The 144179-nt window shown below is 36.9% G+C and overlaps 1 protein-coding gene across 1 annotated transcript; it reads left to right on the forward strand.

The window, feature by feature from the left end:
• Nucleotides 1–32980: 32980 nt before the first annotated feature.
• On the forward strand, nt 32981–76035 carry ANKRD50 (ankyrin repeat domain containing 50). Its single transcript, XM_082838052.1, has 5 exons — nt 32981–33067; nt 34653–35537; nt 61884–62113; nt 68008–71555; nt 73077–76035. Exons 2-4 carry the CDS (start codon nt 35026–35028, stop codon nt 71550–71552), a joined length of 4287 nt encoding a protein of 1428 aa, XP_082694178.1. The 5' UTR covers nt 32981–33067; nt 34653–35025; the 3' UTR covers nt 71553–71555; nt 73077–76035.
• Nucleotides 76036–144179: the final 68144 nt, after the last annotated feature.

Consider the following 144179-nt stretch of genomic DNA (forward strand, 5'->3'; position numbering starts at 1 on the left):
ACACACGCATATACAAGGTAACTACATGAGGTGATGGATATGTTCATTAATCTGATTGTGGTAATCTTTTCACAATGTATACGTATATCAAGTCATCACATTGTATACTTTAACTATATATGGTGTTATTTGCCAATTATACCTCAATAAACCTGGGGAAAATGTAAAAGAATAGAGTGATAGTAACTGCAAAAAAAAGTATTATGATATAGGCACAAAAAATTCTTATAGAAATACGGGAGGGAATAGAGAGGATCATAAAGAATGTGATTATCTTGTCTACAACTTAAGTATTTGAGAGCTCATTGTAGAAAGAACAGAGTGAAGACGGAGGGTATTTTAAATTAAAAAACAGCTTGAACAAGAGAAATGAGTTAATAAGGATGTCCAGGAAACAGTAGACTATAGCCAAATTTAGAAGGGCCATTAATAGCATGTTATATGGATTAGTTTTTATTTTATAAACTAGGGTTGGTAAACTTTGGCAATGGACCAAATCTGCCCTGCCTCCCGCTTTTGTAAGGTCCTACTGGAAAACAGCTATGCTCATTGGTTTAAGTATTGTCCGTGACAGCTTTCAAACTATGTGAGCAGAGTGAATACTTGCAACAGAGATCAGATTGGCTACAAAACCTAAAATATTAGCTATCTCGGGACTTCCCTGGTGGCACAGTGGTTAAGAATCTGCCTGCCAATGCAGGGACACAGGTTCGAGCCGTTGTCCGGGAAGATCCCACATGCCACGGAACAACTAAGCCCGTGTGCCACAACTACTGAGCCCACGTGCCACAACTACTGAAGCCCGCGCTCCTAGAGCCTGTGCTCCACAACAAGAGAAGCCACCGCAATGAGCAGCCCACACACCGCAACGAAGAGTAGCCCCTGCTCACCTCAACTAGAGAAAGCCCGCGCGCAGCAACGAGAACCCAACACAGCCAAAAATAAATAAATAAATTAATTAATTTTTAAAAAATTAGCTATCTGGCTCTTCACAGAGTTTACTGACCTTTGTTATAGACGATGGTGTCAAAATGAAAAATTTTGAAGAGTCATAAGATAAAGTGTTTAATGAGTTTTTTTACTTATAATTGCTTTTTAGAAAGAGAATTCTTATAAATAGAAAAACATGTAGAGGTTTTATGTACTACTTTATTTAAAAACTATACAAAATAAATATTAATGTATAAATCTGTTACTTTTTCTACTACATTGCAAGTGCCTCAATAAATATGTATGTTATCTAGGTGGAGGTGGTAGCAACATATCCATTTGTAATATATATAGAGATTATTTTACTTTAGCAAAAATTAATTCACTGAAGACATGAAAAATATAAATCATTTTAGTGGAAAATGAACTGGGGAGATGACTGGGTAGAATATCTAGAAAATAAGGATTAGTCTTGTAAAAGGGCAGCTTCCAGTGGAGTCCAGAAAGAAGCCAACAGTTTGGGAGACAGGCAGAGGAATAAACTGAGAAAGAATTTGCCGATGAAAATTGGAGAAGAGTCTTGAGAAAGAGGTAGGATGTTGAAAAAAACCACCCACATCACATTTTTTTCTAGAGTCTGCTCTGGATTTATTGGATACTTTGATGCTTGAAAGAACTGCATGTAATAGCTGCAAAGTGCTAAAATTAATTAAAATTTCAAGGGCTGATGGCTGTTTTTACTTACAACAGGGATTGCTCTAGTAAGCTCTATTGTCATGAGGAGAAGGAAGCTGATGAATCTTAAGAAATCTTTGGCAGGAAACTTGAAAAGCATATTAGCACAGCTCAACAAACCATGATCACAAACAGCTTCCTCAGAAACATCATCACGAATACTGAGATGAATAAGATCTTGATTTCTTAAAAAGATTTTTATACTTCAATCATACTTTATTCTGCTAATAATAAAAGCATATTGATAAAAATAATAAATGAATATGAGCAAGAAAGAATCCCAGCCTCCAAAAAAACCACTGTTAACATTTTGGAGTATTTCATTTCAAACATTTTTCTATTCATTTTTTGTTTACAGAAATGAAATCATATCATACAATCAATTTTGTATCACTTTCTCCATGTAAGATTTTGCAAAATAAACAGTCTCCAGGTTTTTATTTCAGACTCTTTAATAACATTTGTTAACACAATATTTTATCATCTCAATGTGCTATCACCTAACTGTTCCCCTATTCTGGACATTTAGTTGGCTTCTAATTTTTTGCAATTATAAATTATACAACTTGATGATGAACATCTTTATGCCTGAATCTTTAATGACATTTAGAATTACTTCCTTAAGATAGATTTCTGGAAGTAAGATTATGAGATCAAAGGCTATGAATATTTTGAAGCATTGTGATCCTTCATGCCTTTAATTGTAGTGGTGATTACATGGATATATACATTTGTCAATGTGGTACCATTAATATTTGTGCACTTTACGCAAATTAGACTTCATTCAAGTTGACTTTTTTAAATAAAAAGTATAATTACCAACTCAAGAAAAAAAATGTAATAGCTTCTGTGAGAGGTAGTTTCTCTTTGAATGAATGGTATAAAATAGACAGAAAATTCAAAACTATAGGAACTGGTGAAAAAGCAGGACATTTTCGCCTGGTACCAAGCATGTTTTCAATGCTATAGCTCTCCTCATAGAAATAGGCAATATTACTCAAAAATAAATAATGACTGAGCCTTACAAGGGAACTGTGCAAGTGAGGATCCCTGAAGCTGAAGATTCATCAGGTTCATGTTAAATCCACCTGGTATTTACATTTCTTGTGACTTGAAATTAAAATTTCATAAAGTTATATCCTGTGAAATCTCATTTAATAGAATCTACCAAGTTCAGGTTTTATTTAAAATTTGTCTGAGGCCCCATTTGTTGTACAATGAGAATGATTTCAAATAATGATTTTAAGTTTAATTTTATTTGCAAACAAAAATGGAGTTAAAGGAAGGAAGAAAGGAAAAATTCACTCAATCACATTGGCAATGCTGTAGCCTAAGAGTTAAAACGAGAAATCAGTGGAAACTGGTTTGTGATTTTGTTTTTCCCTTTTCCAAACACATTGCATCATTCATTTAACTCCATTACTAATCCTATTTGAAGTTTTTTCTTGATGTGCTGGACAAAGGACTTTGGATTTCTCTTTTCTAATCTAGAGAATGAAAGGTCTTATCAGTGACATAATTGAAATATTTTCAATGAAGGTCTCAATACAGTAAGATAAACATAAGCACATTTTACACAACAGGATCATCCCTATATTAAGACACTTCTCTGGTGACATGGAAATTGCATGCAGTGAAGTGGGAGCTAGAGAAAAATAAGAGAACACGAACCCCTGTTTTAGACTCTCTGGCTCTTTCTCCACTAGGTGTTAAAGTCAGCTAAAAAAAAGAGAGTAAAAAAGGGAGTAAAAAGAGGTCTCAGTGGCATGCCTTTTATAAGCAAGTAAAATAAGCTGTTGGAAACGAGGAACTGAGTGTTGTTAAGTTTAAGATTGTAAAGCAATTATACGCCAATAAAGATGTTAAAAAATGCTAAACTATATTCTGTATACAATTTGCAACAAAGGATCATTGATTGTGCATCTGCATTTAGAGCAGTTACTACTAAACTTTAAAAATGTAGTAAGCTAATCGTCTTCTTGGCAAAGTAGATGGTGATCCACCTACCTCACAGTATTTTCCAATTATCTTCCCGCTTCCCCTTAACAACCCAGATGACTGGAAGGTTCTCGTATTGAATTGCCAACATTGATGTATTTGCACAGAGGTTGGCACACAACCACAAAATAAATGTTTTTTTCATTTTTACCCTTTTGCTTCCAAAAACACCACTATACAAGTGGACACATTTTACTGAGATAAAGAGAGATACAGTATGGTAACCCTGGAGATATTGTATGGCTCTTAATTTTTAGCATGTTGACAACAACATATTTAGCAGTTTAAATGCTATTCTTACTGTTGACATCCAGACCTTAAAGTTATTAATTATTAAGCAAATAATTTACAACCCTAGTTGAAAAGTACATCTGGCTTAGAATAGAAAGATAAGATTGTAGACATCAGAGCACCCTAGGAAGTTGCTTGGGCCAACAGGAAGGAGAGTCATGAAGACCAAATGGAACCATGTCATGCCTTTATCTCTGAGTGTCTGTGCTAAGTGTTTATCAATGACATCACTTTAAACGTGTTTTTGAATTTTAGCAATGTTTATAGTGTGTTGGCAGTATTATACTTGTCTTGTTCTTTAGGAAGCAAAAGAATGCTTATTGACTACATAGAAAAGAGAGTTTAAAGGCAAGAATTAAAAAAATATTAAATCTGTATTTTCCTGTTAAGAAAACAGAAGTCAGAAACCTTCCAGAGGAGTCAAGAAAAGGTAACAAGGATTTAACCACAATGTCTTTAAAACATGGTTGTAACTGAAAGCAAACTGGACCTTGCATAAAGGCTTTATCCAGAGCCTTTCCTGCAAACACCCGCTTTCATTATTTTATTTTCTAATCCACTGATTTAATTAAATGCATCTGACAAGCTAAAGAGAACTTTAAAATTGTAAATACAGATAATGTTGAAAACCTCAGTTGCTCATCAAGCATATTTTACCATTTTCTCCACAGATGGGGCTTATGAAAAATACTATATCTGGGTGATTCATCTTCTAACGTCTTATTGAGAAATTATCTTTTATTCTTTTTACACAATATAAACACATATTTCTTAAGAAAATATGCAGCAGTAGGTTCTCATTAGTTATCTAATTTATACATAGTATCAATAGTGTATATGTATAGCTGATTCACTTTGCTGTACAGTAGAAACTAACACAACATCATAAAGCAACTATAGTCCAATAAAAATTAATTTAAAAAAAAGAAAATATGTAACAGTATATTCTTTTGGCAGGCATTCTGCTACCCTGTGCAAAACTGTCACAACAAAGCTTAGCATCATATGAAACAGTTCACTGGAACAGTTCTTCCAAGATGCCCTTGTGATCTTCAGTCCATTAGGATGACTAGATTTTAATTATTCCTAAGCCAACATAATTCACTGACCCCGGCATTTTTTATTAGCTAAATGGGATTTTTTGAAAAGATTGATAGTCTGTTAAAAAATTTTTTTACTCAAAGCAATTAACATAGCGATGTGTCCAAGAGGTCCCTTCCTGAACAGGCCAGTCCTTACCCGGTGTGCCATCATCTCCTGCAGGGTACAGTGCAGCAGGATGCAAAACTTATGCAGTGGAAATTACAAACTAGTCATCAGAGATTCCATTTTTTTTTTTTTTTTTTTTTTTTTTGCGATACGCGCGCCTCTCACTGTTGTGGCCTCTCCCGTTGCGGAGCACAGGCTCCAGACGCGCGGGCTCAGCGGCCATGGCTCACGGGCCCAGCCGCTCCGCAGCATGTGGGATCTTCCCGGACCGGGGCACAAACCCGCGTCCCCTGCATCGGCAGGCGGACTCTCAACCACTGCGCCACCAGGGAAGCCCCAGAGATCCAATTTTAAGTATCACCAAAGAAAACCAAAAAGATTGCCTCATTGTTCATGCCAAAACTATGATTCCCCAGATAATATTAATTATGAACAATGAAGGACCAAATTCTATAAGCCATGTCCTTGTGAAATAAATGAATTCATTTCTCTTTACAATAAATAAGAACACTGACAGATTCTTTAAAGTAGGTACTTTAAAATGATTTGTTTCAAAACTAGTTTATTGGCACATGTTTTTAAAAGCAATGTAAAGAACCTCATCAGTCAAACTCAACCTGTGAAATTATAAGTGGTTTTTGTTGCAGGCATTTTTTTCCTTCAGTGATGATTTTTAAGTACTTTGGATTATTACTTAAGACCTCTTCCTCCTTAGGTGGATCACAAACAAGTAAAATAACAATTAACAGGCTTTGACATAGGAAAGGATTGTTGCTACAGCTCTACCTTATAAATTTAGAAAACTCCATTAAAATATTTCTCCAGAAGAACTTGACCATCATACCTTTTCTAGGTTATTGAATCCCAAATTTCATTTGGTTTCTGCAGTTTATCTCAAGTAAAACCCAAGAACAGTGCCTTCTGCATAGAGGATACTCAACTTATATGTGTTCAGGATATGGGTAAACCAAAGGTTTCCCCACCTTATGCCTTCCTCATGCCTCCTATCTGGGAGCATTTGTAAGAAAGCTTGGGTGGGTCTTAGACACCTCTTGCTTTGATATAATTGAGTAATTTTAAATGCACAAGGCACAGGTGAGAGAAATGTTGAAGTTCAATGAGTAAAAGTTGGGAGATGATGTAGTGAAATTCCTGAAAATATGGTGTAAGAACTGGTTTTAGACAGAAGGAGGAACATGTATTTCCACTGGGTAGTGGGATGGAGGTAAACCTTGACCCACAGTCAGGTGAGGTTGTTGGGGCGAGTGGTGGTGTAGGAAAGGAAGAGAGTTGAGGTGGCATCCGTCTGATAAATTTTATTTTATCTGTGAAGTATAAAGCTAGCTTATTCTTTAAAAATTTTTTTCAGCTCTATTGATGTATAATTGACAAATTAAAAAATTAAACTGTATATATTTAAAGTGTATAATGTGACTTTTTAATATACATATACATTGTAAAATGATTACCACAATCAAGCTAACATATTTATCATCTCATACAGTCACCGCTGTGTGTGTGTGTGTGTGTGTGTGTGTGTGTGCGTGTGTGTGGTGAGAATACTTAAGGTCTACTCTCTTACCAGATTTTGAGTACACAACACACTATTATTACCTATAGTCATCATGCTGTGCATTAGGTCTCCAGAACCTTATTCATTTTAAAACTGAAAGTTTGTACCCTTTGACTAATATCTCTCTCCATTACCCCCAACCTTCCTATCCCCCAGTAACCACCCTTCTATTCTCTGTTACTGTGAGTTTAATTTTTTTAGATTCCTCATATAAATGAGATCATTCAGTATCTGTCTTTCTTCATTTAGCTTATTGAACTTAACATAATGTTCTCCAAGTTCATCTATGTTGTTATTGTCACAAATGGCAGGATTTCCTTCTTTTTTTAAGGTTGAATAATATTACACTGTGTGTGTGTGTGTATGTGTGTGTGTGATATGTATATATATCACATTTTCTTTACCCATTCATCTATGAATGACCACTTAAAATGTTTCCATATTTTGACTATTTGAATAACGCTGCAGTAGTGAACATGGGAGTGCATATATCTTTTTGGTATAGTGACTTCATTTCCTTTGGATATATACCCAGAAGTGGGATTGTTAGATCATATCGCAGTTCTATTTTTAATTTTTTGAGGAACCTCCATACTATTTTCCATAATGGCTATACCAATTTACATTGCCACCAATAGTGTAATAGGGTTCCTTTTTCTTCCCATTCTTAATAACTGATAATGAAGATAAATGAAGTAATAAAAGGACTTAAGAATAGTGGAAAAGATTTTAAACAGACTAAAAATAGGTTGGGACATGATTTTCAAGTGTTATGAGTAACAGTATAAAGACTTTGAATTTCTATAACTGAAAATGAGTCATTTCCTTTGGGGTCTGAATATTAACTGTGGGATTTGCAATTAATAAATCACTGATGATCTTGACAATGATTTCAGTTTGGATAAAAGTCAAATTGTAATAGATTGAGGAAGAAATGAGGTGAATTCAGGAAGTGAGCCTAAAACTATGCAAACTGCTTGATTCAGAATTTCTACTCCTGGGATGTATCCTGAAGTCTTTGAGAATTTGGTGTGCCTCTCATTCAATCTCCCCTTCAAGTCCGGAGTGTACTCACAAAGATCATTAGCCAAATGGAAGAAGAAAACTAATTTTATGATTATCCGTGCAAGCACAATATGATGGACAGCGTGGAGCTGTCTGGTAAAGGCTCAGCAGGAGAACGTGACTTGACCTCAGGCCAAAAGTGAGGCCTCCTATCCTTACACGGAATGTGTGTTTTAGGACCTGCGTGCTTAGCAGTGCATTGGGGGTTGGGGGAAGGGATGGGGGGAGGGTTAATAAGAGTAAGTGAGCATATGATGAAGTGAGAACCAGCCAGACACCTGAAGACCGAGAGACAGCACCTGGATCTCCAAAACAGCCTCTTACCAGATAGGCTGACAGAAAGACTTAAGAAACGGTCAGGCTGGTTCCTAGAAGGCAGGGAGTCATGGTAGTTGTGCTAGAGGACTATAAGCTCCAGGGAGACAAGAATTACACATGGTTTTGTTTACCATTGTAACCCTAGCACAATATCTGACACAATGAATATTCATGGAATGAATGAATTAAAAATACAATAACGTAGAAATATTTCAAGATGCCCTACTTTGAGGAGATAGGAAATAATCAGGGCTGGTAATCAACAAAGATGTATGGGTAAAGTTGAAGCAATTATTTTCAGTTGCCTTTCATTATGGGTATGACAACATCTGTTCTGATTGGCCAGTGCCTATAGTCTGGAGGTTAGTAAATATTTAAAATTTTTCCCCTGGCTAAGGGTTTAAGTGGGAAGTTAAACTTAGAGAGGAAAAAATGTCACATTTTCATCATCAATACCTCAATTTTTTTATTAATATGAATTGTCAAGTTTGCTATACATTGATTTCTATGGTGATGTTTAATGTTTTTGAACACTATTGTAACTTGCTCATTCCCAGTCTTCTGAAAACATTACTTTTTTATAATTTTGAATTATAAAATTTAAATAAAACATCATATATACATAAATCTGAGAGGCATTTTTACAAAACCATTTACATTTGGAAATATTCAAGATACACGTTATTCAAGATGTATATTATCATAGACAATTCATCCCTTTTACTACATTTTCAGTTAAATTCTTCAAAGAATGCCTTGATATAGTCTCCAAAAATCCTAGAGGAGGAGACCTAAATTCATATAATACTGTCATTTATTCAACATATTTACTGAGCACTTACTCTGTCCTACATTGCTAGGTATTGAGGAGACAAGGGTGGCAAATGCCAACATGTTCTTATGAGTCCAATATGAAAGAATGATGTTAAAGATGATTACATTACCAGTTCCATAATTTTGTACTGGAGGAGAGGAACCTGTCCTAAACTTGTGCCTTAAGGAAGGTTGACATCAGAAAATGACAAGTGAACTGGGATCTTTGGGGTGAGCAGGAGTAGAGGGGACAACAATATATGCAAAGGAAACAATCTTTGCAAAGGTTTTTTGATAGAAGGAATCATGGTGCTTACCTTGACTGATGCTCCCCACTCCTTTAGACTGTATGAATGGTGCCCCTGGAGTTCCTCACTGGCTGCCTTTCATGGCTGAAAGCAATGGTCCTGCAAGTATGACCGAAAAGAACGACAGTAGTGCAAGGGAGGGGTGGAATGTTAGACAAAAGTTAAACTATATTGGGTTTAAAAATCATTTTAAGTATTACTGTCCATTTCAGAACTTTAACTTGTAAAATCACACAGATTTAGAAAGACGGTTCTAACTGCAGTGGGGGAGAATAGAGTGGAGGTAGAGCAGAGTGAAACCAGAGACAGCACGGAAGCAGTGAAAGCAGTTGTCCGGTTGAAAGAATACGGTGAAATGAAGGTAGAGACAGACTCATGGAATTACAAGGAGAGAATCACCCTTACACTTTGTTAAATCCCACTTCCAATCTAATGTTTAATCTCTTTTATGCAATCACTACCCGGTTGCTATGGACTTCTCCTCTTGAACACCTTCCAATGTTGATCTAAAATAAAATTATCTGTAGGCTAGTATAACTGAGCAATAAAGTACACAGACTGGATTCAGACTATTTGGTTTCAAATCCACGATTACTTTGCTTGACCATGGGAAAGTTTTCATCATCGGTCTCAGTTTCCTTGTTGGTAACATAGTGATGATGGTACCTACTTCAGAGAATTGTGAGGATTAAGTAAAATAATGTACTTTAGGACCCAGCACAGTTCTTTGTAGTAAAAGCTCAAGAATTAGATTCTTATATCAATAGATGATGAAGTTTGATTTATAAAGCTATAGAACAAACATCTGAATCATCTTAGTATCATTGTCTTTCATGATCATTTCAAGATAAAATGAATATTTTACAGTGTACTATATTGGAACATTTCTTCTCAGACATTAAAACCAAGGTACTTTCTTTCATTAAAAAATCCTATTGTTCATGTTTTTATTCTAGTGTCCTTGGCATAAACCGTTGATACTGGAACATATATATATATATATATATATATATTTTTTTTTTTTTTTTTTTTTTTTTTGCGGTACACGGGCCTCTCACTGTTGTGGCCTCTCCCGTTGCAGGCTCCGGACGCACAGGCCCAGCGGCCATGGCTCACGGGCCCAACCGCTCCGCGGCATGTGGGATCTTCCCTGACCGGGGCACGAACCCATGTCCCCTGCATTGGCAGGTGGACTCTCAACCACTGTGCCACCAGGGAAGGCCTGGAATATATATTTGAATGCCAAAGAACCTGTCTTAACTCTGGATAATTCAAACATTGACATATCCTTAAAAGTTAATTGTATTAATTATATTTAAAATTCTGACTTACATCTCTAAAGTAGAATGTAAAATGAATATAAATTTAGCTACAATAGAGAAATAAAAGTTATATTAACTTGATGATAGATTCATGGAGCTTATTAATTCTCTAAAATACTTGAGTGTTTCTGATCTATAATGTGGGAGCCCTGGATAGATGTTGCCCAATTCAACTGTTGTGGTATAAAATATGTTCACTTTTTAATGAAGTATAATACTTATTATTATGTTATAGTTTTTGCTAAGGGCCTAAAAACTTGTGTATCATCCTAGGAACAGACATTCCTTCATCCTTTCTCTTTAACTTATATAGATTTTAAGGGCATTGGCATGAAAAAAATGGTGATAATCATTATTGACAAAGCGAACTCAATTATCCTCATCATTGAAAATGGACGAATAGGTGTTTCAGGGTGTCACATTTAGAAAGTACAGAATGTAGTATCAATATATGTGTGTTTTTTAATTTTATGAAACTATAAATTTAAGCATAATCTAGTATACTATGTGTAGTGTTGGTTACTCATTTTACTTTCTATTACTAAAGGAAATAAAAATTCTGGTTATATTATTGTTGATTCATGTTATAATTTTTATTCATGGCTAGCCCTTTGCAATGAACACAGATTATGCCTAATGCTCCTTTTACATCCAAAAAAAGATGATTTGACAATTACTGACAATGGAATATATAAACTAAAATTTAAGAAATATGGAGGTTCCCTTTTCCATAATTTATGTTTATTTACCAATTTTTTTCACAAGAATTTATCATGTGTGAAATGACTGTGTGAATGACTGTGTGAAATATATTCCACTAGATTCTTAAGGTACACGTTTAAAAAAATAAATCTGTGTCCCCAAGGAGTCTAATGGCAAAGTAGACAAACACGACATGACTGCTTTAATGGAATAGGCACAACACATATAATGTAAACACAGAGGAAGGAATAGCTAAGATTGCTGAAGGAATCCAGGAAAGGTTTCACAAAGAAGCTTAAAGCTGCAGGTTACATAGGCGTTTTTCTGGTGAACTGAAGATGTGAGAAAGAAGTGTTCTACATGGAATGTTTCCAAAGGTCTGGAACTGTAAAGAGCACAAGTAATTTAGAATGTACAAAGTGCGTATGGGGACAAAAGCTAAGAAGTAATTAGGAATACTAGTGAGGTGTCATATCATGAAGAGTTGTACAAAGGAGCTCAGCTCTTACATAATTTAAAGGCAACCAATGGGGAAGAAAAACATTTCAACAAAGGCACATGATGATCAGATTTTTTGTATTCAAGAGATTACTTTTTCAATAGTTTTAGAAGATGGATTGATGAAGTTTGAGACTAGAAGCAGGAAGACAGAAGAGAGAGAAAAAATCTGAACGAATGAGTAATAACAAAGAGAAATAAGGACAGATATAAAAGATAAGTAGGAGAAAAAATGGAATTTAATGTGAAGAGTAAAAAAAATGAAGATGGGTAGGGTGATTCCTGTTTCTGACTTGGGCAACGAAGTGGATTATGTAGCCAAACAGTAAGAGGAAATCCAGGAGGAGGAACAGATTTGTGTGGGATGGGAAGATATGTTCATTTGAATTAAGATGAAAATATCATGTTGTGGGTATATAAATGAGGTTGTTTTTTGTAAAAGTAGCTCCATGGCTCTCTGTATTAGTCATACATTTATTTATTCAACATCCTTGCAGAGGAATAACAATGCCAAGACAGGGTGATGGGTAGGGCTGGACAGTGCAATAATAAATATGCATGGTCCCCGCCCTACAGAAGCTTGCACTTGAGCTGGAGAGTGGCAATAAATTACACAAATGATCAGTTTGTATCTTCAGAGATATTCAAAAGGATTACTATGAGAATTCAGGTAAGAAAGAGATAATGTTTAGTGGCAAGTTCCAGTAAATATCCTTGAAAAAATGGGATTTAAATTATATCTAAAAAAAGAAAAGGATTTTGATAGAAAATTTGGGGAGGGCATTCCAAGTAAAGAAAAGAGAATGGGCAGGGAAGGCAAGCCATGTAGAAACATCTCGTGGTTACCCAGTTTGATTGATGTGGGAATTATATTTAAAGAAGTCATGAGCAGTAGTTTTGGAAAACTACAATTTGCCCTTGAAAGAGGCCGGGGAATCAGGACTTAACTTAGTAACAGTGGGAATCCACTGAGCGTTTCTGAGAAAGGGAATGAATGACCCACCAGAGCTGCTCTTACTGAGATTAATTTTGAAGCTGGTTTAGCAGGGAGGCTTTTAAATGGTTATCAGGGCTTAACTAAAAAATGATTAGCTATTACAAACAAAAGAAGACAAAGGGTCTGATTTGTTGGAGTTGGCAGAACTGAAATAAATGATGACACTAAGGTATCAACATTACTGGATGTATCATAGTGACATTAACTAACATTGAGAAAGACTTTTGTTTTAGGAGAAAACAGTGAAAGGCCAAGGATGAATGCCCTGAAGCATTCAAATGATGTTGTCTAGCAGCCTTTTGCAAACAAAAAACAAAAAGTCAAGAAAGAGTTTAAGCCTGGATTTACAGACTTGCAGGGTGATAAAAATCAGTAATATATGATCTCCATTGTAAAAATAATGATTCTGTCTTTCCGAAATATTTTGAATCAACTATTTACGTTCGTCCTACTTCAGGTGACTGAATCCTGTATGTGCAGAGGTATCTTTACATCTCAAGAACCTAGAACACAGTAGGTGTCATTGCTGAATGTTCGGTCAGACTCTTTCGGTTGCAATGAACAAAGTCATTTAAACATGCTCCAGGAATAGAGGTCTAATATAAGGCTCAGTAAGAGAGATGAGGCTTATACTGAAATATATGAGAAGGACCCAGAATAGAATTAGGACATGTGGGGATCGGAACTAGATTCAAGGTAGCAATAGGGACCTCAGAAGCAAGAACTTATGGCTCTTCCCTTTAGAGATAGGAGATGAATATGAGACCCCTACCTTCCTTCCCATTCCTCCTTTTTGAGTCGGTTTTGTTTCTACTACAAACTAATGTTATAGTTCTCTTTACTTTATGCTTACTGATAACTTCTGCATTCTTATACATCTGCGTTAACATCATGCCTTACAGTCCTTATTTGAATTCCCAGGCTCCCTGCATTCTTTCATTTCTAGTTCCTGTTGTTACCTGCCTGATGTTCTCTGTAGATCTTACTATCTGATCTAGAATATACAGTGTTATTGGCCCACATCATCCCAGTTTTTGCAGAGCTTTTCAGGCTTATTTGCCTTTTAGGCTTCCTGGCTAATCTCTAAATTTCCTGACTTGGGTTAGCTGCTCATTCTTGGCCCCATCAAGTAAGATCATGTGGGAGATGGGTGTCTCATGATGGAAAATGTGGCCACCTCGTGCTTTCTGCTCATTACAAGTTCTGAGTGTCATTGAGGTGTCTAGTACAAACACAGTTTTTTCCCATTAGACGTCAATTGTTAGCAGTGCATATATTTAATTCAAAATGCCTTGACTTATGTAAATATTATGTCTGTAAAAGCAATATAGAAACATCAAACCATAATTATATTAAATACTATGGAAGATAAATGAATTTATTTAAGTAAAAACATTCCTCATTGTATACATTGAAACTTTTAGGAAATTAACATAATCAACTGTTTATTGTTAATAAACTGCTATGATCATATTGAACTTATAAAGTTAAATTGTATGCAACTGGTGGTAAAGCATTTTGTTTGATTTCAACTTGTAAATCATAGAATAGAGTCGTGGAGGTGACTTTATTTCATGTTATATTTTAGAGATTTTCTTTTGTTATTTTATTAGTATGTTTTCTTTTTCCATTTACCAGATAAACTACTTCAAGTCAAGCAGTGTTTTCAATTAATATTGTATTCTCGCATAAATCTTAACAGAATTGTGAGTAGACAGTTAAAGTTGTCGGATGGCTGATTGATTTCAGGTTTTATGAATTCACAGTTTTAAATTTAAAGTTTAAGAGGTTTGATATTTATGTGCATATATATATGGGCATGTATGTGCACGCACACACACACGTTATTAAATGCCTGTACATTATAACTAATTAATGTCTCTTACCCCCAATCCCACATAAATGATAAAGGAATTGCTGTAGGGAAATTTCATAAGCAAGTGCATGTATGTGATCACTCTTCCCTGTCTTGTACTATTTGGCATTTGACTTTTTTTATACTTATTAAAAATGTGAAGCTATATAAATAATACAAGTGAGAGCAAGCTCCTTTAGGCTTTTCTGCTCACTCACTCTTATAGCATGAAGGGATCTAACTATATTTATCATTATCTTTTTTCCTTTTTCATTATGTGGAATTAATTTATGTACCTATTAATTAACTCTCAAAGGCTAGTAGCACCCTCAAAAAAGGAGCCAGAGAGTCACTCTCTACTTTTAATATGTATATATGAATACTGAAGACTAGAATCAAATTTTTTTATCGTTAAAACACAACTGTGGGAATTCCCTGGCGGTCCAGTGGTTAGGACTCTGCACTTTCACTGTCTTAGGGACCAGGTTCGATCCCTGGTAGGGAAACTAAGATCCTACATGCTGCACAGTGCAGTCAAAAAAACCCAAAAAGCAAAACATAACTGCTTCTTCTTGTCCTTTCACTTTCCTTTTCTTCATGTTAGCAGTACAGTCAAAAAGGGAGAGCAATGAATGAATAAAGGAGATAAACATTATATTTTTAAAACATTACAGTGACCACTCCGAAATAGCTCCTTTTATTCATGAAAGAATCAAAGATTAAAGATCTTGAATTAAGTCCACACACATTTAAGAACCATTGTGGGCAAGTATGTGCAGGTACTGGTAATAAATAAATAAAACTGATTTCCTGCCTTTCAAATGTTTATATTATAGGTGGGGAAGACAGACTTGCAAACAAATAAATGAAATAAAGTGTTATAAAACCTATATTAGAAGTTCAGCATGGAAAAAAATCTTACTCTTCAAATTCAAGGTGCATGAAATGTGATTTTGTTTTTTTCTGGAATTCAACCTATTTCTATTTTGACTCCCATTCTGCTGGATAACAGAAGTTTAATCTCAGAATCTCAGTGAATTTAAGATAGCCTCAGAAAACCTTTTGAGTTCCCTCAATCATTTCAGAATTTTCTTGGTCAATTCAGAGTCCACCCTCCCACTAATCCTTAGAATTATATCTATGTTCTAAGGGATTTCTCAGGGCCCAGACACAGTGCAGGAATAGAAAAGGGACACTCCGATGAATAGTTGTAATCCTCTATTCATACTTGTCTCTGCTAACATGTTCATATTCTCATTGGCTGCCTAGTTATCAGTCCATGCACATTTCTGCTTCTTCTTCTTTAATCTTACTTAAACCCTAATCCAGAAGAACAGATCTCTTAGGTATTTATGAGCCCTTACGAAGCATATAACAAACAACTGGTTTTTCCTTACACCACCCTGGGTACAAGCAAACTCTGGAGTCTGTCTCAGGCATTTCTGTTCTCACCCCTCAGAACTCCATGCTGGCAGCCAAGCACATGTTCTCTCTGCTCTCATACTCCATCTTCCCCAAGCCCTCTAGTCTTTCCATTGTATTTTCATATGAAATGAGGCCAGAAAGATAGGGCTCAGGGTCCACTCTCAGGATACACCCAGCAACTCATTCTTCCCACCTCCATTCTGACTCTCCCATTTCTCCCCAGCTCATGGAATATTTCTTTCCTCTAGAATGGGAAAATTTTGCTTTTAGATGATCATACAGTTTTCAAAGTCTATGATTTATCAGCATAAAATTTATGATCTGCATCTTTCAAGGGTTAGTTTTGGAAGCTCAGATACCTAAGGTATTATATACATCAAAAGCTTTTGCTTCAGAAATGAAAACAACTTTTTTTCTCATTTTTGGTGGAATCATTCCTCCTTTGAGGCAATGGACACTCACTGTCTACTTTGAATGGAAAATAGGCTATATGGATAAAAGAAATTACTAGAACAAAAGACACATCCGTTGATAATCTGTCTGGACTCCACCCTTGCCCTCTGGTTTCATACTGAGTTAGGCAAGTAGGAGGGAGGGAAAGGAGATGGGAGAAGGGAGGAATGGGAGGTCAGGATATTCTTCCAGCTCTTTTCCTCCGGGTTCACCATAGGCTGGCTCTGCCCTCTAACTAAAAGCTAGCTTGAGGCATCCATCTTCCTACGCTGCTCCCTCCAAGTTCCAGTAACTACTCTCTCTACCTGTCCCTTCCGGCCCAGGGAGATGACACTTTCTGCCATTGTTAACCTAAGGGAATTGCACTGTCCTTTCTTTGTTTCCATAAATCTTGCCTACACATTTCTGGTTAGCCTCTTTATTATGATCTTTAGATCACCCAGTTTGATATGTCATCCTTTTTCCTGCCAGGACCTTAATCGATCAATGGTACCACGAAATAAGACAGCGATTATGGGCAGAGGAGCCAGTTTAGAGAAAAATATAATGAATACAATCTCTATACCTATCTTCTAGTATCATCTAATCTCTGAGGACACAAGAGTGGTATAGTTCAGCCATTCTCAAATATGGCCTTTGGACTGCTAAGAGTCCCTAAGACCCTTGCAGGGGATTGTCTTGGTCAAAATTACTTTCATAGAAATACTAAGAATCTCTTGACTTTTTCACTTTGTTGACATTTGCACTGGCAGGTCCAAAAGTAATGGTGAGTAAACTCCTGGCACCTTAACGTGATTCAAAGGCAATGGCACCAAACGGTTCTAGTAATCATTGCATTTTCACGGCCACAACCCATAGTTTAAAAAAGAGAAGAAAAGAAAAGAAAAAACAGCCAGTTTCACCTAAGAATATTTGTGATTGAGCAGTAAAAAATATTATTTTCATTAAATCTCATGGGTGAGTACACATTCTACCGCATACCACATTATGATGGTTAACTCAATGAAAAACACTTGTGTGTGGTAAGAGTTGCAAGTTGAACTGGCCACTCTTTTTCATGGAATACCATTTTTAATTGAAAGAACAACTGACAGACAAACTAGGGTGATTTAGATTTGGATATCTGGCCGATATTTTTTCAAAAATGAATGAAGTGAGCCTGTTGCTTTAAGGAAACTAGGTGACCGTATTTATTGCCAAGGACAAAATTTAAGCTTTCAAACCAAAATTAGAATTTTGGACTACTAGTTTCCACCTCTGTGAACTTGACCAACTTTTCTGATGTGACTTGTGGTGACATTAACAAATGTGGGTTTTTTGATGTTGTATAATGAAACGTGTTTGCATAACTGAGTTAATATTTTCAAAATGATCAATGCATGATGTTATAATATCACGTATGGATAAAAGATCAATTCAAAGTTCAAGATAGACCAATTGCTATAGACTGAATGTTTGTGTCCCCAAAATTGACATGTTGAAACCTAATCCCCAGTGTGACATTAGCAGAAGTTGAAGGTTTGAATGGGAATATGTAAAGAGAGAAGAGAACAATGAATAGAACCCTGGGGAATGTCCCTGTTTAAAGGAAACACAAATGAAATATACAAGCAAAAGAGGACTGGAAGAGACGGCCAAAGGTTTATGAGAAAAAACAACAGAGCCTTAACTTAGAAATAAGGGAATGTTCAGCTGTGTTGTCCTGACACAGTAGGATTGATTAAATAAAGAGTGGGGAGCAGCTCAGTAGAAGGTCATTAATGACATAGCCAGAAACAGTTTGGGCAGGGTTGTGAAAGTCAAAGCTAGATGACTAGAAGTTTCAGAGAAAATGGAAGGCTAGAAACTGGAAACATTGAATCTGTCCTAACATTTCCAGAAGTTTGAAATTAAGGACACAAGTCAAACATTCCACCTAGTTGTGCTTACAAGTGGGTATTGTTGCTGTTGTTTAGTTTTGGTTTTGCTACTGGAAAAAAAACTGATAAGCTATGCACAGGAAGCTACACAGTCTGTATCAGTCTGCTAGGGCTACTGTAACGGACTACCACAGAATAGGGCTTAAACAACATTAATATATTTGCTCACCGTTGTGGAGGCTGGAAGTCCAAGATCAAGGTGCTGGCAGGCGGGGTTGGTTCCTGGTGACATCTCCCTCCTTGCCTCGCTGACAGATGGCTGCCTTCTTGCTGTGTTCTCACATGGCCTTTCTTCTGTTCTTAGACATCCCTGGTGTCTCCTCCTCTTATAAGGACACTAGTCTTACCAGATTAAGGCTTCACCCGTATGACCTCATTTAACCTTAATTACCTCCTTAAAGGCCCTATTTTCAAATAAAACCACATTGGGGATGAAAACTCCAGCATATGAATTTGGGGAGGGGAGGAGACACAGTTAGTCTATAAAAAGCACAGAGAAGGGCACCTAATATTAAGTGAAGTGTCAGAGATTTAGTGATCTGATATCCAAAGGCTGAAAAGTGCAGATGAAAAAAAGATGATATTGTAGGTTAGGGCAGAGTAAAAAGGTCAGGAGGCATGAGAGCAAACGGCCTGTCGAGGGAATTTCAGGTAGTGTATATTCAGTACATAACAGGTGAGACAGAGAATACCAGTGGGGTCATCATGAAAGAGATCTTTAAAAAATGTGGAAACGACTTTTATATCAAAAAAGGCTACAGTGGCAGTGTTACAGAAATAATAATTAGTAATAATACATTGCTTTGCCTTTATTTAGTAATAATTTTTTCTAAGGCTTTTACTATGAAAAAAGAATCCTACGATGAAAAATGAATCCGATAACTCATTTGATTTGCCCAAGATTGGAAGTAGAAACCTGCTCTCTGGGTTTCTAGTTTACTCTTCTGATAGGCCTCGCTCTCTCAGAGAATCCAACAATTGTATCTGAGTGGCCAATAAAAGAGACTACAACTTAACTCTGCCACTTTATTTCATCAATTCTCTTCAAATTACATTCAGTAAAGTAAAGAAGGTGTGTCTGTTGGAAAGGACACACAAAATCAAAGGGCGGTTCCTGCAGAGATATTGGCTTGTGCTCCGGACTTCAACTGAGGGGGCAGATTTTACATGTATCCTTGAGGTATTGAGAGCTTCTGATTGTCTACAATTAAAATGGGCTCATACACTCAAATAACAGGACAAAATTTGCAATCATGAAGAGGCAGGCACAGAGATTCAAAGCACAAGGAGGACTTGATGAAGCAAGAGCGGGTCATATACAAAGGAATGTGGGTGGTCTTTGGGAGATAAGACAGGGCCCCAGCTGACAGCTAGCAAGGAAATGAGGGCCTGCAAGGAACTGAAGTCAGCCCACCATCTGAAGGAGCTTGAAAGTAGCTTCTTCCTCAGAGCTCTACATGAGCAAGCCTGGCTGACGCCTTGATTTTGTCTTTGTGAGACTCTAAAAAGGAAGACCAGAATAGCCATACCAAACTTCTGACCTAGAGAACTGGGAGACAATAGATTTGAGGTTTTTAGCTTACTACATTAGAGGTAATTTGTTACATGGCTATAGAAAACGAATACAGTTATAAACATTCTGCCCCCCAATTAGGGAAAACGGAATCAGTCTTGCTTGGAAGTCTTGCTTGGAAGGCTCCATTAGGTTTCAAGGCCCGGGAATATCCTCGGTGGCTTTCCTCCCTGCCTTCTGAGATCTTAGCTGTGAGTCATCCTTCCTTTATCATGAAAGATAGATGCTATTTGCAGCTGAGTAGTAACCCTGCTTCCTGCCAGGAGAATTTGGGGATGCTGAGAGTCTCCTTTTATTTCATGCTCTTTCTGTCCCTTACAGTCTCAGTTGGCAGCACCCCTGCTGATAAAATATTCCCAAGTACCTTGTGGCTTTATGTGGCTTTCCACATAAAGGCTCATCCACAGATTTTTCTCCTGAGATAATTCTTTTCTATGTTTGGCTTCAGCTGAGTTTGCTGAAGCACACTGCCAGTAAAGCTTCTTAGAGGTCTTCTGGCTTGATTGAGATCTATGAAGCACACCTTTAACCTCGGGTGACTGAACACCCTGAACTTTTGATCTTTTCAGGGTTGCAGCAAAAGGTTGTATAGCCACACCTACAGTTTTTACTCTGTACACACTTTCAGGAGTAACCTCTTAATTTTAGCATCTTTTGCTATCTCTATAGGCTTAGAATGTCCTAAATCAGCATGTCCTGGTTCCTTTTTGCTTAACCATCTCAATTCAATATCCAAGTTTATTATTTACGAGTTCTGCTTTCTATATAACTGCAGGAAACAATTTTCCTAAACTCCCCACTACTATATAACAAGGATCTCTTTTCCTCCAGTTTCCAGTAACGCGTTCCTCATTCTCTGCTGAGCGCTCACCAGCAGCGTTTTTAGTGTCCATATTTCTAGGAACAGTCTTTTCAAGCAGTCTAGGCTTTTTCTATCATGCCCCTCGCAATTCTAACAGCCTCAGTTCACTGCCTGCTTTCAAAATCCCTTCCACACTTTTGGGCATTTGTTATGGTGGCACCCTTGGTACCAAAATCTGTATTAGTTTTCTATTGCTCCAAAATAAATGATCACAAACTTAGGAGCTTAAAACAGCATACACTTATTACCTCACAATTTCTGTACATGAGAAGTCCAGGCAGGCTCAAGTTGGTTCCAGGAATTCAAGGCTAAACTCAAGATGTCGAGTGGCTGTGTTTTCAGCTGGAATTCAAAGTTCTCCTCCAGCCTCCTTGTTATTGGCAGAATGCAGTTCCTTGCACTTATAGGACTAAGATCCCCATTTCTTTGTTGGCAGTTGGCCAGGAGCCACTCTCAGCTTCTTGCAGCCACTCTCTAAATCCTTGAACATGGCCCTGTCCATCTCCAAAGGCAACAATGGTGTATTAAACCCTTTTCTACTTCAATCTTTTTGTATCAAAAAAAAAAAAGGTTCTACCTTAAAATAATCACCTATGGTTGGGTTTAGTTCTACTGTGAGGCTTCAACTGTGATGTTTCATTTTTATTTAGTGTATAATTTGTGGACTTTAGTTCTAATGTAACCTCCCCACGTGAACTTGTCAATAATCATTTCTGCCTTGGCCTGAGCACATACCTTGATTAAAATATGTTCTTCTCTCCAACCTCTTACTCTTGTTATCAAATAACCAGCACCTTGTTCCTCTTGAATTTCAGGAACTGTGTGAGAATTTCCTTTATGTAACCTGTGTACCTATCTGAAAGTCTTGCTTTTATCTTATCAATTACAGATTATAGACTGAATGCCAGGTACTTACTTACGTAACATTTCTAAATTATTCTGGAAGCAAATAATGAATGTATACAAACAAATACAAGTAAAAAATAAAATATTCTTTATTCACTTTAATTGGAAGTTAGCCAAATTAAACTACCATGTATTATAATACTTGTTAACATTACAAAGGTTATGTTAAATAAGAAATATTTCTCAATATCTTGAGAAGATATTGCTGATGTCAGTTATTTAGTGTGAAGTTATTTTTGAAAAATGTTCACGTTGATGTATCTTTTAACACACACCAGTTAATTTTTTAATAATTAACTAAAACTAAGCAAAGACTGATACTGAGCAAAAATTCTACTTCACTTTCCTGTTTGAGGGAACTTCAACCACCAATGACTAAAGAAGATAAAATTAAGTTGCTTTTAACATTTTTAGAGTAAAATAATTTAGAGATAGAATGACAAATTGATTAAAATAAGAACATCTCTATAGAACTAGAAAAGAGCATATTGTCTTTTGTTATGTATTAATTTATATAAGTGACATTCCATTCGAAGTCAAACAAATTATCAGTCTCTGTTCAACTATGATATTCACGTTTTCTGTGCCTTAACTCCCCAAAGTCCTACTGAGTAAAAACATAATTTTTTATAAATACAAACCCTAACACTGAGAAAAATGTCAGTGCAGATGGACATACTTTAAAAAATTGTTTTGACTGTATTCCTGTTTATTCCTGTTAGGTGGCACACTGAATTTAGGGGAAGCTGTTTAAATCAGAATTTCTTAGTTTCTTAATCTGGAGTCCTAGGACATAGAAGGGTATCATTCCTTTAAAATTAACACAGACTTTGTGTATGTGTACATTTTTTTTCTTCTGGTGGAGAGTTTATGTCATTTGTCAAATTCTTAAAGATTTCTATTTGTCATACTTAAAGAAACAGGACCATCCCATCAACAGGTAGAGTCTTTCCCCCCTCTTGAATCAGTCCTTGTGAATTTCTTTGACCTAGAAAATTTGGCACAAGGGATGCTGGGTGAGTTCCAGAGCAAGGCCTCAGAGGCTTTCCAGATTCTGCCTTAGCTCTCACTGTACTCCAAGGCCACCTTGCTATGAAGAAGCCTGGCGAGAAAGCCACCTCATTCTCTGCAGCCAAAGAATGATGACCGAAACATGGGAGTGAAATCAGCTGAATGCACCTAAATGAGGGAGCCCAGGGGACACCAGCAGAGGACCCACTCAGCTGATCCAGAGAATTGTGAGAAATAATAAATTAGTGTGGTTTTAAGCCACTTTTTAGGTTAGGGTATGTGATGTAGCAACAGATAACTGTTAGGTCAAAATCTAACACTCCACAAAAAACTGGTTTAGAGACAAAAAGCGAGTTCACCTTGAAATACTTTTCCCTTTACTACAGAGCCTTTTGGACAAATGTGTTAAAAAAGGAGACTATTTATCAACATTTGATGATATCTCTCTTCTGCTCTCGAAGTCAAAAGGACTTAACATTGAGTTTCAGAAAAATGTATTATTTTACAATATTTTGTAATAAAAATATATTTAATGGGAAATGGAAACCACCCTACTGCCCATATTGGAAACAAATAATGGAGTAGATTATGGTCAGAAATCACTCGTTCTCAGCAATGGCCCTCTTTTTTCCTTCTTTCCTTCCTTCCTTCCTTCCTTTGCAAAATATATATAGATATATTTTAAAAATAAATTTTATTAAGTAAAAATTATATATAGATTTTGTTTCCTTTGAAGAAGTCAAAGCTTCCAGGATTATTTTATCAACGCAAGAGTTCACAGGCCTAAATTCATATTCAGCGTCTCAGGGTTAGGTAGCCACTTTTGCAGGTAATATTTGCTCTGCCCCATTAGTCCCTGATTTCTCTTTTTTCTTGATTTTTCCTCCTTGGCACAGAGAAGTAAGAAATTCTGTGGGGGTAAAATTGATCTATGCCAATGTAGGAAATAGAGCCCAAATCTAGGAAATCTTGTTCTCTAGATTGAGAAGCAAAAGGGTTACCTGCCTCAGCAGACTGCAAACCAGGATACACGTATTACATTGACGGGCAATTGCTTTCTTTAAGGGGCCTAGTAAGCTTACCTTGTTATTTTTCTTCAGCCCAGACTCTTACAACACTGTCAGTGGAATTTCTTGACCTTCTTTATGCAAACATATAGAATCTCCAATTTGAACTTTTAAAAGCTCTCTTAGGGGAGAATTCTCCCTCTGAGAAATTGATCACTTTACATTCACTGTGTCTTGACTCAAAAATAATTATATATTTAGATCATTTATTCTATATCTTCTTTGACCTGTTTATTCCCTGTCTGAATGAGTGCATAGAATATGAATTTAAATGTGGTCTAACTTAAATAGAAGGTGATCTCAATTCACTTGTCACTGACGGTTTACGGATAAATGGTGCTGCTCTTCAATCCATGATTTATTCAGTTGTCACGTGACATTAAAATGCTTAGCTTTCCTCACGCATTTTCATTAAAATAAAATTTAAAAAAATCTTTCAGTTATCAACTCACCACCTGTTTTTATATTAGATTTTCATTGTTAATGTCTTTATTGATTTATTATCAGTGTAACAGAAATATCATAATTTTAAGACAAATTCAAGTAAAATTTCCTCCCTAAGGTTCAGAATGTTAAAATAAATAAAATAGAACTACTTGGTGAATATTAAGTTGAAGGGAAATAATCTGATGCCAATAAAATGAAAGAAATTATTGACTTTCTCATGTCAATTTTTTTCCTAGGATTTAAAAAGAATCTTGATATTTTATTATAAACTTCTAGTCTTCTATCATTTTTCTTAATAGGTGATGTCCTTCCTAGCTTTATTGAACTTCTTCCCCAGTATGCACTGCACAATGGGCCATTTCAATAATGACATGCATGTACCAAAATAATGCATTTCCTTAGCCTTCTGCTATTTTTCTTTGACAGTCCCCAGCCCTGGTTTGCCCCTCCTTGTCTGCTTTCTTCATTCTTGCTCCAAGGATGCTGAGCAGTCCTAGAGAAAGTCACAAAGCTATTCAGATATTGCTAAGTGTCTTCACAATGAACTGTCTCTACTTCTTACAATAGAACCCTGATTTTTTTTCAGGGCAGCAATGTGTCTAGCTAATACAATCTATTTCCCAGCCTACTTTCTGTAGTTCTGGTAAATTAGATGTGTGCTGAGAATTACTGGGAAAGTTTTACTTTCCTGATAAAGGTGCCACCCATTTCTTATTCCCTAATTCTTCCCTCTTCTTCTTCCTGGCCCCAATGGATATGAGAAGCTGGAGGTAGAATGTCATCTCGAGACTATGTAGGGTCACCAACTGTCCTGGTTTACCAGGGACTAAGGAGGTTTCTCAGTGTGTTACTTTCAGTTTTAAAACTAGGACAGGTTGGTCATCCTACCATGAGCTGACAATGAAGCGAAAGATACTTAGGATGGCAGAGAGAAAGATGAAGGGGGCTTCCCGAGTTCTGTTGAGCTACTATATAAGCCATGCCATCAGGCTTTTTATTACACAAGAGAAACAAGCCCTTATGTATTAAGCCATTGGGTGTGGGTTCTGTCACTCTTGCTCAGACACAATCTCTAACCGCACTCACTACCTTGATACAATCTGGTCCGTTTGAAGTGGATCATAGTCCACTTGAATGGTGTAACCTGCAGTTGTGCAGTGAACAGCCTATGCAGCTGTATCTGGTGACCCTTACCCAAACTACACTTCCCTAAAGCCATGAACCTCCTAATGTTTCAACCATGATTTGACCTTACAGACAATCCTCTTTTTCAGATACACTCCTTCTCAAAATATCTCCAAACCATTTCCCTTTCTTTCTTCCATGTGAACTCTTAGAAAAAAGGATTACTTCTCCTTCTCAAAGTGTACCTCTCCCAGGATAAAGTTGGTCATTTCTCTTCCCACCTCCTCTGGGCTCTCAGTTCACCTGATTTGATTGAAAAATATTCAGTTTTATTATCCTTTTTTGATTATAACAACCAATTTGTTGAGATTCTCACATAAAGGTATGATCCTTGGGTAAACCAGTTTGTCCCCATGTTAGATATTCTAGTATTAAAAGTAAAATTTTGATTTTTAATGAGTTTGTTCACCCAAAATTTAGATCTATCTTTTATCTGCATAAGTTTCTTAATTATGTGTTCTTAGCAAAATATAGAATCCCCTAAGAAAAAAGAAACAGAAATGAAACAAAACCTTTTTATTACTTAAGGCTAATGCTAAACCAAAATGTTTTATTCTTTTTAAATTTTGAAGTAGTCAATCTCTAGGCATTCAGAAATTAAATCAACATTATTGAGATTATGTGCTTCTGATTTAGATTACCCCCGACACACCATCCCAGTTATATATAAAACTATGTTGGCAAATCGAGAGGGCAGCTTCTGATCCTCATTCATTTTAAGGCACTTTGCTAGAACCAGATGTTTTTTGTTTGAAAATATCATATGGCTGTCTGACAGGCTAGAATCAGAGATGTTCTTGTTGAGTAAAGGTTTCTAATATAAGAAATATGCAGTGGGGAGAAAAGAAACTTGGAAATAAATATAAATTCTCATTCAGTCTATAAAATTTTAAAAAGTTCACTTCTGTCTCATTTCTCTAGTTCTCAAATGGATAGAAAACTAGGATGGTATAAATAATGTTTCAGTTCTTCAGAACTACTTCAATTGCCCAAAAGACTAGATGAAGAGAGAGACAGAGAAATAACGTAATAATTGCAGAACACTAGGATATTTCTTATTTCCATCAGGTAGTGTTTTGTTTTAGTTATTTATTACTATATAACAAATGACTCCACAACTTAGAGGCTTAAAATAGCAATCATTTTGATATCTCTTATGGTTCTGTGGTTCGACTGGGCTCAGCTGGACAATGCTGCCAGTGGGCTCACCTGGGGTTCTTCGTGAGGTTGCATTTAATGGTAGCTGGGGCTGGAGTCATCAGGAGGCCCAACTAAGACGCTGGGCTGGCTGGACCTCTCCACATCTCCATCTGACCTCAAGTCCTCTCCATGTGGCCTTCTTGTGTGGTCTCTCCACATGGTCTCTTCAGCAGGGTAGCCAGACTTCTTCAATAGTGATTCCCAAAGTTGAGCATTCCAAGACGGGACACAGAAGCTGCCCGTCCTCTTCAGATCTAGGTCTGGAGTGAATATAACATCACTTCTGCCACATTCCATTGGTTAATGCAAGTCACAGGTCAGACCAGGTACAGTGGTGAGACAACTGCTTAAGCGTGTAAATTTCATCAGGTATGGTTCCTTGGGGGTGTCTCTGTCCTACCTACTCTGGACTGGTAGCATTAACAGTTGGAAGAAAGGCAGAAAAACATTGCTTCCTTTTTCAGGAGCATGGGGATCTATACATGTGCCTTTCGGAAAATAATTTGGGATGGTATTTTCAGTATGGTTCTAGAATAGCGATCATCTCTGATAGGGTGCTTGCTGTGTTTCATGGTTAAAAGACTTGGCAGATGGTGGACCTCAAACAATTCAGTTCCAGACTTGGGATTTTAGTCACATTTCTCAGTCAGAAGAATTTTTAAAAACAGAGAGGGCTTACTCAAAATTAAATGAACGTGTAAGGGATGAGCTAAAGGAATGATCACATTTTAGGGTAACTGAAGAGTGCTAGTAAGAAATATAGTCACCCAGATAAAACTGACTATTAAGGAAATTATCAATTACCTTTCGGAGGTCATTTGACATCTAGCCTAATAAAACAAACGAGCTTTCTGAGAAGTTAACTGCCCTGCCATGGGCCTCTTGGCGCTGCACTGCTATATTGTACAACTGTCTCTGCCTGCACCATCACCATTAATATAAACGAGTTCCCTGGTAACGTGTGTGGGATAGGAAGCGTGGGATTCCCAGGAGCCTCTGTGACCTTAGAAAAATGCCTTCCAGGATGAGTTACTCCCACAGACACTTCGTTCAGCTTATTTTTATGCTTTCTAGTATATAATACTTATCTTCCAAATTAATACAAACCTATCTCTCAGAGGTTGCTAATACCAAGGCATGTTGGCCTAGTGAGTAACAGACCTGGAAAAAGACAAAGTAAGGAATGCTTCTACAAGAGCAGAGGACAATAATATCTCTCATTTATCTGGGAACCTATCAAGTTAATAACTATGTACAGCAAATCGAGATTAATTATATTAATATTGCACTGTAATTTGGTCAAAGAATGCATAGTGGACATAATAAAGTTATGCAAGTCTACTTTGATCAATGACATTTAGCATTAGTTTCAAGTTACTATAATTATATCTAATTATTGCTATTTTTACATATAACCACGTGACATAGGAGTCAGGAAGGTAATATTGCTAAATCAGTTTCGATTGTCCTCATATGTTTAAAATGAGGTTCAGCGACTACTTCATGAATGACTTTTATTAGGATGAAAGATTTGATAAAAGGATGATGGCGACTCTGTGGTTGGGTATGGGCTTATAGAAGAAAAAGTAGGAAAATGCAATTATAAGAATCCATTGGAGGGACACATTTTAGAGGATCCTAATTTGCTTCTTTAAATTCCTTGTTGTATTTGAGAGGTGGACCAGAAGATGAATTCCGGATTCATTCTGTCATGTGTACCGTAGGTGTAATTTTGGAGTCTATGGAGAGTTTTTGTTCTAAAAGATTGTAGATAAGGTGGGGAGCCTTGTAAGCAGCTACTCAGTAACCACAGCTAGTGTGTCTGAATTCCCCTTGGCTGGTAATTCTGCAAAATAGATCTTATTTTGGAGTTTGTTTAATTCTTTGAAAGAAAGGCCTATACCTTACACATTTTGTAAGTAAAAAACTCTTTTTAGGCTTGTCTTCAAGAACAGGAACAAATACAGCTGGCAACAGTAATTTTAACATGTAAGGCTTAAATAAGCATTCTTTTAAAAAGGGTATTTAAGAGGGCAGCCACAGCTGGATGTTCCTATCATTATGCTTACTTTGTCAATCAAAGGCTTTCTATAGTCTAGGACCACATCAAGTCCAATTAACATAACTAACATAACTTGTGCATGTTTGTGTAAACCAAGCACTGTTACTATTAGTAGTATTAAAATAATCTGGAATAGGTTTAGTAGACCTTCCTTCATATTTATTTCCAGCTTCTACCATGGTCGTGTTTCATAGTGTGTGAGACACATTAGCAATGAACAGAGTTCTTTAAATTTGCAGGGAAATCTGAAAGACTGCCAGCAATAACTCTTTTCCGGACTCTTTCCAGATGCAAAGTAACTAACCCCTTCCTCTCAAGGATAGTGTGCTGGATACTAGCTGAAAAAACAAAATTCAGCTCGATATGAGAGGCTAGGTATAGCCAACTCCTGGTCTTGGTAGTAGTCAGTGAAACTTTCAAGCTTGCTGATCCTACCAGGTCCTTGGTGTGCTAGTCAGGTGTGACCTGGCCTGCTGCTGCTGCCTTTGACACGCATGAACTCACCAGGCTGCCACTTCTCAGAATCAGTGGCAAACGCGGAAAGTTAAAGGTAAGGTATATCTGAAATACATGAAACAGAGGCTGAGTCACCCTGTAATAGAGCATATATCAAGTAGGCTGAATGATTTTACAATGAACAGCGTTCTTTAAATTTGTGACATAATCTGAAAGACTGCCAGTGATAACTACTTAAAGAATTACTTTGTCACAAACTACTATGTAAAAAGTAGATAAGTAACAAGGATATACTGTACAGCACAGGGAAATATAGCCATTGTTCTGTAATAACTTTAAATGAAGTATAAGCTATAAAAATATTGAATGTTGTACACTTAAACTAATATAATATTGTAAATCAACTCTACTTCAATTAAAAGAGATGAATTACTCTGTAAATAAACCTGAGTGACCTACACTAGTTAAACTAGAGGACTAAAATGAGTCCTCTAAATTTTCACAGCATTTCATTGAGAATCACTGAAACTCCAAAATCAAAGTGTTCGTCTTCTGCAGATTTTTAAAGTATCGAAATTACTGAAAACAAAGGCTTCAAAGAGAAGATACTGAAATTTATCTCTACCAATCAAAGAAGGAATTAAATGTATTACTTGATGAGAGTACAAATATTATAAAAGACCCCGTTTTCAAATTTATAATTGGGCTTTGGATTATCTCAACTTGTGGGGAGAATCTTGATGGAGCTGCTGTTTTTAATTGGATAAAATGATATTTTGTATCCAAATGGGTTAAAAATCAGAAGACATATAATTTTGCAGTATCTAAATTTAATTGAAACCATCAACATAAACATAAAGAAAATTTATATGAGGCGCTTTGTTTTGTAAAAATTTTTGTTGAAAGATGTTACTCTGTTTTAAAAAACACACACCTCAAAAAAGATTTGAGCTGAAAAAATTGTACATTTGAGCTGAAAAACAGAAATTAGAATGTATTTTATAAGAATATATTTTCTTTATCAGAGTTTGCTTTGAACTTACTACGTACCTCAGTACTTACAGGAAAATTTTTCAATTAGAATTATTATGGTCCACCGAGAAGCATTAGTTGAAGGCGTCAATAATTTCAAATTTACGCAACTGTGAAGAAGATTTCAGGCAATTTTATGAACAAATTAAAAATACGGAAAATCATATTTAAGAAAATGCATTCTTTAGAAAAATACCAGTACTTGATGGTGGAGAAAATATGCTAAGAAATTGAGTAAAGTATGTGAAAATGCACTGAGAGGAAATACGTAAATACTCTGCCTATGTCATTTTTAGCATTCAGGTAATTGGTAAAAAGATGTTTTGTAAAATTTGGTATGTAAATATATATTTATGTTTTAATATATATTTTATTGTTATTTTTTGAAAAATAATGTTTAAATAGAATATCTCTGTCAAATACAATAGAACCAAGTTTTCAGTCAATAAGTATATCTAAGAATTATACAATTTTAATTGTTTTTATTGTCTCCTTTTTGTTCTCAAAAATGCCCTGGTTTGGTCAATAAATAGGCCCACTAAGCCAGACTTTTTTTTTTTAAAAAAAAACAGTGGAGATTTCAGACTTTTGGTGAGAGAGACAGTAATTTGGCCGAGAGGAGTTGGAAAGAGCTTACAAAATATCATTGCTTCATATCAAAAACTGGTGAGATAAATGGATATTCTGAAAAGAAAGAATGGCTATAGCAGTCCCAAGTTTCTTTTGCCTCTGTGTCCATCCATCTTTATAACCTAGCACTATGCCCAGCATAACACCATACCTGTAGTAAGTCTCTAAGTAAGTGAGTGTGACAAAAAGGAACAGACATGCTTTACATGCAAGGAAACTTGCTACATACCTACAGGGGTGTGAAGGGCACAGTCCCTGCTTTTCAGAAGTTCTTCTATTAGGGAAAGCAAAAAGCCATAAAAATGAAACGTGAAATAAACTTTAAAGTAAAAAAAATTCTAAATGGGTCTGAAGATTAATTACAGCTTAGTTATTGCTGAAGTTATTTAGAACAGCTTTCCATGATGGTTAGTTACCTTAAAAAAATAGGCTCACTAAATCAAAAGTTTCTGTAACTTCTCTCCCTATTGGGCAGAAATTATTTTAATTATTGTATTAGCAAATAGTTTAATGGAAATGATTAAATGATGTACATATCTCTTATTTAAAATTTTCTCTAAGCATATAATTTTACAACCATGAAACTGAAGGAGTCAACTTTTCCAATGACAATAATGTATGGCAAACAAGTTAAGTGGTAATTAAAACTGCTTAAGCAAACTAATATCAAAATTGTATCTTTTTAAAAATCAATTTTCATCACTCTAATTCTTGAGGATTTATACTCTTCTGCCTTTTTTGCTTGTGTTTTGGAAAAGAACCTCAGAATTTGCAACAAATGTGTTAAAGTTAAAGATTAAGATCAACAAACCTCAAATGCCATGGATAGCCAGGGAATAAACAGAATGGAAGAGTAAGCACAAGCACAATCCATTTTTCTAGTTAAGAGTGAGAACTAAACTTTGGAATTCCTGAAAACAGATGGGAGACTGGCTCAACATTTAAGAAATAAGCACATTTAAATTAATGGAGAATGGGAGGAAAGCTCATGGTTTTAGCATAAATAATAACATAATAAAGATACATTTCCTACTCCATCAGTTGACAGTACTTTCCCAGCAGAAATTTGGAATCTAATCCAGGTCCACGTGAATGCAAACAACTGGCTTGTCTAGTTCAAAAGTAACTGCCCTGTGCTCAGGTCCTCTAGGGCAGTTCATGTTATTCTGCATTCTGACCTCGACCATGGTCTTTTTCTCATATAGTGGCCTCTGTGGGTAATCAATCGGTCCAGAAGGGCAGGGGCCTGAGACCCAATCGTGATTGCTTTCAACCTCCATCTGGCCATGTCCTTCACATGAGGCAGGTGGGAACATCGCCCCACACCCCTACGATTTTTAGTTTTACAACCTTCTACCCGGTCTTTACTTGCTTCTCTTAGCCCCAGACTGAGAAAGTTAAAGCATCACCGGAATTTAATAGACTGAAAGGGGACCCGGATGACAGGAATACAACGGGCCTGTAGTGGCCTTTGGGGACAAGAGGGTTAAGGGAGTGGCAAGGGGCAACTCTCCCAGCTCAACTGCCCCTCCTAGCATCGGACACGGCCCCCAAAGCCAGCGGAGTCCCTCAGCCTGGAAGACAAAGGAAGGCTCAGGGCCGACTGGTGAAGGGGGGGGCAGCGACTCGCGTGAGCTCGGGGACGCGAGAACGCAGCCCCCGCCCCCTTCTCCGCCCCGTCCCCGAGAAAGGCGGAGCCCCGAGGCCGCCCCCAGAAAGGTCTCCCCGCGGCGCAGGCAGCGGGTCCCAGGCGGCTGCACACGCCCAGGCACGGTTGGCGACTGGACGGCGCGGTGGGGGAGGAGCGAGGCAAGGGGGCGGAGCCGGCGGCCGAAGAAAGGCCTGGCGGCCGGGAGGGGCGGGGCTTGTGCCGAAGGGGCGGGGCTGCTGGGCGGGGCGGAGCCGGCCGGTCCGGGGCTGCCTGAGACAGTCACTGCCCTGACGACGACGACGGCGGCGGCGGCGGCGGCGGCGGCGGTTGGCCATTGGGGGCTGGGAGGAGCACAGCCAAGGCTGCTGGGGCAGCTGGAACTGGCAGTTGCCGGGGGCCAAGAGGAGGATCTGGAACCCGGAGCGTGCTCCGGGCCGGGTGGAGGAAGCGGCTGCAGTTGGAGTCTGGGGAGCGCTGGCGGCGGCGGCGGCTTCTCAGCGAAGCAAGTGTCTGAAGCTGAGAGTCCTCGGCGGCGGCGGCGGCGGCGGCGGCGGTGGCGGCGGCCGGGACCGAGGTAACCGAGGGGCGGCGGCGGCGGCGGTGGAAGCGAGGCCCCACGCTCAGGTCGGATTCTTGGGGGCATGTGCCTGGGGATATGACCTGACCCACCCACCCACCCAGCCACCCTGTCCAGCCTCCGGCCCCAGACCCGACTTCTCCCGTCGTTCCGCCGCGGGCCGGGCGGGGGCGGGAGCGGCGCCCGGGGTAGGGGCGCGGAGCTGGACGCCGACCGGAGGCGACCCCTCCTTAAGGATTGGCAAGGACGTCGGGCACCCCCTCCCCCTTCAAAAGACACACCCCGATCTCGGGGCGGGGCGGGGTGTCGAGGCGTTCCCAGCCTTCTGGAAGGAAGACCTCGGTGTGGAGGCTGCACCTCCGTCCGTGGCCTCTCCAAGGTGGCCCCCCTGTGGCTCCTTGGGGCTGTTGAAACCAAAGGTGGTTCCCGTCGCTGGGAATCCCGGAGTTCCTTTTGTCTATCAGCTGAAACTAGAGGCCGGAACTGTAGGCGAACACCCACCAGTCCTGAAGCCCTCTGCTCCTTATCCCTTTCCTGCCTGGAGTGCATGCAGCCTTTTCTCCGGCCACAGTAGTAGATTTCATTCCTAACCCCCCTCCGAAACGTTCCCCCATTCGGCTCAGAGGAAGGAAGGATTCCCATAGTACGTGTGTTTGGATTTATCTTTCATGTAAGCTCACCCGCCTTTTTTTCTTTCCAATCCATTCCCATCTAGCCACAACCCTGATAATCATCCCCTAGGTTTTTTGCAAACTATCAACAAAGAAGTGTGGCTAGTCGCGTAAACAGAGTCCTTGACTGGCTGGGCTGTGCAAGTTAATGGAGCTTCCTGAACTGGCGCTGTTCTACCAAGCTGGTTGGAAAGACCTTTTTGGCTAGAGTTAAGGATGTTACTGCATGTGCCTAAAGTCTTTTTTTTTTCCTTCTCCTTTCTACAGTGAGGTTTTAAAAATCCAGGGTAACTTGATTAAAGTGTAGCTGTTTGGGAAGCCTAACTATAGAGGCAGAAAAATACAGAAAGGAAAGTGTAGTTATGATTTGGGGGTAGTTGTCCAACTTTTTGAAACTGCCAAAGATGAAGTGAATGGATTTTTGAGATTACTGTAACTGGTAAATTGTATTCTTTGATAAGTAAGCATTTAGCATGTGATATTTCGCACTGAGATATTTTTGTTTTATTTTAGTTACTGGTGGGAATTATTGATTACCTGGACATCTTAAACCGAGAAGCCTGTGAACAGGTTCATTAAGAATCTATCTTGAAAAATGCATTTTATGAATGCTTTGAATTAAGGAGGTGTTAACAGTGGTTTGCCATTTTTGCCACATAAGAGACAGTAATCTGAAACAGTTCCCTCCCTGGCAGTTGCCCATATACTTAAAGCTGGCAGGGTCTAGTACTTTGAGTGACTATACTTCAACAAGGAGTAGAGCACTAACAATCTACTGTATAAATGTAATCTCTTTGGTAGCATTTACTATAATGGACACCTTTTCTGCATCTAATTTTCAGATACAGACTTAACGCTTGCGATCTGGAAAAGCATTTTGTACAAATTGAAAGATTGGGCTTTCTCTTCAGTTTTCCAGATGTATTGTCTCATCTGCATACTTGAAACATCCACAATCACATAAACTCCAGATGTAACCATGGAGTTTTGCGACCCATCAAGATATAGGAAAAGTGTTGGCCAAGGTTCGGAACCAGGCAGTTTTCCATCAGTTCAACAATTCATATAAACTAATATATTCTCTGCTGATGATCAGGAATAAAGAGCCAGATAAAGTCATGCACATTCTGTTGGCAGATGGACTATGTGGCTGTTGAATTTTACTGTAACTGGTTACTCTTGTCATTCAAAGTCAACTTAATATGCAAGTTACGTCCTAATGGATGTAAAGACCTGTGTTGATGTACCCAGATTCTAGCAAATGTTGACGCTAAGAAACCTATTATGACTAATCCTTGGGAAGAGAAAGTCTGCAAAATGGCTCAAACGAGTTTACTGCAGGGGAAGCAGTTTTACTGTAGGGAGTGGGTTTTCCACAAGCTTCAGCATTGCCTCCAGGAGAAAACTAACTGCTGCAACAGTGCTGTCAACACACCACCCCTTGTAGTGAATTCTGGGAATAATGCTAGTGTTGTCTCTGGAAAAGGAGCTGCCTGGGGTGTGTTATTGGTAGGAGGGCCTGGCAGTGGCAAGACAGCCTTATGCACTGAGCTCTTGTGGCCAAGTTCACCTACAAGCTTGCAGAGAGGTTTACATCGCCAGGCTTTGGCCTTTCATTTCTGCAAAGCCCAGGACTCTGATACTTTGTGTGTTGGAGGGTTTATTAGAGGTCTGGTCGCCCAGATCTGCCGCAGTGGACTTCTCCAAGGATATGAGGACAAGCTAAGGGATCCAGCAGTTCAAAGCCTCCTACAGCCCGGGGAATGTGAGAGAAACCCAGCTGAAGCATTTAAAAGGTAACAATAAGTATGTCATGGTGTTCTGGTTTCTGTGCAAAAATTAAAGTTTTTTTTAGTTTTTTTGTGTTTGTTTCTTAACTTTGCCAGTGCTTTTACTACCGCTGTATATTTGGGGATAATCTGTGGTTATGAATACACCTGTTTACTTTGTTGAAGGAAATAAAATTTAAGCTTTGTATTGTAAGGTTATGGATTAAAAGTATATCTTTTACTTGTTTAATAACAGAATGTGAAGCACTGAAGAAACTTAATTTGAGAGGTGTGGTATTCTTGCAGACTTTTTAATGTGTAAGTGCTGTCCAGTAAAACTCAGGGCAAATCTGTTATCTTTTGCTGTGAGCCATCAAAATCAGCGTTAGAACTGTTATATCATTCTTAAATTAATGAGGAAATAGGTTAGGCAATACCTGTATCACAAGTATGAGATGCCAGGTTTGATGGACAGTGTTCAATATGGAATCACTGTGTATGGAATCAATAATGCAGTCTTTAATATTAAACTTAACTTTTAAGAGACTTAAGTCTCTGTACATAAACAGCTCTTTTCCTCTTGACTTACTGCTTTTTCTGGAGATACTATCACTAGTTGAAGAGCTGAGTTTTCATTTCTTATAAGTAATTTCATAAACTGCATTTATTGACACCTTAGAAAATGTTTCAAAGAGCTTATAGTCTAAGTTGAATTTAGTCTAACTAAATTATGTAATTATGCAATTTGTCTTATTGGAATTAGCTATGTAAATTTCTAATACCTTTAAATATTTAAAATCAAGTCTGATAACTATATTTTTGATATATACTGATTCTAAGCAAATCTTTCTCTATAGTATCAGATTTTCTTGAAAAAGATCCTTCTACTCAGATGGATTTTCTGTAATTTTTTTTCCTGTGTGAATTTTAGTTACTCATTGAAGGGGAATAACAAGCAAATAGAGCTGTGTGTAAATTGATTTTTATTAATTTTGATTTTCTGATTGACAGAAGGAGCTAATCACTTTGTATTCCCAGTCTGTACTTGGTTAGGGAAAACCTAGTCTTTCCACTTGGACCATTTTGGTGCTCTTACTAATCTTCCACTGGATCTTTCAAAAACTTGGGTCACTTTCTTTTTCATTAAAGTAATGAATCATTAAATAAATTAGGTAACTTTGATATTGGAGAAGCTGTTCTGATAATTCACAGAGCTACATTTCCTTCAAGACTGCGAAGCAGTAAGATAACCATAGTCGAATGCAGACATGAGATCATAATTAAAAGTTAAAAAGAAATATTTCTACATAGTCTATGGCATTAGATGATCTAGGCCTCTGCTTTTGGACAAATAGTTAAGATTTCATTATGGGTTTTATTAGTGACTGATTGACTTGTTAGATAAGTCCTTTAGAGAGTTTTGATAGGAATGTATTTTTGATAGGAATTTTATTTAGGCAGGGTTAGATGTAATTCAACAAGTAGACAATGGAGCAAAAGGTAATTATTTTCAAAGAGTTGCAATATTTTGAGGGAGACAGAGCTGGAGGTAATTATAACATGATGGGAGATGAAATATAAACAAAGAAAAGTATTTTTTTTTTCATTTTTGACAGAAACAACCTCCCAAACCAGTTTGTGTATTGTTACTTTCTTAACATCTAACACTTGATAATATTGATGGCTTCATATATTCATGTGTGAAACAATTTAGTAGAAATAGAAAATTGATAAAGGTAAATCTTAGTTCTTCACAGGTCCACAAAGTTGGGGAAATTTCAGAGTGATTCAGTAATTAATGCTTTTTATCTGCTTTTCTTCAGTTTTACTTCCTAATTTTTTATCCCTATTTTTTTTCCCCTTAATGATACTAGATACAGTATGTAGTGCGGCAAGCTAACTTCTTACATGAAGTCACGTAGCTAAGTGGTAACTTGTTAATTACCAGTTTTTTGAAATCACATTTTCTTCACGATAATTAAAGACTGAAAGGAACTTTATGTTAATCTTAAACTTCATGTTAAATATTGCTACTTCTTTTTCTTCTGACATGGTAGAGTATAGTGTGTTGATTCTGAGATTTAGTTGTCAAATTTCTTCTGACATCCATTCATTCTTACAGCAAATGTTTATTGAGAGCCTTTTGTGTTATGTGGAATTCAGATGTGGATAAATCAGTGAACCGAACAGACAAAATACCCTGTCTTCATGGAGCTTTAAGTTCTTACGCTAATATTTATCTTATTTCTATAAAAAGAAATAATATTGATACTTCGGGTATCAATATATAGATACTTGCTGTAGATGCAGCATGTGAACATTTTAACACAAATGGAATTAGATCATCTGTTGAAGAGAATGATGAATGAAGACACATTAATTTCTTATTTTTGTTCTTTTCCAGTTTTCTTTGCTGGTTAAAGTGAAAAGCTATTGTTACTACATTTAGAATATATATATTTTATCTGTTTCTGTTGGTGGAACTAAGTTGATGACAATTACATTTTTACTTGTTTTGAGAACCAAATGCTGATTTCTTTCATTCTGCCTCCCACTTCAGGCTTTTATTGCAAAACTTTGCCTTTTGTGTTGAATTGTCTTTTCTAGAGTTAATGTCAGAGGTAGAGTTTCCTAGTAGTCCTCTAACTGTAAAACAAATTCCAGTTCTTTTTGACAGAAGAATCAAGGCACCTAAGTTATGGAATGAGGGAGGGGCTAGTGGTTTTAGATCGTGTGATTTGTTTAGAAGCACAACTGAAGATGGTTATTTTTTCAACCAGAAACTTCTTTCTGAACTTTACTATCATGGTCCTTGAACCCCCAAGGGTCTTTTTTGGAGAGTTAGACGGATGTGGAATGGAAGTACAAAGCTTTGTTCCTAGTGGATATCATTCTCTTTTATTTCTGGTTCACCATCTGCAAGGCCAGGTGTGAGTCAATTCTGTGTGTGATGTCAATTTTTCCGAGTCGAGTAAAAAGATTTTGTTCTGTGTAATGTTGATAGGAATTAATTAAACATCTTCAGTGGTACCACAAATTAAGTGTAAATGGAATAAAATCATGATGAAGAATTAAGGATGAATGACTCTAAACTTTGAGAGTTTAGTAGAAAAGTCATCTGAGAAGTGGTGAAAGACAACAATGGCTTGTTAGAAAAGGATTGGGAGTTGGAAGACTGGACTGTGACCTTTGTTTTTATGTTGAATAAGAATCCTTGGGCTTCCCTGGTGGCGCAGTGGTTGAGAGTCCGCCTGCTGATGCAGGGGACGCCGGTTCGTTCCCCGGTCGGTCCGGGAAGATCCCACATGCCGCAGAGCGGCTGGGCGCGTGAGCCATGGCCGCTGAGCCTGCGCGTCCGGAGCCTGTGCTCCGCAACGGGAGAGGCCACAACAGTGAGAGGCCCGCGTACCAAAAAAAAAGAATCCTTGAATGGTGAAATTTTCTTTCTAATCTTTTTATCTCCCTCTTGAACATTTTATAGTTCTTCACTGGTATCTCTTTAGATTTTTAACTTCTTTTGTAATTATTTATGCATACATGTTCTGTAATCTCCTCTATTAGGCATATGTTTCTTCGTGACATTATTCATGACTGATTAATATTTTATGCTTACCATAGCGCTTTGAACAGCACTTTGCATATCGTAAGTGCTAAATGATTATCATTTGAATGAGTGAATAATACTACTTACCTATCTAGAATGTGCTTGAACCTGATTGAAGGACAGCTGAAGTGCTTGCATAAGAAAGGAAATTGAAATGTTATATCATTTAGGTCAGTTTTAAATGCAGACCAGACTGGTACAGTGATTATTAATTTATTAACCTGCTGTCTGCTCTTTAGCATGTATGAATGTGGATTGGTCCAGATAGTTTTACGTGGCCAGATGTCTGTCTTCTGTCTTAACTGTAGTATTAAGAGTATACTCCAAGTATTTTTGGCAAACTCAACAAAGGGGCAAAGAACAGAATGGGACTGGAACGTGTGCTTCCTTCTTACCCTCAGTTGTGGGGTATTTTCAAGGCAAAATATTTCCTTTCCATTATCTGTCTTGAATATCTAAGACTATTTAAGATAACCATCATTATCTATTCTTAAACATTGTCGGATTAAAAGGTCCTGTAAAGGTGTCTTTACAGTTCACATTTTGAATAAAATAAATGAAAATATAATTTTCATAATCAAAATTCTACATTTCTTTTAGTGTAATAGTGTCAGTTTCCACTGAGTTGTCTGTTGCTTCCAGCTCTTATGTTATTTTGACTTTGATATGGACTTCCATGCATTCAAACCCTTGCACTTTCCCTTCCTAAAATCTTTTCCTTTTACCCTAGCCTTTCTCCCTCTTTTATTCTTCATGTCTAAGCGCTGCTTCCTTTGGTTCCTGGTACCTTTATCATTTGCTGAACTAGTCCTCAACATTTAATCAATTCTGTAGTGGCATAACATATTGCTCCGTATTTATACTGTTTAACATCAGCCACGTTCTTAATTCTGCTTGGCCATTTTTTTATTTACTTCTTGATAACTCAGACTTTATTTTGGATCAGAAAGAGTAAAGTAGTGCCCTATAGGTTGAATATATTTTTTATCCACTTCAGGAAATTTCACACACCTATCCAGATTTGGGGGTTTTCTTGAAAAAAAATTGGAAATTTTGATGGTATTAGCTTTTCATTTTTTTTTGAAGCAATAATCTGGTGGCACTGTGTCAGCTGCTGTCTTTATGTGGGGCCTACACATTCTAATTTGATTCCGTCTCCTCCACTCTCTATTATTCTATCCCAAGACTACTTCGTTTGTTTATATATGCCAGCCTGGCTCCTGTGGGCATTTGCAAACGTGAACATGTTTTCTATTTCTCTGAGTAGAGAAACACTATAATTTTTATCTCCCCCCAAATTTGCTATTATATTATCTTGAATTTGTACATGCAAGTACTACTACTTCTTCCCTATCACCTCATTTTATCTTAGCGTACTAAAATCTGACTTCTACGTCTACATGTTCACAGAAAGATGTTTAAGCATAATAGCTTCTGAATCCACTACTCAGTCGATCTTTAGCCTTAGATGATATATGTTAGGACTTTCTTCATTATTTGTGCTTTCTTACATTCAGAATCTCCTGTCTGAGTGTATTCTTTGGCGGCCCTTCCTCTAGGTTCTCTCTGGCCGTTTGTCCAACAAAGCTTCCTTAGATCTTCTCTCTTTGTATATACGCTCCTTCAGTAATTTTATTTACTTACATGGCTACCAATGCTCATGTCTAATGTGATAGCAATCAGATCTACATCAACAGCCTTTGTCTTCATTCTGATCAACATATATCTTTTCACTGGAGTGTCTGTCACCTTCCTCTGTTCAGTCCAGCGTCTCTTTTAGCATTTCTCTTCGTTGACTCATTCATTCATTTCTTTTTTTTTATATATAAATTTATTTATTATTTTATTTATTTATTTTCGGCTACTTTGGTTCCTTGTTGCTGTGAGCGGCTTTCTCTAGTTGCAGTGAGCGGGGGCTACTCTTCGTTGCAGTGCGTGGGCTTCTCGTTGCTGTGGCTTCTCTTATTACGGAGCACGGGCTCTAGGCATGTGGGCTTCAGGAGTTGTGGCACGCGGGCTCAGTAGTTGTGCCTCGCAGGCTCTAGAGCACAGGCTCAGTAGTTGTAGCACACGGGCTTAGTTGCCCCGCGGCATGTGGGATCTTCCTGGACCAGGGCTCGAACCCGTGTCCCCTGCATTGGCAGGCAGATTCTTAACCACTGCACCACCAGGGAAGCCGCATTCATTTCTTAAACAAATAATCAGCACCTGCTATGTGCCAGATGTGTGCTAATGTCCAGATAACAGGACTAAAGTGGTGAGCCAAACAGGACACTGAGCTCAGTGGGGGGAAATACATTGAACAAATAATCACAAAAATAAATGTAAAAATGGAGCTTTAGTAAGTGCTAAGAAGGAGGGACACAGGCTGATAAGGAAGCATGTAATATGAGGCTTGATCGTTGTCTTGGGTTCTGGGAAAACTGACTCTCTTATCTACGTTGTTCCATAATTACTCTTATTTCCTAGACCCTTTCTACTTAAAAGTATGATCTTAAGATCAACAATAGTGGCACCACCTGGGAGGTTATTATAAATGCAGAATCTTGAATCCACTGAACTGAATCTGCCTTTTAACAAGATTCCTAAGTGAATTCTGTGCACATTGAAATTTGAGAAGCACTGCCCAGCCTAGATTCTAGAGTTTTCTTTGATTATTTTCTATTATATTTCTCTATTCTACGGTATTTAATCTTTTTCTTGGAATGGTTCTTGAATTCTTTTCCCCTAATCTAGAATTTTTGTTCATCACGTCCTGGGTGCTTTACTTAACCTTAGCCTCTCTATATGTAATTCATTTTGGTAACAGTTGGCCAATTAACTGTAGTAAAACAGTGCTTTCTTTAGGTCATTCCTCTGAGCCTGTGATAACCTCTACAACAAATTTAAATTTCTCTGCTTGGCTTTAAAAGCGCTTCATAATTTGGTTCTCTTCCATCTAAAGTATGTATCATGTTTCCAAACTTCACCAGAACACATTAAGCTCATTTATTCTCTCAAGAAATATTTTTAAGCATATGAGACAATGTTAAAGTCGACAAGAGATATGGATAAGAATAGTCTTATTTTTCTTAGTGTTTAGTAAGAACTTGATATACATAGTAAGGATATGGACCTTTTGTTTGTTATATATTTTAAAGATTTTTTTTTAGGTTGTTTTTTAGCCCTTAACTTTGTTTTTAGCAACTTTGCTTTTAGCAGTTTTGCTTTTTAGGAAATATCTATAAAGTATAATGGCTTCTATACAATGAAATGGTTTGATTTTATAAAGTAAATACTTATTTTTCTCCCCTTAAAAATAATCTTTGAAGTGTATTCTGATTGGTTGCCTGTCTTTACTGTCTAGTTGTTCTAGTGATGTCTTTGACCATACTATACAATTGTTTTAAATTTCAAACCAGGGCTTCCCTGGTGGCGCAGTGGTTGAGAGTCCGCCTGCCGATGCAGGGGAACCGGGTTCGTGCCCCGGTCTGGGAGGATCCCACATTGCCGCGGAGCGACTGGGCCCGTAAGCCATGGCTGCTGAGCCTGCGCATCTGGAGCCTGTGCTCTGCAACGGGAGCGGCCACGACAGTGAGAGGCCCGCATACCGAAAAAAAATAAATAAAAATAAAATAAATTTCAAACCAGTTTCTTTCTTTCATGTCATCTTAATCTCAGAAATATGCCTAATGTCATTTTTTTTCTATAACACATGTAGTGTAGCTAAATATAGTCTTTGGTAATAAAGTAGAATTTGAAAATGTTCATGTAATTACTTAATAAAAATAGGTACTAATTAAGAGAACTAATTATATCTTACTTGTGGTTATCCTGAGCAATGATTTGGAACATTCCAAAAACTGGTGACCTTTTACAGTTGTGACTCATGATTTGAATATATAGACACTGGTGTGGATTGAATTATCTGCTTTTGTTCTTCTTCTCTCCATGTATCCTTGGTCTTTGCCATGTGACATTGCAGTCCTTCTGCATTTTGATTTCGGCTCAGCCATGTGACTTGCTTTGGCCAGTGGGATGTTAGTAGACGTGACCCAAACAGAGGCTTAACATGTGCGTGAGTGATTGGGCTTGTCCTTTTTGTGTCTCATTACCTTCAGAAGAACATGTTCTGGCGAGCTTGTTGGTCCAAAGAAGATGAGGGAGATGTGGAGTAAACCAGACCCAAGTGGAAGCTTGACTCCACGCCTGGAGTACAACGAACTCATAGACACAGAAGTATAAATGATTGTTATTTCAAGCCACTGCGTTTTGGGGTGGTTGTGGTACATCACTGTTGTGGAAATAGCTAACAATACAAAAATTAAGGAAATAACATTTCAAATAGGAAATCGTTAATTTTCATCAAAAATCTAGGAGTCCTCATTGATTCTTCAATTTCACTCACCCCCTACACTCAATCCGTCAGGTACTTTTGTTCTGTTTCCAAGATAAAACAAATACCTCAACTTTTCTTCATCTCCATTGCTGTCACTCCCATTATCCCTTTCAGTGGTGTCCTAACTGGTCTTCTTCTTGCTATTGTTGTCCCTCTTATCTTCACAAAGCAGTTAAGGATAATCAGATCTTGTTAACTCTCTGCTTAAAACCTGCAGTTAGCTTCTCACTACCTTCAGAATAAAATCTAAGCTTTACATGGTCTAGCCCTTACCTAGCCTTTGACTTCAGCCTGTACTGTTTTCAGCCTTGTTCATTGGTTCTTCATCCACATTGTTCTTATTATTGTTCTGAAATAGGTCACCTTCTGGCCAGCAGATTTTTGTATGGCTACTTGCTCTGGTATCACTTAGTGCACCAGCTTTAATGTTACCTCCTCTGAGGTCTTCCCTTCTCCACTGACTCTTTACAAGTCTCCCCACCCGGTCATTTTCTTAAATCACAACATCCCACTTTGTTTTCTTTATTTCTTAATTTTCAGTGTCTATCATGATTGGAAATTATTTTATGCATTTGTTCACTTTGACTTTCTGTCTACCTTCTGGAATGAGCAGAGTACTTGTCTGTCTTGTGTCTTTAATATCTCCAGGGCTTAGAATATAGCAGAGACTCAGTATTTCCTGAATTAATGAGTAACTGTATTTTACTTTAAAACGTTATAATTTTGTCACATTGATAATTTGTATTGCTCAACCATATTCAGCTTTGAAATATTCTATTTTCCTGTGGAATAATACTATACATATAGATTATATAGTTATAGATGAAAAGTATCTAAAACCAGTATTTTTGATGATTTCATTAGTGTCAACAATTCATATTGAAATTAATTTTTATCAATGGAAAATCTTTTTAATAGCATCAGATTTATGTTATGTGACGTGAGTCATATGAGGTCATAAATCCATAGTTTCATCTGTAGAATTCTTATCATTCTTTCAGCCATTGTCATTTAAATTTCATATTCACTTAGAAAGGAGAAAAAAACTTTTGTAGCTTAAATCTCAGCTAATATGTTTGTTAAATTGCTACTTTAGGGAGAGAAGCAACTTGCAAACAGAGACCTTCACAGGAATTTAAAGGGAAAAAATAATGGTACTAAAGGGGAAGAAATTGTAGAAAATAAATTTACAGAGGAAATGATAGATTGCTCCTACCGCCAAAGGTTCAGTTATACAGGAAAGTTAATAAAATTGAAAAACAAAGATGCATGTACTTCCTCATTTTGCCATATTTGCTCTAAATCTGGGTTTCCTGTTTCTGTTTTAAAGAAAAAATAATCCACATTTGAAGCCACCCAGGTATCCCGTTAAGTCTGATCTACTCATACCCCGTAGGTGACCCCTCCTGTGAGTTTACTTTTTATGCCTATGTAGTTTGACCAGTTTATATACATAGGGAGATATATATGTATATACACATACTTGTTACATGCTCTAGTTCTGTACATTTTTGATTCCACATCAGCAATTCTCAAACTTTTTTATTCTAGGTCCCCTTTATACTCTTGAAGATTATTGCACACACCAAAGAATTTGTTTATGTGGGTTGTATTTATAAATATTTGCTTATTTAAAATTTAAACTGATATTTAAATATGTATTAATATATTTAATAATAAATCTTTATCTATTAACATAAATAACATTTTAATGAAAGAATATACTGTCCAAGACCAAAAAAAATAAAAACCACTTAAAGAGTGGCGTTGTTTTACATTGTTTTGCAAATCTTTTTAATATTAGGCTTAATAAAAGACAGCTGGATTATCGTGGTTCTGTTTCTGCATGCAGTCTCTAGAAAACTCCACTTTATCCTTGAGAGAGAACAAGAGTGAAAAAGGCAAATGACATCTTAGTTTTATTATGACACTGAATAGGGGACTCCAAGGGATCCCCAGACTACAATGTGGAAACCATTGTTCTGTATAAATAGTACTGTGTTGCTGGCACTATTCTGCAACATTTTCTGTGTAACACTTTTTTTTTATGTTTAGCCAAGTTTTTATATGTGGATCTACATGATTCACTTTACCATATGGTATATAATGTCATCCTTTATACTATAATTCATTTGTTGTCACGTTGATACTCATTTAAGATGTATTCAACTTTTTCAACTTTACAAAACAGTTATGAACATTCTTGGGTATTCTGATGTGCATATACTAGGAATAAAATAGCGAAGGGTGATTCGAGGTTGAATACTTAGAAGTGAAATTTTGGATCATAAGGTGTGTATATCCATCTTCAACTCTGAGGAGATAGTACCAACTACCCTTTAAAATTACATCAGTGTATCCTCTTGTAGTACTGTGTAATTTGAGTTTCCATTACTCTACTAGGTCACCAATACTTGCCATAATGTCAGAGTTCTTTATGATCTGGAAAGTGAATGTGAAATGGTACCTTATTTCCTTGATCCTGTGGCTCGTCATTTTGCTTGTGAAATTTTTGTTTTGAAATGTACAAAAAAGAATAGAGTCAAATATATCAGTCTTTTCTTTTTTAAAATTGTTTTAGTTCTCGTAACTTTAATAATTTTATTTATTCATTTATAAATTTATTTATTTTATTTATTTTGGCTGCGTTGGGTCTTCATTGCTGCCTGCGGGCTTTCTCTAGTTGCAGCGAGAGAGGGCTACTCTTCGTTGTGGTGCATGGGCTTCTCATTGTGGTGGCTTCTCTTGTTGCAGAGCACGGGCTCTAGGCGCGCTGGCTTCAGTAGTTGTGGCACGTGGCTCAGTAGTTGTGGCCCGTGGGCTCTAGAGCGCAGGCTCAGTAGTTGTGGCGCACGGGCTTGGTTGTTCCATGGCGTGTGGGATCTTCCTGGACCAGGGATTGAACCCTTGTCCCCTGCATTGGCAGGTGGATTCTTAACCACTTCGCCACCAGGGAAGTCCCTCAATCTTTTCTTTTTATGATTTCCTTTACACTTTGGCCTTTTTGGGTCTTAATATTTAAAAACTTGTTTTCTACTTGATTATTCTAGCAGCATTTGTTGAATGGCTCATCTTTCACTATTGATTTGTAATACCACTGCGGTGAGACACACACACACACACACACGCATGTATTTCCGAGTTCTCTATTTTACTTTGGTTTATTCGTTCATTCATTGATTTATCATATATGTATTAGATACCAGGAATGCGCCAGATGCCATTCTTAATACTGAGATGTATTAGTAAAAAACAAGTGGCAAATGTCCTCTGTGTTTATGGAGCTTAAATTTTGAGGGTTGGGGTGGGTGGTTAGTAGAAAAATGAAAAGTTAAGAAGATAGTATATAATACGTAGCATATCACTACGCAATAAGTGCTACGTGGAAAATCAAAGCAGAGTTAGGATGGTAGGAGTGGTGCGCTGAGTAGGTTGGGGGAGGAGTGTTGCTATTTATGTAGGGGAGGTTAGGGCATCCTGAAGGAGGTATCCAGACTGAGGATATATCAAGTGCAAAGTCTTGAGGTGGGAGTTGGCTTAATATTATCCAAGAGAAACAAGGGGGAGCCTGTGTGGCTGGAACAGAGTGAGCAAGTAGTTGAGTATATGAGACAAGTCGAGATGTAGTTAGGAGCCACATAATGTATGGACTTGGAGGCCATTGTAAGGACATTCATTTTTCCTTTGAGGAGATTGGAAGCCATTAAGTCTTTTAAACAGAGTAGTGAATGAAACATCATATGACATGATTTTAAAGGATCACGCTAGCTACTGTGTTGAGAACTGGGGTGGTAAATGTGGAAGCAAGGAAACCAGTAAGTGGCCAGTGCAGCAGTCAAGGTGAGAGACAGTGTACTTGGACTAAGGTGAAGTAGAGGTGGTGAGAAGTGTTGTATTCTGATTATTTTTAAGATTGACCTGATAGCACACTGGAAGGTGGAATATGAGAAAAACAGAGGAGTAAAGGATGGTTCTAAGATACTTGGCTTGAGAAATTGTAAGGATGGAGTTGTCTTTTACTGAAAAGAAGAAGACTGACAGGAGCAAGGTGGAGTTTGAGGTCAGAAGTTTCGTTCTGCATATGTTCAGCATTAGACGTCTGAAGTTAGGTAAGCAGTTAGATTTACGAGGCTAGATTCAAAAGAGAGGTGCTGTCTCTTTGGTTTCAATGGAATATAGATGGTATTTAAGAGCATTAGGTAGCTTATGTAAGGAATGAATGTAAATAGAGAAGAGAGAAGATCCAAGATCTGAACCTTAGTGTACTTCCAACTTCAAAGGTTGAGAATATATGAAGAAAAAGTAGCTAGTATGAAAGGAGCAGAAAGCCAGGTGACAAAGTGAAGACAGTGTCATTAGAAGGAGGAAGTGATAAGCTAAGTCAGGTATTTGCTGAGTTGAGGATTGATTTTAGTAACATGGAGGTCTTGGGGTATAGGTGGAGTGGAAAATAAACCTTGATTATAATAAGATCATGAATAAGTGAGAGGAGTAAATAGGCAGTAAATATCGGCAGAATTTTTGAGGCATTTTGCTGTAAGGAAGGGGAGCAGCAAAGTTGAATAATAGCTGGAGAAGGATATGTGTTTGAGGGTGATAAAGAAGAGATGAGATTGATGATTCGAGAAAGAAAGGGCAAAGTGCTGGAAATAAATCATTGAGAAGGTAAGATAAGGAAGGATCTGTTATTAGAGTGGGTGGGATAGGAGCACAGCTGGTTCATCCATAGTTAGAGGAGGGAAGGCAGTGTATGTAGATACAAGTGCAGGTGGGTTGGGAGAGTAGATGTTCCAGTGAGTTTAGAAGTTCTCTTCTAATTATATATGCCTAGAAGGGGGTGTGTGTGTGTGTGTGTGCATGCACACATTTTTATATTAAATGTTACTTATACGTATTTAAATAATTTTTTATTATCTAGGAAACCAGGTCAATAGTTGCAAGTGAATGTGGGGAGTAAGGAAATCATGGAGGTTTGAGAAGAACGAAGTGTAAAATATCATCTAGGCAAGTGGGGCATGGATGGTTTAGTGTTTCTCCAAGTGTGGTGTAGGCCCCTGCAAGGTCAAAGTTATTTTTAAAACAATACTAACACATAACACAGTATTTGTTTTTTCACTCTTGTTCTCCTTTGAGGGTATAGTGGAGGCCACATGAGAGACTGAGTGCACGAATACTCTGGCTGAGATTTTGATGAGGGTTGCATTGAATCTTTAGGTGAATTTGTGGGAATTGACCTGTTTGCAGTGTTGAATCTCCTAACCCATGAATGTATCTCCTAATTCAGTGTTGAATCTCTTAGTCCATGAATATCATGCTAACAATAGTATCTAGATTATTTAAGTCTGTATTTATTGTCTCTTTTTCCTCTAAATTACCAATCACGTATTTCTGCCCTTTTTCTGTCTGATAATTTTTGATTGTATGTCAGACAGTGTGTTAAATGACTAGAGCTCCAGATAATATCTTTCATCAGAGAAGGTTTTCGTTTTTCTCATTTGGGCAGAGAGAGTGAGGGGCTGATATAATCAGGGATGGAGGTGGGCTGGGGCTCCTTTGTCGTCTTAGTAAGACTGCTAGTTTATTCCTATTATTTTGGTGTGGACCTTCTAAGCTTTTGATTGAGAGTTCCAAAAGGACTTGATAATTCAGTTCTTCCCCAAGAAATATTTATTTAGTCCTTTGACTTCCTGCCGCTTATACCTTCAAATTCTAACAAGTGTCTTGAAGGGGATGGGTTTTGTGTTTAAAGCAAGTACCCTCCCATTAGCAGAATTTTGTCTCCAACATACAGACTATGGGAGATTTCATGCTGGCTTTTAGACACACTCATCCTAGTTCCCTAGCTTTTTAAATACAACCCAGAATTTAGCATATGTACCTTGGAGAAAATCAGGGACACCTCAGATTTGCACTTTCTCTGAAAGAGACATGGCTGACCTCTGAAAGTTGTGCTGATTTTATTCCTCTGGTAGAGTCCCTCAGGGTGGCCCAAGCCTGATTCTCCGTCCATACTTAAAATCACTGTATGCCTCAAATCAGCAAATGACCCCTGGGGAGAAAGCAGCAGGCGGTTTGGTTTTTTGTTTCTGTTTTGCTCATTTTGGATCAACTCCCATCCTCTGGAGTTCTAATTCATTTTGTTCTCTTGCTTCAACAGCTTTCTCCTATCTTTAAAAACGTAAATTTTGTAACGGATAACATTTTTTTTCTAGCTATTGCAGCGGGAGTTTTGGGCTGCTGCCACCTACTGCATTTTATCTGGCAGTGGAAGTCCCTATGAGGAAGATTTCTCTGGTTCTCTCCTGTTTTATTTGATTTGTGGCTTTGCTTGTTAAATAATTCCTTTTTTAAAAATTGGATTTCATTCCCTCTTTTATTTACCTGAATATCACAACTACATTTTCTTTACGTTCTTTGGCAGTTTTGTAAGTTACTTTCATTTGGACATGAACACGTATTCCGATTGTTGAGTTTGCTGCTTTCTCTCTGAGCACTATAGATTTTGTAATTTTTTTTTTCACTCTCCTGTTTGGTTCGCGAACACTTCTACCTCTGCTCTCCTTGCTCTGATTGCTGATTGCCTCCACCACTCCCCACCCTCAGTGCAGTCTAGGATGAGGGCCAATAATTGAGATACAAAGCTCACACTCCAAGCCGATACAAGTGATCTTGTAGATTTAGTCACTGACCCATGATCATTTTTGGTTCAGTTCCTGTCTCCAAGGAGGCTGATTTTTTGCCCTCCCTGCTGCTTCTTAAAAGCCATAGCCCTAGGCAGTAGTCTGTGCTTTTTGTTTCCTTCTTTCATTAGTAATAAGGAAAGCCCCTGTTCCAGCCCCTAGTTTCATACAGTGAGTCTGAGTCCTGTTAGTAGAGGCAGGACTACTACCTCGCCCCTTTTACTTCCACCATCTAACCCCCAGGCTGCCATTGCAGACAAGTTTGACAAGCTGAAGTTTTCGGTACACTCACAGCATTATGCTTCTTTTCTGTTTCTGATACTTTGAAATGTTTATTTTATTTTTGACTCTGGTTATGTTTTTCTTATTTCATTTTGTTTTTATATTCCATCATTCCCTGCTATATTTTAGCAAAGGGGAAACAGTGCATAAAAGCATGAAGTTACAACAATATCTTGGTCAAAGTTTTGAGGGAAATTTTACCCTACATTTTGGCCAAGCTCCTTACCTGATTTTAATTATCAATTGTACTTATTAGATTTTTTTTATTGAGTATATAAATTTGATCCCTAACTGGTTTGAGGTATCTTATACCCTGTTCCACATTTTCACATGCTTTAATTTACTGGAGGGTAATTTCATTCCTAAGGAAAGAAAATAGGGAAACAACCTAAGTGTCCACTGACTTAGATAAATTGATAAAGAAATTCTGATATGCATATATACACATAATTCAGCCATAGTAAAAGAAGGAAATTCTGCCATTTCTGGCAGCATGGATGGATCTTGAGGGCATTATGCTGAGGGAAATAAGTCAGACATAGAGACAAATGCTGTATGATTTCACTTGTGTTTGGAATCTAAAAAACCCAACTCATTGAAATGGAGATCAGCTTTGCAGTTCCCAGAGGCAGGGGTTAGGAGGTGGAGGCATTAGGTGAAGGTGGTCAAAAGGTCCAAACTTCCATTTATAAGAGGTGTAATGTACAGCATGGCAACTATAGTTAGCGGTACTGTATTGTATATTTGAAAGGTGCTAGGAGACTAGATCTTAAAAGTTGGAAAAAAAAATTATTAACTGTGAGATGATGGATATTAACTAAGCTTATTTTGGTGACATTTTACAATATGTACATATATGTGTTGTATACCTTAAACTTATACAATGTAATATGTCAATATATATCTTAACGAAATGGGAGAAAAAGAGAAAAGTAAAACCTGTGTTTGTTTTCCTAAGACAAGATATATTAAGTAAGAATTATTAGTGATTTAGTTTTTCTACTTCTCGTCTTTTTAAAAAACATTTATTTTAAAGCATAGCCTTTCGAAAGAATTTAATCATTTTATTAATAAAATGATGGGCCAGTATGTCAGCATTGTACTTCCAGATGGTTTTGGAAAGTGCTAGGTATTTAGGATTACCCTTCTAGGTAAACTTCAAATGTATAATATTTTGATGCTAAATTTCACCAGATAGTAGTGAGATTTTAGACGGCAGAATTCAAAGTGGGTAATCTGGTAATATTATGTATAATTTTTTTTTTGGTTGAAAAAACTTTCCTTTCTCAATTGAATTCCCTTTGCAACTTTGTGAAAAATCACTTCCTGTATTTATACTGGTCTGTTTCTAGACTTTGATGTGTCTGTCTTTTGCAAATACCATACTATTTTTTTAAATTTACAGACTTTATTTTTTTAGGTTCACTGCTTTTAAGGGGAACGTGTAGAGAGTTTCCATTTATTCCCATCCCTGCACACACACAGACTCCTCCACTATCGACATCCTGCATCACAGTGGTGCATTTGTTATAAATGATGAACCTGCATTGACATATCATTAATACCCAAAGTCCATAGTTGACATTAGCGTTCTCTCTTGGTGTTGTACATCCTATGGGTTTTAAGAAATATATAATAAATGTATCCACCATTATTGTATCATACACAGTAGTTTTACTGCCCTAAAAATCCTCTATGCTCTGCCTATTCATCACTCCCTCCTCGTAGCAACCACTGATCTTGTCACCATTTCCATAGTTTTGCCTTAAGAATGTTTGACAGTCAGAATCATACAGTATGTAGCCTTTTCATATTGGCTTTTTTCACTGGGTAATATACATTTGATTCCTCCATGTCTTTTCATGGCCTGATAGCTCATATCTTTTTAGTGCTGAATGATTTTCCATTGTCTGGATGTACCATAGTTTATTAACATTCACCTACTGAAGGACATCTTGGTTGCTTCCGAAGTTTGGCAGTTATGAATAAAGCTGTTATATACACCATGTGTGCAGATGTTTGCATGGACATACTTTTTCAGTTCATTTAGGTAAATACCAGGGACACAATTGCTGTTTTGTATGGGAAGAGTATGTTTAGTTTTCTATGAAACTGCCAAACTGTCTTCCAAACTTGCTGTGTACCATTTTGCATTCCCACCAGCAACGAATGAGAGTTCCTGTTGCTCCACATCCTTGCCAGTATTTGGTGTTGTCAGCGCTTGGATTTTGGCCATTCTAACTTATATGTCGCAGCTTGTCTTAATTTGCAATTCCCTAATGACATATGATGTTGAACTTCTTTTCATACGCTTACCTGCTATCTGTAGCTTCTTTGGTGAGGTGTCTGTTCAGGTCTTTTGCCTATTTTTTATTCAGTTTGTTTTCCAGTGTCCAGGTGCATCTGCCCCAGGTAAGTAAGTGCTTGCGTTCTATGTCTGCCTGCAGATGTCTGTGTCACCTTAGATTTTGGGCTAGTTGGTTGCCCTGTGACCTAAGCACTCTCGTAGGTTCATGAAAAGTCTTGAACTTGCAGTTTGCCTGGCTTATTTTGTTGTAAGACTGGGAGGGAGGCTCTTAACTAGTTCTCTGCTCCTGAGGGAGTGAGCCAGAGAATGAGATGAAACTCAATGTTCAACAGTGAAAACCTTAAGAAACTATTGTACGTATAGTATCTGTCTAATAGTATACTCCTTACAATACTTGTAGGAGCTTTTAAAAGTTAATTAGCCTCTTGAGAAAGAGGCAGTAAGTAAATTCACTGTATTAAAAAAAAATGGATTTCATTTCATAATTGCCCTAATGGTCTTTTAGCTGCCTTTCTGCCTGAAAATCAGAAGGCCAGCTACAGAAGCATGATGCTGCCAGCGCTTATTTTCAACATAGAATTGAAAATGGGGGGAGAGCTAGCTCAAGGACTTTAAATTAAATTCATAAAAGTATTAATGTAATATACATTGCCTGAATTTTAATAATGCACCTAAGAAATGTAAGACATTTAATAACATATCTACACAGGTAAAATCCTGTGGCACACTGCTGGTTTTAAAGATGGTGGTTATCTTTGTATGAATGTGATAATCTAATACTATCACATTATCTCATTTTGAAGATAATATATACATATATATTCACAAACAGAGGAAAATCTGTTTTAGACTTCTAAAGCACTCTTGCTTTGTGTGTGTATACTTTGATGGGATTGTCATTTATAAAATGATAAAATGTAATCTGGTAGAGATGTGCATCTGTGTGTCACTTGGTGGTGTAGGTATCCCCATATGGTGCTTTTGATGGAATAAATAAAAGGAAACTGAATATGGGAATTCTGAGTCTAGAAAATTTTTTTTTTTTTTTTTTTAGAAAATTTTTTATCTAGTGTTTCAGAGTAGCAGTTTTCCTATTAATTACCATTCATTCATGAAGCAGATTTTACTGAGTGTTTGTGATATGCAAATAATGGTTTTGAGTGCTGGGAATCTAGCAGTGCACAGGACGGGCGCCATCCCGGGGGAGGCAGCACGGAAGTGGAGGAGCTTCACCCCAGCCTTACAGTGAAAGCGGTACACGAGATAACGCAATAAATTACTTTGAGGATGGGATCAACACTACAAAGAAAACAGGATGAGTTGTTAGAGGAACAGTAATACACGATGAAGGCCATTTAAGACACGGTGACCAAGGAAAACCTCTTCAGGGATAAACTTTGTGTTGAAATCTGAAGGAAGAGAAGTTCGGCCTCGGGGAGCTTTCTAGGCAGAGGGAGTACCAAGTACATAGGCCCTGACTGGAGGAAAGCTTGCTGTTAGGACTGAAAGGGGGACAGTGGCTGGAATAAAAGGGAGAACTCAGGAATTAGTCCTAGGATTTTGACTTAAGAAACTAGGGGGGTGATGGGATACCACTAACTGACATGGGGAAAATGGGTGGGGAGGAACTTATTTGGGGGGTAAATTGAGAGAATGCTTCTTTAAACATGTTAAATTTGAGACGCCCGTAGGACATCCACATGGAGATGGTAGCAGACAGTTTTGAGTTTAGAGGTGATGTCAAGACTAGAAAAAATTACTCAACATTTTTAAAGCCATAGTTTGTCTTCTGGTTTTGACATGACTGACTAAGGCCTGGGAAATAGTCTAATAGCAAGAAAGTGAAACTATGAGAGACCTGTAAACCCCAGCCTCAAGATAAATGTGGAAGTTAATACCAAACTGAGATGCAGACAAAACTGACACAACATTTACTCTTTGAAATAAATGTATACCCTGAACATCATCAAGAGCATAAAGACCCTCATTTGGAACCACAGAGACAGGTTATAGACTTATGCTAGAAGTTTCCCTGGACCCAGTTAAGCAGAATGGAAGAACAAAGAGTGCTGGGAAGAATGAGTCTCACAGATGAGCTCTGTGCAGGAGTCAGACATCTGGGGGTAATGGCGAGGGGGCTGTGGTGAGAAAGGCCTTGTGTACATCCCCACAGCTTTTCAGCTTAATTGGTTGGGGAGAAGTAGAAGCGCAAAGAAGTTGTTCATGCCCATAACTCTGAGTCATAAGGAGATTCTTAGAAGCCTGTACACTGGACACACTAACCTGCAATTGCTGATCCAGAAAGAAGTTATCTTACTGAAGAGCTGTCACAAGATATGTAAAAATATACCTCAAAACCAGTAGGGAGAAGGGGTCTAAAAAACAGCACCAGACTAGGACTTCCAAAACTATGTTGAATAAGAGTGGCGAGGGTGGACATCCTTGTCTTGTTTCTGATCTTAGAGGAAATGCTTTTAGTTTTTCACCATTGAGGACGATGTTGGCTGTGGGTTTGTCGTATATGGCCTTTATTTTGTTGAGATAGTTCCCTCTATTGCCCATTTTCTGGAGAGTTTTTATCATAAATGGGTGTTGAATTGTGTCAAAAGTTTTTCTGCATCTATTGAGATGATCATATGGTTTTTATTGTTCAGTTTGTTAATATGGTGTATCACATTGATTGATTTGCATATATTGAAGAATCCTTGCATCCCTGGGATAAACCCCACTTTATCATGGTGTATGATCCTTTTAATGTGCTGTTGGCTTCTGTTTGCTAATGTTTTGTTCAGGATTTTTGCATTTATGTTCATCAGTGATATTGGTCTATAATTTTCTTTTTTTGTGATATCTTTTTCTGGTTTTGGTAATGGATAAAGAAGGCACATATATACAATGGAATGTTACTCAGCCATAAAAAGAAATGAAATTGAGTTATTTGTAATGAGGTAGATGGACCTAGAGTCTGTCATACAGAGTGAAGTAAGTCAGAAAGAGAAAAGCAAATACCATATGCTAACACATATATATGGAATTAAAAAAAAACATGGTACTGATGAACCTAGTTGCAGGGCAGAAATAAAGAGGTAGACATAGAGAATGGACTTGAGGATGTGGGGTGGGAGGGCGAAGCTGGGGTGAAGTGAGAATAGCATCAACATATATACACTACAGAATGTAAAATAGTTGGCTAGTGGAAATTGGCTCGGTGCTTTGCGATGACCTAGAGGGGTGGGATAGGGAGGATGGGAGGGAGGGGATATGGCGACATGTGTATGCACATGGATGATTTGCTTTGCTGTGCAACAGAAACTAACACAGTATTGTGAAGCAACTATACTCTAATAAAGATCTAGTAAAAAAAAATCTTATATTTTTAACAGTGTATTTTAAGTGAATAACAACTTAAGTTTGAAGGCATAATAAAGCTCAACATTTTACTCTTCCTCCAAAAAAAACACCAGCACCAGAAATGCTCACCAGAAAAATATTGCCATGGAACAAAAAGAAAACCATAGCCAAACATATTGTCTTAAATGAAAACATAATTAATGAGCAATTGTCTGACTTCAACAGTTGCATGAAGCAGAGATATAAGTGCTTGGAAAAGAGATGGTGAGACAACAGAATGAGATGAAACTTAGCCAAAATATATATGGGGATTTACTCTGTCTGTGAAAAGAGAGATATTTCAAATCAAGTCAATAAGAGAAAGATAATTTAGTAAATAGTTTGGGGATAACTGTGGAACCATGTGGGGAAAAAAATTGGAAACCTAGTTCACATCTTATGTCAAAACTAATGTGATTAAAAAATAAAATTTTCAAAGCTTTTGAAGAAAACATGAGGAAGTGTTTTTTTTAACCTTTAGAGTAGGGAAGTCCCCTCAGAAATGAAACATATAAAACTCAGAATTCATAAAAGAAAAAAGACTGATGTGTTAACATATAAAACTCAGAATTCATAAAAGAAAAAAGACTGATATATAAAGGTAAAAAAACAGAGAAGTTGTACATTAAAAAAAAAAACCCTTTAAAAGTCAAAAGAAAAGTAACAAATGATGGAAAATATTAGCAACAAAATCATTTTCTTAATACTCTCCAAAAAAGAGAAACATTAATCTTTTGGAAAATGGATAAAGGATATGAAGACACAGTTTAAAGAAAAAGAAATAAAACTCCTAGACATTTGTAAATAAGATTGACCTCATGATAAGGAAATGTCAACTAAAAGCATAATGATGCCATTTTCTGCATATCTGTGGAAAATAATGTTAATTGCTATAATGGAGGGGCTAGGGAAACAGGCACTCTTACGCAACTGTTGGGAGGGTATGTTTATATAATTTCTAGAGGGTATTTTGACAATATCTGTGAAGATATACACAGATATGCCCCTTAACCTAGCAACTCTAATCCTAGTAATATGTCCTACAGATATACTTGTATATTTTAAAATGGTATGTATAAGAATATAGTAAATTTAAACTGAATCATATGAATAATCACATTAAATGTAAATGGTAAATACACTAGTATAAATGGCAGTTTGTCTGATTTAGATAAAAATGTAAGATCTAATTATATGTTACCTAAGACAAATATACATAAAGAGACATATAGCTTAATTAAAAAAAAAATGAAAAAATATATACCTGACTGTTTTAGTTTACTGCCCTTGGGTTCCTTTGTTTTTGAGGCAGAGATAGCAGTATGCTGATTTTTTTTTTTGAATTTTATTATATTTATTTTTTTATACAGCAGGTTCTTATTAGTTATCCATTTTATACATATTAGTGTATATATGTCAATCCCAATTGCCCAATTCATCACACCACCACCCCCACTCCTTACCACTTTCCCCCCTTGGTATCTATACGTTTGTTCTCTGCATCTGTGTCTCTATTTCTGCCCTGCAAACCGGTTCATCTGTACCATTTTTCTAGGTTCCACGTATATGCGTTAATATACAATATTTGTTTTTCTCTTGCTGACTTACTTCACTCTGTATGACAGTCTCTGGATCCATCCACGTCTCTGCAAATGACCCAATTTCATTCCTTTTTATGGCTGAGTAATATTCCATTGTATATATGTACCACATCTTCTTTATCCATTCATCTGTCGATGGGCATTTAGGTTGCTTCCCTGTCCTGGCTATTGTAAATAGTGCTGCAATGAACATTGGGGTGCATGTGTCTCTTTGAATTATGGTTTTCTCTGGGTATATGCCCAGTAGTGGGATTGCTGGATCATATGGTAATTCTATTTTTAGTTTTTTAAGGAACCTCCATACTGTTCTCCACAGTGGCTGTATCAATTTACATTCCCACCAACAGTGCAAGAGGGTTCCCTTTTCTCCATACCTTCTCTAAGCAGTATCCTGATTTTTAACTGTACAGGGGCTCGGTGCCCCTAACCCCCAGGTTGCTCAAGGGTCAGTTGTATATAGAACAATTGAACAACACTATCACCACTTGATCTAATGGATATTTATAGAATAGTCCATCCAACAATAGCACACACAGTCTTTTCAAATGCTTACACGTTTACTAAGTTAGACATTCTGGACCATAGGACAATGCTTAATAAATTTAAAGGTGTGCAAGTTATACAAAGTATGTTTTCTGATCACAATTGAATTTAAATAATGGTAACACAGGAACATAAAATACCTGGGAGGTCCCCAAATATTTAAAAACGATACCACTCACTTCTCAGTAACCTGTTTCAAAGAAGAAATCAAAGGGAAATTATTTTGAATTGGATGATAGTGAAAATACTTGAGGGAAATTCATGACATTAAAGGATTATATTAGAAGTATGAAACAATGATTTCAGTTTGTATTATAAAGAACTAGGAAAAGAAGAACACATAACCTGGAGTAAGCAAAAGATGGGGAATAATCATCAAATCCTATCAATTTCACCCACCAAATTTCCCTCAGATCTGTCTACTTCATTCTGACCTTGCTGCTTACTACCTTATTTATAACATTGGTTTTAGATAGACAGTAGACCGTCATGGGTAAGAGTGTAGACTAGGGGGTGACTGACCATCCTGGTTTGCCCAGGAGTGGGGCGTGGGGGGCATGGACAGGGAGGAGGAATGGCTGGTTCTCAGTACTTAGAACTGGTAAAGTCCTAGGCAAACCAGGCTGAATGGTCTACCCTTGTGTAGGTTCTAGAGCCAGACCCTGAACTTCAGTCCCTTCCTTGAGCTTTGGATAAGTGACTTCTCCTTGTGTGCCTTGTTTTCCTCATCTGGAAATGGGTATTACAGTAGTACCCATCTTAAAGACTTAATGTGAGAATCAAGTGAGTTGATGCAGATGTGAAGTACTTAAATGCAATAAAGCACTGAATTAAAGTTAGCAGTTATGGCCTTGGTAACAGTAGTTCAGGATGGAGATTGTTTTTTCTTTTTTTTCCCTTAAATTCTGAGCAGTGGCCTCCTATCGCACTCTTTCCTTCTAGACTTACTCTGTTTCAGGCTTTCCTTCAACTGTAGCCAGTTATCGTTCTAAACACAGATATAAACATATCAGTTCTGTGCTTAAAGTACTTCACTGGCTCCTTAGTACCCTTAGGTCAGAGTTCACATTTCAGAATACTTTGTAAGTCCCAGCATTTACTCTTTCAGTAATTTTCTTCAGTATGTTGTTCACTGGTCCTTCTCTTCCCCCAGCCTGTGCGTGTCCTACTGCCTTAACTAGATTTTTTTATTCCTGTGTCTGTTGCCTTACTCTCGAACTTTCTCCTGACTAAGCTCCTCTCCTAACTTTGCTGACCTCTCCCCTTACCCTATCCTGATCAAAAACAGGTTAGGTGGGGGCTCCCCCCTGGTGGCGCAGTGGTTAAGAATCCGCCTGCCAATGTAGGGGACACGGGTTCGAGCCCTGGTCTGGGAAGATCCCACATGCTGTGGAGTAACTAAGCCCGTGCACCACAACTACTGAGCCTGTGCTCTAGAGCCCATGAGCCACAACCACTGAGCCCACATGCCACAACTACTGAAGCCTGCACGCCTAGAGTACGTGCTCCACAAGAGAAGCCACTGCAATGAGAAGCCCGTGCACCGCAACGAAGAGTAGCCCCCGCTTGCCGCAACTAGAGAAAACCCGCGCAGCAATGAAGACCCAACACAGCCAAAAATAAATAAATTAATAAAATTAATAAAATTTTTTTTAAAAAGTAGTTAAGGTTATGGTCTCTCTCAAGTGGCACTGATTATAGGATATTACTATAGTATATTATGATAGTATATTTTATATGTACTATATATAGAAATATATATATACTGTATATGTATATATGTACTGTATACATAGGTAAATATATAACACTGGTTTTACGTCAGCCTTCTTTGTTCTCATAGTAGAGGAACTATATACATAAGGTACAATAAAGGACATTTTCCTAAATTTATAACATTCCTTCTGCCAGGATGGCCCTGCCTTCCCTTTATTGTAAAATTTATTGCAAATTTATTACTATTCCTGGAGAATTTTAATTGATCCTTCAAAACTTAGTTCATTGTGAGCACCTAATATTTGAATGTTTCTCTGACATTTTCTTCCTTTCTTATCTACTTCCCTTGAGTTGATCATTTCTTGTCCACTGTGTTAGTAATTTTACTGCTTTTTTTGGTAGCACTGAGCAGCCTACATTGAAGTTATTTGTTTTCCAGTATAGGCTACAACAGTGTGAAGTCTTTACTTAGGATCTCCTATGGGTACAGCACTGCTAGGTTCTGGGGTTATACTCATGAGCGAGACTGACATAGTCCCCATTCTTTTGATGCTTAACCTCTAAAGAGAGAAATAAGAATTAATGACATTGAGTAAGTTTAACATTACAAACTTGATAATGCTGTGAAAGAGAAATACTTGATGTTGTGAAAGCATATTATAGGGTCTTGGTTTTGAGAAAGTGACTCTCAAGCTTACCATTGAAGACCAAGGAGGAGTTAATTACATGAAGAGAGAAGGGAAGCACAGACCAGGCAGAGGAGACTGCAAACCAAAAGGCCCTTGTGTAATTGTATCTAGTAAAAGTCATGGAAAAAGCTAGTATGACTGGAGGAACATTGTGAAAAGTTTGATCTGCTGCAGTAGGAGCTCTGGAGGGAGTGGCTGGAGGCATGTAGATTAGTGTGGTTCCTGGGTGAACGCGATGACGGCAGTTTGGAGTAGGGTGATGATACAGACCAGGGTGGGTTTGAAGACTTTTATAAAGAAGCATTGACAGGACTTAGTGATACATTGGATCTTGGTTGCTATCAGGATTGAAAGATTAAGAAGAGAGTTGTAGAAAGGATTATCTGTACGTTTCTGGTGTTCATAATTAGATGGATTCTGTCCTCTTCACCGTTGTATCTTTCAGTACCTCATTCAGCATATGGAATGCTCATGTAAATATTTGTTGAAAATGAATGAGTATTGTTTCAGTTATGAAAAAGTTGTATTCAACTTCAGTATAAATTATCTGAGTAGGAAATGTGTTGGGATTAAACCTAATAATTTATCCTTTACATTGAAATTTGAACATACATCAAATGGAATCTAGACTGTAGTTTATCTTTGAAAAGTCTTTTAAAATAAAACTTGTGTATGACAAACTAGATGAAGTGCAGTCATTTTGTGAGAGACATGATGATAATGATAAAATCTTCTAAATTCTAGAGAACTCTTGATATCTTTTCTATTACTGAAGTGATCCCCAGTTTCTTTTTCCTTTCCAATACATTTTAGCTTTGTGATAAACAATTCAAGCTTTTATTATTGATAAAAATTTCAGGAAAGGAATAGTGAAATCTTGTTTCAGGTTCCTACTGCCCTTCTTAAGAATGCTGAATCAATAATACACACACACACACACACACACACACACACACACACACACTTTATTGTGGAAAATGTTGTTGTTATTGGAAATGTGAACTATTTAGGACCAGTATTCTCATTAAAGTAAGGAATTGAAACTTGTACAATAGTTTTATTCTAAAACATTAATTTTTTTCTTAAAACAATATTTATAACCTGTAATTCTAGTGTTTGGATAATAAACCTTAATATCATAGCCAGTAACATTCAAAATGCTCATATGGATGTGTTTCACAGGTGTGTCCTGCTCCCTCTCTTGGGAATGAAGCCTCCCCAGCAAAGCCTCTATCTGCTTGTGGATTCAGTGGATGAAGGGTGTAATGTTACGGAAGGTGAACAGACGTCTACCAGCTTATCTGGGACTGTGGCAGAGCTTTTAGCTGGTCACCACGAGTTCTTTCCACCATGGCTATTACTTCTCTGTTCTGCCCGAAAACAGAGCAAAGCTGTTACTAAAATGTTTACCGGTAAGCATAATTCCTGCCATCTTCAAATGTTTTTCACTGATGAACTAAATAATGCATGTGTTTCTTTCTTAGAGTACGCAGTTGAAAATCTGGTCATTGCTTCTGCTATTCTGTCAGCTGTTCTATCAGCTGTTTTCAACTGTACTTTTTAAAAGTTGTATTAAAAACAAGCCATAGAATATTTTAAGATCATTTAATAGTACCTTTTTTTTTTAAGATTCTTTATCTAACATCTTTAGTAAAGGTTACGAGTATTTCATGCCATATTAGCTGCTTTATATCTGTAGGGCTGCAATTTTTATGCTGATATGTCCTGATCAGCTTATGATATTTCTTCTAACTAGACTGAGAGTAGTGAATATGTGTATTTAAAAATCAGTGGCAGTTTCTCTAAGACGTTTTTCCTGGTTTAAGAGGAGAGACAGAGTCAACAGCCATTCAGGATACCTCTTGAAGTAGATCCTATTTTTAACCCTTTTCTGATGTGTGAGAAAACAATCTATACAATGTATAGAACTACCTGATCAGGTTTTTTTCTTCCTTTACTTTTCTTCTTTACTACCACAATAAAGTTGTGGTTTCTCCTATTAGATTATGTAAAGCCCTTTTTTTCTTTGTGCTATGGGAAGTAAAAGGAGCGTAAAACAAGGACCACTCACAGGATTTATAGTGTAATTGGAAGGATAATTCAGTTATTGGTTAATTAGCCATATCACTTGTAAATAGTTCTAGACATTTTACAGAATGGTGAAACCCTACTAATTTGTTAAAATGGTTTCCTTTAACCAGATTTATTCCCTCTTTTAGATTCCCTTGCTACTAATAACAGCACTTTTGATTTGATTTCCCTTATACTATTCTGTTCTGTTGTTATTGAAAATCTAGTTGATAAAAGTTGGGGGATTAACAGGATAACAGCTAATACTTAATGTAGCTCTTAGTATGTCAGGTCCAGATAAAGTTAAATCCCCTTTTGGTCTATGGCCTCCCATTTCTTTCCCTTCCTCATTTGAGATGACCAGTATTATTAGTTTATTTTCTGTCCTTTCAACTCATATTTGTATTCTGTATATTTTTATAGTTCACATAAATGAAACACTGCATACACCATCCTAGCTATTCCCATTTACTGGCTATGTGACCTTATGCAGCTTACCAACATGACCTGTGCCTCAGTGCCCTTATCTATAAAATGAGGATTACACATTCCTATTACTTTCCCCACAGAGTTTTTGTGAGTCTAAATGACAAATTACATGTGAAGCACTTAGAACAATGCCTAGTACATAATAAGTGCTTCATAAGTGTATTGCTGCTGTTATTATTATTATCACTATATCCTTTTGTTTGATAGCATTGTTTTTGAGCCCTATTCCTATTACTACTTATAAACCCAGTTCATTGGTTTTAACTGCTGTATATTATTCCTTCCCATGAATAAATCTCCAATTTTTCCATTATCCTATTCATGGACATTTAATTATTTCAGTTTTTCATTATTACAAAAAATGCTTCATGAACGTACTCGAACACGTCTTGTGCACGTGTGCTAAAGGTTTACATTACAAACCCAGACAGAATTACTAGAGAATAGAGTGTGTACGTTTTGAGCTTTAGTTAATTTTGCCAAATTGCTATCTGGTGTGCTTGAAATAATTTATGCTTCTGCCGGCAACACATGAGATTTCCCCTTTCTCTATATTTTCGTCAGTTCATGTTTGTTATTTTCAGATCTGCATTTTCTGCCTTAGGGGCTTGCGCTTGACGTTCCCTCTGAGGAGAATGACCTTCTCCTGAACTTCTTACTATCTTAACATTTCGATCTCTTCTCAAATACCAGTCTCCTGCAGGCTTCTCCATATTCTTCTATCCGATTTCTATTTTTGCCACCTCAACTACTTAGGCACACATTTTTCTTCCTATGTCTTATTACTGTTTAAAATTGTTTACATTTTACATTTGTTTTCTTACTTGGGTGTCTCCTCCACTAAGATACAGCCTCCATAAGAACAGGAAATTTGCTTGTCTTGTCCACCACTGTATCTCCTCAACATCTAGATCAGAGCTTCGAACAAAGCAAAGAAATGAATTTGTGTTTCTTTGAACTAGGTCTTGGTGGAGAAAGCAGTGAACCAAGAAGGACTAAGGAGGAACTGAATATGGTCTTGTTCTCTTACCATACTCCTTCTTATTAAAAATGCTGAGCTGTAATAAGCATCAGATCACATCTCTGTTGATGATAGGTTTGGAATTTGGTAGTAAACGTTGAAGAATATTGCTAAAGTTATGAATACATATTTTCAAGTTGCTTTCCAGAAAGATATATGTCATATATTTCTACCTGAGAGTGTTGGTTTCTCGGAACTTCCACCAGTATTGAATTATATATTTTCATATTTGCAGATTTAGTGTGTGAAAAATAGTATCTCATTTTTATTTATACTTCTTATTTACTATTGAATTCTTCCCCCTTATGCTTAATTTATCAATTTGTCTCTTTTTTTTCCTTTGAATTAGTACTTTCTCACCTTTACCTAGGTTTCCTCCAGGAAGTTAGTGATATTCTTATTGATTATTAAGAGGGCTTTTATTTCATATTTTTTTATTCTTTGCAGCTATTTTCTTCAGCTTTTTAAAACTGTAGTAATTCTTTTGAAGTCCCTTATATTCACTCTAATGTATTGTCCTTTACTATTGTATATTCTTATTTTTACATTTAGTGATTTTTATCCTTATAGTATATATTCTACCGAATGGTGTGAAATAAGACTCTTATCTGGATACTTTATCAAATCACAGATCTTCTCAGCACTGTTTATTAACTCCCTGTACCACTAGTTGTCAGTGCTTCTTTTATCTTAAGTGTAGGCATGTGTGTGTGTGTGTTATTGTGTGTGTGTGTGTTATTGATGTATTTCTAAACCATCTGTCTGCTCTTCTAAACTGTCTGTTGGCGTTTTTATGCAACTGTCACATTGGTTTACTATTTTAAATTTTCTTGTACGGTTACTTCCCAGTCGTCCTTGCCATCAATATTATCCTAAAATATGTGTTTTTACTTTTATTCCACTAGATTGACTTGAACAGCTTTTTAAAAATTATAACTACTAATGATGTAAACAAAATTATTACATTTGGTTAAAATTTAGGAAAAGTTTGACATTTAAAATATGCTTTCCTTCTGTCCATGAACATAGCATTTTTTTCACTTATTAAAAAATTTTTTCAGCATTCCTTATGTCCTACATGTTTCTGCTTTCTACTGTTGTTTTAATGAAATATATGGATTTTGAATTGAGATGTATGCATTCCAAATTAGAATTGTCAGGTGCAACTTATCTCACAGGCTTGACATAAGAAGTGTTATGTATGATAAGTACTGGAAGTGCTGCTTTAAAAATAATTGACTGTCAATAAATGTTGATCTCTTATATTTCTTTCAGAACCAAACCAAGAACCAAACCTGTTACAGTGGAGGGTTAGCCTAGATTCTGTCTTAGTTACCTCAAGTTTCAATCATGGTACCTTAGTTATGTAGGTTTAAATTACAGATATTTATTCATAATAGGCCATATGATCTTTCATGTCAATCATTATCTACAAGATCACTTCGGAAACTTTAAAACACTGTACAGTGTAAGGTGGTAGTTATTATTTTTAAAAATCCTTTTTATTAGCAACATGCCAGGTGTTTTCCAGCTTAAATTGTTTTAAATGAATTTATAAAGTCAAAAGCAAATGAACACACAAAAAAGGTTTGGAGGCAAGTTATCTCATATCACTGATAAATGTAGAATGTTATACACTTCTAGGCATGTTTTAAATTCTTCAGATCAGGAGTGTCTTTTCGTAATTAAAATTTATCATTTGAAATTAATTCTGTTGAGACTAATCAATCAATCAATTGAATGTATGTAAATATATATAATTACAGATTCCATTTTATATAGATTTAGAGGTATGCAAATTTGTTATTTCTTCATGTGTCATTCCTGGTAGGTTGTGTTTTTCAATAAATTTGTCCATTTCATCTAAGTAATTCAAGATTAGTGTCACAAAACTGAATTTTTCAACTTCCTCTCCAAACCTGTTATTTGTCCTTTAGCGGTCTCTTTTTCCATGCTTTTGGCCACACCACAAAAGAATCTCAGCTTTGACTCCTGTTCTCTTTCCTTCTCCACACTTACTAAGCTCTACGCCATCTAGCTCTTATTAGTAATTTCCAGATCCAACTTTTATTTTTATCTGTTGCTGCTACTGCTTTGGTTGTTGAGGTTTTCAGTGATTCTTTTTTGTTTTTTGAATTTTATTTTATTATTATGTTTTTATACAGCAGGTTCTTATTAGTTATCTGTTTTATACATATTAGTGTATATATGTCAGTCCCAATCTCCCAATTCATCCCACCACCACCACCCCTTTTTTTAAAATTAATTATTTATTTATTTTTTGTCTGCATTGGGTCTGCGTTGCTGCGTGTGGGCTTTCTCTAGTTGTGGTGAGCGGGGGCTACTCTTTGTTGCAGTGCGTGGGCTTCTCATTGCGGTGGCTTCTCTTGTTGTGGAGCATGGGCTCTAGGTGCGTGGGCTTCAGTAGTTGTGGCACATGGGCTCTAGAGCACAGGCTCAGTGGTTGTGGCGCACGGGCTTAGTTGCTCCACGACACGTGAGATCTTCCCGGACCAGGGCTCTAACCCGTGTCCCCTGCATCGGCAGGCAGATTCTTAGCCACTGCGCCACCATTGAAGTCCTAGTGATTCTTATGTAGACTTTATCACAGCCTCTATAAGAGGCTTTGCCTCTAGAGTTGACTCCACCTGTTCATCTTTAGTGATGTTAGAATAGTCTTTCAGAATGCGGGTCTGCCTTGGTCCTCACTGACTTCTCACCACAAAGTGAGAGTCTCATTTCCTCACATAGTACCTGGCATATAGTAGGGGATATATACATTTGTTTTATTCAATTGAGTAAGAGTATTTTACTCAGTATTAATTGACCATCACTAATCTTTGCTGAATTTCTAGATTTATTCCTCTTAAGAGAGTTCATTCACTTAGCAGTTTTTTTCTTTTGGAAGATGAATTACACAGTTGTCTAATATAATATATATCCATGTCTATAAAACAGGATATCATCTTGCTTCGGAAAATGATATGGTTTCCTTTAAAGAACTTAAAGTGAGTTTTGAATAGCTGTAACTAGTATGGTTTTAGGTTGGTTTGAATTTTATTAAGTTGCTTTATTTTCACAGTGCTGAAATTTTGTTAGCATAATTTGACCAAGTTGCATCTTCAGATTCAAGCTGTTTATTGACAATCTAAGATTTAATTATTTTAACTTGTTAACATGTAAAATAATGTCATTTAAAGGCAGTGACAGGTGATATTCTGACTGTACGCAAATATTCAATTCCATAATTAAGACTAGTGTACCTTCAGTTATGTGGATAGAAATATGTAGATTTTGCACATGGAAAAGATCAGCTTATAAAAACAAACAAACCTTATTTATGTCTCCTGCAACTTTTTTTCCTAATCATTTGGGGGATCAGAAAATCTTCCCGATGTGCTTGGCTATGTATGTAAGATGTCTAATGCTCTTAGTGTCTCTTATCATGGAAGTTGAGAGGAGCCCTGAGCCACTAAACGAATAAGAAATAGCTCCATTGTGGATATAGGAAAATGAAGTCGTTTATCTGACATCAGTGTGTTTCTCCAGAAGGAAAAGAAAACTGACTCATATACTTCTAGGTGTCTATTGACTGGTTTATTAGTATTAATTGACTTATTCTTGATTTATTTGCTTCTCAGTTTGTCACATGTTGAAGACATTCTCTTTGACTATATGGAAACTTTGATAATCATTTTCAATTGACATCTACTTTTTTGTCCTTAGGTTTTCGAAAAATAAGTTTAGATGACCTTCGGAAGGCATATATCGTTAAGGATGTTCAGCAGTACATTCTTCATCGCTTAGATCAAGAAGAAGCTTTGCGACAACACCTCACAAAAGAAACTGCAGAGATGTTAAATCAACTGCACATTAAGAGCAGCGGATGCTTTCTTTATCTAGAACGAGTTCTCGATGGAGTTGTAGAAAATTTTATTATGTTAAGAGAGATCCGTGACATCCCAGGAACTCTAAATGGTCTGTATCTCTGGCTGTGTCAGAGACTTTTTGTAAGAAAACAGTTTGCAAAGGTTCAGCCTATTTTGAACGTGATTCTTGCAGCCTGCCGACCTCTGACCATAACGGAATTATATCACGCAGTGTGGACCAAAAGTATGTCATTAAGCTTGGAAGACTTTCAGCGCAAGTTAGATGTCCTCTCCAAACTTCTTGTTGATGGACTAGGAGATACTAAAATACTGTTTCACTATAGTTTTGCGGAGTGGCTCCTGGATGTGAAACACTGCACCCAGAAGTATTTATGTAATGCAGCAGAAGGACACCGAATGTTGGCTATGAGTTATACCTGTCAAGCCAAGAATTTAACACCATTGGAAGCACAAGAATTTGCATTGCACTTAATTAATTCAAACTTGCAGTTGGAGACAGCTGAGTTAGCTCTGTGGATGATATGGAACGGTACACCTGTCAGAGACTCCCTGTCCACACTAATACCCAAGGAGCAAGAAGTGCTACAGCTGCTGGTGAAAGCTGGTGCTCACGTCAACAGTGAAGATGATCGCACATCATGCATAGTCCGACAAGCCTTGGAAAGAGAGGATTCCATCCGGACATTACTAGATAATGGAGCATCAGTAAATCAGTGTGATTCAAATGGGAGGACATTACTGGCTAATGCTGCTTACAGTGGCAACCTTGATGTAGTGAATTTACTCGTCTCTAGGGGAGCAGATTTAGAGATAGAAGATGCTCATGGGCACACACCACTTACCCTAGCTGCTAGACAAGGACATACCAAGGTGGTTAATTGTTTGATTGGTTGTGGAGCAAATATTAATCATACTGATCAGGATGGCTGGACAGCATTAAGATCCGCTGCTTGGGGTGGTCATACTGAGGTCGTTTCTGCACTACTGTATGCTGGCGTCAAAGTGGATTGTGCAGATGCTGATAGCCGAACAGCTTTGAGAGCAGCAGCCTGGGGAGGACATGAGGATATTGTACTTAACTTGCTACAACACGGTGCTGAAGTCAACAAAGCTGATAATGAAGGTCGAACTGCTTTGATAGCAGCAGCCTACATGGGACATAGAGAGATTGTGGAACACCTACTGGACCACGGAGCAGAAGTGAATCACGAGGACGTCGATGGCAGGACTGCACTCTCTGTGGCTGCACTTTGTGTTCCTGCGAGTAAAGGACATGCGTCGGTTGTTAGCCTTTTAATCGATCGAGGTGCTGAAGTGGATCATTGTGATAAAGATGGCATGACTCCACTGCTGGTGGCTGCCTACGAAGGACACGTCGATGTGGTTGACTTGCTTCTAGAGGGGGGAGCAGATGTCGACCACACTGATAACAATGGTCGTACACCCTTGTTAGCAGCAGCTTCTATGGGTCATGCTTCGGTTGTAAACACACTTCTGTTTTGGGGTGCAGCTGTGGACAGCATTGACAGTGAAGGGAGGACAGTCCTCAGCATAGCTTCAGCCCAAGGAAATGTTGAAGTTGTACGTACTCTACTGGATAGGGGGTTAGATGAAAATCACAGGGATGATGCGGGATGGACACCTTTGCACATGGCAGCTTTTGAAGGTCACAGATTAATATGTGAAGCACTTATTGAACAAGGTGCTAGAACAAATGAAATAGATAATGATGGGCGGATACCTTTCATATTAGCCTCGCAAGAGGGTCATTATGATTGTGTTCAAGTACTATTGGAAAACAAATCCAACATTGATCACAGAGGTTATGATGGAAGAAATGCACTGCGGGTTGCTGCATTAGAAGGACACAGGGACATTGTTGAATTACTTTTTAGCCACGGAGCTGATGTGAACTACAAAGATGCTGATGGTAGGCCTACTCTTTATATTTTGGCCTTAGAAAACCAGCTTACAATGGCTGAATATTTTTTAGAAAATGGTGCAAATGTAGAAGCAAGTGATGCTGAAGGAAGGACAGCACTTCATGTTTCCTGCTGGCAAGGCCATTTGGAAATGGTGCAGGTTCTGATCACCTACCATGCTGACGTCAACGCTGCAGACAATGAAAAGCGCTCCGCTCTGCAGTCTGCAGCCTGGCAGGGCCATGTGAAAGTGGTGCAGCTTCTGATCGAGCATGGCGCCATGGTGGACCATACCTGTAATCAAGGTGCAACTGCGCTCTGCATTGCGGCCCAGGAAGGGCACATTGATGTTGTGCAGGTTTTATTAGAGCACGGTGCTGATCCAAACCATGCTGATCAATTTGGACGCACTGCTATGCGTGTTGCAGCCAAAAATGGACATTCTCAGATAATTAAATTATTAGAAAAATATGGTGCATCCAGTTTGAATGGCTGTTCTCCATCCCCTGTCCACACGATGGAGCAAAAGCCTCTACAGTCAGTGTCTTCAAAAATGCAGTCATTAACAATTAAATCAAATAGCTCTGGCAGTACTGGTGGAGGGGACGTGCAGCCTTCGCTGCGCGGGTTACCGAATGGGCCAGCTCACGCATTCAGTTCTCCTTCAGAATCTCCGGACTCGACAGTTGATCGGCAGAAGTCGTCATTGTCAAATAATTCCCTGAAAAGCTCAAAAAATTCATCTTTGAGAACTACTTCATCTACAGCAACGGCTCAAACAGTGCCAATTGACAGCTTTCACAGCTTGTCATTTACAGAACAAATTCAGCAGCATTCGTTGCCGCGCAGTAGAAGTCGACAGTCAATTGTTTCCCCGTCTTCCACAACACAGTCCTTGGGACAGAGCCATCACTCACCGAGCAGTGAGTTTGAGTGGAGTCAAGTAAAGCCCAGTTTGAAGTCAACTAAAACAAATAAAGGGGGGAAATCAGAAAATGCCAACAAATCTGGGTCAGCTGGGAAAAAAGCTAAACAAAATAATTCTTCACAGCCAAAGGTTCTAGAATATGAAATGACTCAGTTTGATAAAAGAGGACCTACAGCCAAATCTGGGACTAGTGCACCATCTAAACAGATGCCAGCAGAATCGCAGTGCAAAATTATACCTTCAGCTCAGCAAGAAATCAGTCGATCGCAACAGCAGTTTCTTATTCACCAACAAAGTGGGGAACAGAAGAAGAGAAACGGAATAATGACAAATCCAAATTATCATCTTCAGAGCAACCAGGTTTTTCTTGGTAGGGTTTCAGTCCCACGAACAGTACAGGATAGAGGGCATCAGGAAGTGCTGGAAGGATATCCTTCCTCGGAGACGGAATTAAGCCTTAAACAAGCCCTGAAGCTTCAGATTGAGGGTTCTGACCCAAGCTTCAACTATAAAAAGGAAACACCATTATAAAAGGTAACATTTCACCAACATAAAGAATAAATGTCCAAAGTGTAGTTCCCTCTACTTAGAATACTCTTCCCTAATCCACACGGCCACCTCATCACTCTTCCTGTCGTCTTCTCAGCAAGACCCTCCCTCATCACTCTTTGGAATTTGAATTCTCCCACCTCCAGCGCTCCCTTTCCCCCTTTCCTGCTTTACATTAGCCACCGTACTTACTATTTAACATGCTTTATATATTTTATTTATTATGTTTATTATTTGTCTCCTCTCTACTGAAATGTAAGCTTTGTGAGAGTAGGGATTTTTATCTCTTTGGTTCACCACTGTATTCCAGGTACTTGGAATACTGCTTGGACCTATAGTAGTTTCTCAGTAGAAATGTGTTGAGTAAGTGAATGAATGAGTGGGTGAATGAATATGCTAGTTATGGATCTCAGATTAAGAATTCCTTCCTATACAGTCATTTCCCCTCTTAAAAGTTCTCTGATGGTAACAGAGGCAGGGGCTATTTCAGTAATATTCCCTTTTGGGTTTGAGTAAGGTAGTGTATATAGTGCTTAGTAGGTAGTTAGTGAAGGTTAATTTCCTTCCTTTTTCCACCCTGGAAGAAATAAAAGATTTAATCATGAAAGGTAATTTTTATTATGACAGATCCCTTAAGAATCTTCCAAGTAAAATTTACACATATCAAGAATAGGTGTGGAAAGATGATAAATGGATGTATTGGCAAGAGGGTATTTAGGACCCAGTATATTTAGACGTTAGAATTAAATGTTTAAACCTCAAAGTTATATTTATTAAATAAAAACATTCTTTTTCTCCTTTTCACTACAGTGGATGCTACAGTAATTACATAGGGGAAGTTAATGGGAAAACAGATGCATAATTTTATATTATGGATACTTTTTCTGAAGTACATTTCTCATATTCAGGATAAATTCAGATCTCACTAGGAATTTTTGCTAACTTATACTACAATTATATTTATCCCACTTTGCTTAATCATTTTTCATCCTCTAACAAAATTGTACTCTTTTCTTTAACAAACTTGAAATCTTTCTTTTGCTTTTTTGTCTTTGGAGATAAATTTTTAGGGATGTTTTAGGTAAAACATTATTATAAATACATTTCCTATACCTTCTAATAATAAACATCCTTCACTGTGAATATACAGACAACTAGTCAAATCTCATTCAACAGTAATTTGTCTAAAAGTAGTGGATACATTCTCCAATGTGATTTATTTTAAAAATATTTACTTCTGATGGTACAGCCCTCCAACTCATTCTATCTTTTGTAAAGGTTAAGTATAGATATATATTATACAGTAAAACATATGAATTAAGGTAAACACTTTGTGGAATCTTTAAAAGTGATTTGTACGTTAAATAATGAATCTCTAAAAGGTCTACTTTTGTGCGTTACATAGTAAATATATGTATATATTCTTTTGTAGGGTTTTAAAACTAGATGTAGTTAGATAATAAGTATAATATAGAAATTAATTTTTTTTTTTAACTTTTGCATTAGTTTCCTATTCTGTGAAACAGAGGACATTGTGATTGGAGTGATTCTTCAGCTACTGGATGAAAACATAAAATGCCTGTTGATTTGCTGAAAAAAAAAAAATGAAGAATGTGATATCTGCAGTACAGTTACCTTAAATACTGTAATGTGCCTAAATAGTAAGGCTGCCTTCTCAGTGTAACCCTCTGTACTTAAAAAATTTCATTTTGTGTGCTTTGTATTAACTACCCAAGAGTAAGCACTTTTTTTTTTTTAAATGCAGATACATACTGCGGTTCCTTGATAAAAGCTGAAAAAGATCTTGAGTAAAGTATTTTAAGTTAAGATTTGATAAATGTGCATGTGCCATGATCAAATATATATGAAAAGGCAGTGTTCTTTGTATTTATTTTTTTCTTTCTGTGGCAAACAAAACTTAAGCATACTGTTTCAGTTGTATTTGCCTTGTTGTAGTGTATGGCTTGTTTCCTGTATCCTTAAAAATGTCACTCAATAAAATAAATCATACAACTATTTTATGTTCACTGCACCTTCAGCACTGGTTAAAAATGTGTTTCTATTTAATGCCACATCGAGGTGAAAAAAGTTTCATGAAAGATTTTTAAAATGTCTAGTATTTTAGGGATCTGCTCTAAGTAGTTTATATTTGGATTTCCCAGTAGAATCCTCCTAATCTTCGGCTAAAGGTGTCAAAAAAAAAAAGAAAAAAGCAAAAGAAAAGAAAAAAGAAAGAAAAGAAAACTCACACACACACAGACTATAGGCAGAATAAAGTTCTGCTTCATTCACTAGGATGCAGCTTCACCTTCCACTCACTTGTCATTCCACCTCCAAGAAGACAGATGATCATTCCTGAGGCATGAAAATTCTCAGGGACAGAGCCAGGCCTCAGTGGCATGTGTGTAGAGGGAGATGCACCTGTCTATCTGAGGGTAGATTTTTGATCCCTGAACAATTCATTGACTACCCTTTCTCTCTTCCATCCAGTTAAATAAAATATCTACCACTGTAAATTGTGATGGTAGCTTCTCTCTCAGTTGTTTCTATTTTGTAAATCACTGCATGACCAAAATAGCCCCCACTCAAAATCAATTGGGTCAATTTTAGTGATTCGTTGGATGAATATTCTTGATGAATATAATACGTGTTTTCCTTCGCTGATGACACCACTAACCTATCGGCCATAGCACAGGTGTATTTTTTTTTTTTTACTGCTATTTGATAAATGGTAGTGATGGATTTGCACTTTTCTGTCCACATACTCTTGCCTGTTTTTCTCTTTGGACAATCGCTTCCAGAATGATGGATGCCAGGGTTAAGGGTGAAGTCTGTAACCCAGGAAAACAAAGTTGACCGCTCAGATGAGCATGTGACCCAGAGCTTTAGCCTCCTGGGTGGACTCTAAACCAGTTGAGCTAGCTTAGCGGGTTGTGTGCATGTCTGGAAAGATTAAAATTTATTGTTTAGAAACCAAGGTTGTAGGTTTGATCTTTGAAAAAGCCCTGGGATCTTACAAAAAAACAACCCCAGAAATTCTGTTCTTTCTATGTGCATAGGGAGGAATAAGGGAAGAGAATTTGGAGATTCAGCACAAAACCATTGCTACTACTGGAAAAAATCTTTAGAAAATGTCTTAGTAACTGAGGTCAGTAATGTCATCTTCATATATGAAGAACATATACATGATATATTGTTCACAGAAATAGAAATGTATAATTGGTTGTGATAAATGTTTCACTTGATCTTCCTATAAGGCTTTTATTTTTGCTTCTGTTTTTTAAAGTCAGCAAAACTTATGTGTTTATGTCATCAGTAAGTCATAATCAAGAATAGGAGATAAGTTGATAAGTTCAATTAATATTAAGGTGACATGGCAATATTGATAACTCGAATGTGAATGTTTCAAGTATTGAATTTTTGTCCCTATGGGACATTTATTAAATACGCTTAATAGGACTCTTGCAAAGTAGCCTTAAAAGTGTTAATGATTCTGTTAATAAATATGAACACATCCTATTATTATAACCAACTTTACTCATATCTCAAATACAGTACATTTATGTAATTTTAGAAGATGAAGCTCCAATTTCTTATTAGGTGTATTTTTCTTTAGAAAGAGAACCCTGAAAGCTGCCAGTTTTTCTAGTAAACCTTGAATTATTGGAATTATATTTATTTAATTTTATTGTTTTTACAAAAATGCACCTTGTGGCCAAAGGGCAAAGTTATGACTCATTACATAAGGGATTTATGTTTTCTGAAGAGCTAAATGTTTTCATATCCATACTATATACACTTGAAACAGTGGTAGGAAGAGAACCTGTTGGAAAAATATGATTTTCAAAAGTAAATATTCCTCTGGATGTTTTTATATTAATTAAGCTTTGGAATAGAACAGCAATGGCTTTCAGTTAGAATATGGATGAAAAGGGGGCTGAAGATGCCCTGCTTTGCTTATTTGTTTCTGTGGGGATTTATTTAATACCATGACCGACAATAGCTTCTGCTTCACTAAGAGCGTAAAAATAGTCCCACAAATATAAAACTCCTAAAGAGCTATTTTTTAAATAAAAATGTTTAAATTTTGTAAATCACTTGATGCCACAACACAACCATAATGCCATGTGCTTATAACAGTTTTATACCATTCCTTGTGTGCTTCCCTAACAGTCATGAGTTGATAATAAAGGAAGTGATAAAAAATACAGCAATGAAAAATAAAATCTCCATGTTTGTAGGAAAGGTTTTGGAAGGAAAATTGACCAGAACTCAGTATGTCCTGCAAAGTACAGCCAGTTATATCATGTCCTTCGCCCTCATCCCCATGCCTACTGGGATCCTCACCAATAATAGTTCACTGATTAAAAAAACAGGAGTAAGTACTTTTTCCAATGTTGTTTGCCTATGCAAATGTTTGTTTTACTTTAATGTCCTCCACTTACACTTCTCAGCAAATATAGTTTCAGACAAATGCTTTTTCTTTTTTCATTTTTCCCTTGGTTTGGGGTATGTAAATAGCCTAAAATGTACATTGAATTTCACATTGTAAAAGTTTTATTTTATTCCTTGTATTATATTAAGCAAAAATCCCTATGTATATGAAAGTGCATAATAAATATATTTGCTTTACAGAGGATATCTTGTTTTAATTTTATCCTTGAACCAACAGAACATCCATGTGATTGGAGTGATTCTTACGTGCTTGCAGTAAAAACAACTGCTAGTTGTTTTAAGTTAACTTCTTTTAAGTACATACTGAGCAAATGAATTCTGGAAACATTTCATAAAGAAATGAGATATAAAACCTTTCAAAGGAACGTAGAAAAACAAAAAGATCTAGCCTTAGTATCTTCCTAAAATTTCTATAAGGACTTAATATTCTCCTCCCACCCCCAAAAACATACTGTATCTCACCATGTCAGGTTTCCTGCCTCTGAAATTGCAGTAATCCAATAAATTGTGTGCATGTGTGTGTGCTCCTTGATCCTCAGGGTATCATGGGCATCTTAAATTTGATATTTTGGGGTTTTATTGCAAACAATGGTCATTTTCTAAATAATTTTCTATGTATTCTTCACTCAGTAAACTTATGTCACTTCTTCGAGAACTTCTGCTTCTTCTACCAGAACACAGTGTTGTGTGTGTGTGTCTGTACTCCAGAGGTTTCTAAAAGGGCCAACAAGGCATGTTCTGTTAGGTAATTTTACAATAATTACAGGGTTCTATAGTCATTACCTCACATTCTTTATAAAATTGTTGGAATAATAAAAGTCTTACTCTAAAAATTTTTAATAATTTTTTTTTAAACACAATGGGTGATGTACATAGAGGAATTTTAAAACAGACTGGTTGACTAAATAAACTTACATGGAATTTTCTAGCTGGTGGTCCAAGGAATTACACTGGGAACTTGGCAATGACTAATGTTTTCACTCCTTTGCTCTAACAGTTGGAGGGAATCCAACTAATAGTAGTGAGATACATATCAAAGGGATAGATTCCCGAATTTCTGGGAAAATTTTATTCATCATGCAAATATATGCACTAATCTCATCTTTAAGATAGGGTCTCTGCTTGCTTGTTTTGCTAATATAGTAAAATCAGAATTATCCAATATTAAAATGGAGTCATTTGAAATTTACGGCATATTTAGATTTCTACTTTTAAATACACACTGTCATTACCACACTGGCAAAATTTAGCTACATTCTAATGACCATATTCTTAGAAGAATATATTTTTAATGTTTAGAAAAAGCCCCTGTGTACATCTAGCTTTCTACTTATTCTTGTTCTAAATTGATACAAAGGTATGTCCCAAAAGAACTGATGCTGCAATTTTAATGAGTGTCTGTTACTCCTATTTTGTTTGTAAACTTAGGTTGAAATATACACAGCAAGAAACACAAATCCTAAGTTCCTGTCCTATACATTTTTATAAAGTGAACAGACCTGTTTAACCATCGCCCTGATCAAGAAGTAGGCCGTAATCATACTCTCAGAAACCTCCCTTGCCACTTCCTAGACGTTACCCCCAACAAAGAAAACCACTATTCTGCCTTTCTTCACAATAGATTACTATTGACTATTTATTTAAGCTTCATAGAAATGGAATCAAACAATATGTCCTTTTTGTGCTATTTTCTTTCCCTTAATGTTATGTTCCTAAAATTTATCCACACTGTGTAACAGTGGTGTACCTCTTTTCGTTGCTATAGTAGTGTTTGTCTTTTAAAACTGTTGTATAATACTGCATTGTGTGAATTTACCATACTTTCAAAAATCCATTTTACTACTAATGGGTATTTGGATTGTTTTGGTTTGGGGCTCTTGGAAATTCTGCAGGCAGTTACATTTTTGTGTATACTTTTGGTGTCCATGTGTATACATTTCTTTTTCATGATGAGTGAAATTACTGCATCTTATGGTATGTGTATGATTAGCTTTAATAATGTCAAACAATTTTCCCAAGTGATTGTATCAATTTCTACACACATCAGCCATATACAATAGTCTCTTATTGCTCTACATCCTTGTCAATACTTGGTATTGTTTAATTTTCTTCTTTTCTCTTTTTTTTTGTCATCCTGTTTGTTTGTATTCTAGTATTGCATTTGAGGTTTGAATTTGCATTTCCCAGATGACTAAAGAAATTAGACATTTTACATATGATTTTTGTCTATTCGTATATGCTGACTTGTGAAGAAATTTGCCCTTTTTCCCCCTTGGGTTTCTTGGTTCTTAGAAATTCTTTTATGTTTTGGATATAAATCCTTGTTATAATATATACAATGCAGATATCTTCTCTGATTCTGTGCTTTGTCCTTTCACTCTCATAATGGCATGTTTTAATAGAGGTTCTTATTTAGTATTTTTTAGAAGTTAATGCTTTTTTGTGTCCTATTGTATAAATATTTGCCTGGCCCAAGGTCATGATGATAGCCTCCTATGTTTTCTTCTAATAGGTTTTTGTTTTACCTTGATGAATTATCAAATTAATCCAGCATTATCTATTTCTCATTGTATTTTAGTATCATTTTGTCATAAATCACGTATTGTTATATGGTTAGATCTTTTTTGTCCATCCTTGAGCCAATATCAGACACATTTAATTACTGTGGCTTTAGAAGTTTTAATATCTAGTAGTGTGAATCCTCCCACTCTTTTCTTCAAGATTGCCATGGCTCTTCTTAGCATTGTTTTGCGTTTCTATAGAACTTTTAAAATCAGCTTCTCAGTTGTCATTTCAAAAAGAAACTTGCCAAGACATTTCGACTGAGATTGCATTGAATCTGCAGATCAATTTGGAGCTGGGTGAATTGACCTGTTTATACATTTAGTCTTCCAATCAATGAACTTGTGTATCTTTCATTATTTTCAGTAATGTCTCTTAGTTTTCTGTGTAGAGGTATGTGCATCTATTAGATGTATTCCTAGATAATTTGTTGCTCATTGATGCTGTTGTAAATGGTATTTTTATTTCATTTTCTATTTGTTATATATAGAAGTCATTTCAGTATATTGATCATGTATTCATAAGTCTTGCTGAATTTTTTAATGTGAGGTATAACTTACATACAATAAAATTCATCCTTTTTAAGGATAGTTTGATGAGTTTTGACAAATGTATACAATATCAACACCACCACAATTGAGATATAGAATATTTCCATCACTTCATAAAGTTCCTTTGTCCCTTTGGAAATCAATTCTCTCTTCTCACCCCCAGCCTCTGGCAACCACTGGTCTGATTTCTTAATAGTTTTGCCTTTTTAGAAATACCTTATTTGCATTTAGATATTTGTGTCAACATATGATTTCATTTGTCTTGGGTAAATATTTAAGAGTGGGATTGCTGAGTTGCAAGGTACGTATGCCTTCACATTTATAAGAAATTAATGAAACCCTTTACACGGTGGCTCTACCATTTTGCATTCTCGCCCACAGTGGATGAGATTTCCAGTGTCTCCACATTTTCACTCACACTTGGAATTGTCAGTCTTTTTAATTGAAATTGTCATTGAGATGACTGTAGCCTCACATGCGGTTGTAAGAAATAATAGATACCCTATGTACCCTTTCTCTAATTTCCTCACATGGTAGCATCTGGGGAAACTACAGAACAATATCACAGGCAAGATATTATCATTGATAAGATCCACCAATCTTATTCCAATTTCCGTTTTACACGTTCTCGTGTGTGCACGCACGCACGCGCACGTGCACACATTTAGTTCCGTTGAGTTTTATCATTTGTGTATGTTCCTATATCCAACACAACAGTCAAAATACAAAACAGTTCCGTGCCTACAAGGATCCCTTGTGTTGCTTTCATAACTACACTCACCTGCTTCCTGTCCAGCCCCTCCATTCTTAATTCCTGGCAACCACCAATCCAGTCTCCATTTTCATAATTTTATTATTTCGAAATTGTTAAATAAATAGAATCATAGCGTATGTAATGTTTTTGGCTTGGCTTTTCTCACTCAGCAGAGTTCCCTTGAGGTTTATCTAAGTTGCGTGTGTCAGTAGTTGTTTTTCTTTTTACTGCTGAATATTTCATGGTGTGTACATGCCACAGTTTAGTTGACGATTCACCCATTGATGGGCATGTGGACTGTTTCCGGTTTTGAGCTGTTATGAATAAAGCTGCTATCAATATCTGTGTATAGATTTTTTTTGTGAATATAAGGTTTCATTTCTCTAGAATAAATGCCCAGACTTCAATTGCTGAGTCACATGGTAATTGCATGTTTAATTTTTTAAGAAACAGCCACACTTTTCCAGAGTAACTATATCATTTTACATTTTCATCAGCAATGTGCGAGTGCTCCAATTTCCTCACATCCTTGCCAGAATTTGTTGTCACTGTTTTTTATTTCAGCCATTCCGATAAATATATAGTAGTAGCTCATGTTTCAATTTGAATTTCTCTAATGACTAATGATGTGGAACATCTCTTCATGTGTCTATTTGCCATCTATATATTCTGTTCAGTGAAATGTTTGTGTTGTTTGCCTATTTTCCAATTGGATTTTTTGGGGTTTTTTAATGTAGAGTTTTTAGAGGTTTTTATTTGTTCTAGATACTAATCCTTTGTCAGATACATGGTTTGCAATATTTTCTCACAGTCAGTAGCTTGTCTTCATTTTTTTCATATACTCTTTTACAGAGCAAAAGTTTTAAATTTTGGTGCACTCCAATTTATCAATTTTTTTCATTATGGACTGTGCTTTTTCTGTCAAATCTAAGAACTCTTTTCTTAGCCCTAGACCCTGAAGACTTTTGTCCTTTTTTTCTAAATGTTTTACAGTTTTTACATTTTACATTTAGGTTTAGGTTGAGTTCATTTTTCTTTGGCTATGAAAGTCCAATTACTTTCAGCAACTTTTGTTGAAAAGTTTATTCTTCCTTCACTGATTTGCTTTGGCACCTTTGTCAAAAATCAGTTCAGCATCTTTGTGTGGGTCTATTTCTGGGTTCTGTATTCTGTTCTTTTGATTGAATTGTGTCAATTTGATTGAATTCAATTTGATTGATTGTGTGTCTCTTACTCTGCCAATACTGCTCTATCTTGATTGCAGTAGATATACAGTAAGCCTTAATATAAAGTATCATGATTCCTCCCATATTACTTTTTTTCAGATTTTCTAGGGCCTGTGCCTCTCTGTGGAAATTTTAGCTAGTTTAGAGCTAAATAAATGTATTTATATCTTTGATTTCTTTCATCAGCTTTTGTAATTTTTCATTTACAGATCCTGTAAATGTTTTGTTAAGTATATATCTAAGAAATTCATGTTCTTTGAAGCAATTATAGATTGAGCTTTTAATTTCAGTTTACACATGTTCTTTGTTAGTGTACTAATTTTTATGGGTAATCTTGCAGAATTCACTCATTTTTATTTAAGTGAATTTAGCAAGGTCAGTACACAAACACAAAAATATTATTTATACTAGCAACAAACTGGAAAAAGAAAATTTAAAAATACTATTTACAAAAGCATCAGAAAAAAATTGAAATACTTAGGGATAAATTTAACAAAATATGTGCAACAAATATACACTGAAAACTACAAAACATTGCTGAGAGAAATAGAGTGATATATTGTCTTCATGAATCAGAGAACTCAATATTCATAAGAAGTGCATTCTCCCCAAATTATCTATAGATTCAATCAAGGTTCCAGCAGGGTATTTGTGTGGATATTAACAAAATGATTTGAAAATTTACATGGAAATGCAAAGGACTTAGGGTAGTCAAAATATCGTTGAAAAAGAAAAAAATTGGATTTACTGTAAAAGTAATCAAGATAGTATGGTATTGGCATAATGATAGAGATAGATCAATGGAACAGAAATGAGTTCATGAACAGATCTACACATATTTGTTCCACTGACTTTCAACAAAATGCCAAAGTAATTCAATAGTGAAAGGATAGTATTTTCATCAAATGAATATTTGTGTCTAAAATAAAGAACTTGTACTACACAATAATAAGAAAACCTAATTTCATCCTAGTTGAAAAAATGGGCAAAATATTCAAAAATACTACATTAAAGAAGATATAAAGATGGCAAATAAACATGTGAAAAGAGGCTCAACATTAATTTGCAGGAGAAACCAATTTAAAATCACAATGAGATTTAACTATATATCCACAAGAATGGCTAAAATTTTTTAAAGGCTGACAAAGAACTTTCTATTCCAATAAGGTGGAACATAGTCATACCCATGTTTTACATATTCCTTATGGCTGCTCTCACACTATGAAAATATAGTTAAATAGTTGCAACAGAAATTGTATGTATGACCCATTAAGCCAAAATTACTCACTATCTTTCCATTTACAGAAAAAAAAAATTTGCATTATTTATTTGAGATCTTCTTTCAAATATAATAATTTAATGCTACAAAATTTCCTCTAAGCACTGCTTTAACCACATTCTACAAATGGCATATTGTTTTTCTTTTGTATCCAGTCAAAAGTATCTTCTGATTACCCTGTGATTTCTCTTTTTGACCCAAGTGTATTTAGATATGTATTGTTTGCTTTCTAAATATTTGGGTATACTTTCAGATTTTTCTGGAAAGATACATTTTGATTACTCATTCTTGGCTATTCCATTGGCATTAGAGAACATACTTTTTATGACTTCAATCTTTTTACATTTGTTGAGGTTGTTCCATGGTCCAGAATACACCTATCTTAGTAATGTTTCATGTATGTACAGTTGAAAAAAACACTTATACTGTTGTTGGATGAAATGTTATATATATATCAATTATGTCAAGTTGCTTAAGTATTGTTCAGCTCTTACGTTTTCTTGTTTACTTGTTCTACTGAATGAACAAGGAGTATTAAAATCTTTAATTATAATTGCAGATTTGTCTTTCTCCTTTCAGATCTTTCAGATTTTGTATATGAATTTAAAACCATTGTGCCCTCTTGATGAATTGACCCCTTTATCCTTATTCAATGTACCCCTTTATCCTTGGCAAAATTCCTTATTCTGAAGTCTCTTTTGTCTGATATTAATGCAGCCATTACAACTTTCTTCAAAGTCTTTTTTCCTGGTATATTCTTCCATCCTTTTACTTTCTGCTTTTTTATTATTGGAGTATAATTGCTTTACGATGTTGTGTTAGTTTCTGCTGTACAATGAAGTGAATCAGCTATATGTGTACATATATCCCCTCCCTCTTGGATCTCCCCCACCATCCCACCCATCTAGGTCATCACAGAGCACCAAACTGAGCTCCCTGTGCTATACAGCAGGTTCCCACTAGCTATCTATTTTACACATGGTAGTGTATATATGTCAATCCTAATCTCCTTTACTTTTAACCTATTTATTTATTTATATTTGAAGTGGGTTTCTTATACATGGTATGTAGCTGGTCCTTGCTTCTTTTTATCCAATTAACAATCTGTCTTCTGATTGGAATATTTGATCATTTACATTTAATATAGCCAATATAACTGAGTTTGTCTACTGTCTTGCTACTTGTTTTATGTTTGTCTCCTTTGTTCTTTGTTCCTTTATTCTCTGTTTTCCTGTTTTATTTTGGAGTATCATTTTATGGTTCCATGTTATTCCAACTATTAGCTATTATTTATAGCTCTTAATTTTGTTTTTTAATAATTGCTCTAGGGTCTACTGTATACATCATTAACTTATCACTGTGTTCCTTCAGATAAGATTACACTTTACATATAGTTTAACAACCTTATAATAATATGTTTCCATTTTCTCTTTACCACACTTTGTGTTATCGTTATCATATATTTTATATCTACACATGACTTAAACCCCACAATGTATTCTTACTATTTTTGCTCTAGACATTCAGCTATTTTTAAAGATTAAAAGAAACCCAAAACTTTATATTTACCCATTTTTTACCATTTCTAGCACTCTTCATTTCTTTATTTTTTTCACATCTTTATTGGAGTATAAATGCTTTACAATGTTGTGTTAGTTTCTGCTGTGCAACAAAGTGAATCAGCTATACATATACATGTATCCCCATATCCCCCCCTCCCCTGACCTCCCTCTCACACTCTCTATCCCATCTCTCTAGGTGGTCACAAAGCATTGAGTTGATCTCCTTGTGCTATGCAGCTGCTTCCCACTAGCCATCCATTTTACATTTGGTAGTGTATATATGTCAATGCTACTCTCTCACTTCATCCCAGCTTCCCCTTCCCCCACATGCCCTCAAGTCTGTTCTCTATGTCTGCGTCTTTATTCCTGCCCTGCTACTAGGTTCATCAGTACCGCTTTTTAAAATTCCATATATATGCGTTAATATATGGTATTTGTTTTTCTCTTTCTGACTTACTTCACTCTGTATGACAGACTCTAGGTCCATCCACCTCACTACAAATAACTCAATTTCGATTCTTTTTATGGCTGAGTAATATTCCATTGTATATATGTGTCGCATCTCCTTTATCCATTCATCTGTTGATGGACATTTAGGTTGCTTCCATGTGCTGGTTATTATAAATAGTGCTGCAATGAACACTTGATAAATGCGTCATTATGGCAAATGGAATATTGTATGTTTTCTCAGTGTATTAGGCTAAAATTCTTAATAAATAATTCTCTAATAACCTGCTTGCTTCAACCTATTTAAAATTTCCTAAAGATTCCATTCAGTCATCTGATTATCTTTACTCAACACTCTGAACCTAATTTTAACCTCTATGAAAATACTCATATTTAAATCTGCTATTTAATAATGTACTGTGTTAAAACAATAACATAATTTGGGGGAGGAAATTTTAAAGAGTGTTTGTGGACTTATTCAAAATCCCATTAGTGATAATAGTGTTAGATATGTATCTAACATTAACAGATTCTTAGGTTTTGACTATTATCACCACTCTGAATCTCGAACTATTTCTTTTTAAATGTAAAGATCAGCCATGGCCAGACATTATAAGAATTATCACATGGAAATGGCACAGCAAGAAATTCCTTATAATAAGGTGGACCGCTGAATGTGGATGTGGCTTTCTCCAAGGCCAATATTGTGAAAGGTGAGTGTGTGGCTCTGAGCAGCACTGAGAGTGCAAACACACTACTCGCTGAAATCACATCAGTCATGCTTTTGCAGGAGGGAAGGGAGATGCTGGGAGTCATGTCTGTTCACATATTTGATTTGAGTACTTCCAGAACTGCTTATTTACTGATTTGGTAATAAATCTAAGCAGAAACAATGGTAAACAGATGACTCATCATTCTTGTCAGTCTTTTAACCACACCTAGCCTTTGTGATCTAGCCTAGTTCAATAGTTTAGGAATTGGAGCATAGTGGGTATTTGCGCATTACTTTGAACATTTTCTCTTAAGAATTTGAGGATGAGTTTTATATTAGACACATACAGCACCATTATTACATATGATATTAACTTTATGTATCCACTGGGCTAGGCTATAGTGCCCAGATGTTTGGTCAAACACCTGTTTAGATGTTGCTGTGAAGATACTTTTAAAATGTGATTAACATTTAAATCAGTGAACTTTGAGTAAAGCAGATTACCCTTCACAATGTGGGTGGACCTCATTCAATCAGTTGAAGACTTTAAGAGAAAAAGACTGAGGTCGTCTGAGAAAGAAGAATTTCTGCCTCCAGATGCCTGCAGACTCAAGATGAAACATCAGTCTTTCCTGTTCTCTACCCTGCTGGCCTGATCTGCAGAATTCAAACTTGCCAGTCCCACAATCGTATAAGCCAATTTATTAAAATACTCTGTATCTCTCTGTCTGTCTTTCTCTTATTATTCTGTTTCTCTAAAGTATCCTGACTAATACGGTAAAGCTTTTAAAAAAATTGAATTCAAGAACATGATAAAGGAGATAAATTAGCCATAATAATTAAGAGAATTTCTCATACTAATATTACATTTTTATCAGAATTTCCAAGATAAGTTGAATTTTGTAATTTTCTTTACTTTGATTAACTATATATGAAGAAAAACCACAAGTTAGTTATATGTGCATGAATGTTCAACTCAATACATGGACTTCAGAAAATAATACATGGTGTGCACAAAACATGCATTCAACATGAGGGTATATCCACATAGGTACAATAACAATAGATCAAACTCATATATCCACTCACACAAATCATTAACACTCAAGGAGATTCAAATCATTTTGAGAAACTGGCTGGTTTGTTCCAAGTAAGTGGAAAACTCAATTTCCTTTAGGGAAAACTTCTAATATGATACTACTACTTAGCAATGGTGTCAAACTTTTTTTTTTTTTTTTGCGGTACACGGGCCTCTCACTGTTGTGGCCTCTCCTGTTGTGGAGCACAGGCTCCAGATGTGCAGGCTCAGCAGCCATGGCTCACGGGCCCAGCCGCTCCGCGGCATGTGGGATCTTCCTGGACCCGCGTCCAGGGGCACGAACCCGCGTCCCCTCCATCGGCAGGCGGACTCTCAACCACTGTACCACCAGGGAAGCCCCAGGAAACACTTCTTTTTCATTACTGTTGTATTTTATTTTTTGTTTTTTATTGTTCTCTTCATTATGCTAAACAAATTGTCTTCTTTTCTCCCACTGTAATCTTCTTTTTGATAGTACTTGAGTCTTACTCATCTTTGTGTCTTTTAGATTGTCTTGTACATAGTAAGCGTTCAATTACTATTCTTTTTATTGCAGTTTCTTTTTATTCAGAAACAGCTGCATGGTATTGAGAAACATTTCAATCCTGCTATTTTAGGCCACTTGTTAAAACACACTCTTGGCTTAACCAAGCTCAAAGAGGGATCAAACTCAGTACAAAATAGTATGCATTTTCTTATTCCTGCTTTCCCATCTGTTTGTATTATAGTCACTCAGTTTGTATTGAATACCACAGAAGAACAAGCCAATTATTCATCACTTACTAGTTTGAACATATGTGATTGACTGCTTGATTGCTTTTAGCTGATAACCTGACCTGACCTCTTTGTATTGGAGACTATTAAGTTGAATTCAGTTAATTATTTTAAGAAGAACTTAATAGCTGTCACTAAAGTCAAGAAAACATACATGTGCCTTTTAATTATTCAGCAAACATGGAAACCCAGCCGTTTTCACGGATTCAAAAGAATAAGTGTGGACATTTGATTCAGATTTGAACTTAGCTCTTGCTAACCTCAGAACCCTGATACTTTCCATCAAGCAAAATTGCCTCCTTCTCCTAGGAATCCTTTCTCCGTATTACAGTGGTTCCTTGTGAAATTTGGATATGAGATTATATTTTTAACAGAAAAAAATTTTTAAAAATTCTATTTGGTACTATATCAATTTAGTATTGTTAAACTTTTGAACTGAGATTACATTTTCACCTGATATTTGTTATGTAAAATATTAAAAAAAAAAAAAAGTGTGGGTTGTCAGCCCCATTCTGCGTCGCCAACACATCACTTCCCCCAGCTAACCACCCCTTTCTCTGAGAATCCACCATAAGTTCTTTTGGTGCAATAATATAGGCATTCGATCTGAGACCTGGTAATAAGTCATTTGATGTAAATTTCAATAGAAGCTAAAATGGAAATAGTTGAATCAGTGGGGAATATAGCCCATTAAAAATGAAATAAAATTGGTGAAATAGAAGAAGAAAATGTGTATCAAGGTGGAAAGTAAAAGAAAATGTGTCAACTTAAGCCAAAGGAAATGTATTTGGGGGAAATTAGAAACTAAAAAAATTCATGAGAAATGTGAAGAACCTGGCCTGGACATAGGCAGAGTTCAAGTTATCCCTAGATTCTAGAAAAAGGATGTTTAGAAATAGCAGGAAATATTTGTTTAGGGAGCCACTGCAGGGATGAATAAATGCCAATTGCTTTCATTGTCTTTGTTACTCTGTTTAAGTTCCAGTGAGGTTAGCCTGGGTCATATCCCCATCTCTTAAGAGGGAGAAGATGGACATCTAATTATATTTTTGAAGATAGTATCCAATAGGAAATACAGAATTCTCAAGAGGGAATCAGGGTGTTATTAAGAAAGGGAAATAAGTGCTAGGAAACCCCAACTAGAAAATGCCAGTTATACTGCTTATGTAAACTGACATGTATCAAGAACTGTGAAAGCTCTGAGGTTTTACTCTACTTGCAAGCTCACAAGTCACAAGCCTGCCACAGTTTCACAGATGCCAGCAGAAGACACAAGACTTCTGGATCAGAGACAAAAGACTTTATTACGCATACCACAGCAGGCAGCATGAGCTTCATGTTTGCTTTGGTTCTCCCTGTCCCTAAGCTCTACAGGGATGATAGGGAGGCAGGTCCAGAAAGATTCTACATGCACAGTGGTTGTACATCAAAGCTAAGGAACTCAGAGGCTGGGAAACCCTCATTCTTATAAAGGGGCTGCTAGCAAACTTGCCCAATCCTTACCCCGGAGAGAGCCATTGTCTTTATTATTTTGGGCCGCAAAGAATCTGCCCTCTGAACTGGAAGGAGATAGTCTATCTCCAAGGCTGTTTGCTAAACAAACAGCTAGTGCAGAACAAAATATGTCACAAGACAGGCAGAAACATGAAAAGCTAGTGCAGAACAAAATATGTCACAAGACAGGCAGAAACATGAGAGATCTAGGGAGAATTGTCTACCAGCGAGGTGAGAGGATGAGCTGACAGAGGCAAAGAAACATTGATAGATGAACGTCTGATTCAAATCAAAGATGGAAGGAAAGCCAATGTCAAAGACATTAAAACTCAAGTTCAAAAGGACTAGAGGATAAAGATTAAGGACAAAGAGCTGAAAGATTTGGGTTTTGTAGATTCAGAGAGACCAAGGTGGTGGTGATGGTGCAGGTGTTGGTGGTGTCCTCTACCCCCGATTGTCACTTGTTTGGGTCAGACAGGCTTAGAACACCAAGAACAGGGTGGGCATTTTGTCAATTTGTGCCTCCATCTGTTTGGTAGAACTTGAGGAATTATGTAAATGTATTTATGAAGAAGATACAGGAACATGTTGAAATCAGGCAGAGCTCAGTTTGGTATTCAACCAAGAGATCAGCTCTACGCCATCGCCAAATGACAGCTCTAACCCGTGATGCTGCACTGAACGAGCTGTTGTTTGGTTAATTCCCAGAGTAGTACCTGGGCCCTTCATAATTTCCTAAGAAGGAAGAAGACTGTGGCCATTGTGCTTTGAAATATTTTCCCCATGGAGCCTAACTCTGTACGATATAGATGTCTTCTCTGTCCAAGCTTACAGGTACTTCTTGGGAGGAAAAAAAGCCATTCTCTGTCAGTGCAGATCCCAGTCCTTCCCACAGGGCAGTGATGAGAATGCAAGTGTGGGCCTTGAACTAAGAGTGACACCCTAGAACCTTAATGGGAGAAGATGGGCAAGTGTGGGCAACATCTCTCATTATCCTGCCTATTATCTCTCTTGTAATGTTCCTCTTAGGAATATTTGAAGAAACAGTTCTTGGTATCTGTTTTAAAAATATGTCAATAGCTTAAAGTGTAAAAATTAGTATTAAAGAAAAAACAGTCTGAAGGTAAACTTTTTTTTAACTGAAGCATACAGTAATATAGATTGAAAAGTCAGGATTTAAAGCAGTTAGCCCCATAAAGGTAGATACTTCTACCCAAACAAGTTAAAATTGTTCTACCTAAACAATTTAAAACATATTTTAATGGAAAAAAATTCTCAGTCAATTTTGAAAATTAAGCAATGAGAATATAAAATAAATGAGAATATAAAATAAAACTTATATCAAGCAAGAAATGTGTAATCGCTTATAAAGTCATATAGAAGCTTTATCCTATGACAAAGTAGTTCCTCCTTTTTTGGTAGTGACACTATTCAAATCTTGAGTAATGAATTACTCACAGTACTTTGTAATATATCAAAGAGAATTCTGACCTCATTGTACTAAAGCTGCTATTTAGTATATATTTCAGTCAAATACATTCTTCATTTGAGAATGAAGATTTGAACGTGATCCAGAATTTCTAATGGATAAAAAACAATTTTTAAATAAGAATAACTATTCCTCTAAGTTTTGAAAATGCATGTATGGCTTGGTTTAAAAACCCTCACAGTTTTTCAATTAATTGGTTGTTAGTTAGGAACATTATCGCTGAAATGAATGTTGTTATAATCCTGCTTAAATCAATATTTTTAATGTAAAATTTACCTTGGATCAAAGGATTTCCAAACCCAGTTGGCCATCAGAATCACTTCAGCAACTTCCCAATATTTTCTGAAAATCAGTTGTGCTTGTGAAGCACTGCCTTGGGTCATCTAGTTCAACTTCTGCCTTTAACAGAATGACTCAGAAAACTTAGTCTCAATCGTATGATAGATCTTCTTAAGCCAAGCTGAATGATTTCCCACCCCCACCCCAATGTCTAAGATTCTTTGTTCCACTTTTCACATTGATTATTCTGACATTCTTCCTTCCCCACAAGGGAATACAGAGTGAACTTGGATTATTTCAAACGACAGTGGATCGTATTTCCTTTTTCAACCTGTCACACTGTGAACAGAGATGCTTCTGTTTTCCTGTCAGAGATCAGTATAGAAAAGAGCAGTGTATAACACAGTGGTCTGCAATTTTTTAATCCAATTTTTCAAGTGAAGAGAGATAACCATGCTATATGAAAATACAACCATGACACATATGAAATACATTATGAACCTTGAATGTGCATAGACTAAACAGTAGTATTGAGTTTCCTACTATCTGTGATCATATCTAAATACCTAAGAGGTCTAAGTTTCTGTATGAAGAAATCAATCTAATAATTAGAGCAAGAATTTGCTCAAATACAAACAAACTTTTTATTTTGCTTTTGCAAAAATGGTTCAGAGTTCCTGTGTATTCTTTACCTGATTCTCCCACTGGTAACATATTACATAAACATAGTTCACTTATTAAAACCAGGAAATTGACATTGAAACAATTATAAAAAGCTATAGAATTTATTTGTATTTCACAAGTGTTTCATGCACTTTCTTCATTTTTTTAATAGTTCTATGAAATTTTATCATGCACATAGATTCATATAACCACCACCACAATCAGGACACAGAACTGTTCCATCATCCCCCCAAAACTGTCACCTACTCTCCCTTTATAACCACACTTTTCCCACAAACCAAGCCCCTAGTTGCTACAATGACAAACGAATTCATAAATAAGTTTGATTTAAAAACCCAATGTCACTGAATTACATTGAAATATAATGAAATATATTCATTAATGAAATTGTCTAGCTTTGTGTTGAAAAGCCAGTGATTACTTCTCGTACAAACATGAAAGGCAAAGCAGCAATTCCCCTTTCTCTTCTGAATATTTTGCAAAAGTTACAAGTTGAACACTAACAAAATCTGCATGCTTCATTTTCAGTGAAATTAGAAGTCAGATAATTCAAACTCCATTAAAAGGGTCAGGTCGGCCATGAGCAGGTAAGAGTGCCTCCAAATTTCTTGCAATGAAGAGCAGCAAATATTGTTTGAGGGAAAGTGGATAGCAAGATGGGCCAATGACAGCAGATCCCAGATAATCTAAAAAAAACAAAATAGCCCCGGTCCGGGAGGATCCCGCGTGCCGCGGAGCGGCTGGGCCCGTGAGCCATGGCCGCTGAGTCTGCGCGTCCGGAGCCCGCGTACCGCAAAAAAAAAAAAAAAAAAAAAAAAAGGCAGCAAAAAGCACTTTCTTATGGGAAGGGATCCACCTGAGGTAACCAACCTATATCTGCACACCTGGAGAGCTAATGTTTAATATTATTCAAATAAATTTGGAAACCTGGATAACATGAATCATTTCCTTAGAAAATATAATTTACCATGAATGACCCTGGAAAGAGTCTTAAAAATCTAAGCATCTTATTTCCATAGAAGATATATAGATATCTTGGGAAAAAAGGAAGTAAGAGTAGATGGTTCACAGAGAAACTCTACCTGATATTGAGCAGAAAATTCTAATGTTTTTAAAACTGTTCTAAAATGCTGTTAAAAAAACAAACAAACTTCCTAATACTTTGTATGCAGCTTCATATTGCATGGTTCCAATACACATGAATTTCAGTTATTACAGTTTAGTTAAATAACACCAGTTCCTCAACAGCAGGCTTCAAATTTCAGTCACCACGATATATTAACTATGAATAATTGTATAAAGTAAAAAACTTCACTGCTAGCTCTTTAGTCCACAAATCATTATGTACATAACAGATACGCATTATGATCAGTGATCATCATGTCACCTCTTTCAAAGTCTGTTGGTGACTGGTTGATTGGTCACTGAGTATCTGTTACTTACTTCATGAACAGACAGCAAAACACATAATGGTGTTGCTTTCTTATCTCCCAGTGATAAACCCATGCAACATTTTTCAAAAATGGATTATTGAAAGAAGAAATTGGCCAACAAAGATGAAAGTGTGACAAAGACATGGAAATTGATGATGCTGGAGTGAAAGTGGATGAAATTAGAAGATTTGAAAATGGCAACGGCAAAGCAAAGATAGGATGAAATCTAGATCTGCATGACGTTATGGTACAAACCATGTTGAAAAAGTTTGATGAATATAAAAACTAAGCTAAAGTTGCGTTAACATCTTTTAGTTTAAAATTTACTAAGCACAGAAAGCCACTATGATTGAAACATAGAATTTGCTTCTACTTTTAAGTGGAGACTGTAATAAAAAAATCCCAACCAGTTTAGCTAGGATTCAAGCTAAAACATTAAAGTTAGTTGTTGCATTGAAAGAAAACAGAGACCATGAGGAGACCGAAAAGAGCTTTCACTGCCAGTAAAGGCTGGTTTTTGTTGTCTCAGAAGATAGTGTAAATTGACTTACGTGAAGTTATTGGTGAAACTGTTAACACACATATGTATGCTGCTGTGAAATTTGCACCCAGATTCCAAGGATTATTAAGATCACTGTGCAGGGTTTTGGTATGCATCGTCATTTTCACAGTTTAACAGTGTAGTGCAAAGTGAGGACTGCCAGTGTAAATTGATACCAAATCATGGCAAAGCTTGTGCAAAAAGAAAATAACAGACCAATAGACTGATCTCACTTATGATTTTTGATGCAAAAAATCTTAAGCAAATATCAGCCACCAGAAGCCCACACCACATTAAAAAATATTTTATTATAACCACTGGGGTTATTCCAGGAATTCAAGCAAGATTTGATATCTGGAAAGCTATTAATATAGCAGTTCTTTTAATTACATACCTATAGAGAAAAACATATATATTTCATGGTGGCTGAAAAGACATATGACAAATGACAACAATAGTTCTTGATAAAAACACTATAGAAATAGAATAAAATGTGTTTCTTAGTATAAAAGTCAGCTTTATGCTTAATAAAGAAATATGAGTTACCTTCCCACTAAAGTCAGAATAAATCAAGAAAATTCACTCTCACCACCATTATCAATATTGTTCTGACATTAGTAGCCAACACAATTAGAAAAAGAAAAAAAAAGTTGAGTTTGTAAAGAAGGTAAAATCACTGTGCGCAACGTCATCATATTCTTGGAAAAACCCAAGTGAATCAACTGAGAAACCACAGTAGGCAATTAGAGAGTTCAATAAAGCAATAAGGACACAATTAACACACATTTTCAGTAATTTTCACACATACAAAAAATAACCAAGTGGAACGTATAGTGAAAGAAGTACACTAAAATGGCATTTTTCATCTATCAGAATGACAAAACTCCCCAAATCTGATATTTAAAAGACTTTTTTCTTTAAAGTCCGCGAGAAAGTAGGCTCATGATACGTGAGTGGTGCTCATGTATCACAGGTGGGCATAAAACTGCTGCAATCCCTATGGAAAGCAATTTACTACATAAGAAAACTGCAAACTCATTTACTCTTTGATCCCGCAATCCCACTTTTATAATTTATCTGCAGATATGCCTATACCTGTTTGAAATGATGAAGGTACACGTTTATTCATTGAAGCATTGTTTGAATAATCGAAAGAGCTGGCAAACAAAAACGAAAGCACAGCAACGAAATGAAAATTGAAATGGTGAGAAGTTTGAAAAATGTCCATCAATAGGAGACTGATTAAATAAATTATTGATTATCTATTCAACGGACACTGCAAATAAGAAACGACAGTTCAATGTAGAAACATAACACTAAGGAATCTCCAAGAGATTTTGTCCTGTGAGGAAAAAGCTTAGTGCAGAACAATGTGACTGCTACCTTTTGCATAAGAAAGACCACAAGATCTGCAGGAAACAATCTTGTTGAGCTCACAGATAGGAGGAGGAGAATGGAAACCCATGAGGCCACGGTGGAGGCAGACTTTTAAGCTGGATACCGCTTATTTATTTACCAAGTGAGTTTATTCCCAATTCAAAATGAAAAGTCAATGAAATAAATTCTTTTAAACTTATTCTCTAGGTCAATATTTTAAAATATTATTCATTCACTCAAAGCCCATCTCTTCTTTTTCCTGCACGTAAGTAGGCCCCATTTGCCAATTTGTACATCAGCGGCAACCCGGCCACGATGATTCATTAGGGCATCACTTCAGCGTACCCTGGGTTGCAACCCCATGAATTAGCTAAGGATGTGAAACTGTTTCTTGCCTGGGCGGCAGGCCTGGAGAAAGGTGTGAACTTCTCAAGTCAGACTTAATTTCAAATCCAGAATCTACCATTTCCTAGCACTATGACCTTAGGCAAATTCCTTGACCTCTCTTAGCTTCAGTTTACTTTTCCCAAAAAGAAGATCATAATATCTTCACTGCAAGGTTGGGAAGATTAAAGGAGTTAATATAGAAAACACCTGCCAAGGCACAAAACAAATGTTAGTTGCTTTTTCCTTTTTTTTATGTGACTTGCCAAGTTTAACAAATGATATTCTAAATTAACCGGCTTAATAACTGTCCCTTATTCATTCATTAATAACTTTTGTAGGGATTGATGATCTGATTAAGTGTGAATAGTTCTGATTTAACCTTTAGCCATATCAGATTTTTGATTTTTCTGCTATTGTGACTAAAGCTATTGATAAAGCCTATGCAAGTTCAGTCTCAGTGACTAATTGAAATGAACAGCATATTCCTTCATAAAATGTTGACTGACTGCTGGTTTATGGATTTCTTGGGACAAGTTAATTCCATCAAAACAACTGAATGGATTTTTCTGTGCAGACTTTTTTTTCCCCTGACTAATCAGGATTAGTTGTAGTGTACACAGCTATATGCTTTGGTTTAGCGACTAAGACAGCACAAAATTTTCTACCTCATAAATGCCGTGTTAGGAATCAAGGTAAAGTAGAGATAAAATTTTTAAAAATGGACAAAAGCCAATTAAAAGCCAAACTAGCATTAGCAATAAGCTTTCTCTTCAAAGACTAATAAATATTCTGAAATATTCTGCTTAGGAAAATGAAACCTCAGGTTAGGTCCTTCAGTGGGAACGTGTGATTTATTTGGGAATCCCCATGAAAAGACTGATGAGACTTGTAGAAACTAGTGATAAAACTTACAGCTGGAAGTCGAGATTTACAGGTGAGACATAGGTACACACTTCCTCAAAGTGATAGCACTTGTTCCCCCCATTAAATTTCTGAAGAATTATTTTGAAATTTCAAGTCATAAGTGGATAGTTATCTTTGAGAACAATCTATAAGGGAAATAGTATTGCAAGATTTGTAGTTGTGTTTGCGCACAGTTTTGCAATTTAAAAAAGCCAAAGGACAACGCAAACTGTAATACGGACTAAATGAATAAAACTAGCTTTCTCTTTTCTTCTCATTTTCCCTTTATTGGATGAAGGCACTTTTCGCCAGGTTCTGAGAAAAAAGAGGTCTTTAGAACCACACGGATTGATAATAATATCATAAACGGCCCATTCATTGTCCCTAAAAAATTATTTAAAAAATAGGGTATATAGAAAGCAGAAATGACTGGGGTTATTATTTTCAGTTTTCTTTTATTTATAGTAAAAGCTTTATTTATTTATTTTTTTCATGAAAACAGCCTCCCCTTGATGTCCATCTGCAGCTCCTGGTAGCCTTTTATAGGGAACTTGTGCCTGCACTGAAGGTGAATTCTTTTAATCCAATTATAAACAGAAAAGCCACAGTAAAAGAGGGGAAAAAAAGTCACAGTATAAATCATGTAAGAGGCATGAAGTCTCTTACACAGCACATAGCTGGAAGCATCACCTGTATTTGTATTCTCTTTCAATCCACAGGCAAAATCTTCCATCTACCTTCCCAGATTAAAGTATCAGCCTTTTGGAATTGCTAAGAGGAAAATTAAACAGTTACCTATCAGTTTTCTACAACAACGAATTGAGAATTTTTCATTTTCTTTCCCATTGCAACACATTTTAATATTTTTCCCAATAAAAGGAGAGTTCTTGTAAGACACACGGTGTTATCCTGGGAATCTGAGGAGATAGTCAGCAGGAGATGGCACCCTTGCTGCTCCCATGATTGTGGGAAGTTAACCCTGTAATGGCTTTAGGGGATGGAGCCATCTGGTTTTACAGTTCATTACCCTTTTACTCTCAGGAGCAACACATTCTGTAAGGAGTTGCTCTTTGCTTGCTGAGCAGTTCAGAATAGACACTAACAATGGGATTAAATTCATTCTGCTGCCCTGCAGGTTTCCATCCTCAGGGTGCCCTCGATTTGAAGAATAGTGACATCAGCACAGGAGTTGGGGAAATGAGAACAGCAGGCAGAACACATGGGTGTAAAGCAATCAGAGGACGCGTCTGCAAAGAAATAGCCTGCTTAGGACAAGGCCAATAGTCAAAGCCAGAAACAGAGACTGTCCAGCAAACACCATCAGGGTGGATAGCTACAGGACACGCAGCACTTGGGAAGTGACCAGAAAGGGGAGAAAATCCTTTCCTTGGGAATCCATGAATTTTGGTTAAAGGCTAACTTAGCAGTTTTCTTTTTAAAAAAAGAAATACCTTGTAAGGTACAGACTCTCTGGGAACTCTCCTCTTCAGCCTAGGAGCTCTGGAGAATAAACTGTTTACCAAGTATTTATACACCCAACACTGTGCTAAGTGCATTGTATGCAATTACTTTGCATTTAATCCTTACAAAATTTTATGAAATAAGTTTTACTATCCATATCTTATGAATTAAGGAAATAGTTTAAGAGAGCTTTAGGATCTTGTTCATTGTCAACAAAGTAAGTAAAAAGACAGAGCCAAGAGTTTGTATTTGTCACTATTGAATATTAACTTGAAGGAAAAACTGAAGAAATAGGTGGCAATTTAAGGTCTATGGATAAGAGTCAAGCACTGAGATTGTAAAATGTGGAAAAGAAAAGGTGAAGGGTGACTTAATAGTACCTCCCAATTCATAAAATCTACAAGGAAATGTTTAGTACTTATTCCATACCTTTACATAGAGAAGAAAAATGGGCATAACCTACGTTAAAAAATGTTTAGTATTAATGAATGATTTTGTGATAGGAAGAGTTTAAGGGTGACAATCCTTAGAAAATTAAAAATATATGACTTTGGGACTTCCCTGGCTGTCCAGTGGTTAAGACTCCGGGCTTCCAATGCAGGGGGCATGGGTTCAATACCTGGTCAGGGAACTAAGATCCCACGTGCCGTGCTAAGACCCCCAAATGCCGGTGCAGCCAAATTATATATATGATTTTGATAGAAAAGATCTGCCTGTAGGGAGGATTTGGAAAGGCATGATCTATTCATTATTATCTTTTAATTATGAGATGGGAAAAGACATACAAGTGGAAGTGAACCACAGGCCAGATGATCATGTGAGTTTCTTCCTGTTTTCTCAAATTTGTAGGCAGAGACCTTCAGTCCTCAAGAAAATGTCCACAAGGATTCCCAACAAGTTTCAGAAAGTGAGAATCTGGCTGGTTGTCAACAGGACTTTGAACATGCAAGGAGAGAAACAGTCGCCATGGGCATTTGGTTGTCTTTGAATATAGGAAAGAACTAAGATGAAAATACAATAAGCTATTATATATAAACTGATTTTGGAACAGGGCCTTGATACACAGTGCGTTTACCAAAACAAAATGAGAGAAAGCAAAACAAACAAAATACCAACTAAAAAACCAGTCCACAACAGAAAGTGTTTTTATTCATTAAAACTACAACAAAAAAAATGTGTTCCTACCTTTTCACAGCGATCCATCAACTAGCAAGGATAAATAAGGTATTGTTAGCTGCCTTTTAGTGACACTGAAGGACTAATGGCATTGTGTTTTCTGTTCACATGAAATGTGAATTCTATCCACTAATGATTCAAATGCTAAATTGCAAAATCTCTTGCACTTACACGTATGCTTTATTCCTGGCAAAATTATCTTCAGCATCAATGTTAATTGTATGTAGAACACTTAAAGAGGACAAAACCTCAAAAACTTCATTTCTTAGGTTTCTATAGGGACCATTCCCTTGGTCATTTAATTTCTGGAGAAATCTTTTTAAATGGCATGTGATGTGTTGAAAAAAGCACCGAGTTTCCAGGACACCTGAAAAAGTCACTTACGCTTTGCTGTCCTTTGTTCTCCATTACTTTCTGAGCAACTGTTCTATCATCTATAAATTAGAGATAATAATTCATCTTCTTCTAGCTCTTCATACAACTATATGAAAATACTTCACAAAGCATAAAATGAGAGCTAGTATACTTAAATTTTAGATACTGTTGATTGGTAATGCTAGAGACTCAATTTACAATTTTTCATAAATTTTCATAAAATTAAAATGTTCAGAATTAAATTTGAGTGGTAATAAATTTCAGTATATTCCCAATAATCAGGTGACATGAAATCTCGAACATTTACAAAGAAGAAAACAAGCAGGCAAAATGAAGAGAGAAAATTTTAAAACCATATTCCAGTATTGAAAGAGAATTTAATTTTATGACAGCAGTTGATAATCTGTTTGCATTTTGTTCAGGTCAGCCTTCCTATAACCCTGGGCTGTGGCAGTGCTGCTTCGTGTTTTCCATCCTGTAATCCAGTCTTTTACTGATTTGGGGGAGACTACCTGGTCATTTGGATCCCCACAGTTAACCTGTCACTTCTCTCTTTTCTTCCAGCTTAAACTTGAGGTCCACACCCACCCTTCACACTGCACCAGGCACTAACAAACATTTTCAAGCGTTCCTTAATTCTGATAACACTGTTAAAAGCATGTGTTCCCTGAAGGCGCTCAGTCAAAATAGGAACAGCCAGACGCTTTAAAAGTATATATATATATTTTTTCAAAATATGCTTGTATCTCCTCTACTATGAAATTGTAACTGACACAAGATTCAAGAATAAATTCCCCCAAAAGAAGGTGCAATGACATTTCCAGTTCATGAATCAAAGGGTAAGAGGAAAGATGAATTTCTAGAACTGTTTTTAATAGCATTGTTTTTAACCCCCCAAATAAGCTTCTTTATATTGTTAAGTTTTCTTTATAGTAAATACATTGCAGGCAACTCAGATGGAAAAGTACCTTAAAGGAAAAGACATACATTTTGCCCAAGGCACTTTAATTGATCTAAACAAAGGCTGGGCTCCAAGCAAATGTATCTTTGGAGATCAGAAGACTGCAGCTGCTGGCAAGTAAGTAGGTTTTGGGAATTCACACTTGGGGAGGCCTGCTATGGCTGCCCAGGCCCCTTGCATTTTGTCAGTGGTTATTGAGCAATCAGAACATTTAGAATTCTCATGGAAATTTGCCTGAAGCAGGCATGAACATATGAGGTGTAAAATAATGATTAGTTCATGACTAGAGGTGTTGCCCTGGGTTGTTTTTTGGTCTGTTTTTGATTACCCTTAATGGGAGCAAAGAACACAAAGGATGTTCTCAACATGTACAGAGTTGTATTTCTCACAGAATATTGGAACTATCTCCTTACATCAGAATAAGGGCATGGGCTAGGCCGTGAGGCTGGAGCTCTGTGAAGGGAGCTGCTAAAAGCCCCTGGGTGGTAGATCCATTACAAACTTCCATTCACATCTGCTCTTCTGCATAGATGACTTGTTTACAGAACTGTGCTGTACTCTGCCCTACCACTCACAGATAGGCGTTCATTGTAAAATTCATAATAAGACCAAAATGGCTCCAGACCCCCAAACCCACTCTGACCTTACAGCGCTGAAACCATCACATTAAGGCAGTTTTCTTATCTTTACCCTTACTTCCCTGAGCTGATCTCAGTATAAGTCTTCTTTGATCAGATCTTAAAATAGAAACTGGTTTATGCGCTGAACGTTTTGTGCCTTGATCTAATATTAACATGATGTCTGTGTAAAATGACAAAAAGAACCAGTATTGAATCATTATATTTTCCGTCATTCCGCATTATCCCAGATTGCTAAATGTGTTCTTTCCAAGAAGTTTGATTGAATTACTGTATACATTTACTGTCCTTTGTGACAGTTTTATCATTGTTAGAGATTTCAGTAATTAAAGTGGGAAACAGAAGCTTAGGTTATTTTCCTTATCAAAACTATGTTCCTTAGAGCCACATTATTTACGATGGTTTTCGTGCTCTTGTACATTGGATGTTTTAAGCTGAGTGCAGTTTAGGGGATACTTTATAATTACAGGAAGGTACTTCTTTCCTTCAACACTGTGATCTGACCTGTGACACATCTGTACTATACACTATGTAAATGGTTAACAAGTCAATTGCAAACCAACTGAATGTACAAATCTTAGTGCTGAAATCTCTTCAGAATAGTCATCATGATCTCAAAGTTTGTTTCAAAATTTGCAAGCATCAAGTATCAATCAAAACTGGAGATGGAACACTAATGAATGTTGAATTCTCATGTTGTAGGTGTACTTCCTTTTTAGATTTTTTGGTTCTCTGCTATTTTTAACATACTGTTTCATTTAAATTTTGTACATGCTAACTTCATTTGTGCGATTGAAATAAAATTGTGGTATATACAAAAAAGAGAAAAGTCATGTTAACCAGATAAGGAGAAGCTAAGTCCTAACCAGGCCAGAGTTAGGATCACATAAAAGGAAGGTGATTTAATGGCCACAGGTGACAAATATATTCATCTTGAGTCTTTTGGTTTGCAAGTAACAGAAATCCATTCAAATTATTTCCAGCAAAGAGGGGACTTTATTGAAAGGCTGGATTGCCTAACCATAGAATGGAGGGGTGCAGTTTAGCCCAAGGGGTGACTGAACTCAGGAATGTGACACCCTCTGGACTGACCCTCTTCTGTTTGTAGAACAGTTTCTTTCATAGGTTGGGGTCTTCAAATCTCATAAACCTGCCACTAGAGAGTAACTTCTTCTCTTCCTAGGGAAGAATTCAGAACGGCCCACCCTTGGATAAATCAACTCTGGTGAGGAAGGTAGGGAATTATCATGGCCAGCAGCTGGAGAAATCCAAGGTAAAGTGGAGAAATGAATAGCTTTGCAAATAAAAGGGCTGCAGTTGGGATTAATAAAGGGATTAATACTGTGCAACAAACCGAACTGCAGGTGGAGAACACACCTTAGAATAAAAGAGCAATGCTCAATTGTGCTCAAACTGAGAATCCTTGATACGGGGGATGGAGGACCAAGGAAGCGAATGCAGAGATTAAAATGTGGGATGAGCGTTGGGACTAATTGTTTTGATAGTTAGGGAAGAATCAGACAGTGTCCTGTTCACGTGACCATAACGAAATACTAAGAAATTATCAGGCTAATGAGAAAAAGAGCAACAAAGACTGTTCTTTACAAATAAGGTTAAGGCCAGTGAGTGATTCAGGCCTTCAAACTGTAGTGACTCAGGACTTCCCTGAAACTCCTAGTGGTCCTCAAAGGACCACGGCCGCAGGGTTGGTGGAACTTTCCACTGGATCTTTTTTTTTTTTTTAACATCTTTATTGGAGTATAATTGCTTTACAATGGTGTGTTAGTTTCTGCTGTATAACAAAGTGAATCAGCTATATATATACATATATCCCCATATCTCCTCCCTCTTGCATCTCCCTCCCACCCTCCCTATCCCACCCCTCTAGGTGGTCACAAAGCACCGAGCTGATCTCCCTGTGCTATGTGGCTGCTACCCACTAGCTGTTTTACATTTGGTAGTGTATATATGTCCATGGCACTCTCTCACTTCATCCCAGCTTACCCTTCCCCCTTCCTGTGTCCTCAAGTCCATTCTCTACATCTGCATCTTTATTCCTGTCCTGCCCCTAGGTTTTTCAGAACCTGTTTTTTTTTTTTAGATTCCATGTATATGTGTTAGCATACAGTATTTGTTTTTCTCTTTCTGACTTACTTCACTCTGTAGGACAGACTCTAGGTCCATCCACCTCACTAAAAATAACTCAATTTCATTTTCTTTTTTGGCTGAGTAATATTCCATTTTATATACGTGCCACATCTTCTTCATCCATTCATCTGTCGATGGACACTTAGGTTGCTTCCATGTCCTGGCTACTGTAAATAGAGCTGCAATGAACATTGTGGTGCATGACTCTTTTTGAACTATGGTTTTCTCAGGGTATATGCCCAGTAGTGGGATTGCTGAGTCATATGATAGTTCTATTTTTAGTTTTTTAAGGAACTTCCATACTGTTCTCCACAGTGGCTGTATCAATTTACATTCCCACCAACGGTGCAAGAGGGTTGCACCGTTTTCTCCACACCTTCTCTAGCATTTATTGTTTGTAGATTTTTTGATGATGGCCATTCTGGCCAGTGTGAGGGGATACCTCATTGTAGTTTTGATTTGCATTTCTCTAACGATTTGTGATGTTGAGCATCCTTTCATGTGTTTGTTGGCAATCTGTATATCTTCTTTGGAGAAATGTCTGTTTAGGTTTTCTGCCCATTTTTGGATTGGGTTGTTTGTTTTTTTGATATTGAGCTGCATGAGTTGCTTGTATGTTTTGGAGATTAATCCTTTGTCAGTTGCTTCATTTGCAAATATTTTCTCCCATTCTGAGGGTTGTCTTTTCATCTTATGGTTTCCCTTGCTGTGCAAAAGCTTCTAACTTTCATTAGGTCCCACTTGTTTATTTTTGTTTTTATTTCCATTTCTCTAGGAGGTGGGTCAAAAAGGATCTTGCTGTGATTTATGTCATAGGATGATCTGCCTATGTTTTCCTCTAAGAGTTTTATAGTGTCTGGCCTTACATTTAGGCCTTTAATCCATTTTGAGTTTATTTTTGTGTGTGGTGTTAGGGAGTGTTCTAATTTCATTCTTTTACATGTATCTATCCAGTTTTCCTCTGGATCTTAAAAGTACTTGAGACTGTGGTGTTGCTACCTACTGCTTATCCACCTAAGGGCACCAGAATTGCCTTATCTAGTCAAACCTAGGTCAGGTTTTATTTTCTGCAAACCCAATTGAATAACCAATGCACGATTCTTTTTCTTTCCTCTTTTTAATCAGTTAGTACTGAAGACAAAATAAAAGGTAAAGCAAAATAAAATGTCACAAATTCCTTCTGCTCTGATATTGAACCTAATTAGCTCCGATTAAAAAAAAATTCTCCTCTCTTTTGTTTCAAAAATGTAGTGAATATACGAGGCTGATTAAAAAAATTGTCTTTAGGCAAAGGATTCGAATAGATATTTCTCTGAAGATGATATACAGATGGCCAACAAGTATGTGAAAAGATGCTCAACATCACTAATCAGTAGAAAAATGTGAATCAAGACAACAATGAGGTTTTACCTCACATCCATTAGCATGACTATTATTAAAAAAAGGAAAATAAGTTTTGTTGAAGAGAAACTGGAACCTTTGTAAATTGTTGGTGGGAACGTAAAACGGTGCAGTTACTATGGAAAACAGAACGGTCATTCCTCAAATAATTAAAAGTAAAATTACCATACGATCCAGCAATCTCACTTCTGCGTGTATCCAAAAGTATTGAAAGCAGGAGTTTAAGAGATATTGCACTCCTATGTCAGAGCGTCACTATTCACAATAGCCAAGAGGTGGAAACAACCTGTGTCCGTCAATGGATGAATGGATAAACAAAAGGTGGTATAAACATACAATGGCATATTATTCAGCCTTAAAAAGGAAGGGAATTCTTACAAATGTGACAGCATGAATGAATGTGTCCAAGTGACATAAGGCAGTCACAAAAAAGGCAAATACTATATGACTCCACTCAGATGAGGTATGTAGAACCGTCAGATTTATATAAACAGAAAGCAGAATGATGGCTGCCAGGGGCTTGGGGGTCGATGTGGAAATGGGGACTTGTTGTTTAACAGGTATAGAGCTTTGATTTTGCAAGATGAAAATGTTCTGGAGACTGGTTGCACAACAGTGTGAACACACTTAATGCTACTGAACTGTACACTTAAAAATGGTTAAGATGGTAAATTTTATGTTATGTGTTTTTTAACCACAATATGTAAATTATGATTAGAGTGTGTTGGTGTAAAAATGTTTGGACTGGGGCTTCCCTGGTGGTGCAGTAGTTGAGAGTCCGCCTGCCGATGCAGGGGACACAGGTTTGTGCCCCGATCCAGGAAGATCCCACATGCCGCGGAGCGGCTGGGTCCGTTAGCCACGGCCGCTGAGCCTAGGCGTCCGGAGCCTGTGCTCCGCAACGGGAGAGGCCACAACAGTGAGAGGCCCGCGTACCGCAAAAAAAAAAAAAAAAAAAAAAGTTTGGATTTATCTAAAAACAAATGTTTCTATTAGGAGATGATTTGATATAAACTGGTTGATTTTTTCTTGTAATTTATAGTTCTTTATATTGTATGATGTATTCTTTTTAACATTACATTCGGGCAATTGCTGCTAACTTTATAATTACTGCATTAACATTAAAAAATTATAAGATGTTTGTAAACACTGCTGATTTTAAGATTGAATTTTTCCTTCTGTAATTCAGCTTTTAGAAGAAGAATAATGCACTTTAAACAGTGTTTAAATAAATCATAATTACTTATGTTTCTAGATACATTGACTAAGCTGGGTCTGACAATTAAAGAGCTAATTATGTTGAAAATGCAATTTCACTTTCCTCCTAGGCTTGTTCAGTTATTTCTGTTCTCTAATTTAGACATGCAAGTGTTTATTTGCCACTAGGCAACACCTGATAAAAATATTTCAGTACAGGCAAGGACAACTATATATCTATGAAGACATGTAAAAAATAGTTTTATGTGAGAAAGATGATTATCTGCTTGAAATTTTGAATATTTTCTTTGATTTTTATATGTATTACAACCAGGCAACATAGCTCTTACTGGAAATCTAGGTTGCAAAAGATACTGGGTTTTGAAAAAGTGAGGTTATAGCCAAGATTTCACATGGAATCTCTATACCAAGGCATGGTGAGACGTCAACTAGGTGGCTGTCATTTTGTAGACTGAGAAGTTAGTACATCCTATTAGAGTACTTAACTTAATGCTACATAAAATTGAGACTACATAAAATTTGTCAATGACTAATTCTTATAGAGAGGTGGAATTTAATACTGGTTGTGACACAGAGCAAGCAAGCTTTCCAGGAGGTGGCTTCATGTCTCTGATTTTTATTCTGTGACTTTATTGAATTCCAGTTCCCTCAAACATTCAGTAGAGGCAATACCTGCCCTTTACACTCCTCTAAAAACACTAAAACAACAATGACAACAACAATAACACAAGTAAAACCCTTCTGTGTATCTCCTCAGGAGAAAAGAAAGTTCCTTTAGAAATATGAAAGATTCCTTTTTCTTAGCACAGAGGCAATGATCTGCTGTGCAGAGCAGTGCTTTTAGTGGAATGGCAAGAATTGTTTCTTTCAGTGTATTAGAAAGAGGCCGACTATTAAAAAAATCACAGGTGTAAAGAATTTCTCCATAACACTTATGTAAACTGAATTTTTGTACATTAGTTTCTAAAAATCAGAACCTCTTATAATTGTGTTTATACAACTTTAATAAAAGTGAGCTTAGATCAAATAAAGCAGGATGAAGAAATATGAAAAGTAAAAACGTATATATACACACACACTAAAAGAGGAGAAGGAATTAAGGTGTAAAAAACTGGATTCTTGAGGGACAGCACTTGATGGCAATCACTAAAGTAGTGAGAGAAGCAATGTGTTCCTCAACAGTCACAAAGAGAACCTATTTCGCGAGCTTCTAATGCGGCTAAGACATAATAAGTAGGGTCCTGGGCTGGAAGATGGACTGTAAGGACGACATAGCAAGCACGGCTACTTTTCTCATGGAGAGGCTTAGAATGGCTATGGACTAAAAGCATTGCCAATCCAGGGTTAAAAGGGACCGTTAAAGGCTTTAATCATCTGTTTTGGTTTGAAATGTACTGCTACTGTGTGTAGTTTGGATTCTCATAATAAGCTGTCATTTTATCCACAAAATTCAGATGTTTAAGAAATAGATTAAAAAATTTTTTTCTCCAACTGATATACCTAACATGAACTGTGATTATACTAGGTGGCCATCCCTCCACCCACCTGCAAAATTACCCAGTCCCCTCCTCTGGGCTTGTATCTATACTATTTCAAGGATCTTAACATAGTGCCAGGCAGTTAAGGATGACATCTGTTCCAGGTAGCTACCCTCTCTCCACCCCGGCATCTCCTGCAGCAACCTTGTTTAGTCTGGTCTTTATTGCTTCTGTGACACCATTTAATCTTGTCCAGAGGCTCCATGGGTCATGTGATGACTCACTGCTTGGGCCCCCCTTGGGTGCACACAGTCACTCTGCTATTCTTGTCATGCTGAGACCACAGAAATTCAATGAGGGTTCATATAGCTCTTTACCCCTTCCTGATTACCAGGGAAAAGGAAATCATCCATGCCTAGTGCAAAGAAATTGTATGAGGCTTCGTGGATTTATCTGAACCCAGTCTGACTCAGGACTTTTCCCTTTCTTCATCTCTACCAGGAAAAATGAGGCAAAGGTTCCCTCTACACTTGTTTTCTACAAACTATCTGCAGTCTTCCTGTCCCTCAAGACAAGTCCCTCAAGACTTTGCTCAGCATAGCGTGGATATCTCCACCTCAGACCCCACTAGGTCCGCCCACTCTTAGATCTCCTTTCCATTCTTTTCTTCCCTCCACCTTTTGGAGTTACTTTTCATCTTGGGTGGGGAAAGAGGAGAGAGAAGGGGGCAGAGCAGTAACATTTCCCTTGAGTCATCTAGTGTCTTTGTGCCTTGAGTTTACTTGTTGGCTAGATTTTGCCCGTAAATAAAATATAGGCTTTTGATCCTCAACAGGCCTTTCTTTGCTTCTATAAGTACATTTCCTCCGGAAGTCAATAGCTGCTTCATGTTAGCTGCCTTAATGCCAAAGTGTCCCAAGTAGCATAAATATAGGGGATACATGTTGGTTAATACTTCAAAATATTATTTCACCACAACACTGAGTTCTCTAACGCCTGGGCAACCCAACTTTATGGTTTAATATAATAAATATGGCAGGAAATATATTATTTTGAATCATATGAAATTGCTACTAGTTGACCATTTTGACCAGAACAGCAGAAAAAAAATTTCAACGCAGAAGTATTATGTCTAGTGTACTTTTTCTCAGGGTCTGGTCCATGTACCATCTGCTTCAGAATTATATCTGGTAGATGTAGTGGGGAAAAATAAATTTATTCAAGTGGTGTTAACTGCACCTTACTCCAAGCCTTCTAACCAGAAACTCTAGAGGTGAGGTGTGTGAATTTGTATTTATAGCCAGCATGCCAGATGATTGCTTATTCTGCCCATGTACCAACCCCTCCTTGGGAGTTTTCCTTTTCTGTGCTAGTGAGTAATCTACCTGATCCAGTAGCAGATAAGATGATAAGATAAGCAGATAATCGGATAAGATGATAGATCTTTTTCAGGGAGCCATCCTTCTGTCTCATTGGCCTCAGCCATGGTGGGCTTGTGTCACTTTGTCACATATACTAACTAAAAACTTACTCTATATTTTTATGTCATTGCTTGATGAGTGATTCATTTCACTTGCAGAGAAGGGAAAACTATTTTTCCTTAGTAAAGCATATTTTACACCAAAGAAATACACAGCAGAATCAAGTAAAGAGAAACTCAAGACTGTTTTCTTAACCACTGTTTGTTTAAATAAATAGGGATGTGTCTACATTTAGCAAAAAGAGACAAAGAGAAAGAAAAATTGGAAAATGTAAGTTGCATTTCTGTAAAATAATACTAGGATTGGAATTTCTGTCCCTAAAGCTGAAATTATCTATATGGCATAAAGGGAAAGCTGTAACTATTGGTAAAAGGATTTGAGTTTACATTGTGATAAAACAACAAACAGTCTGTTATTATTTAAAATAATAAATTAGACTTTTAAGAACTGGATTGCTAACCCAAATTTTTATATTAAAAATTTTAAAATATAGAAACATAAGTAATGGAAAATTTCATATACTTAACTACTAATTATAAGCTGTAGGTTGAGGGCTATATTTTCTTGGAGTAAATTATGGGCAAGAGAGAAAGCCAACACATTACCTGGAACAGCAAACCAAGGTGCTGTGTAAGTTGGCCTCATATCAGCAAAGAACAAAATGTTGAAGAAATTGGAACTTGCAATTAAAATGATGTTGGCACAAGAAAACTACCATTTATCATGGATGGGTTATGTAACCACTGACCTTAATGCAATACGTGGCCTCAAAAGAAACAAGTTAACCAAGTTTACGTGTGTCATTTCAAGAATTCAGTTCCAGTACAGTCACTCCTGATTAACTTTAACTCGTCTAACTGGAACCCTTAATTAACTATTTTTTTCTCAAAAAGCTGAAAAAAAATGAGGCAGCACATAAAAAATAAGCTTATATCAAAGTTTTACTTTAAAAGCTTCCACTAAAAACTTCCAGAGCATATTTTCACATCTGTACCTATTCAGAAAACAACTTTCCAACCTACTATTCTCTTTACCATATAACAGCTTTATATATGCCCTAAATATGTAAAATTCTTTTAAAAATATTGTATTTAATATAATCTACTTCCTAAGGCAACAAAGTAATCTAATCTTCATTATGAAAAAAAAAAGAGAGAGATTGTCAAGAATTCTTTTTTGCAGTTAATGAGAACACAATTAATCTGGAATAATCTATTTATGGAACTTTTTGATTTATTAAGTTTCAGCTTTAATAACTGAGACAACTTACTGATAACTCTGAGGTAGTTTCCAAGAAGAACAATAAAAGGTGATCCAGACAATGGATACTAAATTGGGTGTCCACCATCTCTGACCCTGACCACACAGGGGCATTGGAGCTATCATGTGGGTTCTGCTCAAGCCAAGAGTTAGAAAGGGAGAAGGAATAAGGCGGGCAAAATTAATAAAGTTTGTAGAAAAAGAGGAAGCTGAAAAGCAAACAGATAAAATAGATGAGAAAGTGAATATATGCTCTCAGAAATTGCCCTGGGTCCCATTTAAGTAGTATCTGTGCAGATGGGTACTTACACGTATTCCAAAATTATACTGGTTCATCATGAGAACTTGTGATTTTTCAGGCTGTCTATAATACTCATTATCATTATAATACGGTGATTTATCTGACCAAATGTTGTATTAAATCATTGAATACATGTCTATTTGTACTAAAAATACACCAGGCAATAAACTTGTTACTTTTTTCATGGTTCCTACTACACTGTGATGTACCATTGATGATATTAACTGAGAGAAGATGGGTGACTGACAGAATTTTAAACATGGTGTATGCTGTGAGTTACTATAATGTTACAATACAGGGATTTCTTTTGTACTTCTAATACAACTGATTTACACAGCTTCTTGGTAGGTCACTAAAATGTGTAATTAATTGACAATGTTCTAGATAACTTTGCTTTATTGTTTATATAAATGAGACAAATACGTCTGCACTATCAATAGAAACCATGGAAGACTATAATTTCAATTTATTGAGCAATTGCTACCCTGAGGTAGGTATGTTGAAAACCCAGAAAGATAAAGCCCCTTTCCCTGCCCCACAAGAGCTTATAGATCATTTCAACAAAACAGAGTGTCCATATCTAAGATAGTATATGGTAAAGAAGAAATACAAAATAAATGACACTAAAATTTGAGGAAGGGAGAGATTGACTACATGGAAAAGAAGCATTATGTGGTTGCAAGGGATAGAGTTGAGAGGTGAGGTGGGATTCAACAGATGAAGTGAGGATGTGTCATTTTCGGAAGAGAGACTAGATTAAGACAAGCCTGGAGGCATAAGAACACATGCAGAAAATGTTTGGGGTAGGGTGAGTGACAGCTGTGGCTGAAATTACAAAGGGCTACTAAGCCTGGTAAAGTAAGTAGGATTCAAGAAATGGAAGGTTTGATTGCCACGAGATTTCATGACCAGATTTGTGTCAATAGGAGAATTTGGTAAGTTTGCTGGATATGAGATATTTAGGTAGAGAGGTCATGAGGTAATTAGATATACAAATCTGGGGTGGGTACATGCCAGAGGTATATAAATTTGAGAATCTTCATAATGTAGATGGTATTTAAAGTTACCATCTCAAACACTGAGATCACCAAGGAAGTGGGAGTATTTAGACAAAAGAAGAGACTCAAAGAATGAGCCATGTTGCTCTCAGAGGTGAGAGAATGAAATAGGAAGCAGTAAAGGAGAAAATTCACCTGAATATGTTGTTGTGAAAGCCAGTGAATAAAGTATAAAGTGTGATCAGTCATGTCAAATACTAATGATAAGGCAAATAAGATGTGAATGAAGAATTGGTCACTGGATTTAGATACTTGCAGGTTAGTGGTGAGCCAGAAAAGAACTGTGTCCGTGGAATGGCATGAGAATAAAGCCCAAATGGAATGAGGTTAGAAGGAGGAGAGGTAAGAAATTACAGAGAGGGAAAAGAAAACTCATGAAGGGGTTTTATTATACATAAGAACAGAGAAGTGGATTGGTAACTAAGGGGAAACCAAAATCATATGGGTTAATTTTTGAAGATAAGTAAAGCATTTGTGTAAGGATGGGAATAATCTCCCAAAGAGGGAAAAAAATGATGATTCAGGAGAGAACAGGGAGATGAAATGGAGCTGTGTCTTTGAGTAGGCATAATGGGAAGACTTATGCTCTAGAGAGAATGATTTAAAATTAGAAAACGTAACTTTCTCAAAATGAAGCCATATATTTAAGAAAATATTAATCAGAATTCTGATAACATGTGTTTTGTGTATGTGCAGGTAAAATTGTATAAAATAATCTTAAAATTTATATGCAGAACAGATACCAAAGATTAGTCTAGAACATTTTAGAAAACAGTAACATAGAAAGACATGCCTTCCCAGACTTAGAACATACAAGAAAGGCACTCTAAACAGATCAATATGGTGTTGGCCTGGTATTAGAAAAATGGCTTAGTAGAATAGACTAGAAATCCAGAAATAGATCCAAAGACATATGATAAACTAATGTATGACACACGTGGCAGTTAAATTCATTGGGAAAGTATTTTATAATGTATAAAACATACACATTATAAGTTATATATCAAGTATACGTCATTATTTTACATTGAGTGCTTGCAAAAGTAAACTTCCATCTGGATAGAATATTAGCCTTTATATTACAATAACTGAAGATAAGTTTCAGAGGTAGTAAAGTGGTAAATGTAAAATTAAAGTTTTGTGAGAAAATCTAGGAGACTACAGGTACAATTTAGAGATGAGGCTGAGCTTCTTAAGCAAGACTAGAAACCCAGAGGTTATAAATAAAAAAACAGACATACTTAATTACATTAAAGGACCTTAGGATACTGTCAAGGGTATTGTTGAAATGATGGATCATGGAATCCAAATGGAATAAGGCCCTAGGCACATGGATTGGGAAAGAGTAAAGGAATCAAAAAGCTGGAGGACCCAATTCGCATGCAGTGCTCATGGTGAATGTGGCTGGACCAGCAAGTGGAAGGAGGGAAGGTGTGGTCTGAGTGGACTTGTTTGAGTGAGGGATTTGGGGAGTGGAGCAATTAGAGGTGATGGTAAGATCCGAAGTGGGATCACATGTACCTCGGGAAACTGGGAAGACTGAAGAGTGGTGAATGAGAAGACTTCAAAACCACCTCATATTAATCTGTTCTTAAGATATTTAAGTGCTTACTTGTGTTTACCCTAGTCTCCCTCCACAAAGAAGGGCATGTGTGCACACCCATGCGTCCAGAGTGACTAAGGGATGGGCCAGCCTGGCAGCTCCCCAGGCTCAACCTATAAAAGTTGTGAAATCATTGTTGGAACATTAATCAGTGGACATGTAAGGGTGTTAAGGATTTCCTATTAACTATAACGCCTCTCAGGGAGAAGGACAGTGGGAAGAGGTTCTCCCAGACTCCTCTCTCCTCAGCGGCTCTGCGCTGGTAACAACAGTTGGTAATCTATTTCCAGAGGGAATTGGGGAATTGGGTCAATTTAAGTACATTTTGCTGAATGTGGCATCCAAGTTTGGAGCCAGGATTTCTTCAGAAAAATAGAGAAAAGGATGATTGTGCCCATATAACTTCTACTACTTTTGATGTTTAAAATGATTAGTTTTATCAAAGCAATGAACATAACTAAGCTGGTGCAAGTGATTTTCAACACTTGATTTGGATATTTTGAGTATGTTGGCTATCTCTCGCATGGCGTAATGTTGATTGTTCTCAATGTCTTGATTTGATCGCTATCAACTGCAACTGGTCTACCTGACCCTGGAGCATCGTCCAGCGAGAAATCCCCAGCATGGAACATCACAAACCACTTTTGACATGTTTAATCATTCACAGCACCTTCTCCATACACTGCACAAATCTTTTTTTGTGTTTTAGTTGCATTTTTACCTTCCTTGAAGTAATAAAGCATAATATGCCAAAAAAAAATTGTTAGTTTTAAGGATCACCAAAAAATTCTGTGCTCCCTCCTACCCCAACCCTGCCAACATATGTTTCATACCAACAAAGTTTCTGGATTGCATCTTCTCCCCCTCAGTCATTCTGTCTGAAAAGTATTTGAGTTCCCAGTGAATATCAGTATATTCACTAATGTCCTAGTGCATGATACGAGGAGGCTTAGTTCCTGAAGGCTCTGGAGAAAGCGAGAAATCTGGGATTACTCTGGGAGTCATTTCTGCCATCTCTTAGGACAAACAAAGAATGTAAATTTATCAGGGAGCACTTCATCAACAATCTTCAAAGGCAGCAAACTGAAGCAGACTATGGTAGGAAAGAAGCACCTTTGCTTTTAATCCTCTCGGCCTTCTTATTTCTTAGTGAGGAATAGATGGCATCACCTTTCAGACTAATGTGAAAAAACATTTTAACTTCTTTCCCGAGTTTGGGTCTTTCTGACCTACAACTTTTTTAAATTTTTGTTTTTCTGCATTTGACTTCCTCTACATTTCTGAACTTGTTTTTTTAATATCAGCCTACCTGTATATGACTCTTATCTAATCATCTTACCACATCCTTGTTTAAGCAACAAAGTCTAAAGCATACTGTTTGTCTAAGTTGTGTCAAAAATATAACTCTGCTTTCTCTTGAGGCTGCTGTGATTATTATGGAGAAATTTGAGCTTGGAGTAAAAGGAACAGGTTTGAATCTCCGTTCCTTTTCCTGCCATCTGCATGAGTGTGGGACATTTTTGTAACTTGTTTTAGACACCATTTTATCACCTGGAAAAGCAAAGTGATAAAATATTCCTGACAGCTGTTGAAGAAGTTACGCATTCAAAAATGCCCATGGGGCTTCCCTGGTGGCACAGTGGTTGAGAATCTGCCTGCTAATGCAGGGGACACGGGTTCGGGCCCTGGTCTGGGAGGATCCCACATGCCGTAGAACAACTAGGCCCGTGAGCCACAACTACTGAGCCTGCGCGTCTGGAGCCTGTGCTCCGCAACAAGAGAGGCCGCGATAGTGAGAGGCCCGTGCACTGTGATGAAGAGTGGCCCCCGCTTGCCACAACTAGAGAAAGCCCTCGCACAGAAACGAAGACCCAACACAGCAAAAATAAATAAATAAACTAATAAACTCCTACCTCCAACATCTTAAAAAAAAAAAAAATGCCCATGACTTAGAAATATTCCTTAAACAATGTTTTTTTCATTTTAGACAGTGAATTTAGAGAAAACTTACTTGCTTTACCCATTTTATGTGATATTAATCATGTTATGTGCATGTAATAGCTGCAGTCTCTAAGCCACTAATGGAGACTGAAATCATACAACCAAGTGGGAAGAATTCTCATTAGGAATTTCAGGGAGAAGGTAAGATACTTCCTCCAGTGACCACATGAGGTGTGTGATCTTGCTACTATTATATAGAACGCACCCAGCTTCCTGAGAATTAAACAAAGTAGTAGTCCTTATTTTTTCCAATCTGAGATTCTCTTTGTTTTTGAGCCATATCAAATGACATATTCCTTCAATGTCCTCCTGATAGTGGAGAGTAATTCTATATTGAGATGAACACAATCTCAGTTACAGAAGAGAATGGGGGAAATAGCGATAATCCTGTATACTTATAAATAAAATATACTATACTAAACTAGACAAAATGGGTGTGTCTGTGAGTATGTGTGTGTGTGGGTGTGTGTGTGTTTGGGATGATAAGAAAATAAAGAGAAGAGATAAAAAAGAAAGCATAAGAGTTACTCCTTCTCTTTTAGAGATTATGCCTAAGAAAATAACAGAGAGAACAAGAACAATACAGTGTATCTAACTGACAACCTCATCCAGACTGTCTGTGTGTGGTGCAGCAGTGCATACATTATGAGTGATCCGGGTCTTGTGGAATCAGACAGCAAACTCTTCTAGAGAAAATACATATTAAATGAACCTATAAGAGGGAGGACGATATGGGTTGAGAGAGGGATTTCCAAATAGGAGTCTTGGGGAGAAGACTGAACGTGTGGGAACGTAAGCAGATTTGTTTGCAGGAAAAGAGAAGTGATGAGAGAAGGACAGAGATAGAGACAGAGACAGAGTCAAAGGAGTGATGTGATTGGAGAGCTAGAGAAGATACCATCAGTGCAGGACCTTTCAAGGTTTGTTTCTGACTCAGGGAGAGGCAACGGACCTGCTGTCTGTGAAGCTCTTGCCAAGCTTTTCCCAGGGAACACCATCTGGGCTCAGCCTTAGGGTAACTACGATGAATGACGCTACCCACTTGCCCAGTGCAAGGGCTAACAAATGCCAGGTTGCTCCCTGTGTCAGACCACACAAGGTAGCATGAGTACTGTCAATATTTTTCTTTCAAAAAGGAGAAACAGAAGTCTTGAAAGCCTCCTATCCAATGGAGTCGCTGAAATATTTTTAAAGAAGAGTGTGCAACTTGTGTCTTTAGCTATCTTTTGTACATGGAGAATATTGTCTTTTACTGGCAGTTAAGTTTGCTATTAGCAAAACATATCTATAACCTGTATGTCATGGAAATATTTGGAATAATCTGCATTGACATGAATGAAAAGGTTTCCTTTCTCTCAGAGCATCTGTCTTCACCCAGCATTTCTCTGCAGGCAAGGTGCTCTCTGCAAATATTCTTTCATAGCCAAAGCCTGCTAGTTGTACCAGCTATCTGCCAAACTTACTACCTTTTCTTTTCTTTTCCTTTTTTTCTTTTCTTTTCTCTCCCTTCCTCCCTCCCTCCCTCCCTTCCTTCCTTTTTCTTTTAAATTATTGTGTCTTGCAATTGTGCACTTTCCTGCTATAGGTGGGACTCTGGTGGGAGACAGAGAAGGCTGATTCTGGGTTTGTAAAGCTTTGGTCCTCTTGGATTAAACCTTTTTTGGATACCCAATTTGAACTATATTTCCACTTTAACTGGCACGTTCTGTATTAGTCAAGTTTCTGCAGAGAAACAAAACAAACAGGCAATATCTTATCTAAAGAGATTTACTATGAGGAGTTAGCTCACTCAGTTTTGGAGGCTGAAAAGTCCCACGAATTGCTGTCTGCAAGGTGGAGGTCCAGGAAAGCCAGTGGTATATTTCCAGTCCAAGTCTGAAGGCCTGAGAACCAGGGGAGCCGATGGCGTAAATCTCAATCCTAAAACAGGAGAAGACCAAGACTGATGGCCCAGCTTAAGCAGGAAGGCAGAGAGGCAAATTCTCCCTTCCTCTGCTTTTTATTCTATTTAGGCCCTCAACGGATTGGGTGATGCCCACCTACACTGGGGAAGGTCATTTGCTTTACTCAATCTACTGATTCAAATGCCCATCTCACCCGGAAGCATCCTCACAGACACACCTAGAAATAATATTTAGGTAAATATCTGGGCACCCCATGGCCCAATTAAGGTGACATAGAAAATTATTAAAATTAATTATACCATCACATCTTCGTAGTTCTGGGCCAGTCCCACCCAAATCTTACACCCTGACTTGGTCCCTGAAATTCCAACCCAACGTATTTGTAGTTAGTTCACCTATTTGCCTGGGTCCAGAATTTATTGGACACTGAAGATGCTGTCTGACTCATGCACAGTTCAGTAGGGCTATCACTTCTGTTTTGTGGACACACTCCAAATACTAACTTTAAAGATTTATTCATTTTGAGCAACAAGGTTACACTATTGACTTACATTAAACTTGTGATTATGTAAACATCCAAATCTCTTTTTGCCAGTATAAGTCAGTATTGCACATAACTTTTTAAAAATAATAATTCATAGAACTATTGAGCCAGGGAATATTAGAGAATACTTCATTGAACTTATTTAATGCTGTCATCTCATTTTATTAGACTGGAAACCTCAGGGAACTAAGATCATACTTTGTTACTGATGGAGCCAGGGTTAAATGCGAGCTTCCTAACTTAATATGCTTTACACACTGTGGGGCAGACTTTGAAACTTGCTTCAACTTTCTCTCTTGGTTTCTGCTTTCAGGGAGAGCTACTAGGTTCCATAAGAAGCATTCTGGAGTAGTGGTTACCACCATGGGCTGTGGGCTCTAATCAAACATGTTTCAGCCTTGCCACTTACTGGTTGTATGATGTTGGATAACCCAGCTAACCTAGCTGAGATTGAGTTTTTTTCACATTTAGTACAACATAATAAGAAATCTAGTAAGATTTTTGTAGAGATAAATTGAAATAAAGTATAGCACCTAATATACAGGGAACAATACAATGTTAGCCATTATTATATGCATCATTTCCAATTTTAGTGAGCATTTCAACTACAAACTCATCTAAGTTCTGTTGAATGAGATAAAGCAAAGGGCTTATCATTATAGTTTTCAGTAAAACATTCCTTTCTGTTCAACATAGAAGGATTAATCAATACTTTTTGGATATACTTTTAATGGGACTATCTTCCATAACTCAATGCATATTCAAAATCTTTTTCATGATGATACCATTTAGCTACTTTATCAATTCATATTCTAGCATATTTTTGTGTAAATGACATATAGTAGTTGGCACTAAGACATAGTTATCTGAATGTCATTAGAATCTAGTCTTATATACAGAACAACAATAAAAATCCAGAATTCATTATTATTTTCAAAAAGTTAAGTTATATTTTAAAGCATAAACTATAGGAAAAAGATACAGAAAATAACTTCAACAGATATTTATTCCACTATCATTTTTATATCAGTAAATATTTTTAGATTTTTGGATACAAGTAAAACATGCAGTAAAAAACCATTATACACATCCAACTAGGAAATTTACATAGTTATATTCTTTGTCAATAATCACATATGGAGGAAATTCTTATTATGGAATTAAATTTTCCTAGTCCTTACATATAAAACAGTACAGTGTATTGTGATATTTAAAACCATTTTAATGCGGTATGATTGACACACAAAATGCTCCTGAATGCTTCCTGGAATCACCTGCCTGAGGACGATTAGGGTGGCAGTGTTTATCCATCACTCTCACCCTATGCTGATGGAGGTTGCTCCTGAAGATGTTAACTTCCAGCTGCTTCTGGCTGCTCATGTGTGACTGCAGAATGGGCTTCCATGAGGGTCCCTGCTATGGCATCAGAGAAGCCTCACAGCACAAAGCAACAGACACTTTCTTGAGCAGAAACCCTGTCATTCCTACCTGAATTGAAGCCAGCACAGAACTGTTCACTGCAGCCACGTCTGGGATCAAGAGGTGAGACCAAATACAAAGGATCATGACAGATTACTACAAGCAACTATATGCTAATAAAATGGACAACCTGGAAGAAATGGACAAATTCTTAGAAATGCACAACCTTCTGAGACTGAACCAGGAAAAATAGAAAATATGAACAGACCAATCACAAGCACTGAAATCGAAACTGTGATTAAAAATCTTCCAACAAACAAAAGCCCAGGACCAGATGGCTTCACAGGCTAATTCTATCAAACATTTAGAGAAGAGCTAACACTTATCCTTCTCAAACTCTTCCAAAATATAGCAGAGGGAGGAACACTCCCAAACTCATTCTATGAGGACACCATCACTCTGATACCAAAACCAGACAAAGATGTCACAAAGAAAGAAAACTACAGGCCAATAGCACTGATGAACATAGATGCAAAAACCCTCAACAAAATAAAATAGAATCCAACAGCACATTAAAAGGATCATACATTATGATCAAGTGGGGTTTATCCCAGGAATGCAAGGATTCTTCAATATATGCAAATCAATCAACGTGATACACCATATTAACAAATTGAAGGAGAAAAACCATATGATCAACTCAATAGACGCAGAAAAAGCTTTTGACAAAATTCAACACCCATTTATGATAAAAGCCCTCCAGAAAGTAGGCATAGAGGAACTTACCTCAACATAATAAAGGCCATATATGACAAACCAACAGCCAACATCATCCTCAATCGTGAAAAACTGAAATCATTTCCACTAAGATCAGGAACAAGACAAGGTTGCCCACTCTCACCACTATTATTCAACATAGTTTTGGAAGTTTTAGCCACAGCAACCAAGAGAAGAAAAGGAAATAAAAGGAATCCAAATAGAAAAAGAAGTAAAGCTGTCACTGTTTGCAGATGACATGATACTATACATAGAGAATTCGAAGGATGCTACCAGAAAACTACTAGAGCTAATCAATGAATTTGGTAAAGTAGCAGGATACAAAATTAATGCACAGAAGTCTCTTGCATTCCGATACACTAATGATGAAAAATCTGAAAGTGAAATTAAGAAAACACTCCTATTTACCACTGCAACAAAAAGAATAAAATACCTAGGAATAAACCTACCTAAGGAGACAAAAGACTGTATGCAGAAAATTATAAGACACTGATGAAAGAAATTAAAGATGATATAATAGATGGAAACATATACCATGTTCTTGGATTGGAAGAATCAATATTGTGAAAATGACTCCACTACCCAAAGCAATCTACAGATTCAACGCAATCCCTATCAAACTACCACTGGCATTTTTCACAGAACTAGAACAAAAATTTTCACAATTTGTATGGAAAGACAAAAGACCCCGAAAAGCCAAAGCAATCTTGACAAAGAAAGATGGAGCTGGAGGAATCAGGCTCCCGGACTTCAGACTATACTACAAAGCTATAGTAATCAAGACAGTATGGCACTGGTACAGAAACAGAAATATAGATCAATGGAACAGGATAGAAAGCCCAGAGATAAACCCACGCACATATGGTCACCTTATCTTTGATAAAGCAGGCAAGAATATACAGTGGAGAAAAGACAGCCTCTTCAATAAGTGGTGCTGGGAAAACTGGACAGCTACATGTAAAAGAATGAAATTAGAACACTCCCTAACACCATACACAAAAATAAACTCAAAATGGATTAAGGCGGCTTCCCTGGTGGCGCAGTGGTTGAGAGTCTGCCTGCTGATGCAGGGGACACGGGTTCGTGCCCCGGTCCAGGAAGATCCCACATGCCACGGAGTGGCTAGGCCTGTGAGCCATGGCCACTGAGCCTGTGTGTCCCGAGCCTGTGTGTCCCGAGCCTGTGCTCCACAATGGGAGAGGCCACAACAGTGAGAGGCCCGCGTACCGCAAACAAAACAAAACAAAACAAAAAACCCAAAATGCTGTATATTTTTAATGGATATTAACCTGATGAGTTTGGATATTTTTATTTCTTCTCTTTTGAAGCACTCAGCTAATGCTTCCTAAATAAATGGTGAAGAAAACCTAGGAGGTTTTATACCTTTTTACCAAAGATGTTGAAAAATAGAATCAGACAATGCCCTTTCCAGGAGTTTGAAAGAATTCTGGGATATACATTGATTTTTTTCATTTAGTAATTCATTGTGTTTAAGCACCAGTGCATGCCAGGCACTATTCTAGTCACTGGATACAGCAGTAAATAAAACAAAGTCCCTGCCCTCATGGAACGTACATTCCAGCAGAGGCACAGCAATAAACAATTCATTCAACAAAGCAATAAAAACATCATATAATGATATATGCTATGGAGAACAGTGAAGAAAGGTGAGGGGAGTATGATATCTTGGTAGGGGCTTAGATTTTTATTTAGGATGGTAAGGAAAGCCATCTCATGTGAGATGACATTTGAGTAGAGGATTGAAAACAAAGTAATGGCTTGAGAGACACAAATAACCAGGAGAAAAGCATACTAGTCAGAGGGAAAAAAAGATGCAAAGGCCCTGAGGTAGGAGCATGCTTGATGTGTTTGACATGCAAGAGGTCCTTCTTGGTTGGAGTACAGAGAGAGAGTCAGAGAAAAGAAGTAGGAGATAAACTTGGAGAGTTAGTGCGACTGTGTGCATGGGAGTGGTGGCAACAGGTCATGTAGGGTCTTGGAGGTCCAAGTAAGGGCTTGGCCATTTACTCTTATTGAGACGGTTTTGAGCGAAGAAGGGACATGATCTGATATATATGTTAAAAGAATAAGTCTCATTGTTGAAATAACTCTTAGTGTTGAAAAATAAACTGAAGCACCGAGATCAGTTAGAAGGTTTTGCAGCAATCCAGGTGAGAGATGATGATGGCCATCAGCGGAGATTTTTGAGAAGTGACTGGATTCTGATGTATTTATTCTAGATGTGATGTGGAGCAACTAACCGACTTAGAACAAGACTAATTAAGTCAGAGAAAGCAAATTTACCAGGTGTTAGGAAATTGTATGAACACCTCCAATGGGAAACTTCTGCAATTATTTTATTAATGAATTTTAACTCAGCATCATGCAATTTGATGGAGTGTATAATAAAGTGTAAGACCACTGGTTATTTAAGCAGACCTAGAGCTAGTCATAAGCAGAGCAATAGGGTGACATGGTGGAAACACACGCTCAGCCATTTACACAAACTATTGTTACTTAGGGGCTCAAGTTCACAGCCTTTTCAATGTAGGAGTCACTGGCAATAATGTTATTAAGATAAACTTAACATAATGTCTATACGGAAACCTTCATTTCCACTTGATTAAACTGGACTCATTTTGGAAGGGATAAATAGGTATATGATGTCATGTAATTAACATTTACCGCTGAATAATAAATCACCATTGAAATGGGGGCGGGATAGTTTGCCATACTTATGCAACACACCTAGAGTTAACAATGAAAAGTAATCTGGCTGATTAGAACCTCATATTTGCTCTCCCCTTCCTTGGCTATAGAACTGATTTTTAGCTGAGCATATGATTGTCTGGAATAAAGAATATGTTTTTCACCCTCATCTACAGTTAAATATAGACGTGGGACTTAATTTTTTGATATGGAATGTAAGCAGAATTTGTGGGCAACTCCTGGAAAGTGCCCTTAAATGAAAGTGAAGTGTCTTTCTTTGTCTCTTTTTGCTTTCTGCTGGTTGAAACTAAATGCGATTGCTGCAGCTTGAGCAGCTATCTCAAACCATTAAATGGAAGCCACTTGTTGAGAACAGGAAGCAACAAGATGTGAAGGGCCTTATGTCCTGGTAACTGTGGGCCAGGACTGCTTACATCCAAAAAGGGAGTTGTATCTTGTTTAAGCTGCTGCTATTTTGAACTTTTTTTTTTTTTTTTTTTTTGCAGTACGCGGGCCTCTCACTGCCGTGGCCTCTCCCATTGCGGAGCACAGGCTCCGGACACGCAGGCCCAGCGGCCATGGCTCACGGGCCCAGCCACTCCGCGGCACGTGGGATCCTCCCAGACCAGGGCACGAACCCGTGTCCCCTGCATCGGCAGGCGGACTCTCAACCACTGCGCCACCAGGGAAGCCCCTATTTTGAACTTTTTAACACTTGCAGCTGAATCTAATCTTACCTGACACAGGTAGAAATAAATAGACTGCTATGTTGGAGAATTAAAATTTGCCATGGAATAGTCTTAGGACTATTCTTTTAATATTTTAAATTGTTTGACTTATTCTGTGAAATCTTAAAATATTCAAATTTTGTAAAATAAAATGCTTTTGTAAAATAAAAATTTCAATTCCATATAGATCAATTATAGACTCTTTAGTGTAAGTTAAAAAGAACTGTAGTATTAAGTATTCTAATAAAACTGGTTGGTGATTCATCAGTCATGATCCCAGAAAAGTTCATAACTGATTGTGGTTGACTGTTTTCAATATACCATTTCTAGTGACTAAAGGGTTTTGGGCTCTACATGGTGAATTCCGGCTTGGTAATGATTATGTTCTTAGGTGAATGTACATTCAAAGAGTAAATATGCTTTCTCAGATCCATAAGTGGTACACTAGTAGAGTCGATTATGTTTATTTTTCCTGTTTGTAAGGAAATTCCATCTAATTTTCTCTTTTCAATTTTCTCTGAACTTTTGAGTCCAAAGATTAAAGGTCATTAAAAATTCTGGAGTTCATTTAGCTCATTCATAACAGCTTTCTTAAAGTATAAAGATGTCAACTTAACAACAATATTTTAAGTTAAAATACTGCAGTGTTTTAAAATAATTAAATTTGGGGGGAAAAAAGGAAAAACAACTTTGCTAGCTATATTTGGACTATTGCTAAAAACAATCTGGAAGGATTAATTGTTGAATAATCTGGTTCCCTCAGTTTTCATTTGCATTTCCAGATGAAAGGGCTTGATATATTTGAATAACCAGTAAGTTTTTATGCTTATTCTTAGTAACCGTTTGAGGTTATTCCCACAATTCCATTTACAACCCCCAAATTAAAAATCTAGATGAAGAGAAAAACTTCACTATAAATATACCAGTTTCTTTCTGTATGCCTCAGGTTGCAATTTTTCCATTAAATGATGTGGAAGATTTGAGCTAGAGGGCTTAAAAAGCTGCATGACTTTGAAATTACCATAAATATTATAACTGGTAACTGTAATTAGAAGATAAATGCTAGGTAATAAAAATGTAAACATAGGACAATTTCTGCTTTTAAATTAGAATTTGAGTTATGCTACCTATAATCTCTTTTGAATCGACTGCCTAAAACTGTATTAGCTGAGAATTCTGAGAAAACTATTATTCTGTCTTGTATGCATCCCACAATCACAAGCTTAAACAAAGGCATCCAACAAATTGCAGCACATAGTTCAGTAATAAGGAATCACAGTAACTCTTTATGGTTACAATAAAATTGTTAACAATTTTGCAATGAAATTCACAGCACTAAATAGGAAATGGTTTCCATTTAAAGGATTCGTTGTATGTTATGTCACAGAATCATGTAAGTTATTACAGTAAAGTTGAAATCATTGAAGAATAAAGTGGGGCAGTAAACAAAGGCTGTACTAATACGGGAATGAACCTTAGATCACATGATGGCTAAGAGCGTAGACTTGTCAGAAAGACCTGGATCAATTTTTGGCTTTAATATTTACTAATTTTATAATTGTGTGTAAGTAACAACATCTTTAAGCTTTAGTTCTCATATTGCTGTAATCACATTTTCTATTTCATATGGTTGTGTTTAGAATCAAATGAGATAATTAGTCTGTTAGGCATGGTGCAGGGTGCCTAAGTATTAACAAATATTAGCTATTATTATTATTTCCCCCAGAGATAATTCTCAATAATGTTTTGCTTCTAGTATGCCACTAATTTAGTTTAAGATTTGCCACCAATTTGAAAACAGCTTTTGTTGGAAAAATGAAAACATTATCATATCAAATATATACACGTGAATTGCAAGACATTGATTCTGAAAAGTTGAAATTGTAAAAATGTCTTAAGACTCTAGAAAATATGGCATATAACATTTACATTTGAGGATGCTTTTAGTTCCTTTCTACTTTCAGGGTTTCCTATACCCCCAGTTTTCAGCACCACATTGTCAGTATCCATAAAAATATAACAGTCTAATAAATGGTAATAAAATAAATAATATTGATGGAAGTAAGCTTGATATTTTAACTTTAAAACAATGTAGAATTGAATGAAGGAAAGTGGGCTGTGGAGTTTTTTTTTCTTTTTTTTTGAAGTGGTGAATTGTTATTGTATGGGTATGCACAGGTAAAATCGTTAGTGCTTTTAAGACTTTTTTCCCCACTTTTACTGAGACATAATTGACACATAACATTGTGTTAGTTTTAAGTGTACAACATAATGATTTGATCAATGTATATACTGAAAAATGTTTACAAGTTTTTTCAGTATCCATCACCTCACATAGTTATATATATGTTTTTCTTATGATAAGACTTTTAAGATCTACCCTCTAGTGACTTTCAGATGTACAATACAGTATTGTTAACTATAGTCACCATGCTGTACATTAGTCTCATGACTTATTTATTTTATAATTGGAAGTTTGTACCTTTGACCACCTTCATCCACCCCCAAGCCCCACCTCTGCAGAGTTACTTAAATGAAGAAAACACTTGAGGGTTTTAGTTGTCACCAAGAACACTAAGAGCCAAGATTGGGATTTAGCTGCTAAAACAGTCAGTCAAGTCATGCTGAGAGACACAAGAGAGATGCTCTCAAATCAAGGACTCTAACTCACGCCTCCCCTTCACACTTTCCTTGCTTGGCTTCTGTGACTTTACATTCTCTTTGCTTTCCTTCTACCTCACTGGTTCCCTCTACTCAGTATCCTCTGCTAGACCCTCCTCTTCCGCCTGACACATGATGTTGCATTGTTCTAGGCCTCCATCCTTGATCCTCTTGTCTTCTCTGTATTTCTCCCTTGGTGATCTCATACTGTCTCAGAGCTTTTAATGTCATCTATATTCTGATGACTTGAAAATACACATCGTTGGCTCAGATGCTGTTTCCTATTTCAGACCCATATCCGACTGCTTAGCTGACATGTCCATATGTCAACTTTACATACCCAGCAGGATGTTTAAGGAGGACTTGATCTTCTTCTGTGTCAAATCTGCTTTGTCTGAAGCTTTCACCTTCTCGTTTCATGACCCTTCCATTCTTCCTATTGCTCCGGCCAAAACACCTTAGTTCATCTTTGCTCTCTTGATTTCTCTTAAAACCTAAGTTCTCTGCCTTCTGAATATGCCAGAATCTGACCACTTACCACCTTCATTGCTACCACCCTGGGCCAACCCACCATCACTCTTACTGGATCACTAAAATAGGTCTTACCCACAACAATATACAATATATTCTCATTGTATCCTGAGAACAACTTTCAAAGCCAAGTCAAAACATGTCACTCATCTGCTCATCTGAAGGAAAAGTCACAGTCCCTACAAAGGCCTAAAAAGATCTGCCTCCTCTGGCCCCATCACTCTCTGCTCCCCCCTCCTCCTTCTCTTCCTGTCCTTTACTCCTCTCCAGTGACACTGTGTCTTTGTCATTCCTCAACACACAGGCATGCTTTATAGGGTCTTTGTCTAGCTTTGCCATTTTCCTAGCTGTTCTTCTTCCCATATATCTTCTTCTTCTTCTTTTTTCTAAGATTTATAGTTTGTAATACAGATTTTCTAGTTTCTTTTATTTAAAATAAATTTATTTATTTATTTATTTTTGGCTGCATTGGGTCTTCGTTGTTCTGCGCAGGCTTTCTCTAGTAGCAGAGAGCGGGGGCTACTCTTTGTTGCGGTGCACGGGCTTCTCACCACAGTGGCTTCTTTTGTTGTGGAACACGGGATCTAGGCATATGGGCTTCAGTAGTTGTGGCACGTGGGCTCAGTAGCTGTGGCTCACGGACTCTAGAGAGCAGGCTCAGTAGTTGTGGCACACAATGCTTAGTTGCTCCGCGGCACATAGGATCTTCCTGGACCAGGGCTTGAACCCGTGTCCCCTGCATTGGCAGGCGGATTCTTAACCACTGCGCCACCAGGGAAGTCCCCCATATTTCTTCTTGACTATCTTTCTCACATCCTTCACATTTTGTTCACATCTCACTTTTTCAATAATGCCTACACTGGCCACTAAATGTAATATGGCAGCTAATCTCATCCTTCATACTTCTGATACCCTTTCTCTGCTCTCATTTTTTTCCCATAAAACTTGTCAATTTCTAAAATACTAAAAAGGTATTTATTCATTATATATATTGATTGTTTCTGTCTCCTCTCGATAGACTATAATCTCCATGTGGGCAGAAATCCTTAACTATTCTGCTCAGTGATACATTTCCAAGTGTAGAGGACAGCCCCTTGCTGAACGTAAGTGCTTAGAAAATATTTGTTGGATGAATGAAGGGACTACTACATAGAGAGGTGTTGGTTTCAAGAAAAGATTGCTCAACAGTGCCAAATGTTACTGAGCAATAAATTATGAAAAACACTTTGTTTTTAACTCCTAAGATGTCATTTGTGACCGGGATCCAGGTCATTGCAGTGGAATGGTAGAGGCAAAAGACTGAGGTCAGATGATTAAATTGGAGACAAGTATAAATATTTGTTCAGATAGGAGACTCATGATTGCATTTATATATGTGGAAATCCCATGTAGAGGAAGGGGTTGAGATCCTAGAGAGGGAAGAAATACGTGCTTTATTCAGGTCTTTGAGGTGGAAACCAGAAAGTGTCCCATGGGGTGATGCTATATTCCTCTTCCTCGGAGACTGGGGGCACCGGCTTGAGAGCTGGGAAGATGAAAGTCACTGCTTTTAGACAGGGGCTAGGAATTTTATGCTTTAGCATCAATTTTCTCAATGAACGACAAACGCTGTGTTTTTCTTTTAATGATGATGAAAAGTCTAGGAGGAAATATGAGTAAAGAGTAAATTTTTTTAATAACTTTGGTGGACAACAGGAACTCTGTCCAGGGACATGCAGGAGGTATTGGAGCAGTGCTGAGAAGCCCGGCTAAACTTGAAAGCATGACTCAGTTTTGGTTTCATCCTTTCATCTCTCAGCAGCTTGGGTGTAAAAACAAAATTGTTGGGATGTGTAGTGGGAGATAAGAAAGTAAGTAAAAAGGTTTGGAAGTGAGACATTCTTCTTACCCCCACCCCATGTTTAAAAAGTCATTATGGATTTTTTTACAAGAAAAAGTAACTTTTTTTTTTTTTAACTAGTTTAGGACACCTGCTTAGAAGTAGCTCAGGTGGCTAAACAGTACACATTCTATTGGTTACAAAATCTGGTCCATCCAAGTTCAGCTACAAACGTCAAACAACTCCTAGTGAATCAATGAGACAACATCCCTCTTTTCTCAAAGAAATTAATCAAAATTTGAGTTGCATATGTATGAAAATTCAGCTAAATCATATGATAGGTGATGTAATGAAATCTGAGTGTCTGCTTTGTCTCTATAAAACCTGAGGCTCATTAACTTAGTTTAGAGCTTGTTCCATCATTGCTATGATCAAGAAGTAATCCAGGGGCTTCCCTGGTGGCGCAGTGGTTGAGAGTCCGCCTGCCGATGCAGGGGACACGGGTTCGTGCCCCGGTCCAGGAAGATCCCACATGCCGCGGAGCAGCTGGGCCCGTGAGCCATGGCCACTGAGCCTGCGCGTCCGGAGCCCATGCTCCGCAACGGGAGAGGCCACAACAGTAAGAGGCCCGCGTACCGCAAAAAAAAAAAAAAAAGAAATGAAGTTGAGTTATTTGTAGTGAGGTGGATGGACCTAGAGTCTGTCATACAGAGTGAAGTATTTCAGAAAGAGAAAAACAAACACCGTATGTTAACACATATATATGGAATCTAAAAAAATAATAATAATAATAAAAATTTAAAAAATTAAAAAAAAATGGTCATGAAGAACCCAGGGACAGGATGGGAATAAAGACACAGACCTACTAACCTACTAGACGATGGACTTGAGGACACGGGGAGGGGGAAGGGTAAGCTGGGACAAAGTGAGAGAGTGTCATGGACATATATACACTACCAAATGTAAAATAGATAGCTAGTGGGAAGCAGCTGCATAGCACAGGGAGATCAGCTCGGTGCTTTGTGACCACCTAGAGGGGTGGGATAGGGAGGGTGGGAGGGAGACGCAAGAAGGAGGAGATATGGGGATATATGTATATGTATAGCTGATTCACCTTGTTATAAAGCAGAAACTAACACACCATTGTAAAGCAATTATACTCCAATAAAGATGTTAAAAAAAAATAAAAGAAGCAATCCCATAGTTCTATAGTAATAAACTGCTTCCAGACTGATTTATGTTATGTGTTGCTCAATTTCAAGATTTCTGCAAGATGTTAGAATTGATTGAAGCCAAAGTTGTGTGCACAGGAAGTGTGGAAGAAAGACAAAGGGGAAAGGAAACTTAATGCGTTTGCAAACATGTGAGTGAAGGGATGCACCACGGAGACAAGCTTAGAAGGTGAAGTCACAAAGAGGCGTTCAGACAGGAAAGAGAAGGATCAGAGAATCGGTGAAATGTGTGAGACCAAAGAAAATCCACCCTGATGTAATAACTTTTTATAGCTAGGATTGTTCAAGAATGGAATGGGTTACTTATGAAGTAATACATTCCTGGACACTGAATTGAGAGTGATGAAGCATGGGCTGTCTTAGGTAGGTACTTGTCAAAAGACGATACAGGAATAAAGCTGGGTGAGGCAATCAGATCTCTGATGCTCCTTCTCAAGCCAAGATTTCATGGTTCTCTACCTCTTCAGAGTTTCTCCTTCTCTGGGACACCATCTGTCAGCCTCTTTTTGTCTTCCCAATTAGAATATACTTGCACTTGCTACCTAGCATACACAGAGATGCTCAGCCAGTGTCCTGATATCCTGGAAGCTACCAAACTCCTCCTCTAAAGCCAGCTGGCTCTAGTCTTCTTGTTATGTAAAATAATTAAATGTGCCCAATCGTCTGAGAACTCTTAGTAAGATCTATCATTTGAAATTGAAGGTGTCCTGATGAATGAGCCAGGTGGCCTGGCTGACTCTGGCCAGGCACTTTGCTAGAATATAGGAATAGAAAAGTGAGCAAAAAAACCCCATGGTGCTTCATGGTGCTTTCAGAACAATGAGGGAGGTTAGACCTTAAACATACAAAAAAATCAAAATAGAATTTAACAGTGTGAAAAGTGTAATTAAGGAAAAGTTTGCATGCTGTAAGACTGAATAGCAGAGAACTTAATTAAGCACTGTTTCACTCAACTCATTCTTTTGTCAGTCACAGAAACAAAACCACTTTGGCAGTGATCTGTGTAATTCTGGGGGCCCAGACATTTTCAGGGCCCTTCATAAGTATTTTCATTTGAAAGAATTACTTATATATTGTTCAAACTTTTACATTTGGTGAAGCAATAAAGTGTAAGCTCTGGAGTCCTGCAGCCTGTTATGAAATTATGCCTCTATTATCTTAACAAGTTACTTAGCCCTTCTTACCTAAGTTTTCTCATTTGTAAAATGAAATGAGTAACACAGTACAGATGTTACAAACTTGTTAAAATTTAAAAGAATAATATATAAAAAGAAAAACTCTTATCAGAGGTTCTGACACATCATATTAAAAATAGTATTGTTATTTTTTATGAATTCCACAAGATTACTGGATTATGTGAAAATGTCTTTGGCTAATAGCAGCAGAGCATTTTATATTACAAAAGTTTTAAGATCATACATTATGCTCTTTAAATTCTAAAAGCATCGAATATCAAATGACAAAAAAAGCCACATTTTTAAAATGTTGCCTCGCAAAGAAGGTTTGAAAAATAAATATTTTAGTTTGTATGTTGAAATCAACATGCATCTGATATGCAGAACTTAACCACTGTTTTATTTTCCGGTATATAAATATTATGACAAAACCAGTGAGAGCAGATAAAAAATGACATTAATATATCATTCCAATTAAAATATGTACACAAGGCTGCATCTTCCAAATATGTAGAAAATATGAATAAATGTCTAATGATAAAAAAAGCACAGATCTGAGGATGTATTTTTGGCTTGACTTACTATTTTATCTGTTTTATTCTTTTGTTATCTTTACTATATTTCTAAGTTGATTATAACCATAATTTTCCCACAGTGTAATAATACAAGAATAATTTGGAGATCAAAAACATTATTTAGTAGAGCAGCAAGATTGTAATTCGAAGTGACCACAAATGTTTTGATGTCTATGGTAAATAAAAATATCACTTGTTGTGAATTTTTTTCAGTCAGCTATTAAGAAAATGAGTTCAACATAGTTTAACTTAAGTAAAAAACAAAAGAAAAATACCTTAGGAAGCTATGCTGCCCTTATTTTCGAGAGTCATATGAAATAAAAATTCATTCCTGAATGATACCATGCTTCTTTCAGTTCATTTTCTTTCTATTTAAGTTTTCAAAAATAATTTGCTTTTTTAAATGACCTGGAATGACTGTTATTCAGCCATTTAACTTACAATTATAAGGGATATATATAACAGAGAAATACATAATATTAGTGAACAAGCCAGACATTTCTAAACTTAAGCCCACTTTGTGAGTATATGCCTGTAAACAAAGACTGAAAGAAACAAAGAAAAGTAATATCAGGAAAAGTCTCAAGGAGGAGATGTTTATTCCACCCAATTTAAACAGCCTTTAGTGTCACCATATAATATTTTGTAACAAATAAAATAAAAATATATTTTTAAAGATTTTTAAAATAATATAACAAGGAGATGTTAAAAATCTATAACAAGGAGACATGATTTTCAAGTAATTTGTCATCTAATTAGGGCTTTACTTCTCTGTGGAATATTCTGACTTCAACCTTCCCCAGGGCTTAAAGTATTTTGCTAGTTTCACTCTACTCAATTTTTTAAAATAAATAGACTTTATGTTTAGAACAGTTTTAGATTTAAGGAAAAACTGAGAAAATAGAGTTCCATATACACAATTTCACCTATTGTTAGCCTTATACATTAGTATGGCACCTTTGACAGTTAATGAACCAACACATTATTATTAACTTATTATACATTATTGATATATTATTATTAACTAAAACTATAGTTTATTCAGATTCCCCAAGTTTAAACCTAACATACTTTTCTGTTTCAGGATCTCATCTAAGATTCCACATTACGTTTAGTTATCATGTCTCTTTAGGATGTGTTTTGGCGGTGACAGTTTCTCCTTTGGATGTGACAGGTTGTGACTTTCCTCATTTGGACGGAAGCCCAAATTTAGGGAGTGTAGAGTAAAGCTCTACATTCTTTAAGATGAAGAAGTATCTATATAGTTTATTTGGAATTCTTCTGCACAGATTTGACTCTTCTCCCTCATTTATTAATTTATTCACATCAGTATGAACTCATGAATATTTACTTTATACTTTGTGTTATAATCCAACACTACTTTATTTTGTTGCTCAAATTGTTGCACCTTTGGCCACTGGGAGCTCTTTCAGTTGGCCACTGTGCCTTTTGACATACCCCACATCAATATATTTTTTAAAGGACCCATTTTTAATATAAACTCTAATGCTAGAACATGCCTAATTTTTCTGGGAGTGAACCACTGAAAAGACACAATGTAAAAAAAAAAAAAAAATCCTCAAATCTTTCCGGTGTTAAAAACAAGAAGTGATCATTATTCCAATAGCCAAAGTTGAAAATGTGAAGCAATGGAAGGGTAGAGGAAGTGGCAAAATATGATCCAAAGCATTATGGACACAGTAAGGATCTTTCACTGTCAGATAATTTAATAATGGTGTCATGAAATTCTCTCTAAATCTTTTAAACCATTGTGCTGTCCATATTTATCAAAATAAGATGGTATTAGCTTTTTTCAGATGTACACATTAAAAATCCTGGAAAATGTACTTATCATTTTAGGTTAATATGTAGCAGGAAGCCATGTGTGTCACTTTGGAGAAATCATAGGAGTCTAATTTGTTTACTAGAATTCCCTTTGGACAATAGTTCCAAACGCATCTATTCTGTTATCATCAGTTGTCTTCTTGATAAATAAAATGGGAGTATGAAGTTGGTAAATTTGTAAAGAGGAGATTTTTTTTCTTTCTATTTTATTTTAAAGCTGTAAGAATAAGAATGCGATCACAAAGATAGTGGATATAATATCTAATTAAATACCAAGAAAACAAGTGTGTTGTATTGTTTTCCTTGGATCATAAGAATAAAACACAAAAACAGCCTATGGGCACATAAGGGCATGAATCTTCTTCCTGAAAAGTCATGCGAGGAGAATATATTTACAGGAGAGAAAGACAAAGAGAAATGCAGAGAATGAGAGAGTATCAGAAGAGCATTCCTAAGGGATAACTCTAGAATTTGGAAACTAAAAACAGAAGAGGCTAATGGACCATGCCACCAGCAAATCCAAGTGTAAATGAGGGGGATTAGTAAAGAGCAGGTTTGAATTCTAAAAGGCTGTTTCGTACAAGTTCATCATCATTACTGTTGATCTCATAGCATCTGCTATTTTCAGCACCAAATAACACAAATTATAGCCCTGTTCATTTATGCATTCTCTCATTGATTCCTTCACTCACCCATTTATTCTTTCACCAAGTAATTTACTGAATGCCCAAAACAAGTAGAATCTTTTCTTTCCCTCTCATCTGTGGTTCCAGAGAAAGAAACTTGCTAAAGTGCTTCTCATCGACTAAATTGACTCACAGCACTATTATTTCCGTCAGCAAATGACTCTGGAAAAGTGCACATGGTCCTGAGTGGGCATCTGAAAGCTCTGGGCTCCAGGCACCACTCTGTACATCAAACACGCTGTGAAGGAAGAGGACAGCTGTGCAGTGAGAATCTCACAGCATCCCATTGTGCTTAAGCTGGTTCAAATAAAAATGCTTTCATCAAGTTTCAGGTCTGCATGAGCTTTTCAGACTCGGGCTTATCACCTTCCCAGGAGAACTCCTTCTCTTTTCTGTGTTTGAGTGATTCTACAAGACTCATTTAGACCTCCTAGGATCTTGATAATTTATGTTAAGATATGTGATTTCACTTCTCTCAGGTCCCAACTTGAGGTGTAGCCATTATTTTCCCCCTTACTGTTAATCACATCAATTTTATGTGACAGATCCAGAATTTTCTTAAAATAAATACTCTATGCCTGTAATAAACCTTTCATCAAGGGCCATTTGGGACTTTTAAATTTGGTTTAATGTTTCTATCATCCATGTGTAGTACATCTCTCTATTTTGCATCGATTAATTTTTTCTGATATTGTTATCTAGAATCAGTCAATCAGATTGTTGGCTGAGCTTTAAAACACTTAATTGAGCCACGTGACTTTTACGCATGACAAACTTTTATTGAGAACTTTGTTTTTGCCAGACATCATACTGAGTGCTGGGGTGCAGAGACAAATGAAACAAAATCTCTACTTTCTCGGAATTTGGTGTTTAGTAGAAAAGCCAAGTCAATACAGTAACTATTCACGAGGATAGTTCTTTGCAAATGGGACTAATTTGGATGCCCATTCTAATTTGGATGCCCATTTCAATAGCTTATTTTTAATTTAACAAAATTATTATATAATTTATATACTGTAGAGTTTTCTGTCTTTATTGTACATTTTTGTGAAGTTTGGCAAATGCGTACATTTGAGTAACCACTGTCACCACATTCAGGATGATTTAAGGAGTTCCACGCCACCCCCAAATTCTCTTATTCTTCTGCGTGGTCACCCACACCTAGCTCAATCCCATCCCACCACAAACACACACACACACACACACACACACACACACACACACACACACACACACACGCAGTCCCTGGCAACAAATTTTGAAATCCGCCCTTATAGCTGTACCTTTTTCAGAATGTCATCTGGGGTAAAATCATGTAGAATGTAACCTTTTGTGTCTGGCTTTTTCACTTAGCAAAATGCACGGACTATTTATCTACATTGCTGACTACATCACTAGTTCTTTCTTTTATATTATTGAGTAGTACTCAATTATACAGAGGTACCATAGTTTATCTATTTTCCTGCTGAGACACATTTGTGTTGTTTTACGTTTTAGGATATTATGAATAAAACTGCTACACACACTAATGTACAGGCTTTGGTGTGGGCATAGGATTTCCGTTTATGTGAACACCTAGGAATGCTATCCCTGGGCTATATGGCCCCTGTGTTTAATTTATAAGAATTCGCCAAATTGTTTTCTAAAGTAACTGTGCCATTTTGCAAATCTGTCAGCACTATGTGACAGTTCCAGTGCTTTGCATCCTGATGAGCACTTGGTATTACCCGCCCCCGTTTTTATATTAACCATTGTGATATGGTTAAGAGTAATATCTCTTTGAGATTTTGACATTTGTATTGTCCTAATAACTAATGTACTTATCTTTTATTCATATATCTTCTTTGGGAAAGCATCCAAATTTCTTGCCCATTTATTTAGCTTATTGTTTCCTTATTATTAACTTTTGAGAATTCTATTATATATATCCCTATCTACATCTATATCTATATATGCAACACACATTTTCTGCGAGTGTATGAAGAATGGATATTGAATTTTGTAAAGGACTATTTCTGAATTGAAAATTTCATATTTTTTCTCTTAATTAGTCTGCTAAATGGTGAATTATATCAATTAATTTTAGAATATTGAGCAAATGCCTAGTTCCTAGGATAATACTCATTTGGATATGAAGTATTACCCTTTTTATATATTATTGAATTTGTTTTAATAGCATTTTTTGAAAGATTTTGCTTTTATGTTCATGAGGGATATTGGTCTGCAATTTTCTTATAATGCCTTTGCCCAGTTTTGGCATCAGAGTTAAATGCTCACTAGTAAAGTGAGTTGGGAAGTGTTTTTTTCCTCTTTATTCTGGAACAATGTGTAGAATTGGTATTATTTCTTCCTTAAATATTTGGTAGACTTGGTCAGCATAGGAAACTATGTGTGGAGTTTTCTTTGTTTAAAGTTTTTTAACTACAGATTCAATTTATTTTACAGATTATAGGGCTATTGAGCCTACCTATATCTTCTTGGGAAAACTTAGACAGTTGATGTCTAATGTATCCATTTCATTTGAGTTGTCTAATTTATGGGCAGAATGTGTGTAATGGGTTGCATTATGCCTTCCAAATCTGTATGTTGAAGTCTGTCGTGGTCGATTCTGGCTGCTATAACAAAATACCTCAAACTAACTAACAACAGACATTTATTGCTAATAGTTCTGGAGGCTGGAAGCATGGCCAGGTGAGAGCATTTTTTGGGGGTCGCAGACTTCTCCATTGTTCTTCATATGGTGAAAGAGGAAGGGAGTTCTGCCGGGTCTCCTTTTTTAAGAGTACTAACGCCATGCATGAGGGCTCCACCGTCATAACTCAGGCACATCCCAGTGGCCCCACTAACTAATACCATCACCTTTGCAGGTTAGGATTTCAACGTATGAATTCGGGGGAAGGAGAACAAACATTCAGACCATAGCAAAGTCTTAATCTCCAGTACCTCAGAATGTAACCTTATTTGGAAATAAAGTATTAGCAGATATAATTAGTTAAAATGAAGTTATACTGGAGTAGGTTGGGCCCTTAATCCAAAATATCTGGTGTCACTATAAAAAGGGGGAATTTGGACACAGACAGGCACACAAGAAGACAGCCACGTGAAGATTAGAGTTATGCTTCCACAAGTCAAGGAACTACAAAACTAGGAGAGAGCTCTGCAACAGACCTCTCCCTAGCAACTTCAGAGGGAGCATGACTTCTGCTGATACCTTGGTCTTGGACTTCTAGCCTCCAGAACTGTGAGACAGTACATTTCCGTTGTTTAAGCCACTTAGTTTGTGGTACTTTGTTATGGCAGCTCTAGCAAACTAACATACTGTTGTTCATTTTTAAATGTCTATAGAATATCTAGTGATGTCACCTCTTTTATTCCTGGTAGTTGTAATTTATGTCTTCCCTCATTTTTGTTCATTTCTCAGACTAGAGGTTATCAAAATTATTGACTTCTTTAAAAAAAACAGCTATTGATTTAAATGATTTTCTCTGTTGTTATTCTCTTCCAGTTTTCTTTTTATCTTTATTATATCCCTTCTTCTGATTTCATTTGGTTTAATTTGCTCTTCTTTTTATAATTTCTTAAGATAAGACATTTTGGACATTGATTCTTCTTTAATATGAGCAATCAATGCCATAAAGTTCCCTCTAAGCCCTGCTTTAGCCACATCCCACAAACTTTGATATATTATGTTTTCATTTTTATTTGATTAGAAATATTTTCTGATTTCCTGTGTGACTTTGACCTGTCAGTTATACATGGATGTGCTATTTAATTTACAAATATTTGGGGATTTTCCAGTTATCTGATTTCTTGTTTAATTGAGTTTCATTTCAAATTATACTTTTAAATCTTTTTTCTTTTTTGGTCCAGACTATGGTCTCTCTTTGTGAATGTTAATTTACATGTGCAATTTAAACGAATATTCATTCTGATGATATTGAGTGTAGTGTTCTGTAATTGTCAATTGGTTCAATTTGGTTGATAGTGTTGTTCAGGTGTTCTACATCCCTCAGAATTTCTGTTTAGCATTTCTATTGATCAGAGAGAGAAACGTAGAAATCTCCAACTGTAACTGTCTATTTTTTTTTTTCAGTTCTTTCAGTTAAAGCTTTTTGTTTTTTAAAACTTTGCTGTTGGGTGCATGCACATTTAGGATGGTTATGCTTGCTTGGTTAACTGACCACTTTTCCATTACGGAATATCCTTCTTTATATGTAGTCATATGCTTTGTTCTAAAGTCTATTTTAATATTAATTAATATTACTCCTGCCTTCTATTAGTACTTAAATTTTGTTTTATTTTAACATCTTTGTTTTTTATATTTAAATTGGGTTTCTGTAGAAAACCTATATTGGGGTCTAAATTTTTTTATTCAACTTAATTTGTCTCTTCTAATTGATGTCATTAGACTATTTACATTTAGTGTAATTATGGCTATAGTTGGATTAAAATTTACCAACTTGGAAGATATTTTCTATTTGTTCTATCCGTTCTTTGCTTCTTTTTCCTCTGTTTTCCCTTAGGTTAACCGATGAATTTTTATGTTCCATTTATCTCCACTTTCAACCTATTTATACATTAAAATAATGTACTTTTTAGTGGTTCTTCCTGTGCCCTGCGGGGGGGGGGGGAGGAATCTGTGAGACTGTTCCAGGTGGATCATTTATGCCCTGCTACCTACCACAGTGTAGGAGGATAATCTGGCTCTTGCTCCTCACTGGGTTCTATTTAAATCAGCACAACGGGGCCTCTGTTTCTCACTTTGTCCCCAAAACTTCTGACTGTACCCCACCATTAGAGGTGGAGGGCTCAGCTCAGACAAGGGTGAGGCCCTCCTAGGGACATCCAAGGTCTACTTACTCCTAGATTCCTCCCAGAAAACTTTAGCTAGGCTGGGAGAAAAGGGAATTTCTTCTCTTACTCCTTTTGTGCTCGTTATATTCTAACCCTTTTCAAGAAGTAGGGATTTGACATTAAAGAAACTTTCTCTGATTCTGTTGTAACATCATTTCCTTCACGTAATGAATGCAGTCTGGATTGTGGGGAAGCCACAGATTTACATGAAGGGGGAAAAAATGCCAAGGCTAATATATCAAAATATTATCCTACCAACTCTTCATACCCTAAAGTGTAAGTTTTTACGGTGGGGATTTATTAAAGGTCAAGATACTGTTTGTGATACCTTTAGTAGAAATTTCATGCTATGGTGTTTTTATATCATTACACAAGTTCAGAGTCTGTAAGACCTACAACATGCATTTAGCAACTAGTATATTAACAGATTCCAAGAACAAAACAAATATGTAAATTTCAACATGCTGCAATTGCTTCTCCTTCTTAAGCTTAAAATGCATATGCTCTTGGGTCAGGCTGGAGCCACAGCCAGAACTGCGGCACCATGTTCAGTCCATGGCTTGAGTGTTATAAAATGTGCGCAGCAGACTGAAGAATATGGATGAAAGATTTCGGAAGCCGAGAAACATAGTGTTTTAGAAAGTGAATCAGTTTAGGTCAGAGTATTGTTTTGTTATATGGCATATACAAGAAAAAACATTTCTTCATTTCACATGGGATATGATATGCTGCAATTTATCCTCATTTCTAAAGCTTCTGCAAACTGTAATTCACAGGCTGGCATGACTTCAGTGGATGCCGACTTACTAAAGAGATTTTTTTTTTTAAGTTTTATTTATATTTTTTGCACCACACTGTGAAGTGCCCCCGATGCTTTGTTTCTCAGAGGCAGGATTAGGGCACAGATGGGAGAAGAAAGGCATGAAATTCTATACTTTGAAACATTCAGTCAAGATTTATATTGTATCTCTAGTTACCTGGCGCCTCTATAATACCCTTCATTGGAGAATTTCAAAGTCTGTGCAGCCTCACAATTTCATAATACATAAAATTTTAAAACTATTATCTGTGAGAAAATTAATCAAACTGCATTGAAGGTGAAATTGTAATAAACAAACAAAAAGAAGGGGCTCTTTTTGTTCATTTGTTTGTTTTGTCAATACAATCTAATGTCAACTAGACCTAACCCTGTTTAGGAAGCATCAAAGCCTTCACTTTTTCTGTTTACCTCTTCTTTGCTCTAGTCCAGTTAGGCCATTGACAATTAAGGGAAAATACTACTTTCTCTCTCGTGTGTCTTACCTATGCATCCACAGTACAAAATAACCTCTACCCCACCCACAACCCATACTCTTACTTTTGCTTGGCCTTTTTGTACGTAACATTTTGGTAAATTACAATCTAACTCTTGCATAAACACATTCTAAAAATATAAGCCAGCAGCTATCTCCCAAGAAATAACCTTGCCAAATAGGTCACATTTTCTTTAAAAAACCAACTGATTGTAGAAGATGGGTATTTTTCCAAAAATTAAAAGAGCATTCTTTTAAAAAATAAGGATTCTATTGCACTGAAAAATTTCTGCGGGGAAGAAGCATAAACCATGTGAATTTTTAACTTCTACTTAAATATTTTATGTGGCTAAATTTAATCTATTTTGGATTACTCCCGTGCAGAAAATAATTGATCTGTTATGTCCTCCCTCTCAGTCAGTTTTGGTTAGAATACAGAAGCTCATGGAAGCCAGAAATAAAGAGTTTAATTGAGAATTAAGTGCTTATTCTATTGTTAGAAGAGCTGGGATAACGGATGTCAGGAAAGCACTGCGGATGGTCAGAGGTCGACAGGGAATATTTGAGCAGTGGTTCTCCCCTGAGGGTGATTTTTTGCCCCAGTCTTGAGATTTTTTTTATTGTCATGACTGGGGTGGGGAAGGTTTTCCTGCTTTAGTGAGTGGAGGCCAGGTATTCTAACCATATCACCATATTCCCTTGGCTGAGGTTTGGTGAGGATGGATGCAGATCAAGAGAGAGAAAACGGAAAGAGTCTGCAGTTCTTCGTCACACCCACAGTTCACACAGGGCCGCTGAGGGGTAAGCCCGGGTGCAGTTACGAGGCTGAGGGGGAAGCAGAACTGTATGCAGGTGGCTTTGCTGTGGTTTCTGGGAGAGGTAAAGCAGGGTAGGGTGGTGATGGGGTTCAGGACACACCACCCCAAAATGTGACACCTTGGCATAGTAAATAGCTTACTCTGAAGGAGTTTGAGAAAATGGCAGAAGCAGGAAGGTCACTGTGATATCCTCCCACCAAACACACACACACTTGCTCTTCTTCCCAAAACAGGTCATGTGAAAGGTCCCCTCCCTGTACCAGGAGGATGGAAGACATTCACCAGAGATGCGGACTGTAGGGCCCAGAAATCAGTACAGACAAACATGTCAAGCTAATCCTCATCTTCCTAGTTATGACCTCATCCTTTACTACCCCTAGCCTAAACCCCTTTGTCTGCACGTTCTTCATAAATTTATTGTTTCTTTGTTTAAAATATATAGAAGGGCTTCCCTGGTGGCGCAGTGGTTGAGCGTCCGCCTGCCTATGCAGGGGACACAGGTTCGTGCCCCGGTCCGGGAAGATCCCACATGCCGCGGAGCGGCTGGGCCCGTGAGCCATGGCCGCTGAGCCTGCGCGTCCGGAGCCTGTGCTCTGCAACTGGAGAGGCCACGGCAGTGAGAGGCCCGCGTACCGCAAAAAAAAAAAAAAAAAAAAAAAAAAAAAAGAAACAGTAATTAGAAAAAATAATAGAGGAAATAATCCCACCTTAGGAGGACATTCAACATGTCAGAAGAGGTCCTATAGGCCACTGTCTATGGGTATTACCTTAACTGATCTCATACATAACGAGTTGAATAAAAAAAGTGGCAATCAGCCAATATTTTCCATTCTTTATTAATTTTCTTGTCTGTTTTTTTTCTATGCAGTCAAATGGAAATATCAGTTGCATGGTTAATATCCATCATCAAAGAGCAATTAGATGTCCCCATTATCTTAGTCTTGGGTATTCTATTAAACAATGCCAAAATAAAGTGGCACTGGTCTTTATTAAAATGCACTAAAACAATTAAAATGTTTTATCCTCGTTACTACTTTGCTAACATATAAAGATGCCTTGCCACTGAGAAGCCAGCATAAAACAATGTAACTTGAGCCAGTCAAATAGTGAATCAACTTGCACAAGAAGGGGGAAGCAGTTGGGGAAAACAAAATGTTTTAGTTGTATTATTCTAGAGAAATGTAGAGACAAATTTGCTACTTGGTTTCAGTGTCAAGAATTAGATTATTTGGACTGATCATTAGTATTTCTGTATTAAAACAATAAAATATGCATTAGTTATGATCAATGTTAAAATTTATCCCCATTCTTTGAAAGAATGTTTCCTGAACACCCCCTCTACACCAGAATAAGTGTCACATCAGCTGCCACGGAAGCACAAGACTAGGCATGTAGTCCAATCTTGGAAATTCAAGGAAGGCTTCATGGAGAAAGGAACACACATACTGAGACAAAAAGAGAAGTTATACCAGCAAATTCAGAAGAGTGCGAAAGTGCTTCCAGCATATACATAACAGCAGGTACAATGGACAAGAGGTAAGCAAGAAGGGACACATCTTAGAGTTGGGAATAACTCAGTATTTGAACATTGAAGGCAAAGGAGGAATATTTGATAGATAAAACTGGGGAGTTATCAGAGAGCAGATCAAAAAGGAACCTGTAGTCCACTAAGGAGTTTTGACATTTTTCTCAAGCAATAAAAATGTCCAAAACCTATAGCCAAGAGTGACTTTTGACCTGGTGTGACAAAAAGAGTAGGATGATGATTGTGGGTTTTTTTCAACCATCTTTGAAATGCACCCACTAGCCTGAAACCAAGAGACCTAAATTGTGATAATATTTCAGTGTCCTGTGGAGATGGTTATGTCAGAGGTATTGTGCTTGGAAACTGAGTGTGTCTTTCCCGCCAAAATAATAAAATTTGCATCAGAAAATAAAGCCCCCTCCCACCACAAAGAGGCAGTCGGGAAGAAATTGCAAGATGGAAAAGCAACCAAAGGAAGCCAGATATGCACTTATTAAAAAGGAAGCCACAGAATGGCAAAGATGTCTTTCCAGACATATGTGTCTGACACGTGGTAGGTGTTTAATGAGTACCTGCTCACCGAACAGCACGTTGATACAGCCTGCAGAAAGGGGAAATTGTAGAGGAGACAATGAATGCTGTGTCATAGGGTGAGGATGCAAAGACTAGAGTAAAGGAATGGTTTTAAAAGGAGGAAAAAATAGAGGGGAGAAAGGATACTACAAAAAAGAAAAAGCTGGAGGGAAAGGAAATGTGTAATCGCAATTTATTCTTAGAGCAGCAAACTCTTAGCAAAAGAAGAGAGCATTGAGTCAGTTTTAGAGGGTCTGTGAAGTCAGCTGCAGCACACATAAGAAGACATGAAATAAAGGTACAGAGCACACAAGAGCCCTGAAGAGCAAGACGAGCTTACCTGAAAAATTACAGCAAGAAGGCATTGGATCTCAAAATAAAGCAAACCTGAATAATTGAAATCTGTTTGGGTTTAACGTAAGTACACAGAAAGTCTGTTTTTCAGTCTTTCCGAAAGGAAATTAAATTTATGTCAAATCCCCAAATTTGGTTGAAAGCCCAAGGTTTAGAACTCTAATCAAACTTTGTCTCAAGTAGAAATATTTCAATCTAGATAGATTTTATAGGCAAGACTTCATATTTTATGACGAAGCACCCTAGCTCTACTACCCAAAGAGGCCACAGAGACAGCTCGAATGGTCAGTTTTGACCCTGACAATAACGAACTCCATCACTTCCCTTCTTGTGTAGGTGTGATAACTGTGGATAGGCAATAGCACTAACAGGAGAGATGCGGGAGAGAAAAAAAATTTTCTGAATAAGGGTAATACTGGAGAACTATAAAAACTCACATTCCCATTTTATGTGGAAGGCAATTTTGTATCTAGAATAAATTAGCCAGAATCCAGATGACTTGTCAAATGGATTCTTCTTTCCCAAGAATTTTTTACTGTGTTTTTTTCAGGGAAATTCTGTTCTTATCATTGTTTCTATTAGGATCCTTTATCCACTAAGATTTATCACACACATACTATATAATAAGCTAAGTGTTAAGTAACTTTCATTATCTCATTTACTCCTTATACTCTTTCTATAAAGTAATTAGTATTATTCCCATTTCAGATGAAACAAAATTGAACTCTACTTCAACACTCACGTCGTTAAGGCTTATTATGCTGTACTTTCTTCTACTTGCTTGCATTTTAAAGAAATACACTTAACTTTCTTTATTGCAAGAGGAATTGGATAGGATTTCATTGTTGTAATCATGGAGGAGCAGAGGCAAGGTTGGAGGGGCGCTATAGATGGATTTATTAAGCATCAACTTTGCATCAGACATCACCTGGATGCTTTCCCACTATATCTCACTTGCTGTCAACAACAATCCAAAGAAATTTTTGAAACCTGCTACATTGCACAAATAAGGAAACCAATTTTATGTGTCTGTCACCTGCTTAAGATGCACCGGTTACTAACAATTTGATGGAATATTTTACTTTAAATCCCATTGGTAGAACTATTGATTTATGTATTTCCTCCCAAATTAGTCTTATCACACACATTTTTCTAGAGCATTACAATAAAATTGCACTTCTTAATATCCCAACTCCATATCCACTGATTGGATTTGTCTGTTTTGAATATTTTTCTTTATGAACATTAGTAGATTTCATCCACTCTCTGAGGCCATCTCATTCTCCAGAGTGACCAGAAGTATTTCACATCCCATCATGTTTCATAAAAAGTGACCAGAGCAAGAAGCTTCTGTATCTTTTTTTTTTTTTTTTTTTTTTTTTTTGCGGTACGCGGGCCTCTCACTGTTGTGGCCTCTCCCGTTGTGGAGCACAGGCTCCGGACACGCAGGCTCAGCGGCCATGGCTCACGGGCCCAGCCGCTCCGCGGCATGTGGGATCCTCCCGGACCGGGGCACGAACCCGTGTCCCCTGCATCAGCAGGCGGACTCTCAACCACTGCGCCACCAGGGAAGCCCTGTTTCCATTTTTAATTAAAGGGAGAGAAAGCTATGCAGCCCTTCCCTTTATGTCCACACACCGTGAGAGTCATCAGTAGACATAAGTTTGTGGTTTATGGAAAGGAAACAAGAACTTGGAGACGTCAAATATTTTAAATTGGGTGAAATTTTTTTAATATTAAAAATATAAATTACTGGTCAGAGCTCTTTGGTGTTGGCGGTGGTGTTTCTGCTGTACAAATAAGGAGTGCTGTTCTTCTACTTTACCGTTATAACCTCCTTCTCCAATTTCTTATGTGGATTTGAGAGCACCCGAAGTGCGACGGGAACCAGTGTGAATATTAATCACACCGCATGCATTCAATGTTTAAAATATACAAAGCCATTTCTCATGGATTACTTTTAGAAGTTCCCTACTTTATCCCTCTGAAGGGTAATAGAGAGCTATTTTTGCCCCAGTAACTGTAAACTGCTTGACAGAAG

Source organism: Leucopleurus acutus, assembly GCF_964270905.1.
Source record: "Leucopleurus acutus genome assembly, chromosome: 4".
NCBI classification, from domain to species: Eukaryota; Metazoa; Chordata; class Mammalia; order Artiodactyla; family Delphinidae; genus Leucopleurus; species Leucopleurus acutus.

Excerpts from the sequence above, each read along its gene's own strand:
- ANKRD50 (XM_082838052.1), top strand. The coding sequence starts at position 35,026 with ATGACTAATCCTTGGGAAGAGAAAGTCTGCAAAATGGCTCAAACGAGT. Across the intron at positions 35,538-61,883 it reads CCAGCTGAAGCATTTAAAAG|GTGTGTCCTGCTCCCTCTCT; the intron begins GTAACAATAAGT and ends TGTGTTTCACAG. Across the intron at positions 62,114-68,007 it reads TGTTACTAAAATGTTTACCG|GTTTTCGAAAAATAAGTTTA; the intron begins GTAAGCATAATT and ends TTTTGTCCTTAG.